Source organism: Mesoplodon bidens, assembly GCF_964165515.1.
Source record: "Mesoplodon bidens genome assembly, chromosome: 8".
Lineage (NCBI taxonomy): Eukaryota > Metazoa > Chordata > Mammalia > Artiodactyla > Ziphiidae > Mesoplodon > Mesoplodon bidens.
Genome location: NC_138165.1, coordinates 77782765 through 77926943, shown reverse-complemented (window position 1 = coordinate 77926943; position 144179 = coordinate 77782765). Strand labels below are relative to the sequence as shown.

Genomic DNA, 144179 nt, shown 5'->3' with positions numbered 1-144179 from the left:
CAGCAATCAGAGGAGACATGAGGGTAAAAGTTCCCTCTGATTTGACTCATACATTGAACCCTTTTAACATCTGCAAATTCTGTTCAAAAAACTTTTTTGTTGAGAAGTTGCCTATAACATATCTATGTGCAAAAATCTGTCAGTAAGCAAAGCAATCCTCCTGTGTCTCAGTGACTTCAGACCCTAACAGACTTACTGCCGGTCCCGCATTTACATTCCATACACAGCTGGCTCCACCGTGTGGTGTTCAGAATAAATAACATTTATTATAGGACCATAAAAGCAAGGTCACGTAGTCAGTAATACCATATACGCCTTGAGGGGGGACTGTACATGATAAAATAAATTACATCCAGCTTGCTAGGTCATTAAATCAAAAGCAAGAGGGAAAATGTTTCTGTCACGTGAGCCAGGAAACGCAACAGTAGTGAGGCTCGCTCATTTATTTGTTTATTCAACTAATATTTACTGAGCTCTACTATGCACCATATATTATTCTGGGCCCTGGGGATACAGCAGTGGACAAGATAGACAAAGTTCCTGCCTTAGTTGGAAAGACAGACAATGGAACAAATCAACTAAGTAATAGTTACTACAATGTTGGATGTGCCAAGTGCTATAAACCAAATTAAATCTGGGTTAGGACATAGAGAGAGATGGGGAGGGGTTCTTTTAAATATGGTTGACAGAAATAAAGGCAAACAATCCATATTTAGCTCTCCCAAAGTTCATTTAGATAAATGACCCAAAATATCAAATACATATAAATATGAACATTCTCTTGCAGACATAAAAGGTTAAAATGCTTCAAGATGCTCAAATCTTGGTTTCTAAACATGATCCTGCCTCAGACTCTTCAGGCTGGTATAACAAAAACACCATAGCCGGGGTGGCTTATACAACAAACATTTATTTCTCACAGTTCTGGAGACTGCAAAGTCTAAGATCAAGGTGCCAGCAGATTCAGTGGCTGGCGAGAGCTGCTTTCTGGTTCGTAGGGGGCCACCTTCTCACTATATCCTCACATGCAGAAGGAGGGAGCTCTCTGGGCTCTCTTTTATGAGGGCACTAATCCCACTCATGAGAGCTCCACCTTCAGGACTTAATTCCTTCCAAAGGCCTCACCTCCTAATATCATCCAACTGAGGATTTCAATATATGAGTTTGGGAGGGACACAAATATTCAGTCTATAGAAATTTCCCTGAAAAGAAATCATGACTCCTTGGAGAAAGCACTGATTTTTCAAATCTGAGGCAGGAAGTGGACAAGAAGATCCTGGGACATGTTGTTGTGCCAGAAAACACAGAAGCATTCAGATAGGGTCGTGATAGTCTTTAACCTGAAATAGCAGATTATAGGGGATCCCACTGGCAAACTGGGGGCGATTTAAGCACCAAGAAGAATAACTACTGTAATTGATATTACATTGAATGATTAAAATTCATGAGTTTGTGGTGATTTATTTTAAAGGGAATGGGGCTCTGTTTTATAGAATGCCAGCAAAACGTATTCTAGAATTAGAGAATCATTTTGCTAATAATAATGGAATACCGATTCATGTAAGGATTATCTTGTATATTAATTTCCTGTTGCTGACGTAACAAATTACTATAAACTCAGTGGCTTAAAACAACACAGATTTATCATTTTATAGTTCTGGAAGTCAGAAGTCTAAAATGAGTCAGCATAGCTGTGTCCCTTTTGCAGACTCTAGGGGAGAATCTGTTTCCGCCTTTTCTCGTTTCTAGATGCTGTCTACACTCCTTGATTCTCACATCACTGCAACCTCTGCTCCATTATAGCAGCTCCTTCTCTCTGACTCTGACCCTTCTGCTTCCCTTTTCTAAGGATCACTGGGATAACACTGGGTTCACCCAGATAATCCAGGATACTCTCCCCATCATGAGATCCTTAATCATATCTACAAAGTGCCATTTCGCCATGTAAGAGAAAACATTCAGAGTCCAGAGCTAAGGTTGTAGACATCTCTGGGAGCCGTTATTCAGCCTACCACAAATTGTATGTATGTGTGTATATATATGTACCTATATGTATATACATGTATATGTATATATAATGTGTGTTATATATTATGAAGTACACAAATCACTTACAAGATATTCTTGAATCTAATTAAGCCTTTAGCCCTAACTTCCAGGTTATAGAAATGACATCATAATAAAATAATCAAACACATTCAGGATATGGGACATGCTGTATGTCTACTATCCTAGACTGCTCAAAATTGAAATGCCATAAAAAGGATGGAGGATATCCTAAAAATTTTAAAAAGACTTAAGAGATAGTAACAAAATACAGTGTGTGAACCTTGCTTGAATCTCATTCAAAAAGATATTTTTAAGACAATTGGTAGCATTTTAAATTTGGTTTTAAATATTAGATGATATGGAATTATTGCTAATGTTCTTATGTTTATACAAGATAATGTCCTTATTTTGGAGGAATGCATGTTGAAATATTTAGGAGTAAAGTATACGATGTCTGGAACTTACTTTCAAATGGTTTAGATAAAAACCGTGTGTGTGTGTGTGTGTGTGTGTGTGTGTGTGTGTGTGTAAAGAGAGAAAAGGAAAAAGAAAGAGATAGCAAAATGTTAATATTTGATGAATCTAAGGGAAGAGTATATAGTTGTTTATCATAAACTCCTAGAGAAAGCATAGGAGGTAATCTCCTTGACACTGGTCTTGGCAAAGGTTTTTTTGGATTTGACACCAAAGCAAAGGCAACAAAAGCAAAAATTAAGTAAGTGGGACTACACAAACTAAAAAGTTTCTGCACAGTAAAGGAAATCATTAACAAAATGAAAATGCAACCTGTGGAATGGGAGAAAATATTTGCAAACCACATATCTGATAGGAGTTAATATTCAAAATATACAAGGAGCTCATACAACTCAACAGCAAAACCAAACCAAAACAAACAAATCCAAATAACCCAATTAAAAAATGGGCAAAGGATCTGAATAGACATTTTTCCAGAAAAGATACACAAATGGCCGACAGGTACTAGAAAAGGTGCTCAACATCACTAATCATCAGGTAAACGCAAGTAAAAATAAAAACCTAATACCTGTAAGGATGTTTATTATCAAAAAGTCAAAAGATTAACAAACACTGGTAAGGATGTGGAAAAAAGAGAACACTTGTGCACTGTTGGTAGGACTATAAATTGGTACAGCCACCATGGAATACAGTATAGAGGTTCCTCAAGAAATTAAAAATAGAACTAACATAGATGGAACAATCCACTCTGCATATATATATCCAAAGAAAATGAAAATGAAATCATTATCTCGAAATGATATCTGAACTCTCATGTTCATTGCAGCATTATTCACAATAGTCAAGGTATGGAAACAAACTAAATATTGACAGATGAGTGAATAAAGATATGGAATATTTGTGTGTGTTTGTGCGTGCGTGTGTGTGTGTGTGTGTGTGTGTAAATTATATAATGGAATATTATTCAGCCTTAAAAAAGAAGGAAATCCTGTCCTGTGCTACAACCTGAATGAACCTGGGGGACATTATGCTAAGTGAAATAAGCCAAAGAAAGACAAATATTGCATGGTATCACTGATACGTGGAAACTTACCCCCTCGCTGCAAAAATAAAAAAGACAAAAAAAAAAAAAGGTTGAACTCACTGGGAGCAATTGGATTGTAAGATCTGTAAGGATAAAAGCTAGTGAAGTCAAGACAAATACCTGAGGACCCCTACCATACAACCTTAAATGGTCAAAATCTTTGGTGAAACGACCCATCACAGTAGGGATAAAACAGCTATATTCAATAACACGGATAGGAAAATTTTTCTGGGGTAGAAGATATGCCAATTTACTTCATCTGTATCTAACATAATTTGGGGGGAAAATGTAAAGATCGGTTAGAGACCAAAAGTGACCCACTGCATCCAGCCTTTCAACCATCTCTAAGAAGGAGCCAGACGCACAAGTAAAGCCATGTTGGATTAGCTTGGCCTTCACATAAATATCCCCAAGTGACCTCAGTCAACACCACATACAGCAGACAAACTTTCAAGTCAAACCCTGCCCAAATTTCTGAGTAAAACAAGTGATTGTTATTTTTAAGCTACTAAATTTTGGGTTTGTTAAATGGTAATAAATAACTTTCAACATTACCGCAGTCAGCTTTGATAGTGTCCTTGCTTCCCAGCCCAAGAATATGTCTCAGGCTACTCTTGCTTGTTTTCTGCATGGACCTGGAATTGCTCCCAATGCCCGTCTCCTTTTATTGAGAAACCATATACAAAGTACATTATTTGGGTATCAGGTACTTTTTTTTGAGAAACAAAACATTACAGTCACATTCCACTCCCGTCCTCCCGAGGTAGTCGCCACTATAATGAGTTTAGTGCCATATTAATCTCTTGCATTTTAAAAAAGTTTTACAATTTATGTATATTTTCACAAACAATAAATCACAGTGTATTTCACTGATTCTAAATCACACATTCACCATCCATTTTAAAATCAATCACTGGAGATGCATCTTACAACAGATGGCAAGTGATAGTTTAACTGGTTGTATTTTTTTTCATTTTAGCAATATGTGCCTTACTGATCTATTATCTGTTTCATCTAAGATTAGATGAAACATAGATTAGCTCTTTTATACTTTATAAAAAATTTAATCCTTTGAGCTTATTTTCCTGCAAATTACTTTTCTTGCTAAATATTTTAGCAAACTTTGTTTAGGTATAATTTGCATTAAAAATATATAATAACGTAGGGGCAGGACAGGAATAAAGACGCAGATGTAGAGAATGGACTTGAGGACACGAGGAGGGGGAAGGGTAAGCTGGGACGAAGTGAGTGGAATGGACATATATACACTACCAAACGTAAAATAGCTAGCTAGTGGGAAGCAGCCGCATAACACAGGGAAATCAGCTTGGTGCTTTCTGTCCACCTAGAGGGGTCGGATAGGGAGGGTGGGAGGGAGACACAAGAGGGAGGAGATATGGGGATACGTGTATATGTATAGTTCATTCACTTTGTTAAAATAAACAGTATATATATATATATATATAATTTACATATAACAAAATGTACCCAATTTAAGTCCACAGTTTGATGAGTCATGATAGCTGTACAAAGCTGTTTAACTTTTCATTATTAAGCTATGAGCATTATTTATATATTCTGGATACAGGTCCTTTGTCAGATATATGGATTACAAATAGTTTCTCCCAATCTGTGACTTGGCTTTTCATTTTCTCACTGCTGTCTTTCAAAGAGCAGAAGTATTAATTTTAATAAATTCCAATTTATAAATTTTTCTTTCACGATTCACACTTTTTGTCTCCTAAGAAATCTTTCTCTATCCCAAGACAGCAATTTCTATGTTTCCTTCTAGAATTTCTAGAGTATTAGCTTTTGTTAAGTCTATGATCCATTTTGCAATCTAAATTTTGCACTAAAATTGTGTATGGTGTGAGGCGAGAGATGAGGTTATTTCCTATTTGAATATATAGTTACCCATTTGTTAAAAAGACTTTTTTTTTCCTCATTGAATAACTATGGCACCTTTGTCAAAAATCAGTTGTCCAATATGCATGGGTCCTTTTACTCTATTCTGTCCACTAGCCCCTAACATTTCTTATAAAACAGGTCTTCTGTCAACAAATCCGCTCATCTTTTCCTTGTCTGAAAAAGTCTTTTCTCACCTTTTCTGAAGGATATTTTTGCTGAATATAGAATTCTAGGTCAACAGGTTTATTTCTTTCAGTACTTTAAAGATGTCATGCCAAGGCCTCTAACCTGCATAGTTTGAGAAAAGAAATATAGTCATTCTCTGTATGGAATGTGTCTTTTTTTTTTCCCTCTAGCTGCTTTTCTAATTTTCTCTAGTTTTCAACAATTTGATTATGATGTACCTTAGTGAGGTTTTCTTTATGTGCTTCCCTGCTTGTTGAATTTCCTGGATCTGTGGGTTTACAGTTTTCATCAATTAGGAAAACTTTCAGACATTATTTCTTACATTGTTTTTGTCTCCCCTATCCCAACTTCTAGGAGTCCAAATACAAGTATGTTAGAAGACGTCATATTACCTCATAGGGGAGTAAGTTACTGTTCTACTTCTTTTTTCTCTTTGTGCTTTAGTAAGCCTCACTGATTTTTAGTACTGTAGTGACCCATCTGCTATAATTCCATCTGTTCTTTCTCATCCAGCTAGTGACCAAAGAGGTAATCAAGTAGCAGCAGTGATTTTTAAAAATAAATCTTACACATGAATTATTGGTATAAGTGTATTAACCACAAATAAAATATTTAAGGACTATTAATTTAAAAATGTGTAATTTTTTCAATACCTTCTTTATTGTCATAAAATGAGTTTGTGTATATATACATATACATATAACATTAGAAATGATACTGGATATGATGCCAATGATGGGCTGCTGCAATTTTTTTACTTTGACTTCCTTCTACAGAAAGTGATGACAATCTGTGGAAAATGCTTTATTGTATCATGCCAATTTACTACAAGGAGTATTTCAAAATAATACAAAAGTAATCCACAGACTTGATTAAGTGAAGATCAACTGATCTGAAAATTTTTTCTTGCTTAGTTCTTCACAGTAATTGCTAAAAGTCCAATAAGCTGATTTTTCCAAGATCAATTATTCTAATAGCTTTGGGTGTTCAATCCGTGCAATGGTCCAGTCAGGCTTTACTCCTTGTGTAAACTCCCTGTGAAATCTAGGGAAAAAATTATAAATAATGTGAATCTTATATCAGTCCAAATACTTCCTGGATAACTACATAATTTGCAACTATATATTAGAGACAGTTGTTAGCAAAAAGCTAACAGTTAATGGTAAATAAAAATCAAAAGTTTAATCTACCAATTTGATCACAAAATATGTCCCCACAAAATCAGAAGTGCATTCTCAACTAAAATGAGTATTTTTAATGGACTGATCTACATACACTCCAACATCTGCCAGTCCTTGAGAGGAACTTCAATGTTATTCTATTGTTAAGTACTAGCCATAATATACGCCTAATATGAGGAGAAATAAATTGGAATATGGTGATAAAAACAGCACTTTCATGGAAGTTGGTTTATGTGATTAGACTTACTCATAGCTTACACTAAGACCAATCTTGAAAAGCAGTGTTTATGCGTTGCCCGTGATCTTAGTAGGGAATATCAGAAGAACCAAAGGTTAGTGTTGATTATAGTGTTCTAAATGACATCTTAAAAAAGAGACAATTCAGCAGATTTAAATTAAGTATTTAAATATACAGAATATTTTGGGTAATTACAAATAAAGCAAAATTCAAAACAGAAAAAGAAAAGAAAAAAAGCACATCTCCTTCAAGAAAAGTGAAAAAAAATGAAGATATAATTTCCTTTACCTTAGCAAAACAGGATACATTTTCTTTCCTAGGTCGTTTTTGGGATTTGTTCATTATTTTAAAGCAAATTTGTATAACTCTGGTGACATAACAGTATTCCCTTTTAAATAGATATTAAACTATGACATAACAGTATTCTCTTTTAAATAGATATTAAACTATGTCTCCACTGACTCGCTTGACTTGTTCACTGTTCCAAATTTTATTAGTACAATAATACACTAGAGTGTCTCTTTTAAATAGTTTGTTAACCTCCTGTTAGACAGTACCTACTTAAGGGCAGGAACCCTTCAATTCTGTATCTGAACCCCTACCAGAGTACTTGGTAAATAGGAGATGGTCAATAAATGTCTAGTGAGTGAATGGTCCATGTGCCAATTATGGCAGATTTTATTTTCCAAAGATGGCCATAACTACCTCTTGCATCCCACATGCTCTTCTGCAATGTGACCTTGCTGCTGCCCCATGAAGACGTGCAGTCTCTCCATGCCCTTTCACCGTGCAGATCCCGTGACTGCTTGGACCAGCAAACCATGGTGGAAATGATGTTGTTCCAATACTGGGCACAGCCCTTTACTGGTCTAGCATCTTCTGTCTTCTGCCTCTTGGAAGCCAACCACCATGTAAACATGTGACTAGCTTAACACTACCACAAGCCCAAGCCACAAAGAGAGGCCTTGGAGAACGAGACGTCATGTGGAGAAGCCAAGGAGCACCATGGTGCTGCCCACATGAGTGAAGAAGCCATTGTGGAAATGAACCCCTAGCTCCGGCCACCCCACTTGACGCCAGAGGGAGCAGAGAAAACTCCACAGCTGAGCCTTTCCAAAATTCCTGAGCAGTAGAATAGCAGGCAAAATGAATGGCTATTTGATGCCACCAGGTTTTGGAGTGGTTTGTAATGTAGCAATAGACAGCTGAAATACAGTTTAATTAAATTCAGCAATATTACCTCTTCTTAATTTCTGAACACTCCTGTTTCGTGGCCAGTGTGTCTTTCTGACTTTCTCTCTTCATTAATAACTTGTCAAATTTCAATCTTTTTCTCCCTAAAGCTCCCTTTAGTTTTCATACTTTCATACTACCTTCTATTTTCTAGAGAAAGGAAACAACGAAATGTGATTAGACTTACTCATAGCTCGCACTAAGAAGTTGTTTAGTTTCCACGTTCTGATCCCCCAACTTAACCTGGAACACACTGGCTCCACTTATAGTTTCACTGGGGATGTTGGCACTGGTTAGATACCAAAAGCACATCAGGATGTTAACAAACTTCCTTCCTTAGAGAAAAAACATACACACATACAAATACAAATCACAATAATCTATCATCCTTATATCCTTAATGAAATCAGCAATTGGCAGTAATTATACAGCTGTTACAGACCAAATTTGGGGCTCATTCTAGTCTAACTTAAGATACCTGTATTGACACGTTTTTATTTTTAGAAAATTCTCCTGGGGTTTATGACACCTTCCTCTCTGGATCACACTAGTAAGAGCTACTATTTACTGAGCAGGTACTTTTTACCAAGTGTACTACATGGATTACTTTCAATTTGTGGCATTTTCTAAAATTATGATAACAGATATCTATTGTCAAACCAAAAATGAGGGGGGGAACACTTTTTTGCTGCTATGTCATTAACTTAACCCCAACTGTCAGAAAGAAGCCTTCTATTCTACCCCTAATTCACTTTATTATGCCCAGTGATTATGACAACATCCTGTGCAAAAATCAGGTAGTAACCATGGTGCTAAGATGCAATGTGAAATATTAGGAAGAAGAAAATATTTATCATTAAAAGTACCTTTACAAATGTTTCAAATTAATATGTGTGTGAAAATTTTTTCACTATTAACAGTCCTCAGTCAGAACTGCTTAGCAAGTGTGTAAGCAAAGACTAGATTTCCTGTGTGCCTAGCACATAATACACTGCAAATATTTGTAGAAGGAGTAAGTAAGTCAAGTTTTCAGGAATGCTATTGGGAAAATAGGACAAGAAGAACAAGATAAATGCTAAAGTTCCTTTCAACTCTTTTCATCATCTCCAAATAAATCCAATTTGGGAGTTCTGAGTTAATGTTACTTTCAAAACAGTCTTTAGCTAATATTATTTACTTTTTCTTTTACTCTTTACTCCTACTTCACATACAGCTAGACACTTAAAATATTCAATTGTTTTCCTTTCAGTTAGGAAATCTGAAACACAAATGTTTTCATTTTAAGATATGGGAGCAGCTTGTCTTAGACAATTTCCATTAACTTAAGTTACAATGCTCTCTTCTGTGAATTAAATAACATTAGGGAAAAGCTCTAGATAGAAAGGCATAAGAAACTATTACCATATCCCAAGTCTTCCAGAGCTAGGGCTTTAAAGAATGAATATATTATTTTCTCTGCAGTTCTATAAATATCCACTTGTACCCACAAAGTGTCACTATTCCATGATTATTCACTAGTTTAGGTTATCTGGACAATTGTGGGTCATTTAATGTTGACTATGCTCCAGCATTACCTTTCTCATCGTAGTAAATGGAGATGTCTCCTGTTGATGTATATACAATTTCATCTATGTCAGCAGCAAGGGCATTTTTATGGTTGTCAGGTAGTGAAGTAACCTTTTCTTTCAATACACGTAGTGTCTAGGTATGGAAAAAGCAAACCATAGTTCACTTGTTGAATAACTATTGAGCCTGCGCTCTAGAGCCCACAAGCCACAACTACTGAGCCCACAAGCCACAACTACAGAAGCCCGTGCACCTAGAGCCCACGCTCCACAACAAGAGAATCCACCGCAATGAGAAGCCCGCACACCACAAGGAAGAGGAGCCTCTGCTCGCCGCAACTAGAGAGAGCCTGTGCGCAGCAACAAAGACCCAATGCAGCCAAAAATAAATAAATAAAATAAATAAATTTAAAAAAAAAGCAAGGCTGAAAGGGATCTGATGATTCAGTTAGATAATTCCTAATAGAACTGTTCTTATATAGAATTCAGTTCTTATACAGAATTCTATATAAGAACTGAAAGACATCATATTAACTTACTTATGCCTTAAGTAGCAAGTCATTCTATACTTTTATATGACCCCAAGTACCCAAAAGGCAAGATACAGGGACTCTACTTTGGCTGATGGCATGCATACTACTTTATTTTATTTTATTTTTTATTTTTTTATTTAAGGGTGATTTATTTTACTTAAGGGTGGCAGTGGGAATAGTCATAGATCTCTAATACAAACCAAATACAAAAATCAAACAACCATAAGAATACTGAAAATCTAAATATGAAAAGCTAATCTTTTAGGAGAAAAATAAGAAGACTTTTTTTTTTTTTGTCAATGGTAATGGATATGTAAGGATATTGACAACAACGCTGGAATAGCAGAGGAATTGGAAATGCTATACGTTGATAAATGGGAAACTAGCTAAATTAATTATATTGCATGGACACAATAAACTACCATGCAGAAAGCAAACACATATATAGTCTTTGGTTGAACCATATACCATTCTAAGTCCCTACATTACATATACTACCTCACATGATTTCCCAACACTACTGCTACTATCCCATTTTATATATGAGACAAGAAGTTAAGTAAGCATGCATACTATTTTAAAGCATAAATAAGGACAACATATATCATTCTACTACAAGAGAATAATACATTTATTTTTAAAGGAAAAATAAAAGTATACTTTACCTCTTTGGCCACAAGTTCTTCCAATAGATCAAACTTACTCTGTGACAGCAACTTGGACACATGAGCAAAAGCCTTAAAAAAAACAGTGGGGGGAGGGTGGTGATGATTATTTCAAGATATCATGTGAAATACCGTACAATGTACAATGCTCATACTTGAATGGCTAAGTGTAACAAAGACTATTTTATGATAAAGGCAATAGACAGTGTCAAACACTAGATATCAGTGTTCGGCATAACTCCTCCAAAGTTGGTTGACTTTTCTTTTCTCATACGGCCTTCCCACACGGACAGTAGTAAGTGAGCAGATTGCTACTTATGTATCTACTCCAAGGACCTGGGAAAAGATTGCGTGTGGTGTACATACTACGTCCTCAATAAAAAAATCTCCTATATATTTCCTTTTAAAATAATGATGAAGTAATCAACCATTGTGACTGTTATATGGTCCTTCTCTTAATCCTGAATACACAGCAGCACAACCTAGACGGTACTGGGAGTCTGGAGATCTGGGTTGCAGTTGTACCTCATTAAGATAGATAAGGCAGGTTTGGTAAAGCAGGAGAAAAGATAATGAGTTTGCACAATCTAATACAGTAGATCCCAACTTTGAAGTACGAGATCCCATTTTAAAGTGGGAGGGACCCAATTGCAATCCTCCACATGCCTAGCAGTGAGGAATGGAATTGTGCATTAAGACTCTACCTGTCTTCGAGAAGCTTGCAGTCTACTTGAGGAGGGAGCCAAGAAAACTGACAAGTTCAAAAATTATGACAGGAATAAGAACAGGATGATTTGGGAGCAAACAGGTGAGCACTTAAGCTATCTGCACGGAAAAGAGAGGACTTCCTAAAGGAAGTAATATCTAAGATGAAATTTCAAGAACTGGCAAGACAAATAGGATGCACAGGTGTGTCAGACAGACAATACTCATAATTGTTATAGGCTAAATTGTGTTCCCCCAAATTCATATGTTGAAGCCCTAACTCCCAGTACCTCAGAAGGCAACTATATTTGGAGACAGGACCTTTAAAGAGGTGATGAAGTCAAATGAGGGTGGGCCCTAATCCAATCTGACTGGTGTCCTTACAAGAGGAAATCTGGATATACACAGAGATACTAGGGCACACATGCACAGAGGAGGAAAAAAAAACCCAACATGCGAGGACACAGCAAGAAGGCAATCATCTACAAGGAAAGGAAAGAGGCCTCAGAAGAAACCAACCAACAAGGTGCCAACGCCCTGTACTTGGACTTCTAACCTCCAGAATGTAAGAAAATAAAGTTCTGTGGTTTAAGCAACCCAGATTGAGGTATTTTGTTGTGGCAGCCCTAGCAATAATGGAGTTGAATTTTGAGGAAAAGCACACTTCCAAATGGATTCAAGGATCCCTTGCAAACACTTTAGAGGCTCTCAGAGTTCAGAAACACTGTATGTTTTAGTAAGCCTTTGTGTGCAGAAGATGGGTGAAATTTGGTAAGAAGAAACAAAGACCATAACCATCATGTTGAAACCCAACCATGAGACTCTAGTTTGTGTGGCCAAAGAAGATCACACCTGAGCAAATTATCCTATAAGGTAATAAGGAACGATTAGGAGGCTGCCCTGATAAGGCTTTGGTGATATAAGATTGCCTAACCTAAACAGGCTTCTAGGAAATAGCCCTCTTTTTCATAGGAAAGGCCAAAATATGCTAGCAAGATACAGGAAAACAGACAGTACATGGTTAGTGGTTTGAGGGCAGTAATAGAGAAGGTATCATGTCATATGTGCGTATCAATGGAAAGTAGGGTTTGTGGAGCTAATAAAGCTGTTTAAGGATTGTATATCACCAGACGACCTATTCCTCTGGCTCACATGATGAATAAAAGCTTGCCTAGATTGGTATAAAATAAGCTACAGGATATATCATATAATGCAGAGAATATAGCCAATATTTTATAATAACTATAAATGGAGTGTAACCTTTAAAAATTGTGAATCACTACATTGTATACCTGTATTATATATATATATATATATAATCTATAATATTGTACATCAACATACATCACAAAATTTTTTTTAATAATAAATTAAAAAAAAAAAAGCTTGCCTAGATTGTACTTAACCATCTCAACTTCTAGTGACTCTGGAGGACCAAGACTGCTTATAGAGTGGGTTACAGGACAATGCACCTCAGCACTTGCTAGCTATGCATCCTTGAGCCAATCGTTTCACCTTTTTAGAACTTGATTTTTATCATCTGAAAGAATTAGACTAGGATAATGAGCACGAAGCTCCCTTTTTATGTTCTATGATTAAAAAAAAATCTTAAAAAACATGATCTAATTGATAACTTGATAGTCACATCCCAAGATAACATCTTATTGATAGGAGGTTAGTCTAAGGAGAAAGGGCAAATTGAGCCCATGAGAGTAGATAATCTACCCAGTGTTTTTGCATCAGATTATTCCCAAGCCCTAGAATTACATCTATGCAAAGGAAGGCATAGTTGCCTTATGAGATCTAGTAGGAAGAAGGTTTTTCAGCTATGTCCTTTTAAGTCGTACGTGTTGAAAAACTGGTTTGCTTGATCTGAAAGGTATGTTAAAGTAACCGCTGGTTTAATGGAATCACTAAATATTTGCCATGGATGACCCAACATTCTTTTTGGAAATCAGAATGGTTAAATGCACAAAAATTGACTTAGATGAGGCAAGACTGTATACAAACTGGCTGATGAAGGGGTGCAGATACTACTTAATAACAAGGATGAGGGCTAAAATAGCTCACAGCTGGAGGATCTTTAGGATCAAAGAGTGACTAAAAAGTGTCCCATGCTCCTCTGTGTTCAGAGAAAATAGGGACTTAGGCTTGAATCCTGCCCATAGTGGGGAGATGACTTCCATTCCTTATTGACACATAAATAAGCATGAGGTAGACAAGCTCAAGTCATCAGCAGAGTGGTGGAGAACAGTAGCATCATGCCCATTTACCTCTGCATGGACAAAAGATTCTGAAAACTGACATGAGCAGAGGTTTATCCCTTACAATGCTGTTAATCAAGCTTGCTCTTTACTTTTTAATTTTTTACAAAAACATAAATCAGTCAGGAGTTCACTCGGGGAAGCAAAAGCAGGAGTTAATATTGACATTGATTATAAAGTTGAAAACATTTAATTTATAACTGACAGGTCACATAAATAAATATCAATGGCTGTGTTTATAGAAATAATCTGAAAAAAAGCTAGGATTAAATATATAAATACCAGCATACGATCAATACTGTCTTTTTCATTCTGCAGAAAACCACGTTCAGAAAAAATAAAGCCATGTGGCTTCTACGTGGCAGAAACAGGCTTTGAATCCATTTCTGACTCAAAACCTATAGAGAGTAGAAAAAGTAATTAAGGGACTTCACCTTGGTGTCTCCATCGAAACCCTATTTCTCGGCGATCTTGCAACATAAGCAGAAGCTTAATTTAAATCAAGAAGTGGCCGGAGGGCTCTGTGTCTGGGTCACTACCCACATGTTATCATTTGAGACCTAGTGGAAACCTCACCGCTAAACACTTTTGCGTGTCTAATAGTCGAATGCATGAGAGGCAGAGAGATTATCTATAGAGAAATAAACAAACCTGCTTCGCTCCCTCTGAGAATTCTGCGATGCTGAACTCTTGGTCGAAATAGGCCCAGATAAGGAAGGAGTAAATTCTAGTCCGAATCCAGCTGATGGGGTTGGAGAACCCCAGGACGATCATCTTGGTTTTCTGGCGCTGCTGGGGCTGCTCCTCGGTGCTGTAGGTTCGCCGAGGGCAGGAAGGGAAAGCGGGAAGGGTTGTGGGGAGTCCCAGAGGGCTGAGCAGGGGACGCTGAGGAGCCCGAGAAGGCAGCGCCAAGGCCGCAGAGGCCCAAGAGACTCGAGGAAATGGGGCCGCTCCCGAGCCGAGGCGGCGGCGGCAGAAGCAGCAAAGTCCAGCCAACGGCGGCCACACGTCGGCCGAACCGGGAGTCCAGAGTCGGGCGGCCGAGCCCGGCAGAGGCCGAGAAAGCAGCAAGCGGGGTAAAAGACTGACGGCCAGCGCCATTTTTGTGACCTTTCACCCCTTGCCTGTGCAGTATGGAAACAAAGTCGGCGGGAAACCACCTCGGCGGGACTCGGAGAAAGAGACTGGAGAGTCAAGCCGGCCTGTTACTGCACCTCTGGTGAGTTCTCCACTTCCCTGCTCTCCATCACATGCCCGTCGGCCCCCAGCCCCGCGCTCGGAACCCGCCGCTCTCGCGACTCAGCCGGCCTCGTGGAACTTTTCTCTCCCGGACCTGTTTCCGGGCGGTCCGCGCGGTTGGAACGTGTTAGGGCCGAGGTTCCCAGGACTTGGAAGAGGACGGGCGTGGGCAACCATGGCCGGGCAGTGCTTCCCGGTACCCCGGCTCGAGGGCGTTTCGCAGGAGCAGTTCATGGAGCACCTCTATCCGCAGGTGAGGCCCTCTTGCGGGGCAGAACCGCGGGAAGCCGGTGGATACCCGTCCCTAGCGCTCCAGCGGCTCCGAATTGGTTTCTTGCGATCCAGGATGTGGGAGAAGGTGGCTGTCGGCTGAAGGTGGCTGGTTGGCCCGGCGGCCAAGGGAGAGGGCACATGGGGGATGTTGACTGGCTCATCTGTTAAGTTTTCCGTTCCACGTATCTGGGGAGCAGGTTGACGGCAGAGCGCTGGCTACGAGAAATATTTTGCCTAAGAAGCCCTGCTAGCTGCTTAGCGGCCTTGCGGGAGTCTGATTACGAAGTCTTCTACCGTTACCATGGCAACCCAGGGAGGGTTTTCCCCCCCCCCGCCTCCAGTCTTCCATCGGGTTTCCTAAAATCTAGAGGAGGTTTCGCCCCCCAACCCCAGCCAGTGGCCTGAACGGCGCCTGTCAGTCTACGCGAGTTAATGGATCTGAAGAAGTTTTTCACTGCACTGAGCCAAAAGGGGAAGCAATGGGAATCCCCCGACAATCTTCCACTGGTCTTGGATTCTAACTAACGTGGGTTCTAGTTCAGATGTTCCATTCTCTTATACGTATAATTCGAACCTTAGTTCTCAGAGAAAAATAGTAATGGGGGAAAAAAAGTGTTTTTAATTGCTTTGCAAGGGAATCTAGGCTTCAGAAAAACTAAGAATAAAGAGGGCAGCAGATATTTACAGGAAAAAAAAGTAACCCACAGGTTTACAGTTAGCCTGCTCATGATAAAGAAACCCGCCCCCCCAGCAATTTTAGTTGATATTTACACCTATAAGGGTAGTCATTGAGCTACAGTCCTGAGTATTACAAAAGTCAGGGATGAAATTTTTTTCTTTTAGGAGTTAGCAACCTATACGGAGGATTCAAGCCTTAATTTCTTGGGGGACTAGTGCTAGATAGGTTGTTGTCCTCGCTACCCCACCGCAGGACACGTTAGTATAAGATGCCTTCAGGACAGTATTATGAAGACCAAATGATGTACGTATGTGGAAATGCTTTGGAAGATGAATAGCGAAAAGTGTTTTGTAGTTTGTAGGCTTCCCAGACAAGACATACAATATGTCACAAAGCATCACTAAGATTCATAAAGTGGAAAATTACAAACAACACTCTGGTCACAATGTAATAAAACTAGAAATTAATAACTAAATTGCAAAACAAGACATTTTTACCTGAAAACACTAAAGAAAAGCTGTGAGGGGTTATAGTCCTATCAGATTTTTAAACATGTTTTACTATTTAATAGTGTGGTACGGGTGCATTAATAGACCAGAGGAATAAAATAGAAAGTCTGGATGAAGATAGATGTGTGTACACACACACAAGTATTTATCCAGGCTCTGGAGTTATTTATATGTATGTGGAAATTTAACATGTGATGAACGTGACATTTTAAAAATCACTGGGGCAAAGATGAACTTTTAAATAAATGGTGCTTGGACAAGTGGATGGTCACAGTCATTTAGAAAATGATAAAATTAGATTTATATCTGACACCGTACACAAGAGTGATCTCCAAATGGATCAGAGATCTAAATTTAAAAAAAAGAAACTACGTTAAGTACTAGAGGAAAACATGGGTAAATTTCTCTGCAATCTAGGTCTACGGAAGGGCTTTCTAACTATGACTCAGGTGTGATAAATGATTAAAATTGTACATAAAATACAAACTGGGAGAAAAATATTTGCAACATATTTCATTAAAGGGCAGTAAAAGCCCATGTATGTAAAGAACTTTTAAAAATTAATGGGGGGAGGGCAAAAATCTGATTAAAAATGAACAGTTGACAAAAAGATAAAAACGGCATCTAAACACATGAAAAGATGTTCAGTTTTATTCCTAAGAGAAATTAAACTGAGATACCATTTATCTATAATATTGGCAAAAATCAAAAGTTTTTTTTTTTTTTTTTTTTTTTGCGGTACGCGGGCCTCTCACTGTTGTGGCCTCTCCCGTCGCAGAGCACAGGCTCTGGACGCGCAGGCTCAGTGGCCGTGGCTCACGGGCCCAGCCGCTCCGCGGCATGTGGGATCTTCCTGGACTGGGTCATGAACCCGTGTCCCCTGCATCGGCAGGCGGACTCTCAACCACTGCACCACCAGGGAAGCCCAAAAAGGTTTTAATAATAATATTCTTTGTGGGTCTGTGAAGAAACTGGTACTCTCACGTTTTATGCCAAGTAGTACAACCCTCATGGAAGGGAATTTGGCATATCTAACAAAACTACTGATGTGTTTACTTTATGATATGGCAATTCCTCTTTCAGAATTTACTCTGGGGATATATTTCGAACAGTATGAAAATTTCTAGTGTCTATTATGCTTGCGAATTATTACAAATAACCTAAAAACCTATGCATAGGAGACTGATTAAATTGTCCACTTACATGAAGGTGTACTAAGCTGTAAAAAAGAATGAGAAATAATCTGAACTGATAGTAGTGATTTCCAGGATATATTTTTAAATTTTTTTAAAAAAGCAAATTACAAAAACAATACATAATAAGACACTTTTTGTATAAAAAAGAAGGGGAAATAAGAAAGTATATATATTTTTGGTCACTATGCAAAAAAGAAATACAGGGACGATAAGCCAGACATTAATGAGACTGGTTATCTATAGGGGATGAATGATTACGACGTGGGTGATTATAGATGCGGTGACCTTTTTTGTATAATTTTGACTTTGGAGATCACGTTACTGTTTTATATTCTACAGTAATAATAATAATAAAATTAACAAGGATGAGGAATGGTTCAAAAAAACCAACCAAACTCTAATGTAGAATATAAAAGTAACAAGTGAACCTAAGTAAGGAAGAGGAGGAGAAGTAACCTAGGTCACTTTTGAACACAGTACTTTGATTATGTATCAGTCTAAAACCAAAAAGAACCATAAACAATACTGAATTCTAGTTTGTAGACTTTTTTTACAGTGGTATAACTTAGCAATTGCAAAAGCACTTATTGTGAATTCTGGGATTGTACAATTGATTAAACATTGAGGATGATAGGAACCAGGTTTCCCACTAAGAGAAGGGAGTTTACAAATATATAAACAATGAATATTAGAATAAATCTTGTGGTATAAGATCAGAATTAGGTATCCATATTGGAGGTATCATGATTCATCATACATCCATTAATTTGTGTGTGTGTGTGTGTATAGTACATATTGAGAGAGAAAGAGAAATGGATAAATAGATATAACTATATGCATATGCAGAATATGTGTGTGTATATATATATTTGGGGAGGAGAGAGTGAGTATATACACACCTTCATGTGCTTCCTAGCTCTGTCCACTGAGAAGGCCTAGAAGTAATGACACACCAACAGTCATAAACACATTCAGCACCCAGATCATGGTTTCTAAACAGCATTCCCCACTAGAAGAAACCAGAGCTGCTTGAAGAAATGACTAGAGGGCTGGGACAGAGATGTAAAAGGATACTGGATTGTGTTATTTTTCTGTTAAGTAAGAAGTGCTCAGGTAAAATGTCACAAGAGGCAGCTCGAAGGGACTCCTGCTGGCCAAATCTGGGATAACTTGAGCATCAAAATTATATCAGTAGAATATAACTCAGTGAATAAGATAAGTGAATGGAGAAGTGAGAGCTGATTTTTACATTAGAATACCAACTAGTACATGTAGAAGGTGATGGAGTTCTTTTTTTAATCATGATTTTTACACTCATCGTAGCAATACTTGATTGAGACAGGAATTACCAGTTGATCAAAATTAACATCATAAATAATAGGGAAAATATCATGTGCTACCTGATGTGTTGCACTGAGAAAGACACAACATTGCTTTTGTGGTACATTCTTTCCAAAAATGAGTAACCTGAATCTAATCATGAAGAAACATCGGATAAACCCAAGTTGAAGGCCATTCTACAAAATAACTAGCCTGTACTCTTCAAAAATGTCAGTGTCATAGAAGAGAGTCTGATGAACTGTTCCAGAGTAAAAGAGATATAGTAATTAAATACAATGTGGCATCTCAGAAATAGGGAAAAAAATATAGAGGATATTATAAGGAAAATTAGCAAAATTTGGATACAGACTGGATTAAAGTATTATATCAGTGTTAAATATAATTTTGATAATTATTGTTGTTATATAAAAGAATGTCTTTGTTCTCAAAAAATATACTCAAGTTTTAGAGATAAAGGAGCATGATGTCAGCAACTTACACTGAACTAGTTCAGAAAAAATTAAATTATCTTTAATATGTTTCTCTCTGTACACATATAGCAAGAGTGAGAGCAGATGGTAAAGTAAGTGGAGCAAAATGTTAAATTAACAACTAGTGACTCAGAGTAAATGGTATATGGGAGTTCTTTGTAATGTTCTTACAACTTTTCTGTGAGTTTAGAATGGTATCAAAATAAAAAGTTGCAAACAGTATTTGAGTATAAAGCACAAATTTTAATCAGTTGTATTTTTTATCATAAATAACACTCTAGAGAATGCTTTAATAATACTCAGATTTCTCTTGTTTCTAAGCTTATGGTGGCACTTCTGTTTTGTTCGGTTTTGTTTTCCTAATGTTAAAATTTTGTTCTAACTATATTACATGGGTCCTCTTCCTGTTTTAGTTACAGCATGAATTGTCAGAAGGTTTGATTTTTAGCATCTTGGGATAAAGAATCATTTCTTATTTGTTTTTATCCCTTTATTACCAAATACAGCTCCTGATACATTGTTGGTTTTCCCTAATTTTTGGTTGATTTTTTCCACACAGAGAAAACCTCTAGTGTTGGAAGGAATTGATTTGGGGACATGTACAAGCAAATGGACGGTGGATTACCTAAGCCAAATTGGAGGGAGGAAAGAGGTGAAGATTCATGTTGCTGCAGTTGCCCAGATGGACTTCATTAGTAAGAACTTTGTGTATAGGTATTTTCTTCTGAGGTTTATTCTGGGGATACACATAACTTTTTTTTAAACCTTTAAAATATTTTTGCATTATTATACAAAGACCATATAGCATTTTCTCTTTTGGCTAGTTTGATATAATTGTGGAATAGCTTACTAATTTTTAAAGAATGGCTTTTAAAAGACAAGAATTCTGAGCTTACATAATTATACAAAGACATTTCCAAAGACCATTTTAAAAATATGGTGTATACCCAGTACCTTCTGGAGTCATGGAAAGAGCAGAATTTCTGTAACTAAAGTTAGATTCATCTAAAGCTCGGTGTACTGTATTCATTCAATGCTTCATTAATTAGTTGATCCTCCCACATTAGTAATTGTTATCTAGAGTAATAAATTCTAAAGTCTTCCTTTATAACCTATTTTGATTTTTAAATGCCCTATTTTGGGAAGATTTTTAAATTCCAGATTGTTTTTAGATAAGTATAAGCTCATGTTTTCTTTTTCTGCCCTCTCCAGAAATATAAGGCAAGTGGTTGCTATGTTTGGTATAATCTTTTATCAACTTGGATAAATCAGGCTTAATTTTCTTTTTTGTCCAAATAATCTTAAATACTTTAAATGTCCCTCATGGTTGTCATTTTATGCTTTGGAATGTCTTAAAAGTAAAAGATAGTTGACTGCTGTGGAATATCTAAACTTGAAAGCTTTAAATGCTACAGCCTTATAGATTTAGTATGCTATTTATTCCCATGAGTTTATTCCCTTGAGTTTCACTAAAAATGTTAAATTTAAAAACAAACAGCTTTCAAATTCTGAGCACGTGGAGTTCCCAGCGAATTCAGTCTATTGAAAAACCATGTTGTTCACAAAAGACTGATTTTTAAAGAAAGGTGGCTTTCACTGTTCCTTCCAGAGTTTAAAGATGAGTTAAACAGAGCTTCTAATGTCCAGGGCCATTCTTTTCTCACTAGAGTTTCCCAAGTTCATATAGCAGCTTGCCAAAGCATTTCTCGGTTTTTGATCCTTTGAATATTTGCCATTAGAGTTTTGGTTTTTAATAGGCCATGGTTTGAATTTAATTACCATAAATTTTTCCAAGCGTAAGAACTTTTCATTTTTTATTAAATCAAGAAAGTGGAAGAAAGTGCTGGAATGATGAGCATTTTTCAGCCTGCAGTTAATGATGTTTATTTTCCAGGGAGCCCAATGCTGTAACAAATGGGTATTGAAACTTCATCTTGAGCTGCCTTGATGTTATGTCATGTCCTATAAACTTTTCAAAACATGTTTTTGAAGCACATATATTATGTAATAGTTCCTATTCCAGCTTCCTCTAAGCCTTTCACTGCAGTTCCTAAGGAGTTGCAAGATTAGTTTCTTAGAGTAAGAAGGAAAATAGATTTAGTCATTTTTGGCAGTTATCAGGGAGTAGGAAAGAAGGGAGGCATCTAGACCAAAGCCAGAGACTAGAAAGTAAGAAAACCTACGCACATATATAATTATTATCAGTTCAGTTTAAGGTTGCATTTCTGCTTTTTAAACATTTGAAGATAAATATGTTTCCAAGTCTTAGCTTTTACTTCTCTCCTCTTGGTAGCTCTAAGTGTTCTTCCAGAGTCAGTATACTATAAAAAAGAAGAGCCTTGTGCAGTGAAAGGATACTGTTGGTATTCTTCTGGCCATAGATTTTTTTTAAAGTCTGAATCTTATGTAAGCTTTGCTTCACTGCTTCTACCTATCACATCATCTGGCTCCTACCATCATCCTGCTCTTGTTTGTTATACCTTCATCATTCCTGATCTTGATTTTGCGAAGCAGCCTTTCCAAAATGGGGAGCAGAACAGTGAAGATTTTTTTCTTCTTTTTCTAAATGTTGGTAACTACTGCACGCTGCTGCATTATCATTGTTGTTAACCCCACCATCTGTCCTTTATTGAACACTTACTATATATCAGGTACTGTGCATCCTAGATTATATTACTCTTTTGAACTTCTGTGAGGTAGATTTTTTTAAATAATAATTATACAGATGAGGAAATGGAAGTTTAAAAACGTTAAATAACTTACCCAAGATTGTATAGCTCTAAATGATGGAACTAAGACTTATACCCAAATTTGCCTGACTCCACCAAGTCCTAATAATCCTCAGCCCTCTTTGATACTACCTCCATTACTGGTCTGTATGTCAGTCCAGACAAGTGGAGCTTATATAGCAGATGCCCTTCTTATTGAAACATGCATGGGATAGATAAGACCTTAAGGCCAAGTAACTTAACAATTCATATACCTCATTTCCTCTTCTCTCGGCTTAGTTTCTGTAGAAGCTCTGACAGGTACTACGACCTAAAGGAGAAGGTTGCTGGGGCCACCCGAGTTCTGCTTCTATGGACTGAGCTACTCTATCTGGCCTCTTCTTGTAAAGGTCTTGGGTCCTCCCTAGTAAAAAAGCTAAGCCTTAGCAACTGCACCAATTTCAGAGGTAGTTTTGGCCCAGAGAGGCTTCCACATTGTTCCCAAATTCTTCAAAGATGCTTTGGTAGGAATGAAGAGTATATAGTGAGGTCAGAGATGGAAAACATTAAACAAATAAATTTGTTGATATTATTAGCCAAAACTATAGTAGTAGATTGGTCTGAGTAGATGACAGACTCCTTTCTTCTCTCTTGGAGTGCTCACTCTACATAGTTATCAGCAGTGTGTCCTCAAATTCTGATTGACACCCGCTAGTCCATAATCTGGCATCAGACTCACTTACCTTTGCAAGAGGATACGAGGCAGGAAACAGTATTCCAGCAGGATAGAATCAGTGGGAGTCCTTATACCAATCCAGAAGCCATTTTTTGGCTCACCAAGTGACAGCTTACTTGTAAGGGAACAAGACTGACTATAGAGGTGGATGCAGAAACACCCTAGCTTAGTTGAGCCACTTAGTCCGCAGAAACCAGCAGCGTGAAATGACTCATGACCTTAGCTTCTCAGTTCCTCCAGGGAACACACTCAGTTACTGAGTTGCACTGCACACAGAGAAGCCAGGTCCTCTGCTTCCTAACAAGTGGCTGTAGTCCACTCACCATCCTTCTAGTCTAGACATAATAAATAAAGGGTCTTTTTATTTTTATTTTTTTTTGGCTGCACTGCGCAGCATGCCAGATCTTAGTTCCCCGATCAGGGATTGAACCTGTGTCCCCTGCAGGGGAAGCATGGAGTCCTAACCACTGGGCCGCCAGGGGATTCCCAAAGGGTCATGTTTTACAATAAACAATGTTACCTGTTCTAACAGCTGACATTCCACATTTCTCTTAACCCAGTATGTTTCTAGGAAAACATTGCAAGGTCATCTTCTTACAAGGAAATCTTACCTCCCCAGTACAGATATCAAGTGGAAAGATATTTGAGAATAAGAGTGAAAGATTACAACTCTTAATCAGAGGTGTGGAGGACGGAGTACAGTGACCCAGATGCTTTTGAAGTCATTGTCTCGATGTTCCTGATAAGGTATCATCTGCAGATAGGGGGCAGTACATTTGATTCTAGAAGGTTGAATGGATAGGATGTGACGCAGAGAAAAGCTAGCTCTTCAGGCTCAAGAGCATGAGGTAAAGGAAACAAACTTTGCTTCTGTAGTGTTCAGCCCTGTTCACCAGGATGGAAGGAGACAGGCATTTGGGCAGAAATATTTAAGAAGAATAAAACCTGGTCACTTCACTGGAATTCCTGAGCTATTCCTCAGAGGCCTGAAATGACAGAGGGTGGTACAGGAGGATGAGAGCAGTTTTGTGTGCTAGTGCCAGAAGGCAGGCAGGTTGGTGTGAAGCAGAGGGGCTTTGTCTTCATTGGACTGTTTGCTTGTTGTCTCTTCCGAAGTAGCATTGGTATTGATAACTTGCCCCATTCATCACAAGACTTGTTTTGCCAGGACACTTGAAAATTAGTAGCAATAAAAGTTTGAAAGTTGGTGTATTTCCAAAGATACCATATATACCATAGAACCAGAAACATTTTTCTTAACAGCAACTTGGAATAGGAGTATATTGATATGAGAAGGATCCATCTGTACTGTAGATCTATTTGAAATCAAAATTTCAGACAACCTAGGTCAAATAAGCTCAATGCTAAATGAATTTTGAAAATTTAGAATTCCGCATAATAGGTTATAATAAAAATTATGGATATTGTAAAACAGAAGATAGATCAAACTCCAACAAGCAGTGTGTGTGTGTATATATATACACACACACACACACACACACACACACATATATATACACACATATATATATATATATAGTGACTAGAGTATTACTAGATGATGTATTGTTACTAAGTCCAAGGATTCTTTGGTGTTTATTTCAGAACTTTACCTTTTGGCAAGTTGGTTCAGAGGGCAGCTGAAGAAAAGCATAAGGAATTCTTTATTTCAGAGGTAATTGCTTTTAACACATTTTCTTAAGAAAGCATTAATATGTAAATACTAAATTATTTTCTTATAAAAGAATATTAGATATGTAAGAACTGTAGCCTTCCATATATCCTAGCTGTGTTATTTATTAGGTCTCAAACCTTGTCCAAATTATCTTTCTGTGCCTCAGTGTTCTCATCTATGAAACAGGAATAATAACGGTACCTATTTCATAAGGTTTTTGTGACAGTTAACTAAATAAAATCCATAGAGTACTTAGCACAGTGCCTGACACGTAGGAACCACTCACTAAATGTTAGCTATTAATATTACTTCCTCTGAAAATGCTTTGGTCTGATATGCCAAGTTCAAATGCTAATGGAGAACTTTATTTTCATATCTTACTATTAGACTATTTCTATATTATTGTTATTATCAATGTGATTTCTATTGTATGTATTTACTATAATATTTGTTCAGGATTAAATGCAGAAGAATTCTACTTACTTACATTATAATCCAGCTTTAAATAATTTAAATGTCTTGAGATAAGGCATTGAGGCTTTTATAAATACATTTTAAAAAATTTACTCTTATCTCAAAAGCACATTTGAAAAATAAACTGCTTTTTAAGCTTTGAAGAAAGCTATTGTCTGCATCTGAGCCAGCTGGGCTGCTGGTCAGTTTGGTGGTAAAAAGTGTTGTGTTTTCACAGTTCTCTCATCGGCTGATGTTTACACTAGATCCACCAGTATCCCTACAAACTCCAGAAATCTGTATTCTATAGTATGACTAGAATATCTACTAAAACTCAATCCATTAGCTGTACCTGAAAAGTGTTTTTTAACTTTACAGCCATGCTTTAACATACATGTTCAGTTGCCCTTTGGTATCAGTCCTTTCCTGTCCAAGGGTAATGAGTGGCACAGATGTAAATAGCCATGAAATGTCAAGTGAAGTAAAAGAAACAGAGACAAGATAAAGGGATTAAAGTCTAAAAATTAGGGTGAGTGTGTAAGTAAGATGAATATGGACTATTAGTTCAGTTCTCTAGGAAGCATACGCTGAGATGGAATTAGGACTACAAAAGGTTTATTGGGAAGTAATGCCTGAGAAAGGAAAGGAGAGGATTGAGTAGAGGGTGCCATCAGGCGGTGATACAGAGCTGACAGTCTCTCTGCCAGCTCAGTGTGGAACTCCTGAGCGAAGACGACCTCTTAGAGGAGTCCTGTCTTGGGTAGCAATGTCTAGGCCTTTTACCATCTTGCTTAGTCATTGCCTGGGGCTACCCCACGAAGAGCCTGACCTTTAGTTCAAAGGGTGAGGTGGACCTGCAGGAGTAAACAGCTGGCAGCTGTAACTTAATCACACTCCTTGCAATAAGTTATGAATCTTTTCTTGAAGGGCAGTCTGCGGCGCATCTCTGTACCTGCCACATGAATTTACCTTTTAAATCCTGAAACATTAGAACTGGTAGAAACTCTTAGAATTTTAAAGAACATACTTTGAAATCTATTTAGCCAGTAGTAAATTTATGGAACTTATCTGATATGGTACTAGTTAAAATTTTAAAAGCAGTGAATCTAGGAGTTGAGTAAAATTTATGAACAGAGATGTATAATATATTGTTAGGGTAAATGAGATATATTTTGAAGTTTGTGTTATAATGGTCAATGTAAGTATAAAAGAGGCAGAATTCTTGAGTTGGGTTGCCCCTGTGCTTGACCTGATATATCTCAGTTCTCTAATTATTACAGGAAATGCAGGCAATACAGTGCTTCATAATTCAAATAGTTCCCTATTAGAGCTACTCAGTGAAGTTATAATTGACTATTTTTTAAAGCATCAACTTAAACTTACTACTATGAAATGACATATTTCTAATTCGTACATGAGCTGACTCTTAAGGATTTGGTTTGAGAATTATGTGATTAGGGATAAACTTAGCTTTATAAAATGCAATGTTTCAGATTTTTAAAAAATTATTTTTAAAAGTATAAAGTATTTTATTTATCTTCTGTTCTACATTTATATTATATTAGTTTGTCGTTGGCCCTTAACAGTGCTCCGAGATCATATGTGCTCTACAAATGGGAGTTCTTTTAAGTCTTAAGACACTGTTAAGATTGTAAATAGTTTGGAGTATAAAGTCTAAATTAAGCATTGTGGCTTTAGATGTGGTATGTGTGTGTCGCCTTTAGGATTTATTTTACTTAATGTTTTGTGGATTCTGTCGTTATTACAAGCGGCATATAGAGACATTTCTTCATACAGCCACCAGAGAGCATTAGTAGAAAGGGTAAGAAAATGGAACTTTTTCAAAAATGACTTAAGAGGGTTAGCTTTTCAGATTCATTTCCTTCCATCTTTACTTTCTAATATTTTTTAAGTGAATACTGATGTTGTTTTTCTTTGGAATGTTTAAGGATGAGAAGTACTACCTACGATCACTTGGAGAAGACCCTAGAAAGGTAAGAATTCTGAATGTAACTAGTTGTCTAATCTCTCCACAATTGAGAAATCTGTTCTACTGTTTATTTTACAGATGGCCATTCAGCTAATAAAATACAATCTAAAATAATTATAAAAATCCTGGATAATTCATATATATGTATTCAGAATCAAATTGATATGGACACAGTGTTAAGGAGTGGTCCCTAAAATGGTCAAGTCAGATTCTATCTTTTCTCTTTATGGCACTATTATTTCTTTACCTTCTTTTATTCTTCTCCCGTAGTAGTACCCACAGGTTTTATGTAATTGATAACATTCAAGTTGATGACTCCTAAACTTAAATATTAGAGTAGATGGCAATTGTATGATTCTTGCTTAAAGTAGGAAGAACTTTTCTATTAGTGAAGCATATTAAGCTTAACAATAGTGATATTGTTGAATGTCTTGGTACATAGTCTGTCATCCCTTCAGTTGAAAGGTCATGTGTTGGCTATGGTCACATCCTAGTATTTTAAAGCAGTGAGCAGAGTTTTGCCCCATTCCTCCTTATTATCATGGGCTCTGATGGCAGCCTTAGATAAAATAAGCATTATGCCAACATTGTGTTTATTATTAAAATTCTCATTATGTTTCTCTCAATGCAGGATGTTGCAGATATCAGAAAGCAGTTTCCTTTATTGGAAGGAGATATTAAGTTTCCAAAATTCTTCAAAGAAGAGCAGTTCTTTTCCAGTGTTTTTCGAATTAGCTCACCAGGATTACAACTTTGGACCCACTATGATGTATGCTACATAAATGAGAAATCTAAAACTACAGTAGCTCTTTAGAATTTATGGACTTAACATTCAGTTTCAACTTTATGGAGGTTACCCCAAAGATCTTTGACATGTAATTTGCTGAAACATGAGGTTTGAAAACAGGTGCTCTGCAAGGCAGTGGTATGGGAGTGAATTATTTTAGTTAATGCCAAAGCCTAGTTAGTTTCTTATATTTGCATTTCTCTGTAGTCTTATTCTTGGTTCCTCATTATATATATACTAAGTTGTTTTTTTTTTTTTTTTTTTTTTTTTTTTGTTACGTGGGCCTCTCACTGTTGTGGCCTCTCCCCTTGCGGAGCACAGGCTCCGGACGCACAGGCTCAGCGGCCATGGCTCACGGGCCTAGCCGCTCTGTGGCATGTGGGATCTTCCCGGACCGGGGCACGAACCTGTGTCCCCTGCATCGGCAGGCGGACTCTCAACCACTGCGCCACCAGGGAAGCCCAATACTAAGTTTTTTGACGTGTTTTTTTTTACATATGAAAAGTGGACCAGATGAGGGGGAAAGCTGCAAAAGTGGGAAAAATGTTAAGGTTGTAGTATGAGGATGTTGAAGTGCTACATGACTAGATGGAACCATTGTTGAGGAGAAAGGCAGAAGTTTGTGGAGAGCCATTTCCAATTATAAGAATTTGGGGACACCTGAAGGTCTTAGGCTGTATATCCCTTGAGAATGTCAAGTGTCTACTGTATTTATTGAGCAGCAAGATGTGTAGAGTATTGATCTTGATCATTTATCTGTGGTGTTACAATTTTATTTGCTTAAACATATGCATATAAGTATCTAAGAATATTAAAAATCTAGTATTGTGTTTGGTTTGGTGTTGGGTGGAGAAATTTAGAAAGCTTAAAGCAATACCTAATAGGTTTCTAAAGATAAAAGAATATTTTGAAAAGTTCTGAGTTAAATTTAATAAAGTTTTAGAAGTGTGTTTTACAATTTAGCTGAGGCCCTCGGGAGGATTTTAACATAGTAACTCTATAATTAAATGAGATAGATATAAAGTCTTAGCATATTTTTTAAGGTTTTATTTACATAAATGATAAGGTGAGAAAATGATGTGTTAACTCAAACTTTTTAACTGTATTCAATGACTATATTTTATGTAGTATCCATTTTATCTTAAATATTATAAAGTTTTTCTTAAACATAAAAATAAGTCAAAGGAATGTTAGTTATATAGTTAAAGTTTACATAAGTCAAGGGTTAGTGGTAAAAGGAGAAATGCTTAGGTAGAAGTGATATGTACTCAATAAATAATCATGAATATATCTTGCTTAGTATATATTTTAATTCCTTAGCTGAGAATTATGTAGCTCTGCCTTTTAACATTTTTCAAAGTTTGTACTAATGTAGTGTACCCTTACAAACACAGGAAAAGTCAGGATTGCTCCATTATTAATAGGTTCATCAAGAAAATTTGCCAAGTTATAGTCCTATAGAAATAATTTGGAAATCAAGATACATACCTATAACCAAATTATGGTTGGCCATATAGTAAAAGAGTTTAGCAGTAGTTGCAGCAGTACCGTGTATTTTCCCAACACCTGGTTTTCCTAAGTGCTTTCAACCTGTTGTCTAATTTTGGCCTTATAGCATTCCTTGACAGATAAGTAAAATAGATACTTACCAAGGGGAGCCTCAAATAGGTGTAACTATACTTGCTGTCAGAGTGGTGGGGCAAAGGCAAATAGTTTTCTGACTTCAGATTTCCTAATAGCTTGCCAATCCTTCCCATTTTAAGACAGTGTTGGAGAAATAACGACACAGTTGTGTAACACAACTGTTTTCCTTGTTAAATTAGAATATTACTATAAGTTTTAGGTAATGTGAGTCAAGCTTTATTAAAGGATAGGATTTATGGTTAACTGTTTGGAATACCATTGGTTCTGTGTATTTGAATTTTAGATACTGCTTATTCATAAGTTCTTATTCGTCTTCAGGTAATGGATAACTTCTTAATACAAGTGACAGGAAAAAAGCGTGTTGTACTATTCAGTCCTCGGGATGCCCAATATTTATATTTATCAGGTACTATTTTTTTTAAGCTTAAATTTCTGAAGTTTTATTTATTCAGTTAGTTTTTTTTTAATCTTTTCATTCTCATAGAAAAACTTTTGTAGGGCTTCTTCCTAATTATGATGTATTGTATTCTCCATTGTGTACGTGTATACATGTGATGATAGGCAATATGAAGAACGAGATTTTCAGATTATCTTAATTATATTACATGGAAGTCAATGGTTATAAATAAAGGATGGGTTACTGAAAATTGTCTTAGGTTTCAGGAGAATAGTAATCATTCTCACATTGTGAGTACACAAAAGTAGTTGTACAGGAAAAAAATATAAATATTCAAATTTATATTTGTGGTTACTTTTTAAAAAATGCTAACTGCTCAATCTATATTATCCTTTTTTGGAACTTTTCAGGTACTAAATCGGAAGTACTGAATGTAGATAACCCAGACTTAGCTAAATATCCACTGTTTTCCAAGGCTAGACGGTATGAATGTTCCCTTAAAGCTGGAGATGTATTATTCATTCCTGGTAAGATTTCTAGACTTAAGTAATTTGCTCTTTACAATATTTGTACTCTGTCATCCATCCATTATATGATTATTTTAGTAAAAAAAATTGTTAGATGTATCCTGTCATATACAAGATGATTTTTATACACAGATGTGTGTGTTTAAAATATGCTTAGACAAATTCTTACAGTATTAACAATCTTGTTTTCAAAGGCAACCTATAAATATATTATATATATATAATATTATACTCTAAGTTCTTTATTCTTTTATTAAAGGATATCAAACAAGATACTTTATATCTGGGAGAAGATTATACCTCATTGTACTTTTAAAATCATTTTGTTTCTAAAATATTAACATGTTTTAGAACTGTCACTTAAGTATTTACCAAGAAATAGTAAATATATTTCAAAGCCAAGAGAGATTAGAGATTTTATTAAATATCAAAATGTTACAGTCTTAATACCTATGATATCTTTTGTGTGCATTATTTTTCTACAGTCTGAATTAGTGTCACTTAATTTTTTTGAACAGTAAATAGGCATTAGTTATTGTTAGTAACCAGTGATATAATTAACATCTGTAATTATTATGCAAAACTGGATACCTGAAGATTATAGATTATAAAATCATAATTAAGATTAAAGGGATGCATTAAATTCTATTTATATAGTTTTATTTTCCATTTCTAAGTTAATATGTTTAATAACTTTTCAGTGATAATAAAATTAAGTTAAAAAGTATTAATAATAATATGATGTTCTCATTTGGGACTAGAGTATAAATTCTTTGAGGACAAGGAACCATGCTTTGTTAATCTTTGTATTGTCCTGATAAAATGTCCTTCACATAACTGTGTATAAAAATTTGATACCTTGGGGCTTCCCTGGTGGCGCAGTGGTTGAGAGTCCGCCTGCCGATGCAGGGGACACGGGTTCGTGCCCCGGTCCGGGAAGATCCCACGTGCTGCGGAGCGGCTGGGCCCGTGAGCCATGGCCGCTGAGCCTGCGCGTCCGGAGCCTGTGCTCCACAACGGGAGAGGCCACAGCAGTGAGAGGCCCGCGTACGGCAAAAAAAAAAAAAAAAAAAAATGATACCTTGACTTCTTAATCTTCAAACAACCAGCACATTTTTTTTTAACATCTTTATTGGAGTATAATTGCTTTACAATGGTGCGTTAGTTTCTGCTGTATAACAAAGTGAATCAGCTATACATATACATATATCCCCATTTCTCCTCCCTCTTGCGTCTCCCTCTCACCCTCCCTATCCCACTCCTCTAGGTGGTCAAAAACCACCGAGCTGATCTCCCTGTGCTATGCAGCTGCTTCCCACTAGCTAGCTATTTTACATTTGGTAGTGTATATGTGTCCATGCCACTCTCACTTCGTTCCAGCTTACCCTTCCCCCTCCCTGTGTCCTCAAGTCCATTCTCTACATCTGTGTCTTTATTCCTGTCCTGCCCCTAGGTTCTCAGAACCTTTTTTTTTTTTAGATTCCATATATATGTGTTAGCATACATTATTTGTTTTTCTCTTTCTGACTTACTTCACTCTGTATGACAGACTCTAGGTCCATCCACCTCACTACAAATAACTCAATTTCTTTTCTTCTTATGGCTGAGTAATATTCCATTGTATATATGTGCCACATCTTCTTTATCCATTCATCTGTCGATGAACACTTAGGTTGCTTCCATGTCCTGGCTATTGTAAATAGTGCTGCAGTGAACATTGTGGTACATGACTCTTTTTGAATTATGGTTTTCTCAGGGTATATGCCCAGTAGTGGGATTGCTACAACCAGCACATATTTTTTAAATCCATTGCCATTATTTAAATTTTGGGAGCATGGTTAAGGGTGATGCAGTTCTCCCTTATTCTGTATACAACCTTAAAGGGAGAAAAAAAACAAAACAGAAATACTGAACATTTGCATATATTTTGAAGTAAGAGCAAAATCCCATCTTTGGATGTAGATTTAACAGAATGGTTACCTTTTTTCCCTGTTACATTGAATTTGGAAAAAAAGGTTCTGAAAGAAAGAGTAGTTAAGATTAAAACCATGTTTGGAACCTAGTTTTGTAAATCAAAATATTTTAAGCTTTTGTTTCTCCTAGAGCACTCAGAATGAGTTTGTTTCTAAAATTTAGCATCTTATAAATCTTCCTTTCTCCTTTCCACAAGATTAAACTTTTTTTGGATGTGACTAGTATTTCATCTTTATTATATTGTAGTGTTGCTTTAGTATTTCTGTAGCACCTGTGTTCTGAAAATACTTAGACTCAATTGAAAACAAAGAAGTAAGCTTTCTAGTGGAAGTAAAATATTAATTAGCTCTATGATAAAAGTTTACTCATCCTCTCCACAATCAAAATATTTGCTTTAGTTTTATATACTTATTATAAAGGAACTGAAAGAAATATAAGACAATTATAATTGCATTAGAAATGTAAAACTGAGGAGGCTACAGTGAATGCAGATTCAAGCAAGTTAGAAAACCAAATGCAGCTTGCACAGGAAGTCTTTGAGAACAAAAGTACTGTACTGAGTCAGAAAAGGTCAAAGATACTCCTCAAATAATTGAAATGTTCTGTGTATAAAAAATGAACACTTTTGATGTGGTTGTGTGACTCAGGAAGTATAAACAAGTAACACAAAACACAGCCTCAAATTACAGAACTACAAAACAAATATAACTTTATTATGTCTTTCAAGTTAAAAGGAAAAATTGCTACTTCCAAAGGTTTTAAACGTAGGGTTGTGCTATTGACACTTTAAATTGGTTGGCAATTCATAAAAGTTAAAATGATTCTGTTAAAAGCTGGGAGTGTGCTAACGAAGGGATCTAGTTACAAGAATTATTTCTTGCATTGGCTATAATGCAATTCGTGATATTTCACTGACATTTTGGTTTTTTTTTTTTAACTGTAGCTTTTATTTTTAACTTTTTTTTTTTTAACTTCTCCAGCTTTATGGTTCCATAATGTAATATCTGAAGAGTTTGGAGTGGGAGTGAATGTCTTTTGGAAGCATCTTCCATCTGAATGCTATGATAAAACGGATACCTATGGAAACAAAGATCCTACAGCAGCATCAAGAGCTGCACAAATTTTGGACAGAGCCTTAAAAACCCTGGCTGAACTACCAGAGGAATACAGGGACTTCTATGCACGGCGAATGGTCTTGCACATTCAAGACAAAGCCTATAGCAAAAACTTTGAATAAATATTGAAGTGAATGCAATGAGCATAAACTTTTAAATACAGTTCAACTCAAATATTGGAAAAGTATAACAAGATGTAAATTATTTTTTTAAAGATTTATCCTTTGTTAAAATAGGAAAGATAAATCAATCTCAGATTTACAGATTAAATAAGTATGAAGGCATGTTTGTGTGGTTTCTACTTAATACAGATTGTTATGGTTGAAAAAGTGCTGCAGTGGGACAGCTCTTTAGCTTTCAGGTGCAAATAACAAAATCCAACTTAAAATGACAATAAGAAAATGTATTGAATCATTATACATGAAGTCTACTGATAGAAAGGGCTTCAGTATTTCTATTCCAGTGATTCAGAAGGGTCACCAGGAACCTTTGGGGGTTTTTTTTCTCCCCTGTTTTCAACTGCAGCATTGGCATCATAGTAGTGCTGGCTGCCCTCGTGGTCATGGGATGGTTGCCAGTAGCAGTTGGGGCTGTGTGCATGTTCATTTACATGAAGTGGAGGAATCAGGGAGGATTCCAGGGACCCTCTTAACATGCAAAGCTTTCCCAGAATTTGCCCCAGATGCTTGGGTCTCATTGATCTAAAGTGGCTTAGACCTGTCCATCCCTGAGCCAGTCACTGGTAAAGGATATGGAATAACTCTTAGGTCAGTTGGAGCTACTGGAGCTGGAAGTAGAATCCGCTGCCCCTGAGACACATGAGGTAGAATGGATAATTTTTAGAATCAGAATCCAGATAAGGAAAAAACATGGGCAACGAACAATATGTACTACATTAATCTTTTGAGCTTTTTATAACATACAGATGCCTAGGCCCCATCCTTGTAGACTCTGATTCAGTATTTTTGGGGTTTGGCATAGGTATCTATTTAATAGAACTCATAGATTGTTTTGATACATAATTAGGATTGAGAACAACTGGATTAGATGATAGTGATTTGGACTATTAGTTTTGTGATTTGTCCAAAGCAAATGTTTAATCTGATCCTGGTTTTCTTGGTACCCAGTAAACGTTAGGCCTGACCTTTTTAGTTTTTGAATGTCAGAAAATATTCAAATCAGTTTTAATTTATACCTATGGCTAAACTTTAACCTAATTCAAGTTTTTCCCAGTAGATGTTTTCTGCCTATCCCCCTTTTTTTAAAAAAAAAATTTCTTTTAAGAATGAATACATGAGATCCCAATAACGTCATTATTGAAGACAATCAGCGATTATATGTGGGTCTGTGCCATTCTTTGTTTTGCACCTAGTAATTTTATTGCAGTGTCATTGAAGAAAGACCATATATATTTACTGAATACATATGTGCCCATCTAAAGCAATCTGAGTACATTGATTTAGTACATTTTAATTATGGAGAAAACTTTCTCTCTTAAAAATAATTCATCCATTCATACCGTGTTTGAAGTTGGATTAATTTCAGGTATAAAAAGCAAATTACAACAAATAAGAAAGGAAAAGTATATAAAAAATTGTTCTCAACTTAACAGGCATCTTTGGGAAGAGAGAATGAAGTTACTCAGGTCAACAAAAGTAAGTCTGTCAAAAAATTGTTTTATATCTAATTATTAGATTTTGATTTTTATTATTTCTTAGGTTAAGCAAAGAACTTCTTTAATGATTTTCTTTGGGAAGAAAAAAAAAAGCAAAACACCTTTTAGTTGGAATAGTATTTAGAGTCAGCTCTTTAATAAACCCTTTTTTTTTAACCAGTAAGAGAATCAGGGCAAAATATGTATGTCCACAGTCATGTGGAAAACTAGGAAGTAAAGCTGAGATTACAATTTGCCTAACGAATATTCATTTTAATTGTTTATTTGGAAAGTAAACTGGACTTTAGGCAAGTTAATCTCCTAAGAAGCTTATTTTCCTCATCTTTAAAATAAAACTTGAACTTTATAGGATTGCTACAGAAATAAAGGAGATGGCTCAAGGGCAGGAACATAGTTGATGGCTGGTGCTAGCTTCCATTTAATATTCCTTTGCTGAGAGATTTGAGGTAGTTCCTGTTGCAACATTAAATTATAATATCTACAATACTGATGAATCCTTTGGGAGGTTTTATTTATTTTTTGGGGGGGGTTTTTAAAATTCCTGGTCATAATTTTTAATGTTAGGGTCTTTTATGTTTATTTTTTCGGCCACGCTGCACGGCATGTGGGATCCTAGTTCCCTGACCAGGGCCTGAACCCATGCATTGGAATCAGTCTTAACCACTGGACTGCCAGGGAAGTCCCCTAGGGTCTTTTATTTTAAATGCAAAATATTTTAATCTTTTTTGCCTACCTAGCTGAGACCAAATGAGATGTTTTTCATATATAAAATAGTACACAGCATGTTAGCTGCAACTTGTCAGGAATTCCAAATCTCAGAATTTTGTTGCTGAAAGGGATCTTAGAAATCATCCAGTCAATCCAGATTGCTTAAATGACTGTCTAGGCTGACACAGCTGGGTGATAGAAACTTGAAATTATAGTTGTGGTGCCCAGATTAGTAACTCTCCATTCTTACCCTTAGGTGCAGCTCATCTCAGATACTTAGGGATACATTACATAGTTATTCTCTGGTTACATTTCAGGGGCACAAAGGAATTTTTTTCCTCTGCCAGCAAAACAACTCAATGTGCTGCTTGCTACACAGACAAGAGATACAAAGTAAGACTAATGAACAGGTAGACAGCAGAGTGTAATATAAAAATGGAATAGTATGCAGTCAAAGAATGAGACAGGTATATGTATGTACTGGCAAGGTATTTTCCCAAGGTAATTAAATGAGAAAAAGGTTTGAAACTATGAGTACAGTACGATGCCATTTGTGTAAAAGGTATGCTGTAAGTAAACATTTATTTGTATATGCATAGAATTATCTCTGCAAGGATACATGAGAAACCAGTGATAGTGACTGCCTCTGAGGTTAGACAAGTAGATGGGCAGACTGGAATTTGCAGTTATTATCTGTTTTTTTTTTTTTTTTTTTGCCCTGGTATACATTATTCTTTCAAAATAAATTTTAAAAATACACGTGAAGATTGTAATTTTTTCTTCTCACAAACATTAACAGTATTTGTCTTGGTACATAATTACATCTGAATTCTATTTATTCAGTAATTTCAAACTTGTCACTTCGATGAAATATCAAAACAAGGGAAACAAGGTCAACATGGCTTATTTTCTTTCTATCCTTCTGAACAGCAGCTATGTGAACATTTGGAAAGAACCTTAGTAATGAGGCTTTTCTTACCCATCTAATGTTGCCAACAGACATCAAAGCTTAATCTAAGAAGTTGGCCCCCCCCGCAAAAAAATGCAGGAAGCAGGAATGCACGTCTGGATGGAGTTGGAACTGTGCTGCTGTGACTCCTTCCCCCAGTGCTAAAAAACAGATATAGTCAGGAGGAACTAACACAGATTGGTAGTCACCCACATATCTCTGGTGTTACCTTACAGTCTTTTTTCAAGCATACAGGCCATGGGTGTTTGGGTGTCTTAGATACACCTAAGTTATATTGTATTTTTTCAAGTTCCATTAAATAGGATACTAAAATGACCATCCTGAGTGACTCTGCTTGTCTCTACCACTAAGAGCTGCTTGGCCTCTCTGCCTTTGTAAAGAGCAACCTGAATTCACAGATGTCTATCTACATGAATATCTTATCATCTAAAGCATGTTTCTCTTAAAAGCCCTTAAATGAAGTGTAACAGAACAGCTCTTTTAAGAATAATACCTTTTGTTTCATATTTTCCCTCTTAAGCCTTAGTCTATCACACATCTCCATCCTCACGTGCTGGAACTGTTCTGTCTGTACTGTATCCTCAGTGCCTAGACCTTCTTTGCCCTTGGTGGGGCTTAGACATTGCATGAATGAAATGAAAAACAGATCACACCATATTCTAACCAAGTCTCTTGATGACAGCTAAAGGAATACAGATGATTAGCGTAGAAAAGGAAGAACTTACTTATTTTTGAGAGATTTTGTTGTCTAGGAAATCCAACAGAAGGAAATGATGCTATTTTCTGTGGAGCAATTTAAAGGAAAGAAGAGATGTATTTTTATAGGAAAGGTTCAAAGTTGCCTGTATGAAAAAACATGGAGGTTAATGAAAACACACACAAACCCAAACTGGCAAAGTGGAGAGAAATCGCTTCCTTCCAAATAACGATCTAAAGTTTTAACAAATATAGTAACAAACAGCACATCCAAACAGACTTCTGTGGATTAAATTTAATACAACTGTACATTCATGCTGTGGTGGTAACAACTTTCACATTGTTTGACTACTTTTCTCAGTTGACTCTTTCATGACACAAACACAAAGGCACAATCCAAAGGATACACTAACATAATAGTTTTAAACAAATGTGGAGAAAGAACAAATTTTAAGTATTAAACAAATATTTGAATATGGATCAACTTGAATATATTTTCATTAAAGAAAATATTTTTAGTTTTCAACAGTCTCATTTTGATGCAATGGCAATTCCAGGTGTCCCAGAGAGTTATTCTTAATATCCATTCAACATATAACAATTACAATTAAGCATTTACATGACTGGATAGCTACAAGGACCATATTTTAAGTATCTCAGATTTTTAAATGAATCTTTCTGCTAAAAGTCATATGTTTTCCATTTTAGTTAATCCTGTAGAAATAAATGCCTTTCCTTCCCCCCTCATTAAAGTACTCAGTAACTTAGCTATGTTACATTAGATACACATAAATTTAACCAAGGATTATTAAACGTATTGAAAGAAGCCATCCAATCAATAATGGTGCTTTAAGACAAGGTAATAAGTCAAATGTTAAAATCAGGCTGACTTGTTTCCTTGTTGGGAATTTTGGGTCTCAAAAGAAACAGCAGGTATTTAAAAGAAACCAAAGCAATATATAAAACTACTGTACTTCATCCTTAAAAAAAAAAACATTGAAAGATACTATTCTGAAGTTCATAGAATTTAAGCATCTGGTAAGTAAAAATCATTTCTTGTAAGTCTCTGAATATTTGGAATATATTTATAGAGTCATTAACATATAATTCTGGGATGAAACCAAGAAATTAACATTTTAACTATTGTTTTATATATTTAGACCCTCTGGGTTATTGATATTAAGCTTCAGTCTTTTTTTCAGTCTGAAAGCAGCATGTTACTTCCCTACTTATTTCATGACCTGCAAAAGCTAATTATTAATAAAAAATTTTTAAAAACACCACTAACCTTTTATTGTAATCTTTCAATGTTAGTTGACATTCATTAGATCTTGGTTTCTCAAAATGTATTTATCTAGGTCAAGAAAAATGGGCAGAAGGAAACCTCACCCAAATTATGTAGCAGTGTTAAGCAAATTCAGTCTTTGAGCCAAAATTAAATCATTTGTGTCTTCAAACTTTCTCTTTCAACTTTTCATATAGCAATATAATTTTACATTTTGGCCAAGGAGAGATGCTTTCTTTGGGCAGACAAAATCATGCTTCAGGAGAAACAGTGACTTAGTTCTATAGAATCTGTCTCCTTTTCAATAGGGCACTACCAAATAGAGTATTATATTTTACCTAAGTTGCTCTCTTTCAAAAGATGATAGGATGAAACAATTTTAAATCTGTACTATATTTTTACCCAGTATACATAATTATGTTCAATTTGAAACAATTTTCTAAAGGAACTGTTTTTTTGCCAAAATGCAAGAAACTCCAAAATGTCTTATCCAAAATCTGTCAATTAAAAATTAAGCCACAGTGCTTAGGTGTAGTATTTTTAAAAACTAACTTTACACTACTGCACATTCTTAGATATGTGGAAACAAATACATTTTGACTCTTAAGAAAAAACACTTGATGGCACACTGAAGAATGACACTATAAGTTTATAAACGTAAGAGGCAGGGTATAGTTATTGCAAATTGATGGAAAACATCAGTGTGCCTTCGCTTTGTTTGAAGAGAAACAGTGTTTCCACTCAAAAGTTTTCAGTGCCAAAATACCTAATTACCCTTAAAGTATCACCAAAATTGGTTTTAAACATTACTCAGAAAATAAACTATTTCCAACAATAACAATCTTAATTGCCTTTTATAAGGACTATATTATAACTTTCATTCTTAAGGGTCTTGTATCTCCCTGTAGGATTATCACAAACCACCTTTTGGATTTCAAATAAACTAATTCTAACCCAGTCCCAATTAAAAACTATCCACATTCACAAGCAAGGAACACTACTGCACATTACACTCATAGTTTAGGAATGTGTGCTTCCTTCCCCCAACCCCCCACCAAAAAAAACCTGACAATGCATCTATGAATTACATCTCATTATCTGAATTTATAGCACAGTGCTTCTGCTCTTTTGCATTAATAATACTGCAGTCTCAAAATACTTCATGAACCCTGAAGTGATTCTCTATGGAAGGAGCTTCGTTTGTAAAATGAATTTGGCTAGTCACCTGCATACCAAAATCTCCAAGTATCTGAACAAATTTCTTGTGCTCCTTTCCAATCCAAGATCTCATTGGATCATGTACTTGGTAAGGTGTTACATGGGTGTGAACAATAATTCCTGTTTGTGCAAATTCTTTCAAGACTTCTGGATAAGTAATCCAGGTATTGCTTCCCCCAGAATGACCGCCATCCAGCCAGTACATTGTTTTTATGCTTTTGATAAAAGCATCAATGTTCTTGTCTTTCTTGGCTTCTTTCAATTCGAAAAGCAACTGATTCAAAACAACACAACCTTTACTGAATCCAATCAAAGTAAAAGAAGCACCATTTAGTGATGGTGGATAAAAACTCATGGCAGACTCATCAAATTTTTCACAGGTCCTCTCTTTTTCTCCCCGGCAACCATTAGTAGTATGAGAAGAACTGGATCTACAGTTAGATGCTTTGGCGTCCTTATTCAAATCTTTCACATTCTTCTTTGGTAGCAAACTCTTCTGACTTAAGTTAAAAGCATTAACTAATAACGTATAAAGGTGCTTAAAAGCTCCAAAGTCAGTATTGTGTTCTGGAGCACCAAACATATTGCTTTTCACAAAATTGTCATAACAGCTGAATTTGTGCAAATGCATGCGGGAACACTTTATCACCCAAATATAACTATTGGGGAACCGGTGGGCTAAAATGGTGGCAACATTTTCTAGACTCCAGTTTTCCCACTGATAATTCTCAGGATGACGAGTCATAATTTCATGGTAATTCTGAAAGGTAAGAAAGATAAAACAAATATTAAATACACCGTTATGTAAAATTATTTCCACAAAATTAGTTTCCCATTTTTATTGGGGAGGAAGTAGGGATGTTATAATGACCTATGGTTAATGTACTAGAAATGAAAACTATAAATCTATTACCTTCTGTCTGTAAGATTTTAAACAAATCACTTCCTCAGTTTAAGCCTCAAATCCATCAAACACAGGGTTATAAGATAAAGCTAAATAGCACAGTAGAAATTTTAAAAATAAGACACTTTAGAACGATTATAGATTTTTAAATGGATTTTATTTAGTATACATATGATCTATTATTCCTAACACATTAACTGAAAATAAAAATTTGGTTTCTTAGATTTTTTGACCAACACAAAATTTTAAAATATTTTCCTATTAAAGCTGCTATCCTGAACTCCTCCCTCTTTGGATTACTCTAGCAACCTGAATGCTATGTTTAATTTCAATTTTAGTATTACAAAGCTGCAATGAACATTATAGAAAAATCTTCATGTACATCTGTGATTACATCCTTAAAAATAAATTCCCAGATGTGGAAAAACTAGGTCAAAGAATATTCATAATTTAAGGTTGACTATGTAGACTACAATACTGTCTTCCAGAGAAGTATGTATAATTTTTCTTTTATCTTTGTTAAATTTCATTGGCACAGGATAACTTATTCTAATTTGAATTTATTAAAAATTTAAATGAAGTTGAAATTTTGTTCATATATTTATTAGCCATCTGGATTTCTACTTGTACCTGTTCATATCTTTTGCCTTTTTTTATTTGGTTTATTTATAAGTATTCTATATATATTAATAACTTTTTGTTTATGTTCTAGGACGTGCATGTAAGCTTTGTTTTCCTTTCAATTTTTATTCATAATATTCTTAAAAAAGGGAAATTCATTCAAATTTATTTCATTTATTCTATAAAATTTATTGGATACCTACTTACTGAACAGTCATGGATCAGAACAGATGAAACCCCTGCCCACACAGAGTGCACATTCTAGTACAGAGATACATAATAAACAATTCCATGAGTTAATAGAGCAGCACCCTCCAACAGAAATATAACATGAGCCACATGTACAGTTTTCTAGCAGCTTCGTTTAAAAAAAAGTAGAAAGTTAACAGGTCAAATTTTTTTTTTTTTGGCCACACCCTGCAGCATGCAGGATCTTAGTTCTCCAACCAGGGATTGAACCCATGCCCCCTGTACTGGAAGCATGGAGTCTTAACCACTGGACCGCCAGGGAAGTCCCAAAATTATTTTTAATAATACATTTTATTAAGCCCAATACATCCAATATATTATCATTTCAACATGTAACCAACATAAAAATACTGAGATTATTACATTTCTTTTTCTTTCTAAGTTTTTGAAATCTAGTGTATATTTTACACTTACAACACATCTCAATTTGGGTGCTAAATTTTCATCGGAAATACTTGATCTGAATTTAGATTTCATAAGATTTACAGTTGCAAAAGTAGATTCACATACCCAAGTTGCTCAAATACACTTAAAAGTTTTCCAGGAAGTGAACTGAGTATCAGTTTTTAGATTTAAATTTAAAGTTAAATATAACTTAAAATTTAGTTCTTTGATTACACTAAATTTCAAGCGGTCAATAGCTACAAGTAGCTAGTGGCTAGACAGCACAAGACATTATACGGTGATAAGTGCGATGGATAACAAAGCAAGGGAAAAGGAGCGCAAAGTTTTGGAGTGGGTGGAAGATTATTATTTAAACACAGGGTAGTCTCCAATAAGGCAATAGTTGAGAAGGGCCTGAAGGAGCTGAGGGATTGAGTCATGATTATTTCAGTCATAAGGAACTGCAAAATGACCTGAAGTGGAGCCATCGTTGGTATAACCAAATACACCAGTGAGACCAGTGTACCTCCAGAGAAGTGAAGAAGGAGCAAAAGTGACCACCAAGAGGGTCACAGAGATTGCTGGTGAAGAGGGGAGGTGCTGATCATGCCTTGTAAGATACCCTGAGGACTCTGGCCTTTGCTCTGATAGGGTGTGGAGTAGATGGCTGATATAATCTGTTTGGAAGGATTACTCTGACTCCTGTGTGCAAAGGGGCACAGTTTGAAGCAGGGAGACCAGTAGGAGGCTACTTAAGTATAACCCCAATGAGAGAAGGTGGCTCGAACCACAGTGGTAGTCGAAGCAAAGGTGGTAAGAACTGGTCAGATTCTGTATATATTTTGAAGGTAGAGTCAACAGCATTTGCTAATGGACCGGGTATAGGGTGTGAGAGAAGGGAAACAGAATTGTACTTTTTCCTTATTTCTAACAATCATATACCAAACATTTTTAAATGCACCTCTCTTTTGACCTAGTAATTCTACTTCTAGGAATTAATCTCAGGGATATACCTGCACACATGCATAAGTAAATCTGTCTAAGGACATTTATTCCTGCTTCAGAAGAATGAGGCAGTTCTATGAGCACTCATACCGGTTGTAAAATAAGGGCTAAAAAAAGCCCTGAATGCTGAGCTATCATTTGTGTTAAAAAAAAAAAAAGTTTTCATCAGCATAGAATGTCTCTGGAAGGACATATAAATCAGTAACAATGGTTAGCCTTAGGGAAGGGAAATCGGAGACTGCCTCCAGTCATCCAAAGGGATGAAAAGGAGACTTATTTTTCAATGTACAACCTTAAATAAAATGAATTTTTAGCAATATACACATTTTTCTATTAAAAATTAAGACTAATAAAAGTAATACTACACAAATTTAGTCTACATGCAAAGGTATAAGGAAGATATAAAAACCACCAATCCATAAAACCACCATTAGAAATAATCACTATTAAAATTTTCGTGTCTAGTATTCCAGTGTTCTGTAGTATACATACATATATACAAGTATGTATGTAAGAAAGCGTTCTTTATTTCTTCCCTCAGCAAGATTATACACACAGTTTTCACTTTAAAATGTTACAGGCATGATTCCTTATCAATAAGTATAGATTTGCATAATTTTTAGACTTCCCATCAAAAAGATTAATACCAATTGATACTTCCACTGGAAGTATACATGACTGCTTATTTTCTCACATCCTTACCCACACTGGCTATTAGCATTAATTTTTAAAAAAATCTTTGCTGCTAAGATCAAATGATATCTTATTTTAATTTGCATTTTTTTTTTTTTTTTTAGTACGCGGGCCTCTCACTGCTGTGGCCTCTCCCATTGCGGAGCACAGGCTCCGGACGTGCAGGCTCAGCGGCCATGGCTCACGGGCCCAGCCGCTCCGCGGCATGTGGGATCCTCCCAGACCGGGGCACGAATCCGTGTCCCCTGCATCGGCAGGTGGATTCTCAACCACGGAGCCACCAGGGAAGCCCTAACTTGCATATTTTTATTCCTAATCAGGTTGAACATTTTTCTGTGTTTATTGGCAATTTTCATTTGTTAATTCTCTATTCATATCCTTTGATAACTTTCCCAACAGGATGCTCAAGTCCTTCTTAACAGTCTTTACCTTATTAAGTTTATCATATATGTTAAAAAAATCTATTCCCAGAAGGCCATCATTTAATTTTTTATGGATTCTGCCACTGCCTTCTGCACATCCAGATTTATGAGATACAAAATTATCATAGGAGCTTAGATCTGAAAGGGCTCATCTAAATCCTTTTTTTTTTTTGATAAATATCTCTTTTTTTATTTCAGTGAGACAGCAAATTTGGGCCCTTTCCCTTGTCCCTACCTATAAGAAATCTACCCTCTTTTTCTGCACAGAACTCTTTCGTCCAAAAAATGAAAGAATTTGCAATTCAGGCACCAATGTAAAGAATAGAGGGATGAACATGAAAGGAACTACCCCCACATGCAGAGGTGGGCATGCGCGCACACACATGGGCATCATAAGAAAGGGAAGGAACAAATTTCCAACACAAATTGAAAGGTGGAAATGTTCTTGCCTACTGAACTCTGACTTCCATTTCTTCATAAGTTCATCAGTGGGCATTTGGGGGTCACTAAGCACAGTTCACAGTCCATCAAGAACACAGTCCAGTGGGAGAGACAGAGATAAATAATTACAAGGCAATATGATTACTGCTGTAAAGCAGGGATATGTGAAGAACTGTGAGGGGACATAGAGAAAGGGAGACTCAAGCTATGTTTTGGGACATCAGGGAAGGCTCCACAAATACATGAGCTCAGTTTTGTAGTATTAGTAGAAATTCCAGAATTATGCAGTAGAACTCCTATTACATCTGAAGTAGGAACATTAGTCAGGTCTTCATAAAGACACCCAAATATTAGTTGGGAAGAACAGAGCCAACACTGAATTATTCTATGGATTCCTAAATAGTTAGATATAAGTGCCAAATACAAAAGAAAGCACAAATATCTAAATTGTTTTTATAGCTAAGGAAACTGAGCTCCTACAAACTATACAATTATTTATATTATATAGTTATTTAATGAGCTAAAATGAACAAGATTTTATGACTCTGTTTAGCCTCTACCACATAGGAGGTGGTGAAACTAAAAACTTGGTATTTTCTTTGATTAACCTGAGGTTACATGGTCAGAATAGGAAAATGCTCATACTAAGTAACTGTGTGTATGTACTAAAATGTAAAAATAAGATTGTTACTCTTGTGTCTATGAAGCCCAAATCTAAGAACAATGGATAAGTACTCCTATATTCTAGAAAGAGACACCAGACATCCCCGTAGGACTTGCTAACAGGTAGTCAAAACCAGTTCTGCAACCCAGGCTACTACACAAGGCCAATCTACAGAAGAGGTGGAAGAACGTGGGAAGAAAGGGTTTTCTTTTGAGAGTTTTCATCCCAGTTGGGAGTGCAATGCACTTACTCTCCCTGTAGGGGTTAAAGGGTAGGAGGCATGCTTCCTCATCCCCAGTGAGGCAGGTGGCAAGAGAATCTCCTGGAGAGATTAAGGGGTAGTTACTCCACAGGTGGATGCTTGCTGACCTGCAAAAACATAAAGGCCCATCCCACACTGCTACTGAAGTACTGGTACAAAGGATTTTTAGGAAAACTTGACATGTGTCTCCATGATAAAGACTTAAGTTAGGTGGACTATTGTTATAGCAGAGTGAGGAGAGCTATATAGGGTACGAGCTGTACTTCCATAAAAAACGGGTCAAGGGGGCATCTTCGCTGAGCATAAAGTGGACATCTCATGTAAGCATGCTAAAAGGACTGTAACAGGACAGCTTAAGAAGGCTGCTCGACATAGCACATGAAGCCCCAGGGTATATGGTCAGATGTGAAATAATAGTGAGTGTGTGTGTGTGTGTGTGTGTGTGTGTGTGTGTGTGTGTGTGTGTCCATGGTTCTTGGCACAGAGCTCCTAAAACCCTTGGAATTTCATGGGTGATAGGGGTTGGTCACCAGAAAGACCAAGACATGATGAGAAGTTTGGAACTTTCAACCCCACTCCCCATTCTCCAGAGAGGGACTGGAAATAAAGTTAATGACTGATCATACCTATGCAATGAAGCCTCCATAAAAATCCCCAAAGTACAAGTTTGGATAGCTTCCAGGTTGGTGAACACAAGGAGGTGCTAGGAAAGCGGTGCACTCAGAGAGAGCACGGAAGCTCTGCACCTCTTCCCACATACCTTGCCCTGTGCATCTCTTCCATCTGGACGTTCACCTGTATCCTTTATCATATCCTTTCATAACAAATGGGTAAACAGTATGTAAACTGTTTTCCAAAGTTCTGTGAGCCATGCTAGCATACTAACTGAACCCAAGGAGGGGGATCGTGCAAACCCCAATCTGTAGCTGTTCAGTCAGCAGTACAGGCGATAAACTGGGACTTGGCGACTGGTGTCTGAAGTGGGGAGGGGAAAAGACTTGTGGGACTGAGCCCTTAATGTGTGGAATCTGACACTAACTCCAGGTAGATAGTATCAGAATTGAATTGAATTATACGACACCCAGCTGGTGTTGCAGAGAATTGCTTGGTGTGGGGGGAAATACCCACACATCTGTTGTCAGAAATATTCTGAGTGTGGTAATAGTGTGAACAGCAAAGGAGAGTCACACAGGAGAAGTGAGTCTTTTCCTACTCACCAGGGCATACACTTAGGGCATGGTCATCTATATATCCTAGTGTTTAGGAAAGCAAAAGTTTTTAAAAGCTAAACTTGGAAATGACCCAAATGTTCATGAACTGCTGAATGGGTAAGCAAATTGTATGTCCACACACAGAAAACTATTTGGCATTAAAAAGAAATAAACTCATGACAGAGACAACAGAAAGAATGAATTTCAAAAGCATTAGGCTAAGTGAAAGAACCCAGACACAAGACTACATACTACATGATTCCTAACTAATGAAAATCTAGAAAAGGCAAAACTATACTGAAAAGAAAGCAGATTAGTGGTTGCCTGTGGCTGAGAAAAGAAATTGACTAAAGCAGGGCACGGGGGTACTTTTTAGGGTGATGAAGATGTTGTATTACATGATTATTGTGATGGTTACATAACTGTATTTGTTGAAATTCATCAAATTGTAAACTTACACTTAAAAACAGAAATACCTACAATCCTGTATCCTGAGGATTTAAAAAGCAAGAAACTCAAGAAAATTGGACAGTACCTACTTAAAAAAATTCTGATCCCCCTCCAAAATCATTACTGATAAGAAAAACATCAAGAGGTACCTAAAGAAAAGTGAATTACTACGGCCTCAGCTTTCCTGTAATTCAAAGGATAAAAGGGCAAGCATAGAATAAAAAAGGACATACAATAAAAGATGACTGCAAGAAGAACATCAAAAAAGTAATGGTAATTAGCATTTAAAATTACACTGTCAATCAGATCCAATTAACATCAAATTATGAATCTGTGTTAACATGAGGCAAAACTTCTAATGGTATCCTACAAAGTTCTGTTTGGCCCTATTCTGCTCAATATTTATCCAAATTAAAAATAAAGATATAGAAAGAATGCTTATTTAATCTATATATGATATAAATGAAAATAAAGGTTCTAAAAGGATCAATACACTAAAAGATGAGCTGTATCTCACAGGGTAAATTTCATAAGAATAGACATTAGGCTCAAAAGAATCAAGTGCAAAGAGAAGGAAACCTGAGCCTAAAAGCCCTTCATATAATAATAGCCAAGTAGCACTTAATATATTGTTCACAAGAACTTACACACGTTTATTCATTCAACAAGCTATCTACTGAACACCTACTTCATGCCACTCACTAAGCATCGCAGATGTAACAGTGAAGAAAACAGACGTGAAGCGTGCATCATACTAGTGGAAGACAGACAAAATCCAAAATGAATAACTGATATAGTAAATGAAATGGATAAAAATGAATTATCCTAATTATTTATTAGGAGAAAAGGTGACAGGGATCCTGTGCACGTGTGTGATTATTAAATAGGATGGTCATCAAAGGCCTCACTGTGAAGGCAACTTTTGAGCAAAGACTTGAAATAGGTGAACTAATGAATTCTTACAGACATCTGCAGGAAGATTGTTCCAGGCAGTACGTGCAAAGCTTGAGGTCAAGTGTGTCTACCATGAGCAATATGAAGAAGGCTGGTGTGGCTGGAGCCTTCTGTGGAGAGTAAAACGATAAAGGAAACAGTCAAAAAACCAGCAGGGTGGGAATTCCCTGGCGGTCCAATGGTGAGGACTCCGAGCTTCCACTGCAGGGGGGCACAGGCTCAATCCCTGGTCAGGGAACAAAGATCCTGCGTGCCAAGCGGTGTGGCCAAAAAAGAGAAAAAAAGAAAAGAAAAGCTACAGGGTGGGAAAGGTAAATAGAGTGAAGGGCCTTGCATGCCATCAAGAGGACTCTGGCTTTTACTCTAAGTGGCACGGGAAGCTGCTGGTGTTTTGAGCAGAGGTGTGGTATGATTTCATTTAGGTTTTTAAATGATTATTCTGATCACTTCTAGATACATTTAGAAGGTAAAGCCACTTTATTTGCTGATGTATTAAGAGAGGACAAAAGGATAACTTCAAGATTTCTAACTTGAGCAACTAAATAGGAAGTGTTTCCGTTAACTGAGAGATAAGATGATGACTACAGGAAGAGCGAGTTTAGGGACAAAGATCCAGAGACTTTAGGTTTGAGATATCTATTAAATGTCCAAAAGGAAATACGTGCACATAACTGGCAAGTCTAAAGTTCCAGGAATATGTCTAGGCTAGAACACAAATGTTGAAGGTCGTCAGAGTATAGGTAGCATGTAAAGCCACAAGACTGAAAGAGATCACAAAGGGAGTAAAGGTAGTCAGAGGAAAAGTCCAAGAACTGAGCGCTACAGAACTCCCCAATAACTAAAAAGGTCATCAGAAAGATAAGAAGGGAGGGTAACTCATTGGGTATTCACATATTTAATCCTCATTGATATCCTATACATCATTATTCCCATTTTGTAGTTGAGCTGGCCGCAACACAGAGAGATTTAACAATTGGCCAGATATTTCATAGCTAAAAAGTGCAGAATCAGGGTTTAAAACTAGGCGATCTGGCCTCAGAGCCTTTGATGCATTATTATTCTCTATTTCTTCTCTAAAAGCCCTGGGTTTTTAAAGGACTTCATACTCTGCATAAATCAACAGTATATCACTGTCCAAAAAGCTAATGGAATCTCAGGCTACATAAAGAAATGGATGATGTCAAAATGAAAGGAGGTATCAGTCTAACTATATTTAGCACTTTATAACTTCACCTGAAGATCTGTGCTATATTCTGACTTGCACACTTTAAAAATATTTAGTAGGTGTTCAATGAAAGTTAGTTATCATTATTATCATCATCATCATTATTATGGATGCACCCAGTAGCTGGTCCACAAAACCCTGGAAGTCATTGTCAGCAATGCCATGCTGATTTCCCAAACTGAGCAAAAGGGCATCAACTGAGTACATTAAATTCCTCCTCTTAAATCGAAATACTAGTTTTGATTAGCAGTCAACTAGACCAGTCAATTATTTGGAGGGCAAGAGAAAAAACTACATATACCTTCATCATCATCTGACTCAGGGCACAACGTTTGTAAACATATTTTTTTAAAGCATTAATTTCAAAAACAATAATTGTTTATTAAACTAATTATTTCACGGTTTAAGAAACATATCCAGCCATATTTTAGCTTTACCTGTGTATACCAGCACTACCCAAGAGAACTCTGTGATGATGGGAATGTTCCGTGGAAATGCTCTGTATCTGCACTGTCCAGTACAGCACACACAAACCTTAGGGGCCACTGAGCACTTGAAATGCAGCTAGTGCGACGGAGAAACTGGATTTTTAATTCTATTTAGTTTTAATTAAATAGCCCCATATAACTAATGGCTACCCTATTACACAAAGCAGTTCTAGATTAAGATCTAGATTAAGGCCCAGCTTTCCAGGACAACATAGCCATGTATATTTGCCTGCAGCGGCAAAATTAATAATAAAGATAAAATCACACACAAAAACAAAAATACAGAATTTAGGTGAGCATCAAAATATTGACATGCTTAGCAATTACTGTCCCTTTTCTTCCACCCATTCTCCCCTTCTTAGGGTTACTGAGTGTCACACCCTAGTACTAGTATTTTGTCGGTTTACTTTTTAATAAGTGCCAGCACGCTAATTTAAAAGCCCTCTCTCCGCCTCCTGCCCCCCTCCCCCACCGATCCTCTGAGAAACCAAGTTATAGAATAAATACACATTGTCTCGTTTCTAGGTCTTAAATTCCACCCCCTTGAAACTTGGACTGACGGCTGGCTCTTTCGAGGTCGTAGCCCTCCAAGGATACCTCCTGTCTAGGGCTCTATGAGGAGGGGGTCAGGGCATGGAAGGGGCGGTTCTGGATTTCGTGGAGCCACCCCGTTTAGCGCCATGTGTGAGTGTGTTCAGGCGAGGCAAGGAACCGGGCCCCAGCTACGAGGAAGGAATATCAAGAATTTGCATATGTACAAGAAGAAGGAGCAGGTGCCCAGGCAGGCCGCAGGTTACCTGCACATCCCCGGGGAAATAGAGTACGTGATGCTGGGGCGGTGGCTGCGGCTCCTCCTTCGCCAGGTCCCCAGGGAGGTCCCGCCGTTCCGGTCCCTCCCCAGCGGCCGCCGCCGCCGCCGCCAGCAGGACCAACTCGTTGCCTCGCTGCGGGTCGGCTCCCGGCACCGCGGACAGCTGCACGCACTGCTGCCTGCGCCGCTCCGCTGACGGGGAGCCGAGCGCGCCGCTGCGGCTGCTGCTGCTGCCGCCCAGGTTCATGGTTCCGGCCTGAGAGCTAAACGCTGCGACTCCGATTCCGAGCTGCGGTAGCAGGAGAAGCAGCGGCGGCGACCGCAGGAGCCCGAACCCCCACATGGGTCGCCGCCGCCAGAGCGGTTCCTAGGGTGTGGGAGGGCCTGAGGGAGGACGCTCGGCCGGCCGCCCAACGGTCCGCGGGAGCGACCCGGGCGAGAGCCGACCCCGAGGGCAACGACGGCGTCAGAGGCCGACGTCCGCGCGCAGCGTGCGTAAGGGAAGGAGGGGTGTGCGCGAAATCCGACTCCGGTTCCCGGAGTGGGGCTATGAGAAGGGGGCGTGGCCCGAGGAAGGACGCTTGTGATTGGTGGGTTTTGCCGCGGCCGGGAAGTTCGAACGGAAGTCTGGGAAAGAGCCTGAAGAGAGCAAAGGAAGCGGGTATGAACCGAGAACCCCGAGCAAGAAGGGCGGCAGTTGTGATACAGGCGCAGCAGCAGGTGCTGCCCGAAAGTCGCTTCCAGTACGGGGTAAAGAGTTTTGAGTATGCCATACTCCTCTTTCGGTAAGCTCAACTTTCAGGTGAGGTTTTTCTAGTCCTTCGAGCCTTAAAAGAGATACAACCTAAAGATTAGAGTAATTCTGTCCTGTTACAGAAATCTGTGGGAAGTTTTCTGCATGCCCTGGATGAAGGGAATCTCCCTCTTCTCATACTCTCGAGTTTCTTTGTAGGTACACAAAGATTTCTAGGTTCTTGGGAATTTATTTAGATAAGTCTAATGCATCTCTGATTGGTAGCAGGGAGCAGGGCACATGGGGGAAAGGCGTTAATTGTTACACATTTGCTGTCGGTGTTTGCAGTCAACGGGATTTGCTATTTTAAGGTTTTCAAAAACCAACTTGAACAGCAGGAAAGTCATAGGTGTCCAACAACAATCTGTGGCCAGTTGTGTATGAATAAGGTTTGGACAAATGTATGCTAAAGACAGGGAAGGGAGGGGAGGGTCCAGTATTCTAAATTTAAGTGCTTGTGAGGCAAGGCACTGTAAAGAACCTTGTGGGAGAGAATATTAGTGAGAATTTAAAATATTACAGCCAACACTTATTGAGGCATACTATAGGCCAGGAATTGAACTAGGCACTTCATATGTTAACTGTTCTGAGTCTATATATGTGTGTGCTTAAGCACACATACTGTTTTCTTTAATCCACGTATAAAATATTAATAAATAGCCTCGAAGTAAGAGCACAAATTAGCAAATGATAAAATGTAACTTTCCTATATATATATATATATATATATATATATATATATACTTAGTGACTTCATGGAGGTGTAATATGCTAGTCTACTCTAAATTATTGAGTTCCATCTGACATCATAATAGTGTAACCAGTCAAAATTGCTTATTATTCTAAGTATATCTACTGCTTTCTAAAAATAAATGGTTAAAAAGAAGCAGAGGCTAATTATATAATAATGAATATATATTAACCATATTTTGGCAACCAGCCTTCATTCTATTTTGTGAATCACATGCACGTTGTTACTGTCTCTTGTTAAGTAGAGGATTACTGAAATGTAATCCAAAAGCCCAAACATATTCACGTACTCCAAATTCAGCTTTTGATTTTTGTGGTCTTGTTTTTAGGTTGACATTTTAACTGAATCTGTCACTATTGATGGGGATGGGGAGTTCTCATGTTTTGGAAAGAAAATTAATTGTAGTAACCATTAAATATACAAAAAGTTATTTCAATAGCTCTAAGGTAATTGAAGTCTTTGAGAAATACAAATAAAGATTTAAAGGGCAGAGTAAAGAAACAGACTGAAGTGAGCACAACATTTTTCCCCCACAGTCAAGGATTTACACAACCCTACAGGAGCTGCTTCTAGAAAAAGTAATAGCTCTCAATTCATCAGTTGAGGTATTATGTCATTTATGGTAAGTCATTAACATTGTAATTCCTTCTGATAGGTCCCAGTGGTATTATTGAAGTATCTGTTTTCTTTCTCCATCCCCTCTTCCTTTTCCCAGGAAGACCAGTTTTGTAAATCACTACTTTCCTAACAACTGTGGGCACAGACAGCCCAGCACTTCCTCTCTTTATTCTCCTTAAGAGCTGGGCTTTCCTTCCTCTCTAGAGGTCTTACACATACAAAGTTACTGTAACCAGTTGTTTGAGTTTACTCCTTTCTAACAGATAGAGATCTCCACTAAAAACTATTAGAAATAATAAAGTTCAGCAAGGTTGCAGGACACAAGATCAATATACAACACTTAACTGTGTTGCTGTACACTAGCAATGAATAATCTAAGATGAAATTTAAAAAACAATTCCATTTACAATAGCATCAAAAGGAATAAAATACTTAGGAATAAATTTAATGAAGGAAGAGACTTGTATACTGAAAGCTACAAAACACTGTTGAAAGAATTTAAAGACCTAAATAGCACTGGGTGTTCACTCTGGCCCCTCTTGCTCCAGTGCTGATCCCCTCTGAGGCGAAGGTGTCGTTGTTGGGAGGGGGGGAGATCTCATGCTTAGAAGGAACAGAATCAGCTCGAACCTGGCCCTCAGGGCTTCTGCTCCCACACTTTGGGACCTAATCCTGCCCCTGAGAGGGTGGTGACACCCACTGAACACAGGAGAAGCCCAGCTTACACGTGGCTCTGGTTCTAGCCCCTCCATCTCCAGCCCCTCAAAAAAGGCGATAGCTACCAGCACACCCTAGCGGAAGACTTGACCAGTGCTCACTTCAGATCCAGCTCTCCCACCAAAGCCACTGGGCACACATAGACTGAATAGGGATGTTTCCAAACAAGGACATCCCTTCAAAACTGGGATAGGTTACTGTTTCACCTAATTTCACAGAGACAGAGAAAGTTAAGCAAAATGAGAAGACAGAGGAATTTGTTCCAAACAAAAGAACAAGGAAACAAACCGGAAAAAACAACTAATGAAACGGAGATTAGGCTCCTTGAAGGGAGGACTGCCAAAACTCTTGTGGACATATTTTAAAGCAACCACACCCAGGCTCCACTCCAGATCATTAGAATTCAGAGATCAAGCACAAGGGGAATAAAATAAGATATCAAGGAGATTTGGCTAAGTTATTATTTATAAAACACATAAGATTACTCTGAATGGTGGAAAAAAGAAATCAGACAGGCTAGGGACCTTGGGACTCAAGGAATATCAAGGTGGTGAATACCCTAGGTTTTTTTTTTGTTTTTTTTTTTGCGGTACGTGGGCCTCTCACTGTTGTGGCCTCCCCTGTTGCAGAGCACAGGCTCTGGATGCGCAGGCTCAGCGGCCATGGCTCACGGGCCCAGCTGCTCCGCGGCATGTGGGATCCTCCTGGACCGGGGCATGGACCCGTGTCCCCTGCATCGGCAGGCGGACTCTCAACCACTGCGCCACCAGGGAAGCCCTACCCTAGGTTTTATTTTTGCTTCACATACTGCAGAAGTGATGCTAAAGAATTCAGAAACACCAGTGGACACAGACAGATGTGTGTCTTGAAGTCTCAAGAAAAGCCTTTCCTAGACACAGCACCAAGAAAGGGGAAGCCTTGCAAGATAGAAAACTTTCAGAAAACAAATTCTCTATCCCAGCCAAATATCACAGAAAAAGACTTTGGCTACACCCAACAAGCAAAGGCTGAGTGAGGAACCTCAACTTATTATAATGAGGTACCCCAACAACCCTGCCAGGATAGTGTCAGAGAAGGCCAAGTAGAGAGCCTGGTCTTTTATTTCCATTCCCCCCCTGCACCCCCCCACAGTGCAGTGGATACTACACTGGACTGGAGAGTCAGGACTTTCACCATCGCCCAGCAATAATGAGATCTCCTCTACCACAGTGTCATTATAGACCATGAGGGGAGCCAGAACACTTACATCCAGTAGTAATGAGGAACTGTTCCCTCCCATCCAGTGTCAAAACAGGCCAAGTGGGGAATCTGGACTTCTACCTCCACCTAGTCGTAATAAGGTAACAACCCTTCTCAGCTGGAGTGGTATCAGAGAAAGTGAGTTAGAACCAAAGTTTTAAATAAGATATAGAATCATAAAACATAATATAAAAAATTCCAGTTTTCATTTGAAAACCACTTATTTTAACAAGAATGAGGTAAGTCTCAAACTGATTGAAAAATGACAACCAACATATACCAAAAGTTAGATGTCAGAGATGTTAGAATAATCTGACGAAGATTTTAAAGCAGCAATAAAAAACATGTTGCAACAAGCAATTACAAACACACTTGAAACAAATAGCCTCAAGAAAGAAATTGAAAGTTTCAACAATAAAATAGAAGATATTAAAAAAAGAAAGACATAATGGATGGACTCAAAAGGAGAATGTAGGGAAGAGAGGAAAGAATAAGTGAATCTGAAGATAGAGTAATAGAAGTTACCCAGTCTGAACAACAGAAAACAGACTGGAAAAAAAAAAACCCAGAATGCTAGGAGCTTGTGAGACCATCACAGAACACCTAACGTTCATGTCGTTAGACTTTTGGAGGAGAAAAAGAGTAAGATTGAAAAAGTATTAAATAATGGCTGGAAAGTACTCAGATTTAGCAAGAGACATAACCTATGGATTTAAGATTCTGAGTGAATCCCAAACAGGATAAATCTAAAATAATCTATGCCAATACCCATCATAGTTAAACTAAAGACAAAGAAAAAACCTTGGAAGCATCCAGAGAAAACTGACACCTTTCCTATAGGGGGAAAATAATCCAAATGACAGCAAATTTCTCATCAGAAACATGGAGCCCAGGAGGAAGTAACACAGTATTTTTTAAGTGCCGACAAAAAAGGAACTGTCAATCCAGAATCCTATACCTAGTGAAAATATCCTTCAGAAGTGTAGGGGAAATGAAGACATTTTCAGAAGAAAGAAAACTAAGAGTATTTTTAACCAGCAGACTTATCCTAAAAGAATAACTGAACGAAATTCTCTAAACAGGAAGGAAACAATAAAAGATAGAACCTTGGAATATCAGGAAGAAAGAAAGAACATGGTGAGCAAAAATATGGGTAAATACAGCAGGCCTTGCTTTTCCTCTTGAGTTTCTTTTAAATTATGTTTGACAGTTGAAGCAAAAAATTACAACACTGTCTGATGCTATAATTTTTCTTCTACATACATATATAAATGTATAGAGGAAATATTTAAGACAATTATACTATAAAGGGGAAGGGCAAAGAGGTATGGTATCTATACCCAAACTGGTAAAATGATGACACCAGTAAACTGTGATAAGTGATGGATATATAAAATAATACTTAGATCCAACTGATTAAGAATCTATACAGGGCTTCCCTGGTGGCACAGTGGTTGAGAGTCCGCCTGCCGATGCAGGTGACACGGGTTCGTGTCCCGGTCCAGGAGGATCCCATGTGCCGCAGAGCGGCTAGGCCCGTGAGCCATGGCCGCTGGGCCTGCGCATCCAGAGCCTGTGCTCCACAACGGGAGAGGCCACAACAGTGAGAGGCCCGCGTACCGCAAGAAAAAAAAAAAAGAATCTATACAAAGAGGTACACTTAAAAAACACTATAGATAAATCAGAATGGAATTCTCAAAATGCTCAAATAACCTATAGGAAGGCAGGAAAAAGGAGGCAGCTTGGGGGAGAGGTGGTGCTGGGGAACAGAACAAACAAACCAAAATTTAAAATGGCAGTCAAGGGCTTCCCTGGTGGCGCAGTGGTTGAGGGTCCGCCTGCCGATGCAGGGAACACGGGTTCGTGCCCCGGTCTAGGATGATCCCGCATGCCGCGGAGTGTCTGGGCCCGTGAGCCATGGCCGCTGGGCCTGCGCGTCCGGAGCCTGTGCTCCGCAGCGGGAGAGGCCACAGCAGTGAGAGGCCCGCGTACCGCAAAAAAAAAAAAAAAAAAGGCAGACTTAAACCTAAACATATAAATAATTCTATTAAATGTAATTGGTCTGAGTATACTAATTAAAAGGCAGAGATTGGCAGAAGTGATTAAAAAGCACATCCCAACTCTATGTTGTCTATAAGCAACTAACTTCAAATATAATGATGTATCAAGTAAAAACTAAAAGGGCAGAAAAAAAATAATATGCAAACATTAAACAAAATAAAACAGTAAAGGGTATCAGGTAAAACTGACTTCAGAGCAAAGAAAATTACTATAGATGTACAAGACGTTACCTTTAGGCAAACCTGAGCAATTGGTACATGGGATGTCTCTGTATTATTTCTATAACTGCACATGAATCTATAGTCATTTGGATATAAGTTCAATTTTTAAAAATTTCATTAGGCTCATTTTTCATCTTACTGCAGGCAACAGTTTTGCCAGTTGTTTGCTATCACATAACATAGGTCACCATTTTTCAAGGCTTCAATATAATTTCCTAATTGACTTAGTATCCCGGATTCCCCACACTGCCACCAGGCTCAGATATCAATCTAGGCCTTTTTTTTTGCAAGGGAAAGGGAATGTCATTATTCCTGATATGTGAAGAAAGACTTCTTACTTACCAGAGAATGAAAACAAAAGAAAACAAAGAGAATCAAATCCTAGTTTTAGTCCCTGAGGCCCTGGGCTGCCTTTGTTTCTGGGAGTTACCTCACTAGCCTTTTTTTTTTTTTTTTTTAAGAACAACTTTTTCATATTTTATTAAAGTGCATGAATTTTATATGTACTGCTTAGTGAATTTTTAAATTTATAACTTATTTTTAGAGAAGTTTTACGTTTACAAAAAAACTGAGGGGAAGATAGTGCAGAGAGTTCCTCTATTCCTCCTCCCCCCAACCCTAGTTTCCCTATTACTAACATCTTCCATTACTGTGGTACATTTGTTACAATTGATGAGCCAATAATGTTGATTACTTACATCTATAGTTTATATTAGGGTTCAATTTTTGTCTTTTACATTTTATGGATTTTTGTCAAATACATAATGCCATGTATCCACCATTAAGGTACCAAACTGAATAGTTTCACTACTCTAAATATCTCCTGTGCTCCAGCTATTTTATCCCTCCTTTCCTCCCTCCCCTAGAATCCTTGGAAATCTCTGATCTTTTTATTGTCTCCACAGTTTTGCCCTTTCAAGAATGTCATGTAGTTGAAATCATATAGCATGTAGGCTTTTCAGATTGACTTCTTTCACTTAGCAATAAGCATTTAAGCTTCCTCCATGTCTTTTTGTGGCATAATAGCTCATTTCTTTTTATTGCTGAATAATCCATTGTGTTGTTATACCACAGTTTCTTTATCCATTCACCTACTGAAGGACATCTTGGTTGCTTCCAAGTTTTGGCAATTATGAATAAAGCTACTATAAATACTTGTGTGGAGGTTTTTTTATGGACATAAGTTTTCAAGTCATTTGGGTAAATACCAAGGAGTGTAGGGTTGATGGATCATCTGTTAAGAGTATGTTTAGTTTTTCAAGAAACTGCCAACTGTCTTCCAAAGTGGCTGTACCATTTTTGCATTCCCACTAGCAGTGAGTGAGAATTCCTTTTGCTCTACATTCTCACCAGCATTTGCTATTGTCAGTGTTTTGGCTTTCAGCCATTCTAATAGATGTGTAGTGGTATCTCATTGTTTCATTTTATAATTCTCTGATGACATATGATGTTGAGTGTCTCTCCATATACTTACTTGCTATCTGTATATCTTTTTTGGTGAGGTGTCTGCTTAGATATTTGGCCCATTCTTATTTATTTAGTTTATTTTTTTTTTGGCTTTGTTGGGTCTTAGTTACGGCATGCAGATCTTTCGTCGTGGCGCGCAGGCTTCTCTCTAGTTGAGGGGCACGAGCTCAGTAGTTGTGGCACATGGGCTTAGTTGCCCCACGGCATGTGGGATCTTAGGTCCCCCACTAAGGATTGAACCCACATCCCCTGCGTTGTAAGGTGGATTCTTTACCACTGGACCACCAGGGAAGTCCCTGGCCCATTTAAAAAAATTTTTTTTTTCTTATTGCTGAGTTTTAAGAGTTCTATATACATTTTGGATACAAGTCCTTTACCAAATATGTATTTTGCAAAGATTTTTCTCCCAGCCTACAGATTGTCTTTTATTCTCTTAACAGTGTCTTTCACAAAGCAGAAGTTTTAAATTTTAATGAAGTCCAACTTATCAATTTTTTTCTTTCATGGATTGTGCTTTGGGTATTGTATCTAAAAAGTCATTGCCAAACCCAAGGTCACCTAGCCTTTCTCGTATGCTATCTTCTAGGAATTTTATTGTTTTGCATTTTACATTTATGACTATGATACATTTTGAGTTAATTTTTGTGTACGGTGTAAGATCTGTGTGTAAATTTATTTTTTTGCATATGATGTACAGTTGTTCCAGCACCATTTGTTGAAAAGACTATCTTTGCTCCATTGTATTGCCTTTGATCCTTTGTCAAAGATTATTTGACTATATTTGTGTGGTTCTATTTCTGGGCTCTTTATTCTGTTCCACTGAGCTTGTCAATAGCCCTTTAATAATTTCCCTTATTTGCTCATGCTGATTTGAGTTGAATTTTTATCAGTTGCTGCTGAAATATCACTGATTAATTCAAGCACTTGGTACATGCCAAGCACTGTGCTAATCTCTTTACATACATTTAACCACAGCAGTCTTTTGAAATAAACGAAGAAACTTGGGATTTGCGAGTTTAAGTAACATGTTGAAAATCATACCACTTATAAGTGATCCAGGTCTGTCTGCCTGTCTATACTGTATTACCTGTCAAAGATGACCTGGTTACTCCTTACTGGGACTATTACAGTTGCTCTAATAGTCTCTCTTCTGCTGTTTACTGCCTTTAATTATAGTATAGTTGCTTTCTAAATTAAATACTGAGTACTTAGCCAGCATTTAAATCCTAAACTACTCCTCCAGCTTTTTTTCCTGTACTCTCTTACTTGCTCAGTGGGACTACTCTATGATTTTGTATTACACCCTCGCTTTACTGTATCAGTATATCACCTAACCTATTCCTATACTTGCTGCATCTCCAAGTATTAAAATTCCTTCTGTCAAAGTTCATCTCAAATGCCTCTTCTCCCTTGACCCTTCCCCATTTTGTACCCCAACTTCACCCTAAAACTGGAATTGAGAGCTTTCTCCTTAAAATAACCAAAGCATTTCATTTAAACCTCACCTGTGACACATCTTATGTCTTGTGTTTTAGTTATGTGAATTTAACTACTAGACTGTCACCTCCTCAACAGCTTGTATACTATGTAGAACCTGGCATTCATTAAAAACAATTTACTGACTGTATAATATCTACCAGAAACTGCACTAAATGCTGGAGTGGCAAAGATCAAAGACATAGCCACTGCCTTAAAAAAAGGTTATAGAATAGTAGAAGCCAGACCAGAATGCAGTTACTTTTCTGTAATTTAAGTCTTAATATGAAAGTAAACCTCTGATACTGTGGGACAGAGTATAGAGTTTGGAGTACTTAATACAGTTTGAGTTTGGGAAGGAGAGAATACTTATCAGAGGACAACAAATAAGAGTTAGGCTCCTGAATTAACAACATATGCCATAGCAGAATGACCTAAGAGATCAGAACACATTTGGAGTGCAAGTAGTTCAGATTAGCTATACCATAGTGTTAAAGAATGGCAAAGGATGAAGCCAAAGAAGCTGAGAAGGGCTATGTCTTAAAGAAATTTCTGAGTCTTGCAAAAGAGTTAGCATTCTTCTCCTGAAGGACATGAAAGTCATTATAAGGTTTCAAGCAAGGTGATGTCATGATCTCACTCATGCTTAGATGGATCATGCTGACAGTTATGTGGATAATAAATTGGAATTGGCTGAGACTAATGACCAGAAGGAAGACCAGCTAGCAGAATGTTACAGTAGTCCAGGTTGTATAGTATTAGGATCTGAGTAGGCCAAGGAGAAAAGAGAACTTATTTGAGAGATGTTTAGGAGATAGAATTTCTAAGACTTGGTGATGGGGTACAGTAATTCTTTCAGATCTCAAGTTCTCTACACCTGGGGATTCATCTAGACAGTATCTTTGTCCTGCTAATTTAAAGAGATACTCCTTCCTAGTCTACTGTATAAATTACTAGGATCCATCTCCCTCCTCATCACCAACAGCCCCCTTGCCAAGAGAACGTCTACTGCCAAAGGAACTCTCCAAGGAGGTTTTGCCTTATTATCAGAGCCTCTGATGCTACTAGAAGATAAAAGAGCCCCCACTCACACTGCCAAACTTGGGAGAGATATACTCCTAAATGGAAAATTAGAACTTACTTTCTTAGAAATAATGTTAAAAGATAGGTACTTAGACATGTCATGTGTTAAATGTCCCTTTTATGGTCTATTCTAGGAACGTAAAACTGTTTATGGCACTTCAATGACAAGGTCTAAACATCCTTCTCTTTAAAAAACTTGAAAATTCAGTTGAGGACTTCTTACATATACTGATGTACCAAGGAGTGGGGAACAGTCCACCTCAGCAAGAAGGAATATTTTATTGCTGACATTCTTTAAAATTGCTGTCACATAATGATAAAGATAATAAAAAATAGACCTATTTTTAGTCTGTTTTATTATTGTCTTTAAATTTTCTTGCAGCTAATGCATCCCATATTGCCTGCTCCTGGAGCTGATGTTTTCTCTTTCCCCTCTGCCCCACTTAGTACACTGCTGCTTATGTATGAATTAGAGGTTGGGAAATGAAAATCAGAGATACATTGTGAGACAGGAGAGAATTCTGAAGGAAAGAAGCCTGGACATGAATCTATATTCTCCATTTTACCAACAAAATGATCTGGGCTAGTAACAAGTTCTCTGAGCCTCAGTTTTCCCATCGTTAAAATAGGGTTATATCATACTAAGTGAAGTCAGACACAGAAAGGTAAATATCATATGATAACACTTATATGTGGACTCTAAAATATGGCACAAATGAACCTGTCTACAAAACAGAAACAGACTCATAGACATAGAGAACAGACTTGAGGGGGGAGGGGTGGGGAAAGGAAGGACTGGGAGTTTGGGGTTGGTAGATGCAAACTATTTACATTTAGAATGGATAAACAACAAGGTCCTCAGGTATAGCACAGGGAACTATATTGAATATCCTGGGATAAACCATAATGGAAGGGAATATAAAAAAGAATGTCTGTATGTGTATAACTGAGTCACTTTGCTGCACAACAGAGATTGGCACAGCATTGTAAATCAACTATACTTCAATTAAAAAACTAAGATTAAAATATCGATTTTGTTGTGGATTAAATAATGTATTTAAAGTACCTGGCCCTTAGCATATATTCTCAACAAATACTAGTTCTCTCCTGTAGTAAACATTTTCATATTTTCTGGCTGCCCAGGACGTTTTGAATATATTTGCTATGTTTAGGGAATTTCTGATCTTAATGTAAGGGCTATTTCCCCAAGGTAAGCTCTGAAAACGAAATTTCCAGACTCTCATAGCGAGGGCACAGACACGTGACCTAACCTTCAACATTCAGCACACCTGCACAGACTTTGATCTGGAAGTTAGTAGCTTTGAGGAAGCAAAGATTCTGATTGGAAACCAATTTGCTGATAAAGGCATCTGACATCTGGGGGTGCAGTGCTTGCAACGTTAAATTCGTAGGGTAGAAGTGGCCTTGGTGGGAGTGGGAGTGGCAGCACTTGCTTTTAGTGTCTGTTGGGGCAGAAGTAAGACTCTGACTTCCTCATTGGGGCAGTTCTACGGGTAATTGTAAGCATTATTCCTGGAAGTTTAGTTCCATCCCTGTTCCTCCAGCCTCCCAACAGTTTTCTGAGATCTCCCACTTCCTTTTAAACTTCTTTCTGCTCATTCAGTCAGAATTAGCTTATGTTACTTGCAACTGTGAGCCATGACTGATACACATTTCATCATTGGTATTGTTAGCTTTGAGTAGCAGGCTAAGAAGAATGTCAAGGTAGAGGCAGTAATGTATATAGTTTATAATCACCTTAAACAAAAGTACATAATTCTATAAAGTGAATCCTAGAAAAGTTTAGTGAGCTATAACTGAGTGGAGATTGAAGAATATAGCTTTTGAGGAAATTATGTATAATATTAGAATACTTTTGTGAAAGTTTTTTCTCTATAGCTCTTGGAAATAATTAAGAGAACTTAGACTTTCATGTCCCCCCAAAGAAATTATTTCAGAACCAGTTTATAAAGAAAATTTAATCCCTGGATATTGATTCTGCAAAGCAGTCCCAAGTGAGTTTATCAATTCAAGTCAAAGCCAGAATCAAAATAAATCAGGCATTATATGGCATATTAAATTTCTGGAGCTCAACTCAGTTCCCTTAATCTCTTAGCAGCAGTAACAGTGGCAGCTCTCACTCATTGCAGTGGGGAAGTAACAAAGCAAGAGTAAAATTGCTGTTGCAAAATGAAGCCCATCAACACATTTCCATCTAATGCATTATAGTTCATGAATCTCCCAGGGGCCAGAAAAACACAGTGAAGTCTTTAAAAGTGAATCCAGATGTCAGCCATCACCATAGCAGTGCTTTAATTATCAAAAAACAAAGAAATAACTCCTTAGGTACATTCTAAACAGGTGTTCCTTCACGGAAAATAGAATAGCTGAAGAAACAGCTGTGGCATTATATCTGCTTCAATCAAGAGGGAAGAAAGCTACAACCTAAATAACAGAGACTACTCAGAGGGAGCATAGATAAATCACGATTATTAGAATTTTGCAAGTATTAATCTATACAACATGATGACTAATTAATATTAATTACTCCATTTTACAGATGAGGAAACTGACTGAGTGCCTTATATGACAACCATTTTTAATTCAAAGTCTGTCAGTCTTCGACAAGTTTATCACAAAATGAATTTATTTTGCAAGACCTTTTAAGTATCATATAGCATGCGTTGATTTTATAGAAAACATATTTTACACAATCCACTGTCATTTTACAAAAATTATAAAATAAAGGTGAATGAGAAGGAAACCTTTAAACCATCTGTAATAACTGCTATTTCAAGCTGGGATTTAAAAACTGGGTCCATGGTTGGGGTTCAGAGGACCTGTGAACCTCTGAAACTAAGCAAAAAAAATGACGATGTGCATTTTTCTGGGGCGAGGGTACATATACCTTCATCAAGTTCTCAATTGTCTATCATTCAAAAATTATGAATTATCTCTATCCTTCTGGACTTTATGTATATGACTAGAGGAACAAAGACACTGCCTACAAGTCACAGGCTGAGAACAAAGGTGACCTTTATCTAAAATGTTATGTGGGCCAAAACAAGTAGTAATTTCTAAAATTTGGCTTGGCCTTTGTGCAGCAAATTATAGAATATTAGGAAAATATTTCCTTTTTTCCCTAAGCATTTTATTTATTTATTTATTGACGTATAAGTTGATTTACAATGTTGTGTTAACTTCTGGTGTACAGCAAAGTGATTCAGCTTTATTTATATATATATATATATGTATATTCTTTTTCAGATTCGTTTCCATTATAGTTTTTTTTTGTGTGTGTGTGTGGTAGGAGGGCCTCTCACTGTTGTGGCCTCTCCCATTGTGGAGCACAGGCTCCGGACACGTCGGCTCAGCGGCCATGGCTCCCGGGCCCAGCCGCTGTGTGGCATGTGGGATCTTCCCGGACCGGGGCACGAACTTGTGTCCCCTACATCGGCAGGCGGACTCTCAACCACTGCGCCACCAGGGAAGCCCTCCATTATAGTTTATTACAAGATATTGAATATAGTTCCCTGTGCTGTACAGTAGGTCCTTGTTGTTTATCTGTTTTATATATAGTAGTGTGTATATGTTAATCCCAAACTCCTAACTTATCTCCCCCCCTCATCCCCTTTGGTAACAATAAGTTTGTTTTCTATGTCTGTGAGTCTATTTCTGTTTTGTAAATAAGTTCATTTGTATCATTGTTTTAGATTACACATGTAATAGATATCATATGATATTTGTCTTTCTCTCTCCGACTCACTTCACTTAGTATGATAATCTCTAAGTCTATCCATGTTGCTGCAAATGGCATAATTTCATTCTTTTTCATGGCTGAATAATATTCCATTGTATATATATATATATATATATATATATATATATATATATATATATACCACGTCTTCTTTATCCATTAATCTGTCGATGGACATTTAGATTGCTTCCATGTCTTGGCTATTGTAAATAGTGCTGCTATGAACATTGGGATGCATGTATCTTTTCAAATTATAGTTTTCTCTGAATATATGCCCAGGATTGGAATTGCTGAATCATATGGCAACTCTATTTTTAGTTTTTTAAGGAACCTCCATACTGTTTTTCTTAGTGGCTGCACCAATTTACAGTCCTACCACTAGTGTAGAAGGGTTCCCTTTTCTCCACACCCTCTCCAGCATTTATTAGTTGTATACTTTTTGTTGATGGCCATTCTGACTGGTGTGAGGTGATACCTCAGTGCAGTTTTGATTTATATTTCTCTAATAATTAGCAATGTTGAACATCTTTTCATATGCCTATTGGCCATCTGTATGTTTTCTTTGAGAAATGTCTGTTTAGGTCTTCTGACCATTTTTTTTTATTGGGTTGTTTGTTTTTTTGTTATTGAGTTGTATGAGCTAGGGTTTTATTTCTTATTTTTGTTTTTGTGCGTGCCTGTATATGTGCAGTCTGACAGTTTACCTGGTGGACAAGTAGAAAAATTAAGAGAGACTTTTGGAACTCACATTGGTGGGAAGGTCTGGCAGAAACAACAAAGTATCTACAAAGGAGTAGCAGAGTCAAGGTGGTAATATTGTGGATGAATAATTAAAATCTGGATATACTTGGTGGAAGAGAGAAAAATCTGGTTGAAAAGGAGAGAGTAAGGAGATAAATAATGAAATGAAGGAACTGATAAAGTCCCTTAGATGCATAAAAGAGCTGAGAGTAAGGGCTTTGTGACTGAACATGAGAGGGAATTGGGGGGACCATTTGCCTTTGAGGTTTATGAGACAGGGAAAAGGAAAAATATTGAGATACCCTTTGGTGAAAAATACATCAGATGGATGGACTATTTGATGCATTTCATCATCCATTCAACTAACTCTTAGTGGGAACTTACTACATATGAAGCACTATTAATAGAAACATTTATAAGTCTTGGTCCAAGGAATTTATAGCATAACTTAGGGGACAAATATAAATCAGTTCTACAAAGAAGCAGAGTCACAAATGAGAAATAGTAAGTTTGAGAGATCAAAGTGGGGATGGTCAGGAAAGGCATTAAAGAATGGTACTCAAAATGGGTCTTGAAATATGAATAAGATTTGTAGTTAGCTGATAAATGAGGAGAGAAAGGACAATGCAGAAGAAGAAAGCAAGTACAAAGGCACACAGGGGTGAGAAAGCATGGCCTGGATAGAAAGTGCCCTGTAAACTGACATAGTGGGATAATAAAGGACTCAGAAGTTGTGGGCAAGGCTAGTAATGATATTGGTTTCTACAAAAGTCCAGAGAAAAGAAAAAGAGATCCTCAACTGAGGCAGTGACGAGGGGGAGAGGAAAGAGAGAATTAACTAGAGAAATATTTCGAAAGTAAGAGTCTCAGGATTTATTGAGTTGGCCAAAAAGTGCCTTTGGTTTTTAAGTAAAAATAAAGGACACGTTTTTCATTTTCACCAAGGACTTTATTGAACACCATATTCACCCTTTTGTTCCAGTACCTTCTGCCATTTTGCAGGCAACTTCATAATTCCATCTTCCCAAAACTTTTTATCTTTTTGAGCAAAGAGCTGTCCCAGATGCCTTTTACAGTCTTCCAGGGAATTGAAATTTTTTCTATTAAGAGAATTTTGTAAATCCTGAAATAAATGGATATCTGAAGGTGCAATGTCTGGTGAATATGGCAGGTGAATCAGAACTTCCCAGCCAAGCTATAACAGTTTTTGCCTGGTCATCAAAAAACATGTGGTCTTGCATTATCCTGATGGAAGATTATGCATTTTCTGTTGACCAATTCTTGATGCTTTTGGTCGAGTGCTGATTTCACTTGGTGTAATTGGGAGCAGTACTTGTTGAAATTAATCATTTGGCTTTCCGGAAGGAGCTCATAATAGAGGACTCCCTTCCAATTCCACCTTCTTTGGATGAAGACTGGCCTTTGGTGTGGTTGGTGGTGGTTCATTTCCCTTGCCCAGTGATCTCTTCCACCCCACATTATTGTCCCGTATCCACTTTTCATTGCCTGTCACAATTTGTTTAAAAAACGAAATGTTTTCATTACGTTTCAGTAGAGAATCGCATGCAGAAATATGGTCAAGGTTTTTTTGCTTATGTGGAACCCAAACATCAAAGTGATGAACATAACCAAGCTGGTGCAAATGATTTTCAATGCTTGATTTGGATGTTTTGGGTATGTCGACTATCTCCCGGGTGGTATAACGTTGATTGTTCTCAATTAATGTCTCTATTTCATCGCTGTCAACGTCAACTAGTCTACCCGACCATGGAGTATTGTCCAGTGAGAAATCTCCAGCATGAAACTTCACAAACCACTTTTAACATGTTCTATCAGTCACAGCACCTTCTCCATACACTGTACAAATCTTCTTCTGCGTTTCAGTTGTGTTTTTACCTTTCTTGAAATAATAAAGCATAATATGCCGAAAATGTTGCTTTTTTTCTTCCGTCTTCAATATTAAAATGGCTACACAAAAATTCACCAGTTTTGATGAGTCTTTTTTTTTTTTTTTTTTTTTTTTCGGTATGTGGGCCTCTCACTGTTGTGGCCTCTCCCGTTGCGGAGCACAGGCTCCGGACGCGCAGGCTCAGCGGCCATGGCTCACGGGCCCAGCCGCTCCGCGTCATGTGGGATCTTCCCAGACCGGGGCACGAACCCGTGTTCCCTGCATCGGCAGGCGGACTCCCAGCCACTGCGCCACCAGGGAAGCCCCTTGATGAGTCTTTTTTTAAATGCACTCTGATATGACAGCTGTCACGATACTAACAAAATTGTTTTGAATGAAGTTAAAGACAACTAAGTGCTACTAGGGCCATCTTATGGAAAAAACCAAACGAACCTTTTGGCCAACCCAATAATATTCCTTGGGAAAGCCATTGTGAACATTTGACCCAAAGCTGCATTATCAAACTAAGATATTGATACCTTACTTAAAGTTAGAATCAAAGTCCCACCTTCCTTTAAGGAACTTTAAGAAATAGTTCTAGTATGTCTCACATCTCTGTTTATCTGTTTACCTCTATTTGGGCCAACTTTCTCCCAAATGTCCATCCTCATAATGCTCTAATTACTACCTCCAGGGCCCTCATGTTGTAAAACTCAGAGTACTCTTCACATTGCATTGTATGCACATAGTACACAGTGTATGAGGTGAATGATGTCCTGCTTACCCCTTCCTTAACTCCTAAATCCTTTCGCTGTGATCTCCAAAAATGCCCCCAGAATGTCTTACTCGGTGATCAGCAAACTGCCCTACAGCCTCATCTGAATGGGTCCTTAAGTTAACTGAAAGCTGCCTCAGCTCTGATGTCTTTGCCACTCTTGCGGTCCTCCCTTGTGGAAGCTGTTTTTTACTCTCACACCCAAAGTACCTCAGGGATAAGAGGTAGAATAGATGGCTTTGCATCCCATAACTTCCTTCAAACCATTTCACTCCCTTCTTCTCTTTCTTCAGAACTCATTCCCCTTCTATCCCTATCATCACCAATATTTAATGTTCTTCCCATCTCATCTATTGAAGACTTTAGCTTTTGGTTCACAGATTTTCTCTTCCCCTTATTCTGCTATGTCATCTTTAGAACTTTTTCATGTGGGTAACTCTGCATGTAATTCTACATCCACTTTCTCAGACCCTTGATCTTCTCACCTCCAGCCCCTTTTCCTCCATTCCATCATAGCCATACTCCCATACCCATTTCCTGAGTTTGTCAGAACCAAAATTTCAAAGTCCTCTGAAATCTTGGCTGCAGATATCTGACTTTTTGACAATTATCCTTTTATTCTTTCAGGTCTTTTTCTGTAGAACATCCACAGGCACAATTTGTTGATTAATTGAGACACCCAGTTCTCTGACATCCATTTTCATTGTCAATCAACCCCCTTTCCTCTCTACCTTCCTTTTTGTCTAAGTCTATGGGTGATTATTATGATGACTCCTTTGGTAATACCTGTTCTTGCCTTTTTGTTCATTCTGCCTGGAGAGGTAGAGAAACTTGTCTGATTGGAAAATTGGGGAAGAATATATTGGGCATGCTCAGCTCAACTCCTCCCTTTTTCCCCTTCTTGTTATTTTTCTTAATAAGCCTGCCTATGAAGAGTACACATCCCCCTGTATTCTGCCCTGTACAAAGATGGGAAGAGGTTTGCCCTGGCCCGGTGCTGCACTGTGCTGGGTGAACAGGCTAACCCTGAGGTTCAGTATTAGGAAACTCACTTCTCTGTCCCTTTTACCCATGGTATTCCGGCCATACTGGTCTTTGATTTCCTAGATTAACCCGACTCTTCGCACCTTCAGGACTTTTGCCATTTTCTGCTGATTCATTCTTTCTTCTGCTCTTTTTCCTTTTTTGGGGGGGCTAGTTCTTAATTTTTTCAGATCTCAATTTACGCCTCTCCAAACAAGTCTTCCCCGACTTTTCTATTAGGGTAGATTGTTATCCTCCCATTATTCTTATCCCAGCCTCTTGTGAAGTTTAACTTGAGTTGAATGTATTGATCTGGAACTCAAAAGAGAAACGAGTTAGGATCCTAATTAGGATTTAAACATGCAGAAGCATATAAGATATGGCCCAAGGAAACTTGAATAAGTAGGGAGCCAAGATCAGAACTCTGAAGAACTTAGAAGAATTGTTCACAGGAAGAGAATTCAGTGATGGAACTTGAGGATGAATGAATGATCAGATAGGTTGGAGTACCTTAAGACATGGGAGGAAGGGGGTATCTTTCAGGAGGGTTTAGTTTACAGTGTAGAAAGTTGCTGAGCAATAAATTAAGACCAGTGCTGAAAACTGTCAAAAGGAATCAAAGTTGGGGCCTGGGCCTTTGTTACCTTTGCAAGAGAAATTTTAGTGTAAGTAGTGGGGGTCAAAGCCAGGTTACAGTGGGTTGAAGAGTGAATTAGAGCTGTAGAATAGTTTAGAATAAGTTTTTTGGAAACTTGGCTATGAAAGAGAGGTGGGACTTCCCTGGTGGCACAGTGGTTAAGAATCCGCCTGCCAGTGTAGGGGGCATGGGTTCAAGCCCTGGTCCGGGAAGATCCCACATGCCGTGGAGCAACTAAGCCCGTGCGCCACATTACTGAGCCTGTACTCTAGAGCCCGCGAGCCACAACTTCTGAAGCCCACACGCCTAGAGCCTGTGCTCCTCAACAAGAGAAGCCACCGCCATGAGAAGCCCGCGCACTGCAACAAAGAGTAGTATTACGCTTTTATAATTTTTTTTCCACATTCAATTTTTTCAGAATTTTTTTACCACTTATGTGATCCCTTCCCATCAGTTTACTATAAGTAATGTTCATTTAAAAACTCCATATCCTAGTTTAACAGCATTAATAGCCAGAAGATTTCCTTCCCTCGCAAATACGTTTTAAAGTTTGTTTTAAATTGGTCTATTCCTGAAAGTCAGTCTTTCATCCTGGCATCTGAGTCAATGAAAAATCCTTAAATCATCCCTAGTGACTTCATAATCAAATTTCCTTCAATGAAATCCTTGTGTGGGTATTTGCTGGCTTAAAAGAAAAATCTCTCAACTACAAATTGGCCTTTAGGTTTTGGGTTCTGTGCTCTTCCCTTCAGAAATTCTGCTTAGTTCTTTTCCTTCTGCAGAATTCTCTTTTCTCGTGGATCTTAAGGGAACAATTAGGCAAGGTACAAATTCCAGAACCACTCTGCCTTCCTCTTCTTGCATTTGACCTTCAGTTTTCCTCTCCTGTGTATTTATTCCTTTTCTCCCTGTACCTTTTGCCACTTTTCCTTTTAACTCATTGCCTTTTCTGAGAGTAACTATTCATTCCCCAATTCCCAAAATAAACATACGAGACTTAGTATTTAGTTGCTGATCTGCCCCTTATTTCTGTTCCTTGTCTCCAGTCCCTTTTCCGTTTATTTGTTCATCTCCTGCCTCATTCCAAACATAATTTTATGCCTTTTACCAAACACATTTTCTCTTGGTTTTATTCCTTTTTAAACTTTAATTCTCCTTTTTCTTGGTCACTATTTACAAAAGTTTACCTGGGACAAAACCAATAGATTTGATCTCTAGATTCTCATTTATTATTTTATAAGGAAGTAGTTATTATCCACATTTTACAGATGGCTAAAGGAAGGAGAAAAAGGAAAATATCTTGCCTTAAACCATATGTTAAAACTGTTAGAGGGGCTTCCCTGGTGGCTCACTGGTTAAGAATCCACCTGCCAATGCACGGGACATGGGTTCGGGCTCTGGTCCAGGAAGATCCCACGTGCCGCTGAGCAACGAAGTCCGTGCACCACAACTACTGAGCCTGCGCTCTAGAGCCCGCGAGCCACCACTACTGAAGCCCACGTGCCTAGAGCCCGTGCTCCGCAACGAGAGAAGTAACCACAATGAGAAGCCTGCACACCGCAACCAAGAGTAGCCCTCTGCGACTAGAGAAAAGCCCACGCAGCAACGAAGACCCAACACAGCCAAAAATAAAAAAAAATAAATGAAAAAAAATCTGTTAGAAAGGCCAACTGGATCAGAGAACAGCTCTCCCCACATCTACCACCACCTGGTGCCGTTGTTGCCTGAACCTTTTTTTTTTTTCTTTCTTTTTTTCAAAAGTGGATCCAAGGACCGCCTGCATCTTTGGTGATTTTCTGCTCCAAACTGAGGATTCACAGATTCATGAGAAAGGGGCCCAGGAATCTCCACTTGACAATTCCCGAGTCCCTTCTTAGGCAAGGTAAAGTGAAACAACAAGAACAACAACAAAAACACTACTCTAGCTCTGCTCCCTCAGATAGTGAGGGAACTAATCCTTTCTGTGCACATACTGTGTGTCTGGTATTGTGCTATAATTTTAAATACACATGCTGTTCGTTGATTTACTCCTATAAAACCCCTTTAAGATAGGTTTTCTTATATCCACTTTATAGCAGAGAAACTGAGATTTGAGTTTGGAAACTGCCCAAGGCTACTTAGCTGGTAACTGGAAGAGGCAGTCTAGAAGAGTCCACATCTGACTTCATTACCCTGGATTTTAGGAACTATGACATGACACATGTTTTAAATTTAGCATAAATAGCTATTAGATATAATAAATGTTACTATATATATGGGATTATATTAATCTCACAGTATACTGCAAACTATAAAATACACAAATTGATTAAACTCATTCAAATGTGCCTTTTTTATTGAGACATAATTGACATATAACATATTAGTTTTAGGTATTCAATGTAATGATTTAATATTTGTATATATTGCAAAATGGTCACCACAATAAGATTAGTTAACATCCATCACCACACAGTTACAAATGTTTTTTCTTGTGATGAAAACTTATAAGATCTACTCTTTTAGCAGCTTTCAAATATACATTACAGTATTCTTAACTATAGTCACCATGCTATATATTACATCCCCAGGACTTATTTATTTTATAACTGGAAGTTTGTATCTTTTGACCACTTTCACCCATTTCATCTGCAACCCCCCACCTCTGGCAACCACCAATCTGTTCTCTGTATCTATGAGTTTGACTTTTTGTTTTACATTCCACATATAAGTGAAATATTTGTCTTTCTCTGTCTGACTTATTTCACTTAGCATAATGCCCTCAAGGTTCATCCATGTTGTTGCAAATGGCAGACTTGCTTTTTTATGGTTGAATAATATTCATGTATATATATATATATAGAGAGAGAGAGAATAGAATATTACATATATCACATTTTTTATGCATTTATCTATCGATGAGCACTTAGATTGCTTCCATATATCTTAGCTGTTGTAAATAATGCTGCAATGAATATGAGATGCATATATCTTTTTGAGTTAGTATTTTCATTTGCTTCAGATAAATACCCAGAAGTGGAATTACTGGATCATATGATAGTTCTAATTTTAGTTTTCTGAGGCACCTCTATACTGTTTTCCATAATGGCACTAATTTACGTTCCCACCAACAGTGCACAAGGGTTCCCTTTTCTCCTCATCCTTGCCAACACTTGCTATTTCTTGTCTTTTTGATAATAGTCATTTTAACAAGTATGTGGTGATACCTCATTGTGGTTTTCATTTACATTTCCCTGATGATTAGTAATGTTAAGCACCTTTTCATGTGCCAGTTGGACATCTGTATATCTTCTTTGGAAAAATATCTATTCAGATACACTTTTTAAATGGGTTTGTTTATTTGCTATTAAGTTGTGTGAGTTCTTTATATATTTTGGATATTGACCCCTTATCAGATATAAGGTTTGCAAATATTTTCTCTTACTCAGTAGGTTGCCTTTTCATTTTGTTGATGGTTTCCTTTGCTGTGCAGAAGCTTTTTAGTTTGATGTACTCCCACTTATTTATTTTTGCTTTTGCTGCCTTTGCTTTTGGTGTCAAATTCAAAAAAAATATCATCAAGATTGATGTCAAGGAACTTATTGCTTATGTTTTCTTCTAGGAGCTTTATGGTTCAGGTCTTATGTTCGAGTCTTTAATCCGTTTTGAGTTGGTTTTGTGTATGGTGTAAGATACTGGTCCAGTTTCATTATTTTGCATGTGACTGTCCAGTTTTCCCAACACTGTTTATTGAAAAGACCATTATTTCCCCATTTATATATTCTTGGCTCCTTCATCATAAATTAATTGACCATATATGCATGGGTTTATTTGTGGGCTTGTTATTCTGTTCCACTGATCTAGGTGTCTGTTTTTATGGCAATACCATACTGTTTTGATTACTATAGCTTTGCAATATAGTTTGAAATCAGGACACATGATGCCTCCAGCTTTGTTCTTCTTTCTCGAGATTGCTTTGGTGTGAGAGCCATTAGTTTACCTTCTCCTGAAAATTATCTATTAACATAGAAATTGTATAATCAAACATAATGATGAAAGAATTGAAAATTATGAACATGCTAACCACATTATAGAATCGTGATCACATACTAGTCATAAAAATTACAATGAAATGTTCTGGGTGGAGCATGCCCCCTTTTGGTTTCCTGCTACCTGGACTCTAAAGGCAATAACTGGAGGTAGAGCAATCACCTTGGATCACTTGGAAAGTGAATATTGAGGATGGTAAGAAGAGCCTGAGTCTGAATGTGCATCCATAATACCAGCCCTGAAACTGCTTTCTGGATTTTATATGAGACAGAGAATTTTCTCTTATTTAAACCTGGTAATTTTGGGTTTCTGTCTCTCACAGTTGAACCTAATCCTAAATGGTAATTACTTGTGTTATAAAATTCTATCATAAAAATGTTAATGATTTTATCATGATAAATAATAATGATTGTGAAAGTTAATAAAGCTGTATTTGGTATCATTTCAAAAGCCTAAACCAACAATAAGAATGTAGTATTTTAATGGCAATTAATACATGTTGCCATTTTTATAGGTTCTCAGTTACAGTTATTAAAAGTGTTTTGTAAATAGCAATCCAGCATAAGAATTGTTTGTAGCACACTTCAATTTAAAATAAACTCAAGGGCTTCCCTGGTGGCACAGTGGTTGAGAATCTGCCTGCTAGTGCAGGGGACACGGGTTCGAGCCCTGGTCTGGGAGGATCCCACATGCTGCGGAGCAACTAGCCCGTGAGCCACAACTACTGAGCCTGCGCGTCTGGAGCCTGTGCTCCGCAATAGGAAAGGCCGTGATAGTGAGAGGCCCGCGCACCGCGATGAAGAGTGGCCCCCGCTTGCCACAACTAGAGAAAGCCCTCGCACAGAAACGAAGACTCAACACAGCAAAAATAAATTAATTAATTAATAAACTCCTACCCCCAACACCTTCTAAAAAAACCCAACTTCAAAAATAAAATAAAATAAAATAAAATAAACTCAAGATGAAAATGACATAAATCTATTGTTAAAATAATTATTTCTGATTCCATGGTAACCTTTTAGAGACAGCTTTGCTATGTCAAAAATAAAACTTGAGTTTTATAGGATGAGTTATACATTGGGCAGCAGAGGGACTCTCTCTTTTTCCAAAGTTTCCAACCAGGTTTCTGGCTCTATTGCACCAAGCCAAATGTTCTATATCCGTATAAAATACTCTAGCAGATTTAGGATTGGAATGCAAAAATTACGTTGAAATACTGGATAAAATGGGCTAATGAGAGGAAATATGAACTCTTGGAGAAAGTTCAAGTGTCAACTAAATTGGTCAAGGAATTACAGTTTATAATTATAATTGATACTTAGAAAAATGTCTTCTGAAGAATGAAGGTCAAAGTCATGCATTCACTATACTAGAAATTGACCCATTATATCTAATTCTGTTATAGTAGAATTTTACCCCATGGTTTAAATTTTGTTTTTTTCTCTTTTCCCTTCTCAGAGGGACAGCATCACATGTATAGGAAATGTTGTTGTTTTAAATTTATTTCCACTGTATCTTTAGGGGATGGGGAGATAAAGTGGGGTTGATTTGGGAATCCATAGAGAACATGAAGACTCTGAGTTTGATTTAAAAAGGGAAAATTTAGTGTTTTATAACTAAGGTAACAAATTTCAAGGAATTCTTCTCTTTCTTGCTATTGTTTCTGAATGTAAGATGCATTGAACAACCAAAGCAGGAAATTGAGAATAGTGGACTTAATACAGGACTAAATGTCTGTATTTTGAGTAGATACTACTAATACAATATTTTCCTAAATGTTCAGGTTTTTTTTTTTTTTTGTGATACGCGGACCTCTCACTGTTGTGGCCTCTCCCGTTGCGGAGCACAGGCTCCGGACGCTCAGGCCCAGCGGCCATGGCTCACGGGCCCAACCACTCCGCGGCATGTGGGATCTTCCTAGACCGGGGCACGAACCCGTGTCCCCTGCATCGGCAGGCGGACTCTCAACCACTGCGCCACCAGGGAAGCCCAATGTTCAGGTTTTTTAATAAAATATATATATAACTTTAATTTCATGAACTTAAGAAGTTGGATTTCTCCCTTTTTTATTTAATATAAATTCAACTGGGAAACTACAGGCACTCCCTGAAGCTATTAGAGCTACTGCAAACCACCACACAACGACTCCATTCTGAGATCTCCCCTAGAGGACAAATTTAAGGAAAGCTCAAGTCTAAGTTTCCTCCCATATAATACTAGGAGACCAAACTGACCCTGTTGGGATTTGATCCTTTAACTCCATGATTTCTCACTTGAAATTCGGACCATTTAATTGTGCTTTAGGTACTTTAGTAAGGCATTCTTATACTGCATTTCTAATCAGAGAAACATAAAACAAGATCTGTCCTTAAGCTGTTTTACTTTGCCTTATAATGGTCTCCATTTCCTTTCACGGGGCATTATCTTGATAAATTGTTGTTTTTAAAGATCACTTTGCCTGGAAACTGTGCAATAGATCAGGCGCTGAAGATTCTTGTTGGGGTTGAAATTTTGGCCATGTTTTGTAACCTCCCTTCCTGCTGTATTAATATTCCACAATATTCCTGATTGGGCTCTTTGTTTCTAATTTGTATACTGGCTATTAGCAAATTAGACTGGGTGGATTTTCCCAACGATTAAGCATAATCTTTAAACTAAGGACTAAAAAGCATACAAGAATATTATTATACTCAAAAAAAAAAATCCACAGAGTACTCAAACTCTTTAAAAAAACAAAGAAATAGAACGGTCCTGTAAGTCAGGTCACATTCCATTCAAATGTTAATAATTATTCCCAATGAAAATTACTGTGGTAATTGGTTTATAGAGGTGTGTTAGAATTTGCATCACTTACCTACATTTATCCCTAGAAATCTAGCAGTAGTTTAAAGAAAACTTACACAGTAATTTGTCTGTACTTATTACACTTGGAGGAACACTTAAAAAACACTGCACATAAACAAAATACAAAGCAGGCTCATCACTATAGAGTACAAGTTCTTAGAGTGACAATAATTAGTTTAAAAAGAGCAGTGTTGGCTCTACTGAGGACTACCATTTCCTCAAAAGCAAAGGAGCAATTTGGAGGAAAGCTATCAAAATTAGTCCCCATTATCAGTGAGTTGATTGTTAAATAATGCCCTGAACTAACTTTGAAATAGCACATGGGTATGTATTTCTTGAAGTCAAGAAAACACCTGTCTGTTAATTTTTCCGTAGTATTAGATTTATACCTCTAACAGAGGATTAAAATCTACTTTGTAATTATCAAGCACAAATCTCAATTTCGTATTTAAAAATAAAGTTAATGTCATGCCCAAAGTCATGGAGAAATTTAGAAGTGGTGTTTAAAATAGAAATTTAGACTACTGACTTGAAATCCCATGCTCTGACCACCAGACCACACGCCTGCCCAAGGATACTTACATTTTTTACTGAGTTATTCTTCTTTGTAATTAGATGCAGTGATTAGAGTGTCTTTTGCATTACTCTGCATTTTTCTTTTAAGTCAGGGTTGTAAGCCACACAGGGCACTGTCCCTTATAAAATTAAACAAGGGATTTTTCAGTCTTGCAATACAATCTCTTGATATTTGTTTATAGGTTTCACACATCAAAAAAACAATGAAATCTGTAATTTTTCAAATTACAATCCTCTCATTCTCTAAGTTATGTGCCTATGAGAATCTGCAAATCTTTTGAAGAGAATGTAATCTTTATGCTTACAAAATGTAGGCTTTCATATTTGGGTACAATTACAAATCAAGGCTTTTTACCCCATAATAATCAGTTCCTCAAAGTTGTGGGTTTTCCTCATTTGAAAATAAATTAATGGGAATTTAAAAATGTAATCCATCCAGTTATTAAATCTTTTCAATCTTTAAAATTAGAAGCCATTTCTATTCTCAATCTCCAAAGAAGCAACATCAGAAAGTACCTTATACTATAGCATATTACAATTTAATTTTTTTGATTGAGGAAATAAAAATAAACAGCTAAAACCAGCTTAATTTAAATTAAAAAAGGGAGAAAACTTTTATGTGACTGTTTATTATTTTATTTTTTTTCATGACAGACATATTGTGTGCTTAAATATTGAGTTTTTCTCTATCAAGTACCTGTCAAGAGAGAAAGTCAATTTTGGAACAGCCAAAACTCAAAATACTACAGATGGCTTTCTAAAGGGATTCAAATTAGATAGTATTCAATGTTGCAAAAAGCAATGATAACTTTTATAGCTTTAAACACCAGTTTTAAATTAGAGATTGATATATAAGGGAACTAATTTTGCATAATCACTCATTTTAAAATAATACATTATAGTTACTAAATTATACACTACTTTTATGTAGAGACATACATATTTTCTGAATGCTGTCATGTAATTATTTAGAAATTTTATTCTCAAAACCATGAGTTTTGGACACAGGTTACTTTTTTTCTATTAATACTTTATTTTGAGAGGAAAATATGGCCATTTACATTTTCTTCCAAACCTTCCTGGAGCAATCTGCAGGGCAGCGAGTGGGAATTGGGGGGGGGGGTGTGGCATTTGACACATGTAAAACTTGTTAACCATTGTGTAAGAAGCGTGGGTCCTTTGTGAGGGTGTAAAGAGTTTCTCAGAGGGAAAATAAAGTGGAACCAGGAGCATCAATGCCCAAAGACGTAGCTTTCTGACTGGTCTTTGCCTCTTTGTCAAAACTCTAGAAAATAATTTCGGAGAGCAGGTTCTTTGTCTAATTTGCTCAACACTGTACCTCTGGTGTCTAGAACAACAAATATTTGTTGAGTGAACAAAGGAGTATATGAATGGTTGAATAAGTAGTGATTCCTTTGCACACCTTTTAAATCAAGTTGCCAAATTAACATTAATAGTCATGGGTAAACTGAAGATAATCCCACTGATCAGTGAGGTGAGTGGTATAGGAAGTAGACGTACTGAAGATATTTGAGAGAAGAGAACCATGACTGGGATCAGGGAGTCTTGAGGGAAAATGGCCCCTTGGGTAAACTGACTTTTCCAAAGCAGATGTAAGTCATGGGAAGACCAGTGATCTATTGACATCAAAAACCTCCTCTTAAAATTATGGATGAGGGAATTCCCTGGCAGTCTAGTGGTTAAGACTCCGCGCTTCCATTACAGGGGGCACAGGTTTCATCCCTGGTCAGGGAACTAAGATCTTGCAAGCCTCACGGCACAGCCGATTAAGTAAAAAATTATGGATGAAATATGATAGCTGGGCTTTCCTTTAAAATCATACTTTGAGGGTTAGGGTGGAGGGAACAGGAAAAATAGATGTGGTATAGATGAAATAAAATTGGCTACATGTTGATAATTGTTGAAGCTAGGTGCATGGGATCCATTTTACTCTTCTCTACTTTAGTGTTTGAATTTTTCTATAAAAATAAACAACCACACATCCTTCCACTTAAGAGTTTGACATAATAAACATTTATACTGCCTGATAGGTGGATATAGTTTCATCTTAGAAACCCTTCTTGTAATATGTAGATAAAGAAAAATTTTTTAAAGATTTGTCTTCATGACAAAAAATTACTTTTAGCACTAGATGCAACAATTATGATGGAAATAATATCATGTCATATCACCATATCACTAATATCAGGTTTTTAATAATCTTGGGGAAAAGCTAAGGAGCTATGCACAGACTTATTTTACACAAAGCCCAAGTCATCCTCAGCACATCTTTGCACTTACTTGGACAAGGGCTGAGGAAGTCAAGGAGATTATTGGGAAGGTAACCAAATAACCAAGGTAACCTTGGTAACCCACCTGCTGTTGGCCATCTGCAGAAAAGACTTAGGTGGGGCCTGTCATCAGGTGCTGGACTCAGACTTAGGCCACTGAGGCTGCTATAACAAAATGCCATAGAGTGGGTAGTTTATAAAGAACAGATTTTTATTTCTCACAGCTCTGGAAGCTGGAAGTCTGACATCAGAGTGCCTTTGTGTTTGCGTTCTAGTGAAGGTTCCTCTTCCAGGTTGCAGACTGAAGATTCCTCTCTGTATCCTTTTATAAAGGCACGAATCCTATGCATGAGGCCTCCACCCTCATGACCTGATCACATCTGAAAGACCCCACCTCCTAATACCATTAGCTTGGGCATTATGTTTTCAACATATGAATTTTGAGGGGACACAAACATTCAGACCATAGCAAACCCTTTAGTGATTTTCCATTTATCTTAAAATCTAATTCCTTAACAAGTGACACATGTATACCCCTGCCTCTTCAGGGTTTTTTTTTCAGGTCAGTGATTTGTGACTTCATAAATAAACAGTCTAATATATATTAAGTAATTAAGTTAAATGAGTTTGAATTCTCAATTTATCTTTAGGCACCATCATAAGTGATGTGATGCATTCAGATAAGAGATGATGAGAGGAAATGAGATGATTTTTTTCCTGCTCAAAGGATATTTTCACTAAGATTGATTTGAAAATGTTTGGCATAAAAGTTTAAAAAAAACCCAGCTATATGTTACAGAGTCCTTGGGGCAGGAATTATCTCTCCACAAGTACCTTTTCATTTTCTCATAGCACTTAATAAATAATTCTGTTACACAGTAGACCCCAACACCTTTCTTTGCAACTGTTACCAACGCTATCACCATCCAGTGTGACATGAAAAGAAATGACTCCAGTCTTTAATAGTATTAATCTGAAATTTTAAAAGCCAGTCTTGTTATTGAATTAAGAAAATATACAACGGCATCAGTACTAAAACTGAAAAATCATTACTGTAACAGAACAAGGTCAAAATTAAGTGAGCTGTTCCCTTCAAACAGTACCTTAACTCTAGTATTCATTTTCCAGCTGATCCCTCAAATCTACTTACAAGAAGATAGGTTTATAATTCAAATATTATAGGAAGAGGAAATCTAATTTTGACCTTGAGTCAAATTGATGCCAAAGGGAGTTTATGGTTTTCTTTACTTTATAAGCTGTAATTGCAAATACAGTTTTCTTCATCTGAAAAACTATTCCACCCTGAAATTTTCAAACAAAAATAGTTTGCAGAAACGTTGGCAAAAGACATCTTCAAAGGAAACTAACTAGTTTGAATTAGAGAAAGAGGAGAGGGATGGTGGATATTTTTAAAGGGATTATGTTTTCAATATTTTGGGCACTCTAATTCCTGTTGCTTTTTTAAAAAGCATTTCTCATTTAAAATTATAAGTAGATTAGTAATTTAAATGTGCTTAATTTTTAAATAAGATAAAAATAACATGAATGTGTATAAGATAACTGTAAGAGAAAAACATGAAAATCTTTTCTTTAAATATTAAATAGAAACAACGTTGTCATCAGTAAATGCCATAAAATACTAAAATATATGGGCCCATATTATGGCATTAATAAAGATATAGAAATGGTATGAAATTCATTTACCAAAAATATTTTGACTGATTATTTTAATTAGAATATTTGATAATATAACATCATGTACAATGCCAATAAATAATGTTGGTTGCCTCAACACTACTTATTATCATGTATCTATAGGTTAAATTTAAAACCATGCCTAAGTTTGAGATTAACCGACTCATCACCTTTGCTACAACTGTTGCCTAACGTTCAACATAAGACAGGTCAGAATTCTGGTTTTATGAAGTTAGTATATATTTCAGTAGGTGAGGCTTTAGTGTAAAGTAAGAGATTAGCATTAAGTAGAAATGTTATCCCTTTCTTATCTTATTGCAGCAGGTTCCAAATCCTTAACTGATCTTCTCATTTCTTGTAAATATATAACTCTTTTCTCTGTGTGTGTATGTATATTTTTTAAAAATTCTCACACTCAAGTACTTTTTATTCCGGTGAATATTGAACATGGACTTTCATTACCAAAGCCATGTTTGAACAGGTATCACAAAGGAACCCACCAAATTTGTCTCAAATGTTCTTAGTTTACCTTTGAATTACCTACAATGATAGTTTCAGTACGAAAACAGGAGATATCTGAATCTTTGAGCGTACCTAAATTTTGGAATAAGGTAGTTCATGTATCCGCTAAATGGTCATCCTCATGTTAAAGAGAAAGTTCAGAGGTTCTTATTTTTTCTAGGAAGAAATAATTAAATACCATAAAAACAAAGGAGCTGGAAAACCTATCCAGAAGCATCACATCTCCAGGAATGGCTTCTGTGTCAGATCAGGCTGAAATAGGTTTAGAAAGATAAAGCCATTTCCCAAAATGATAGCTCCCCCCACCACCCCCAAAAAGTTCTGCCAGATTAACCAAACCAAAATAAACTAAACAAAAACAAAAACAGTCAAAAAATAAAGGTAAAAGTGGATTTCATAATGATTAAAATTATAATGGCCATTGTTAATACTCAAGAAAACAATATACCATGTGGTGAGATCCAAACTTATTTTGTTTGTGGAAAACTTAGCATCTCAAGGAATATATATTCTGCAGGCCTTCTTCAGGAAAAGATTGTTTAAAGATATATGATTTATAGAAAGGTTCAGAAAATTGAAACCTAGATTTTTGAATAGTTAGAAGTAGGCGCTATCCTCTGAAATTTGAAGAAAATATTTACAAGTAAAATGAACTCTTTCTGCAGAGATGTGTTATATATGGAAAATAAATTGTATTAAGTTTAAAAACTTAACATCTTCTATCTACCTTTGATAACTAGGAAGAGAAGTTAGAGATGGTCTTGTTAGATCCCTAAACTATGCAGGGCAACACTATTCAAATCATCCCTTGGTACCACTCCCAAAAAGAGAATATGGAGGTCCTACCCAATAGGACAATTCATAGAATCTTAACCTATTAAGCTGGAAATGACATTACAGAATACCTCGTCCAGCTCCCTCATTTTACAGATATGGAAACTGAGGTGCAGAGAGCCTGAGTCATTTTTCCAATGTTACACACTTGGTGGCAGGCTGGAATAAAAATACGGCTTCTTGATTTCTGGTCTGCAGTTTGTTCTACTACGCAATATTGACTAATCTCAGTATCTACTCAAAGCCAGAAATGTGTTATTCATAGCATTGACTGCCTTCTTACAGAGATAATGTGGGTTAAAGAGAGCTAAATGGGGCTCCCCTGGTGGCGCAGTGGTTGAGAGTCCGCCTGCTGATGCAGGGAACACGGGTTCGTGCCCCGGGCCGGGAAGATCCCACATGCCACGGAGTGGTTGGGCCCGTGAGCCATGGCCGCTGAGCCTGCGCATCCGGAGCCTGCGCTCCACAATGGGAGAGGCCACAACAGTGAGAGGCCCGCGTACCGCAAAAAAAAAAAAAGAGAGCTAAATGCCAGTGCAATTATTATCATTCTGGTTGTTAGATTTCACTTCCTAATCCACCTGCTGGGGCTCTATTTTAAGCAACATAGGCAGGCAAAGTCGTCTACTGTCCTGTACCATAAATAATTACTTTGGGGTCAAAACAATTATGTGAAGTTTCCTGCAGGAAGATTTCTTCTCTTTTTAACACCCTTGCCTTCTCCCATTTCCCAAAGTAATAGTAACTTATCTTAGGAAGAAAGGAGCTTGGATATCCAATTGCCCTGGACTGAGCCCCACTGGCAATTCTTCCATTTGAAGAGATGAATAAAGGATATGATCAAGGAACAAAATCTTTTAGTGTATGGCTATGCTAAGTTTATCTCATGGAGAAGAGAAGGAGATTGTATATTGGGATGGGAAAAACAAATAAGAATTATAACCAATTAAACATTTTGTCTATAAAATTAGATTTTAATTACATCTGCTAGTAGAAGTGCTTTTTCCATATCAGTAATCCCATGTAGGTTCCCAGCACTGCCCTGAGAATTTGATGATCTTGACAGTTTATGCTTGAATATTCTTTCAAGTCAGAAAGGAAAAATTCAGATGTTTGAAAAAGAGGAAGAAACTTCAAGTCTATTGTGTTTTGCATCATCATCTTTCAATTTTACTCTCCTTTTAGATTTAGAATAGAAACATATAAATACATATTTAGGCCAAATGGCTTAGTATTATCTCAACAATTTTCAGAGGCTGAAGCTAGATATCATCATAGAGTAAACTTCTTGGATATAAGAAGAAATGTGAAATATAATTGCAATTACCCTTTTACAATAAAAAAATCTCGGTAAACAAATTTAAAAGTTTGATATCATGGTACAGAAACAAATATTTGTATTATCAATCTATTTCCATATTTCTCAATTTAAAAACTTAAAAGTTCTTTTTTTCTATATAAGATCATCAGCTTTCACAATCTTCCTTAATTTTGCAACACTTTGCTCTTCCAATACTTCCAGCACACAAGGAACTTTTAATTCCAAGTTATAGCTGTGCATTCAAAGTGAATATTCAAATATTAACCAGTGCATTAGAATATCCTTCCTTGTTGCCATTACGCCCTCCTTTGCTGACTGTACAGATGCAGATATGATGATGAGGACGTAGGTATGTAGCTATCTGACTTTCCAAAAGCCAAAGGGCAGGCTGTAGTTGAAGCCAAATAGAAATTTTGCCCAAATACCAAAGTCAAAGTCAAACTTACACTAAGTCTCTAATTCAGAGTTTGGTAGAACATTTCAATAAGCAAAGAATGTCCTAATTTTTTTTATAGTTTCTCTATTCTCTTTTCCTCCTTTTTGGAGAAATAGCTAGACATTTTAAACTGAAATCAGTGAATTCCTCTAAAATCCACAAGATGGTGCTATAAAGTGGCATTTAGAAAAATTTTAAAAACCATATGCCTTCTAGGTGCAATTTTTAGGCAGGACCAAATGAGTAGCATTTAATAACATCCAGTATAGATAAATGCTATTTTTAAAAAAGTAATGTAAACCAGATTCGTTGATATAAGGAAGGCATACCTTTACTCCTAATGTTGTTTCCTAATGATTTATTCCATAAGTTATACTTCCATCAACTCTGTTATTGATCTCAAGTTTTAAGAATATATTGTGAGAAGACTGAGAATTGAACCTGGATCTCACTAAGTCTTAGTATGAAAAGTACCGGACTGAAACAGAGACCAGAGTTCTAATCTCTGCCCTCCACCTGAATTGCTGCTTCCTGCTGTTCCTAACCAAGGGCAGTTTTACCGCTGGGGACATTTGGCAATGGATGGAGGCATTTTTGATGGTCACAATTTGTGGGGGTGGGGGAGGTTGCTGCTACTGGCATCGAGTGGTGAGATGCCAGGGATGCTGCTAAATATCTTACGATGCACATGACAGCCTCCACAAAAAAGAATTATCCTCCGCTAAATATCAGTAGTGCTAAGATCAAAAAACTTGACCTATCTGTTCACTCCTTTGTTGGTTTGTCTGTTCATTCATTAATTAGTTCATGCATTTATTCACTTATGTGTATACCTATCTACCCATCAGTCCATTAGTTCATCTCTTCTACAAATTTTTATAAAGTGTCTATGATTCAAGACTGGACTAAACTCTAGGGATTAAAAAGACAAGAACTACTTTATTCCTGTTCAGTCTAACAGGGAAAAGAGACACTTATGAACTAACAATAGTTAGTGTTTCAGTGGTAAGATGTTCTGAGAACACAGAAGAGCATGATGAATTTTGGAGAAGAAGACAGAATTCAGGAAGGCGTCATAGAGGTGGAGATTGTTTATTAGGTGGGTGGAGGGTGGTCATAGAATAAAAGTTTGAGCAAAGCACAAGCAAAGCCAGAGACACATAGTCATTTAAATTGTGTTGGGTGAGCAGTATACTGTTGCAGTATGAGATTAGACTGAGGAGGAGGGTTAGGAAAAGGAAAGGAGAAAAAGCAGATGGGGCCCCACTGAGAAGGGCCTTGGATTCCACCTTCCAGGCATTGATTTTTTAAAACAGAAGAGTGATATTAGACATGTGGCAATCACTTAAACTTTTTAGTTTCACACCCTTAGAGTGTTTGATGAGATATATTTCAGATTTCCTTTTAGTTTTAAAACTATGTTTTATAATTATAAAGCCAACCCATTAGAAATATTAAATACTGTATATTCTTTGATTTATATTATAACCATCAATAAAAATCACAGTATCTATGAAGAAAGTATCTTTTTTCATACACAAAATTTGTATTATCACAGATATTTACTTTCATTATAATGAACAAAATATACTATATTCCTATTAATATATTTGGTGTTTATTTTAAGGCTGGACATACTTGAGAAGATCAAACTATCTTACAGAATATACAGTCTTCTGATTGGTTTATTCCTACATCAGTAACTAGTTTAGGTTGACCCAGGATAAATTTTTAAAATATCTTTTCCACACACAACCTTCTCTATTATTTGTGCTTGTATCAGTAAGTTTTAGATAATCTAATTAGATTGGAGTAGTTTAACATATGTTTTATAATTTGAATAATTACTTCAAAAATGTATTGTGGTCTTTTTTTAAATTTAGTTTTTTCATTGAAGTATAGTTGATTTACAATGTTTTGTTAGTTTCAGGTGTACAGCTAAGTGATTCAGTTTTTTTATACATGTTTAAAATATATACAAAAGAATATATATGTATATTCTTTTTCAGATTCTTTTCCCATATAGGTTATTACAAAATGTTGAGTATAGTTCCCTGTGCTATACAGTAGGTCCTTGTTGTTTATCTATTTTATATATAGTAGTGTGTATATGTTCCTCCCAAATTCCTAATTTATCCCTCCCCCCACCTTTTCCCTTTGGTAACCATAAGTTTGTTTTCTATGTCTGTGAGTCTGTTTCTGTTCTGTAAATGAGTTCATTTGTACCATTTTTTTTAGGTTCCACATATAATGATATCATATGATATCTGTCTTTCTCTGTCTGACTTACTTCAATTAGTATGATAATCTCTAGGTCCATCATGTTGCCATAAAAAACATTGGGGTCTTTTATGTCTTACATTGATAAATGAAGAAAACTCAAAGATGAACAATTGTTTGAATTTTACTGGAGTAAATTAGTAGCAATCAAGTGGATATTTGATTTTGATTTACAAAATGTATTTTCATTACATATTTTTCATTTAATATTTTAACACTTGTAATATAAATTCAGCTTTAAAATATGGGTAGCTGAGACTGCTGCTACAGACCAGTTCTGTTGTCATTCAGAATTTAAGCCCATTGATCAAATGGCATAACATGAAATAAAAGAAAAAAATTTGGTTGGGGGGTGCAAAAAAGAAAAATGGGCCCCATATCTAAATAAAATACAAAAATCTCCTATAAGGAACACTGCCATCCTTTTGCCCCAAATATAGAAATGAAAATACTGATGTCAAAAGTGACAGAGGCCCTGAGAAGGGCAGGGCTGTATTACAGTCTTCTGAACTGGTTAATGATACAGTAACCAAGCCGCTTTTATCCTTGCCTGTTGTCTGACTATAACTGTCTACTCTATTTGATTGCATCTTCTTGAATCCTTTTTTTCTCCTTCCCCCAAATCTTTATCCTTCTGGTTTCTGTACCACATTTCCGCAAGTATTAATTAAAACGCTTGATGGATCATTTCAGATTTGAATATCCATTCGTTTATTTTCCTCCACAGAAATTACTATTAAAACCAATCCAATAATTTAAAAAGCAGTGTGGGACTTCCTTGGTGGTGCAGTGGTTAAGAGTCCGCCTGCCAATGCAGGGGACACAGGTTCGAGCCCTGGTCTGGGAAGATCCCACATGTCGAGGAGCAATTAAGCCCGTGCACCACAGCTACTGAGCCTGAGCTCTAGAGCCCGGGAGCCACAACTACTGAGCCCACGTGCCACAACTACTGAGCCCACGTGCCACAACTACTGAGCCCACGTGCCTAGAGCCCGTGCTCCGCAACAAGAGAAGCCACCGCAGTGAGAAGCCCGCGCACCGCAACGAAGAGTAGCCCCCGCTCGCCTCAACTAGAGAAAGCCCGCGCACAGCAATGAAGACCCAATGCTGCCAAAAATAAATAAATAAAATACATAAATTAAAAAAAAAGGTAGTGTGGATTTTCCACAGTGCTTGTGTTTTCAGACAGCCTCATGGACTCGATTCAAGATAGAAGGTTAATCTTCAAAAGATGAGAACTTTGTCTAATGTTACAAAAAGGGTTTCAAGCCCCACAAAAGTAGTTGAAATAGTCAGTGGTTTTCAAAGGCACCTTAGCATTCAGAGAGGAGCCTTGGAAGAAGCAGTAATGGGGGCAAAGTGTAGGACTGCAGGGACACCCCCAGTGCCCACCCCTAACCCCACTTCATCATAAACTCTGCTTCCACCTCTACTGCCTATTTGCTCCAGATCCAATATTGTTTGAATAAACATTACAAGGAGGTGCCAGATGATTTCTAAGGTCCCTTCTGACCTGAGGTTCTATGAATTTTTATTTTCAAATCTTTTTCAAAAACATAGAACTTCAAGTAAAAGCTGTCAGTAATAACTGAGAGGCACAAGGTAGGATAAAGAAAACATTAAAAACAACAGAACCAAAAAATTTAACTTTTCTACTTCTTCCTATGAAATTAGACATTTTCTATTTAAATGTAGTGAAAAGACAATTTTTAAAAGTTAAATCCATTCAAACACTGAAATATATAGTAAAAGACAAACAGATCAGCAGGAAAACCTTAATTCGAGCCTTCAGTTTGAATGTCCTGCAGAGACAGACCTTGGAGATCTGCCCAAGAGCAGGAGAACTGGTTCTCTCCAGAAGGGGTCCTTTTCAAAGCAAGGGATGACGCATGGGAATTAGGGCATGCAGACATCACAGGATGCTTCTGTTCAGGGTCTCTGATTCCTGTGCATACGGGAGATTATCCTCTTGGTGTCAGTAAGGGTTGACATTCACTTAGATATACATACATAGGACATTAAACAACAGTAGCACAGAAGTGCCTACAAGTGCACAGAGCGTGACTGGACACTATTGGACTGTCACAAGATGTGTCATTTTTCTTAATAAAAGTTGGCAGTCATCACCCCCTGTTGGATATATATATATATTTTTTTGGCTGCATTGGGTCTTCGTTGTGCACGGGCTTTTCTCTAGCTGCGGCGAGCGGGGGCTACTCTTCGTTGCAGTGCGCGGGCTTCTCGTGGTGGCTTCTCTTGTTGCGGAGCACGGGCTCTAGGCACGCAGGCTTCAGTAGTTGTGGCACGTGGGCTCAGTAGTTGTGGCTTGCAGGCTCTAGAGTGCAGGCTCAGTAGTTGTGGCGCACGGGCTTAGTTGCTCCATGGCATGTGGGATCTTCCTGGCCCAGGGCTCAAACCCGTGTCCCCTGCATTGGTAGGCAGATTCTTAACCACTGCGCCACCAGGGAAGCCCTGGTTGGAATTCTTAAGTAAATATTTATTGATTAAACCTCATAATGCAACAAAAATTCATGTTACTTAAGGGAGAGCGTTTCTAAACATTCTCAGCATTTTTCTGGAAATAAGATACATTTTGTGAATTATAATAGTTTTAGAAATAATCTTAATGTAGTCCCATAAATTAAGACACATTTTCAGCAAAAACTCAGTCTATTTTAGGGATTGCTCTTCATCTGCAATATAACTAATAGGTATAAAAAAACCAAAAAACAGCTTTGGAGAGAGGCTCTGGGAGACACTTCATTCCATTCAACACCTAGCCTCCATAATAAAGGAATGCACAATGGAATGACCACAGGGAAGGCGGAAAAGGAATGGAATGAATTAAGGGGTGAATGGATCATAGACTTACTTTTTTGGCCAGTTACATGAGATATTCTGGCTGTGAAGGAATAGAATGCATAACCAGTGATTCCAATTTAAGCTAATAATTATGCTTACATTGTACTCTACTGGTTTTTCATGATAAAGAAAAATAAAGAGATCAGCTAACCAGAGAGGAAGAATCCAGTCCATATTGTGTAAAGGGAAAGACATTTCCCAAATATTAAGAGGAAAACTTGTTAATTATGGGAATTTTGCTGTTTTTTCCCCCTTCATTAAGACAAAAGTGGCTAGAGATCCATTTCCCATAATTAAGGCAAAGACGTAAGGGCAATGGCATTATTTCTGTTAGTTGCTGTAACTTCTTTGGATATCAAACTCCTTTTCTTCATTTAAAATAAATAAATAGCAAAGCTTCCTCCACTCCAAACTAAATAAGGCAGCAGTGAAACCCATTTGCTATTTTAGAAAATGACTAATAGAACACATATTTCATAATGTCACATGATTCAAATAATTTATTACTCAGAAGCAATTAAAACCACTTCTGCACTTAACTTGTCCTAGAATGACAACTAAAGTCACTCTTTTTTAATTCTTCACTTATCAGACCACATTTATATGGAAGAAGAAACAAAATCTTTTTTTTTTAATTTATTTATTTTTTCTGTACGTGGGCCTCTCACTGTTGTGGCCTCTCCCGTTGCGGAGCACAGGCTCTGGACGCTCAGGTTCAGTAGCCATGGCTCACGGGCCCAGCCGCTCCGCGGCATGTGGGATCTTCCCGGACCGGGGCACGAACCTGTGTCCCCTGCATCAGCAGGCGGACTCTCAACCACTGCGCCACCAGGGAAGCCCAAGAAACAAAATCTTATGTTCCATGAGGAGGGAAGAAGGCAGAATGAAATCTGACATAGTGTAAAAATATGGTGAAAGTGTAATCTTAGAAAAATTACACAAGGAATTAGACTTCTGTCTTTTTTTTTCTTTTTTTTTTTTTTGGCTGTGCTGTCCAGCTTGGGGTCTTAACCCCGCCCCCCGCCCCCAACAGGAATAGAACCCGTGCCCCCTGCAGTGGAAGCTTGGTGTCCTAACCACTGGACCACCATAGAATTCCCTACACTTCTGTCTTTCTAAGGGAAATTCTCTACTCATATTTCCCTGAACACAGATAAATGCTAGAATATGAAAAGAGAAAAAAGATTCATTGTATTAATTAAAATGTTCTTTAAAACAGTATTTCAAAATTCCACAGCACAGTAGGAAGCTTTCTAATTACCATATTCTGAAATGCATCAGGTATGTAGGTAGTGAAATGGATTAAGTTAGTAAAGTTGATTCTTTTGCTTGTTCTAATAAGAGCTTACCTTCTTTTGTGATAAGTTGGCCGAGTCTCCTATATATGAGACTCTTGAACAAACTGTAAATTATATGTATCCGCTGGCCTGGAAATTTCTACCCTTGATACTTTTGGTTTTGTTGCCCATTTGGGGGGCCAGAAGAGCGGATGCAGGCGAGGCAGAGTGGTGCAGTTTCCACTCAACCCTACAAATCAGAAACAGACTGGCATGAAAGGGAACACAACCGCAGGGCAGGGATCAGGGTGAGGTGAGTGTGAGTGAGTCAGCAAGTGCAGGGTAGGATCCTGCTTCACTTAAAATTTTGATATTTTGTTTAGCACTGATTTCTTATTTTGTATTAATTTTGACTTCTTACAATATTGCATTACCGAGTTTTTTGGCACCCACTTATATTTTGTGCCCAAGCTGAATGCCTCCCTCGCTCACCCTAGTCCTGGCTTCTTCAAGCAGTACTGGGCTCTGCGTTCAAGTAGATCTATGGAGCCACACTAGAGCACAGTCTCTCCCTTTTACCCGCCTCGACTCTGATGGGCCAGGGAAGGCTTTTACAAGAGCTACATTCTCCCTGCTTGCAAAACTGAAAATGAAGAGTACAGGAAAGTGTCCTCTTTGTCTAATAGGGAAGCTATGAGAGTGTTAGGAAGCAGTTGTCATTGATGGAACTGACACTGGGACTTTCAGCTGTTCTCTCTTCTAGTACTTATTTGTTTCTGGACAGGATCCATGATGAGCAAAAGGACTAATGCCCTGAATGTGGATTTATTAGCAGGAGAAATGAGGAGTCAGAATAACACATTCACCCGAAAAGTATGAAAAAATCCCTCCAAAGCATGCTAAGTTAAATAAAAATGAGAGGCTTGATATAATTACATTGTAGATGTGACATAATCTTTTAAAGCATGAAATGGGCAGGATTACATGTGATAGAGCTAAACTAACACCAAGGGTACTTTTCCATTCTTGAAGAGATCAAAATAATACTTCCAATCTCATTGCTAAACTTCTCATCAGCCTTGCTGGTATCTGTCTCCTTGTCTTTTAAGAAAAAGATATGCTTACAGTCTTCAGGCAGGGGCAGATGCTGCCCCCCTTCCAAAAGAACCCTGGGGCCCTGCTTCCTCTCCATTTGTGTTTGACATGAGTAGAGTGGAGAAAGGGACTAAAGTTTACTGAGTAACTCCTCTGTGTTGATGCTTTCAGAAGCATTATCTTACTTGATGCCCCAGCAGCCCTGGAAGAGAGTGGTTCTCACCAAGAGGATTAGGAGATGCAGGGAGGAAGATTTAGTCCTGGCAGGTGCTACAGCTAGAACCATGAAGCCCCTAGGTGTCATACTGTTTTCTCTGGAGGGATATGATAAGACTAGGTGTAATGTTACTACTCTGTCTTTCGTTTTAGCAAGTCGTCTCATCATAGGATTGTTGGAAAGGTGAAATACAGGGGCTTCATTTCCATTGTCTTCCATGGAAAGAAACTTTGGATACTGCAGAACTTTTTGGAAATTGGAAGTTAAAGCTATAGGCAATAAAATTTCTTGAAAGAAGAGAAAGTTGGGGATGTTGATCTGGTTAAAGAGCTCTCAAAATTATCCACTGACATTAGATCGGTATTGGTTTTTAGGCATTAACATGAGTATAAATCTATTTTATGCATTTCTAGGCAAAGTCAATAGAAAAAGAACCCTAAATATATATTTAATTCCTTAGGGTCCCAAAGCATTTTGAGGATTTAAACTGATAAACCAACCTCAAAGGGACTGATTCTTGCAACTAAAACACAGACACCTCTGGGGTGAAATGTGGCAACAGTTTGACAGGCATAGCAGTAGCTTAGGCCAGAAAGGATTTATCCAATTAAAATTATGGGATGAATTCTGGCTGGCAGAATGTAATTACCAGCCTTGGAATGGATCCAGGATCCTGAGGTTAACACCCCTCCTCTTGCCAACAACCCTCCTACCTGCCAACACTCCGAGATGGAGAAGGCTGGATCTGACACAATCGCACATAATACTGTTGTGACATCTAAGTACAATGATGATGATGTGAGAAGCATCATGAACCTGATTTTTTTTAACACTCATTATGTTACTTATTTTTATGCCACATTAGGCTAGAAACCAAATGTCCACATAAATGTTAATTTCCTCAAATCTGTGTTTAAAAAGTATAATTAGAAAATAAAAAATAGATTTAAAAATTAATTTATTCTGCCAAAGTAGTTATTTAGTGATTATTTCACTTCAGGAACGAAATTGGATCAAAATGGTGACATTTAATCCTTGTTACATTAAAAAAAAAAAAAGCAGGTCCTGAATTTTTGGAAGAGAAATGTATTCTCAAGGTTCACTGGCCTAAAAAAAGGGAAATGCTTAATGCCTAGTTCTTTCTCGCTGTAACTTAGACTAAATGGGTATATGCTTTTGTCTTGGGGTGGGTCTAGATCATATTCGCAATCGCTCGCGGGCAGTATTTCTCAGAAGGGAATTTATTAAAGATGCGTTTGTGTGTAAACCGGAGAAAAGAGCCCCCTGCTGGTGTAGGATCAGTGGGTAATGACCTCATCATTAGATTCTAATGCCCTTTTAAAAAGTCACTCATTTACGAGAGAATTGTGGAGAGTTACAGGTTAAAGCAGGTGGGGCGGGAAAGCACTTCTAGAGAGAACGTTAAGCCCTCGGGGACGCCGGCACCCGGTCGGGGCCGGTGGGGTCGGGTGGCGTCAGGGAGAGAGCTGCAGAGCCGAGCCGGCGGCTGGCGGGGCTGGAGCGCGCCCGAGCGCCCGGGAGGCGGGGCCAGCGACGGAAGCTGCGCGCCGGTCACGCGCGGCGACTCCGGCTCGGCGCCGTCCTACCCCGCCGCCCTCCGCGCCAGCAGGTGGGTCCCCCAAACCGCGGAGCAGCCGGCGTGGTCGCAGGTTCGAGGCGGGCCCGGGGCAGCACCGCCGCCGGCCGCCCTTCGCTCCGGAGCCCGCCGCCCGCGGACGCTGATACCCCTGCTGGAGTCTCCCGGGGCTCTCAGCGAGTCCCTCGGGTTACCCTTCGGCTCACGTGGCTCTGGGCCCCTCCACACCAGAACCTGGGCGGGACCGTGCAGGGGGTCCCAGCGACGGTGTCTGCCCCAGACCTCGCACTACGGCCTCCTCGGCGAGCCTCTGCCGCCCTAAAAGTGCCGGCGGTGGTGCGTGCGCAGGACACAGGTGATGTGGCAGAGCCGTCGCGAACTGCTCAGCTCCTCAGGGGCCCAGCCGGTTCCTCCGGGGGAGGCAGGTTTTAGGTCTCTCGCCGGAAGTAATCCCAAAGGTGATCGAAGTGGTGGGAGGCCTAGGATCACACTCCCTCAAACCACAAAGTGTTTGGGGTCTTGCTCGGGGTCACATTCTTAGAGGCGGAGGGAGAGAAAGACTTCCCCTTTTTACTAACAAGCCTGACTGCTTGCCAAAAGCTTGATATTGCCCCTAGTTTCAGCTTTTGCAGTGAAGGTGGATTTTTCTAACACCATCTTTGTGTGATTTAGCTGTCCACAGGGAATAAAAATGTGGAATGAGAGGATGAAACTAATCCTTTCTTTTGCACTGTTAGGGGTTGCCATAAACACCATTTGTTAAAAAGCATAATTATGTTGGGAAAGTGCCTGATGAGACAATTAAGCTACATAAACACACTGAAAACAAATGAAAGCCAGAAGACGCCCACACCCCTTGTGTAAAGCAATTTTTTGTTTACATAAAAACGAGAGATGTCTGAGCTGCTTTATTACAACAGTGTTATTAATGTCTACAAAATCCTAATGACTGTATTTTTTATGAATTTTCAATCATGAGATGATGTTCATGATATGAAAACCTGAACTAACCATGAAGCCCTGTATCCCCTATTAGGTTAAAGTGATCAGGCCAACGAACAATCCTAGTGAACAGAAGCCAGTGGCTATGCATGGAGAACACTGTTAATGGCACCACAGCATGTTAGCTTAAACTTACGAGCTTCACGTGTGTCTCAAGAGTTGGACATCATTCCCTGCAGTATCCCCACACGGAGAACATTATGTGGCACAAAATGACCCTCATCAAATATTTGCTGATCGAGTTCATGAGGGCCACATTCACTTTTATCTATATTTAAAAGAGGCTGAAATATGATGGCCTGATCTTAAAAAGGGGAATTATTTTCTCTTTGTTTTGAGATATTGAAATTTCTTTAGTTCATAATATCATTCGGGGTATAGAAAGATAACTAGTTGAAAATGCCATTCTAGAATACTAAGGAGAATCAAAGCAACCACCAAAGCTTGTGTGGAATCATTCCATTTTCAACAAAATCAGTCACATTTTTGGCTGATTATTGAGTAACATATCAGAGTAGTCCATGTCAGCTTTCAGTTCAAGGTACAGAGTCCTGTGAAACCAGATTTTAAGCTGATATAGGGACTATGGAGATCAAAGTACAAGAGAAACTTAGTCATATAGTTGTCATTTAAAGCCCCCAAATGAGCCCCTTTTGTTCGTTCATATATTGCCCATGGCATGGCCTGTAGAGATACCCTTTCTCTCTGTCAGAATAGCTTTTGTAAGAATCAGCATATTAAGTAATCTGCCTCATTTCTCTTTTCTGCATTTCCCCAGTAATCTCATTTAACAAAAGTATCATGGCTCTTTGAAAACAGGATTAAACTGGAAGACAATTCTTAAAAGGAGTAACATACTTTAATGAAGAAGTTTCACAGGACAGAATTCAGACTGAGTAACTTGATGGATATTTTCTAGTGTTGTTACTATCTTCATATGTTCATATGTGCATGACCACATATACATGTTTCCTGGTTGAGTCAATCTGAGGATTTTATCCTTTAGGTGTTACTGAGGAATGAAATAGTGAAGTATTCATATTATGACTGCCTGGTTTCCAAAAAGCTGTGATTTTTTAAAAAAGTTTAATGAACACGAAAATATGAATGAACTGTAGAAACCAAAATGAAGGCTTATTTTTCTCCTATTCTAGAAGAAAATTACCATGTCTTCTTCCAGACTGGGGCTCCGTTTGGCTGTCTGTTTATTAAACATTTCAGAAGCCAGAAGAAAATACATTGTTGAGAACGTAGCGAAAGCAGCTCTTCTTGAAAAAAATGGTAGGAACAACAGGCAATTGAAGTGAATATGTAGTGCTTTGATAATATGGTAATTTTTGTACTCTGCTAACAATGTCTATAGAACACTCTTCATCTTTCTTCCTGAATTTCCCCCCTTGTTCTTGGGCTGTTATAGCTTCTGCAGGACTCCAGGATACTGAGATAGACGACTTACTCAGATGTGCACATATGCTCTTCTCCAAACGCCTGCATACAATCCACAGCATATTTCTTCACATTGGAGAGAGTGTCTGAAATGCACATTATTCAGGATATTGGCAGGCTCCTGAGGAGGATATATTTACATAAAGGTTTAATGTTTCCCTTATGGGCCATTTATATGATCATTAATAGAATGAGCATAATTGTATATTATGCCTTTTATTCAGCAGGTTAAATAAAAAATAAGCTTACCAAATACCAAGTACTCTTCAAAAACACTCCTGCCATCAAAGCCCATGCTGTCATTGCAGCATTAATATTTCTACTCCATTTTCCCTGCATAAAGACTCTTAGGCAGTTGCATTTAAGTGATGTGTGTATGATTACTCTGCGATTCAATTCAGAAGACTGAAACTCAAGCCTCCTTACTCCCTGGGCCAGTATTTACTATAAGACATACTACTCTCTCTTTTTTTTTTTAACCCTTGTTAAAATGTTCATGTGATGACGTACAGTTCTAGACATTTGTTTTTACTTTCACACATACACAGAACATAGTGTATTTACAGACTTACAATCACTTAACTTTGTTATTTGAAATCAACAGCTTTTTGGCAACAGGTGAACGCTAGGGTCCCAGCCCTAAAGCATTTGAGACAGTCGATTTTAATTTCTGATTGCCATTTTTTATTTGGTTATTGCTTTTCATGAGAGAGAAGTGTTTTCCCCCGGCCCGTTGCTAACGCTGAGCACATTTAAGTTACTGTCTTGCAACTTTGAGGGAGCTGGAGATGTCTGTGAAAATGCCTGATAATTTCTAATAAGAAAGCTCCTCTGGAGTCAGTGTGCAGCTGTGCTTTTGCATTCTCTTGGCAGTAAGAGCCAGCTTGGGCCCCGCATTGTCAGATAGTACATCTAATGGGATTGGGTGAATGTGCAGAGACATATTCTGTGATTAAGTGACTGGGCAGTGACATTTGTGGAAGCCACACACTGATGGACGCCTGGGTCTCCACTCACAGTTTTTATCAGCTTATTAGTGACAGCAGCTCAAATGGAATTATAGCTATTACACTGCCTTACAAATACCAAACAAGTTACTTCTGCTGAGGTTCCTACTGACAGCTCCTCCTGCCAGCAGTAGTTTTTTTTCTGTATGCATGCTTAAGAAATTTCAGGACAGAGTGTTTCGTTCTTTCAGCATTTGATTCAATTGAATCATATGAAACTGAGAATAAAAGCTTTTCAGAAGAAGATTTAGAATGAAAAAATCAAATCAAATCATTTCTTCTAAAAGCTTAAGTATGTTGAAAAAAATACATAAAAAGAGGTTGTATGATTGTGTTCCTACCCATCTTTCGTAGTTTTAAAAATGCAGGGAAGGCAGCACTAGTTAAGAAAATGACCTGCTGTTGTACAAATACTTTAAAGGCATTTATTTTTAAGTGAGTGGAATAAAACTATATCACCTAGATTTTTTCCAGTTAAGCAATGTGAAAACATTTAAATGACCTAAAAGGTCTTATGGAAAGAAAGCTGAATTATACATTTTAGACCTACACCAGGGCAGGTCTCTGTAGATGCTCATTTGGCTATGAGTGAGTGACATAAGTTTATCTTTTCATGTTATTAAAATTAATAGTGCGGGGCTGCTGTAAGCTCTGTAGTTGCTGCCTGTAACTTATTTTTCCTCTCCTCTGAAAAGATTAATTGTTAAGCTGCCAGGGGACAGGGCGACAAAGATATAATGGCATAGTGAAAGGTTTAATTACCGTCTGAAAACTTCTGTCCTTCACTCTGAGTTTGCTTTTGTAGGCATACGAGGAACTTTTAAGGAGCCTGAACCAGGCTTGTAAACTTCAAAAATAACTACAGGGTTATGTGTGGTTGCCATACAAGGGTATGGCAGCTTTCTCCTTCGGGTTACACATTCAAGTGAGTCACAAGCTGCTGAAGGCTGGAAGTCGTTAACATCTGAAGGCTGTTGGTGGCCTTTGAAAAGGAGATGGTGGAGTCAGAACAGTTTCTAATAGGCAGGTGCATGTATCCCAGAAACCTCTGCTCCAGGCACTAATTGGCCTATCCTAGTTTTTCCAGATGTTAGATTTTGATTTCTGGGTTTGGAAGGAAAAATTGACAAGGCCTAGAAGATGAGATTGATAAGGAACAGAATTTAGAGTGATGTGATTTGGCGATTGAAAGAAGAGCTACCGTCTTAGACTGAGTTAAGAGAACTTTGGCAAGTTCTGCAGCAAGTGCCAGAAAAGTTCTCTCATAGACACCAAAGCCTCGTATCTGAGCTGAGCCATCTGCTTGTATAGGAAGCACTGTAAGAAGTAGACGTTACTGTCTACGAATTTCATGATTAGTCAGTGTCACTTCAGAGGTCACCCCCCAGAATTTTTCTCTTAAACTATTTCTATTTAATTATATCAGAAGAAATAAAGTATTAAGATTTCATCACAGGAAAAAATTCTTGCATTTATGTGTTGTTTTCTTTATAGGACAGAAACATCCTGAGGTATCAGTGCTCAACATATTTTCTGATCAAGAGTACAACAGATCAGTCATTACAATAGCAGCTTCTGTTGCCGAGTTAGGTAAGATTTCAGTTTCTTTTTTTTACATGTCTTTTGGCAGAGTCAGCTTCAGGTACACCTGAATGCTCTTTAATCACTGATTTCCTGTGTTAATCTGGATACTCCCCTCCAGTACATAGGGAGTCTACCTCAAAACTGCATTGCATCATTTTTCTGAACATGTACCTCTCAAACATTTCCCATTTCCTCTTCATTAAAATGAACCTTGGGGGTCCAATATTTAATAACATTCTTTCCTTGAAGATGATCACATATCCTTTGTGGTTAAGAAAAATATCTCCAGGTTTTAACCTGTGAAGTAATAGTGTTGAAGTCAGCCTTGATTTCACTGATAAGTTGACATGGAATGAACATGCTAAGCAGTTGTGTTTTGGGTTGGGAGCCTGACATCTTGAGTTGGTCCACTGGGTGAAATGAAATGGGTTTCAAGTCTTCTGTTGTTAAGGTTTAGTGGGACAACTTGAATTTGAAAGTTCATAATTGTTTAAACAAAAACCTGTATTATTTTAGTACTGCTTGGTAAAGGGTTTAAAATATTTTCTTTTTAAAAAATTATTTATTTATTTATTTATTTTTGATTGCGTTGGGTCCTGGTTGCTGCGCGTGCGTTTTCTCTAGTTGCAGCGAGTGGGGGGGCTACTCTTTGTTGCGGTGCGCGGGCTTCTCATTGCAGTGGCTTCTCTTGCTGCGGAGCACCGGCTCTAGGTGTGCGGGCTTCAGTAGTTGTGGCTCATGGGCTCTAGAGCATAGGCTAAGTAGCTGTGGCTCACGGGCTTAGTTGCTCCACGGCATGTGGGATCTTCGCGGACCAGGGCTCGAACCTGTGTCTGCTGCACTGGCAGGCAGATTCTTTACCACTGTGCCACCAGGGAAGTCCTAAAATATTTTCAAATAAACTTGACTTCAACTTAGCAGATTGTCTTTTTTCAAAAGGTATATTTGTTTGGAAAACAAAGAGCTGATGGATAGTTCCCAGCAGATGTAGGACCGATTATCTTCCTGTTGTTTAGCTCTCTTGCCAATGGTCATACTGCGCTGCGAATAAAAACTCAAGAGTAATAACATAACACTCTGAGGTGTCTATAATATATATTTAGATAGAATAATTTAATGAAAAATCTAATTATAAGAGCAAAACTAAAATACTTATGCTTTAAAAATTTATGTTTTTGTGTTTTTATTTTATTATAAATTCATAAATATTCTGAAAATAACAAGGAATTTTATCAGATTAATCTGATTAAATTGAAAAAATTTAAAGTAACCAATTGTAAAAAAAATATAATATAAAGTTTCTTAAGACTGATAAACTTTGTATACTTCCTCCACTTTGGGGAGTAAGGAATTAGGAGAAATGTGAAACTTTATGACACTTGGGAGGTGGGGAGAGGGGAAATGTTGGGTCTTTCATTTTTCTTTATTTTGGATGGGAAAACAATCTTCTATACATATTACAGAAGAACAACTGGTGGGACAATAATAAATATAGCTACTTCTTTAGATGCGATTGAAAGTTTAATGTTTTTTTTTTTTTTTTTTTTTACAATTTTACATTTTTAAGGCAATTCCATTCTGGCTGCCTGCCTGGAGGCCTTCCAGTCAATTGATATGGAGGTTCAAGAGGGGATCCATCCTTGCCTGGGAGCAGTGGACCTGATTCCCGTTTACCCTCTCTCCGGTGTTGGAGTAGAAGCGTGTGGAGCTGTGGCCAGAAGTAAGAGAAGGTTTGGGGTAGTGTGTTATTCCTTAATGGAAACCATTTTTACAAGTCAGAACAGCTTGGGACAATATAATCACTCCTCAGTTCCCTGGGAAAAGTCAACCTTGAAGAATTGTGTCAACAGTAAGCTTCCGTGGGTTGCAGTGGCACACTGTGTCGTTGTGGCTCGTCCCTCCACTTTCTACCCCGTGACGCCGTGGAACACTAAATGCTGTGGGATGCAGCAAATCAATCATTGTGTCCCTTACAAATTCACGATAGACCATGAGGAGACAACAGTAGTCTCTAATGAGTTCTTTAGACTCTTTGGGGCAGAACGATGGTGTGTTTCACCCATCTGTGTCCTATTTTCTTGAGCAGGAGTAATGATGAGGTTGAAAACCCACTTAAATGTTAACTCCTACCCCTTTTTCCTCTGATTTTTTTTTTCTTTTTTCCTTGTGCCCAACACTCTTTAAGATTTTCTTTAGAACTGAACTGTCACATGCTTGATTTCAGCCCCATGGGTAAGTTTAATTTGGAAAATTTGAGCTATGTCACTTGAGGTGTTTTTTTTTTTTTTTTTTTTTTTTTTTTTTTTTTTTTTTTTTGCGGTACGCGGGCCTCTCACTGTTGTGGCCTCTCCCGTTGCGGAGCACAAGCTCCGGATGCGCAGGCTCAGCGGCCATGGCTCATGGGCCCAGCCGCTCCGCGGCATGTGGGATCTTCCCGGACCGGGGCACGAACCCGTGTCCCCTGCATCGGCAGGCAGACTCTCAACCACTGCGCCACCAGGGAAGCCCACTTGAGGTGTTTTTGAATTAAGCAGATTGGGAGAAAAGAAAGACCTTTTGCCTGGACTGTCTAGCTGGTTAATTATGAGATGCAGAGACTCATAACCTTTGGGGAAAAGTCCGCCTTAGGATGATTGCAAACTTCTCTGTATGACTTCAGAAATCCTCTGTGGTGGTGCCTCATTTTTAGGTAATAGGGAAATGTCTAACATTTGGGATGTAGATTTGGACTCCAGCTGAGCTCCATCAAGAGCTAGAAATATGAAATGAGACTTGTTTCCAAAGGTGTATCTCATTCCATGTGCTGCATTTTAACATGACCTGACAATCGATGGATTATTTCCCAGAGAAATCATGGCCCAAAATTTGCTTTACTTTTCATCTAAGAAAGAGTTAAAATTCAGCATGGGGGAAAATGCATTTCACACAAAAATGAAGAGTTCAGAAGTGTCCAGACCAGAATAATGATCTTAATGTCTTCAAAACAATTATGTTCAATTACATTAAATCTCAAATTAGCTAGTACATGAAGTTCTTCATTACATCAGGACTAGTCCACCCCAGATGTTCGGCCAGAGTAGGAGACAGTTGACAACAGGAGGGTCTGGACACAGTATTTCTCCCTTCCTTTGCCCTTTTGCTTCATTGGCAGCTACTGTACTTCATGATTTAAACATGGACATTTCTAATTAAATGAGAGCTCAGCTGCATTCTTGAACTAATTTATAACATTCGATTTGAAATGTAATAGCTTCAATCTTCATCTGATTAAAACCAGTCATATACTGTACATGGTTACTATTTTGATGCTCCAACATGCAGTTTTTATTTTTACATTCTCCTTTCTACACAGCTGTTCATCTAATATCATCCAATTTTTTTTGGTTTGTTTTTTTTTTTGTTTGTTTGTTTGGTAACAGCATGCTCAGGCATTCGTATGAGGCAGAAGTATTCATGTTCTAGGATCTCACTGTTTTCAGAACAGTGACAGGATGTTTTTCACTAGAGTAACCCCTTGTCAGGGAAACCACGTTAAAATAATAATTTAACTAACTTTCTTTGGGAGGAAGGGCAATGGAGAACACTCCAGTGACATAGAAGATAGTTGATATTGACATGTGTAATTCATGTATGTTTTATATGCAAAAATTCTGGATAATATATTTTAGAGCTTTTTCTTTTTAATTAATTAATTTATTTTTGGCTGTGTTGGGTCTTCGTTTCTGTGCAAGGGTTTTCTCTAGTTGTGGCGAGCGAGGGCCACTCCTCATCGTGGTGTGCGGGCTTCTCACTGTTGCGGCCTTTCTTGTTGCGGAGCACAAGCTCCAGACACGCAGGCTCAGTAGCTGTGGCTCACAGGCCCAGTTGCTCCGCGGCATGTGGGATCTTCCCAGACCCGGGCTCGAACCCGTGTCCCCTGCATTGGCAAGCAGATTCTCAACCACTGCGCCACCAGGGAAGCCCTATTTTAGAGCTCTTTGATAGCAGCTGGAAGCTTGCTTATTCCTTAAGGAAGGGATTCTTAAAGTGAGTTCCAAAGTTGATGTTCAGGGGACTTATAAATAATGTCAAAATCACTTGTAAGTTTTTGTGATGTGCATTTGTGTATACATACATAGATACACACACTCATAATTTTGCATATAATTTTAGTTTAAGAACTTCTAGAATAAAGGGCACAGCAATGCAGAGTCCTAGAGGTGGAAGCAGCCTGGGCTTGAGGACCTGAAAGGACTGCAGTGTTGCTGGCTGAAACTTAGAGATGGGGTGGGGTGGGAAGGTTAAGAAATGAAGCTCCAGAGGTAATCAGAGGCGAGGTCATGAAGTCTTATATGCCAGGTTAAGGAGTTCACACTTTATCCTAAATGCAGTGGAAACTGTTGGAAGAGTTTTAAGAAAGAAAGTCTATGATTGGCTTTGAACATTAGAAAGATTACTTTGTTTGTGTGATAGAGAATGGACAAGGAGCAGGTAGATCAGTCTGGAAAGGTGATGGTGGCCTAAGATAATAGAGAATGGAGAGAATGGGGAGACTCCATAGGAGGTTGGGGTATGAGCAGTGGTATGAAAGTGTCTTCACTTACAGATGCTGCCATGTAAAAAAAGGTGACACATAGATCTAGTCTATATTTATTTAAAGCTTATAATTTATTTTTTTTATTATTTATTTATTATTTTTTTTGCGGTGTGCGGGGGCCTCTCAGTGTTGTGGCCTCTCCCATTGCGGAGCACAGGCTCCAGACGCGCAGGCTCAGCGGCCATGGCTCACGGGCCCAGCCACTCCACGGCATGTGGGATCTTCCCGGACCGGGGCACGAACCCGTGTCCCCTGCATCGGCAGGCGGACTCTCAACCACTGCGCCACCAGGGAAGCCCTAAAGCTTATAATTTAAAAAAATGTTTTAGACTTTGGTTTTCATTTTCTATAAAACCACATTTGATCTATTAGGCTCCATTTCATTTTTATCTGTATTATGTCTCTAAAATTTTTATCCTCCTCCCTTTTTCCCTTCTCCATTCCATCCTTCCCTCTCTCCCTTCTTTGCTCCTTCCATTCCTCTCTTTGCTTCTTTTTGTTGTTATCAGAATGATACATGAACATGGTTAAAAGTCGAATCTACAGGGTTTGTTCCCCAAACTCTAGACCTACATAACTTCCCTTTCCTCCTCACTCTGTACACACTTCAGTTTCCTTCTCCCCTGAGCCAAGTACTTTCAACTCTTTTATTATTTAGGATTCAAATCCAGATATCTGAATATCATACCTGTATTGGTACTTCTTGTTTTTTTAAGTTTTAGGCATTGTCTGTTGACTTCTCACTGCAGAAGATGAGAATTTAGCTTCCTTTTACCCACCCCTCACCCCCAGCACACACACACACACACACACACACACACACACACGTTTCCCACTTACTTCCGAATTCTCCCTCCTCACCATATAGTTATATCTTGGAACAGTATTGAGTGGTCACATTATTATAACTATGTAAACGTTATTTACAATGAAGCATTTAGAATGTTATTATTTTACCCTTTCTGTACAACTTTTTCTTATTGTTGCAATTGATCATTATCTTTTTGATCGTTTGCTTACTTTTTTATATACTTACCACTGGTTTAACCCCACACTGTGTCACTAATGACTCTCCGTGCATTCAGATAGAACACATCATGTATTGACTGTTCTATAAATTTCACCTTCTTAAAAAACTATCTTTAGGGGAATTCCCTGGTGGTCCAGTGGTTAGGACTCTGCGATCTCACTGCTGAGGACCTGGGTTCAATCCCTAGTCAGGGAACTAATATCCCACAAGCCGCACAGTGTGGCCAAAAAAAACCCCCAACTTTCTTCTAGAACTCTCTGACCTGGTTCAGTTAGGACGATTTGCTCTTAATTTGTTGAGGATGACTGTCATCATGGCATCTCCCATTACTTTTATCCTGAGTGTTCCCTTCATCTTTCTCTATTTTGGATCCCCTGGTTCCTGAATCCCATATCTTCTCTTTTTTTCCCCCTTTCTTTTATGTCCTTGTTTTGGTGGAACATATCCTCTACTAGCTTTCCAAAAATAAGTGGGGTGGGGGCAGGGAGAGTACATTTTTGAGAACTTACATGTCTGAAAATGCCATTATTCTACCTTCACACTTAATTTTTAGTTTAGCTAGGTATAGAATAATGGGTTAGAAATAATTTTCCTTTATTTTGAAGATATTGTATCAATTCTCATTTCCATGTTGCTATTGAGACTTTTGAAGCCATTATGATTCCTGATCTTTGTATGTGACCTGTCACTTCTCACTGGAAGCTTGTAAGGTCTTCACTTTGTTCCTAGTGTTCTGGAATTTCTGTGATGTGCCTTTGTATACGTCTGTTTTCATTCATTATGCTGGATACCTGGTAGGCCCTTTGAATTCTTGAAACTTGTCTCCCAGTGCTGGAAGTTCTCTTGAGTTATTCCATTGATATATTTTTTTAACATCTTTATTGGAGTATAATTGCTTTAAAATGGTGTGTTAGTTTCTGCTTTATAACAAAGTGAATCAGGTATACATATATATATATATCCACATTTCTCCTCCCTCTTGCGTCTCCCTCCCACCCTCCCTATTGCACCCCTCTATGTGGTCACAAAGCACCGAGCTGATCTCCCTGTGCTATGCGGCTGCTTCCCACTAGCTATCTATTTTACATTTGGTAGTGTATATATAAGTCCATGCCACTCTCTCACTTCGTCCCAGCTTACCCTTCCCCCTCCTTGTGTCCTCAAGTCCATTCTCTACGTCTGCCTCTTTATTCCTGTCCTGCTGCTAGGTTCTTCAGAACCATTTTTTTTTTTTTTTAGATTCCATATATATGTGTTAGCATACGGTATTCGTTTTTCTCTTTCTGACTTACTTCACTCTGTATGACAGATTCTGGGTCCATCCACCTCACTACAAATAACTCAATTTTGTTTCTTTTTATGGCTGAGTAATATTCCATTGTATATATGTGCCACATCTTCTTTATCCATTCATCTGTCGATGGACACTTAGGTTGCCTCCATGTCCTGGCTATTGTAAATAGAGCTGCAATGAACATTGTGGTACATGACTCTTTTTGAATTATGGTTTTCTCAGGGTATATGCCCAGTGGTGGGATTGCTGGGTCACATGGTAGTTCTCTTTTTAGTTTTTGAAGGAACTTCCATACTGCTCTCCATAGTGTCTGTATCAATTTACATTCCCACCAACAGTACAAGAGGGTTCCCTTTTCTCCACACCCTCTCCAGCATTTATTGTTTGTAGATTTTTTGATGATGGCCATTCTGACCAGTGTGAGGTGATACCTCATTGTGGTTTTGATTTGCATTTCTCTAATGATTAGTGATGTTGAGCATCCTTTCATGTGTTTGTTGGCAGTCCGTATATCTTCTTTGGAGAAATGACTATTTAGGTCTTCTGCTCATTTTTGGATTGGGTTGTTTGTTTTTAGGATACTGAGCTGCATGAGCTGCTCATAAATTTTGGAGATGAATCCTTTGTCAGTTGCTTCATTTGCAAAAATTTTCTCCCATTCTGAGGGTTGTCTTTTCATCTTGTTTATGGTTTCTTTTGCTGTGCAAAAGCTTTTAAGTTTCATTAGGTCCCATTTGTTTATTTTTGTTTTTATTTCCATTTCTCTAGGAGGTGGGTCAAAAAGGATCTTGCTGTGATGTATGTCATAGAGTGTTCTGCCTATGTTTTCCTCTAAGAGTTTTATTGTGTCTGGCCTTACATTTAGGTCTTTAATCCATTTTGAGTTTATTTTTGTGTATGGTGTTAGGGAGTGTTCTAATTTCATTCTTTTACATGTAGCTGTCCAGTTTTCCTGGCACAACACAAATCATATGTGCGTGGGTTTATCTCTGGGTTTTCTATCCTGTTCCATTGATCTATATTTCTGTTTTTGTACCAGTACCATCCTGTCTTGATTACTGTAGCTTTGCAGTATAGTATGAAGCCCAGGAACCTAATTCCTCCAGCTCTGTTTTTCTTTCTCAAGATTGCTTTGGCTATTCGAGGTCTTTTGTGTTTCCATACAAATTGTGAAATTTTTGTTCTAGTTCTGTGAAAAATGCCATTGGTATTTTGATAGGGATTGCATTGAATCTGTAGATTGCTTTGGGTAGTTTAGTCATTTTCACAATGTTGATTCTTCCAATCTAAGAACATGGTATAACTCTCCATCTGTTTATATCATCTTTAATTTCTTTCATCAATGTCTTATAGTTTTATGCATACAGGTCTTTTGTCTCCTTAGGTAGGTTTATTCCTAGGTATTTTATTCTTTTTGTTGCAGTGGTAAATGGGAGTGTTTCCTTAATTTCTCTTTCAGATTTTTCATCATTAGTGTATAGGAATGCAAGAGATTTCTGCACATTAATTTTGTATCCTGCTACTTTACAAAATTCATTGTTTAGCTCTAGTAGTTTTCTGGTAGGATTTCCTTAGGATTCTCTATGTATAGTATCATGTCATCTGCAAACAGTGACAGCTTTACTTCTTTTCCAGTTTGGATTCCTTTTATTTCTTTTTCTTCTCTGATTGCCGTGGTTAAAACTTCCAAAACTATGTTGAATAATAATGGTGAGAGTGGACAACCTTGTCTTCCTCCTGATCTTAGAGGAAATGGTTTCAGTTTTTCACCATTGAGAACGATGTTGGCTGTGGGTTTTGTCATATATGGCCTTTATTATGTTGAGCTAAGTTCCCTCTACGCCTACTTTATGGAGGGTTTTTATCATAAGTGGGTGTTGAATTTTGTCAAAAGCTTTTTCTGCATCTATTGAGGTGATCATATGGTTTTTCTCCTTCATTTTGTTAATATGGTTTATCACATTGATTGATTTGCGTATATTGAAGAAACCTTGCATTCCTGGGATAAACCCCACTTGATCATGGTGTATGATCCTTTTAATGTGCCGTTGGATTCTGTTTGCTGGTAATTTGTTGAGGATTTTTGCATCTGTATTCATCAGTGATGTTGGCCTGTAGTTTTCTTTACTTGTGACATTTTTGCCTGGTTTTGGTATCAGGGTGATGGTGGCCTCGTAGAATGAGTTTGGGAGTGTTCCTCCCTCTGCTATATTTTGGAAGAGTTTGAGAAGGATAGGTGTTAGCTCTTCTCTAAATGTTTGATAGAATTCGCCTGTGAAGCCATGTGGTCCTGGACTTTTGTTTGTTGGAAGATTTTTAATTACAGTATCAATTTCAGTGCTTGTGACTGGTCTGTTTATATTTTCTGTTTCTTCCTGGTTCAGTCTCAGAAGGTTGTGCTTTTCTAAGAATTTGTCCATCTCTTCCATGTTATCCATTTTATTGACATATCGTTGCTTGTAGTAATCTCTCATGATCGTTTGTATTTCTGCGGTGTCAGTTGTACTTCTCTTTTTTCATTTCTAATTTTATTGATTTGAGTCCTCTCCCTCTTTTTCTTGATAAGTCTGGCTAATGGTTTATCAGTCTTGTATATCTTCTCAAAGAACCAGCTTTTAGTTTTATTGATCTTTGCTATCGTTTCCTTCATTTCTTTTTCATTTATTTCTGATCTGATCTTTATGATTTCTTTCCTTCTGCTAACTTTGGGGTTTTTTGTTCTTCTTTCTCTAATTGCTTTAGGTGTAAGGTGTAAGGTTAGGTTGCCCTTGATATTTCTTCCATTTTTCTCAATTCTTTCTGGAAGCTCCATATTTGGATATTGGAACTCTTGTATTGGTTCTCTACACTTACTTTCTCTTTTTTTAAATCACTTTATATTTTTATAATAATTTCTTACAAATTTCCTCTTCTTTATATCTCAAGCCTTCAGTAAGTTTTTCATTTCCTCTATATTAGTTTCCAAGTACTTTTACTCTCTGAATGTTCATTTTATTTTTTTATTCTAAATAATGTCCTGGTCATGGATATGGTGTCAGTGAATAATTTTTGACAGTTTCTTCTTTCTGCATGGTGTCTGTTCCCCAACATGCACCCGCCCCCCCATCCACACCCCCAGGTTGCTTTCTCCTGTTTGTTTTAAAGGCTTTCCTCAGATGTCAGATCATCATTGGTTGGCTGCTTACTCTAAGAGTGGGCACTAAAGGACTGAATGGATAATCTGAGTATTTAGGTGGGGTTTGTCAGCTGTAGGCCGATCTGGCTGGGTTGTTTCTATGGAGAGCGCCTATTTCAGTATCTTTGGGGTCTTTCCTCTTGGGCTGTTCAAGTTTCTTAGAGAAGGATTCTCCAGTCTTCAGCCTCGAGTATACACACAGCTGTCCATGATTTAGGAGTTGAGTTGCAGAAGAGGGCTAGAAGAGTCACCGCATTTAGTGTGTAAATGTTCCCTTAATTCCCCTCTTTTCATGAATCCCCCCTACCCTCAGCTGTATCCCACAGCCCAGACGCCTTGTGTTTTACTTCTTGTGTCTTCTGCCAGTTGCCTGTCTGTGTGGAGGGGTTGGGATCTAACTACTGCTTAAACAGACTTTCCACCATTCTCCCTGTTTTGAGCTATGCCTTTACCTTCTCTCCCAGAGTGAGGTCACCAGTTCTGACCATTTCCAGGTACCAGTGCTCTAAGTCAGGCTGCTTCTCTGCTGTCCGGGGTCTGCTGAATCTCCTGCTCTTCTTATATCTGCTCTCCAAGTTCCAACGCCATTGCTTCTTCTTCCATTTCTATTTGTTTGAGTGAATCAATGCTTTAAAAAATAGACCTCTTTACCATCTGTTTCCTGGGGTATTTGGAAGAAGTGAAAGTAAACATAGGAATCTATGTTCCCATCTTTACTTGGAAGTCCCTACTTCTCTAATTCCTCTTGGTGATTTTGATTATCTTAGATCCTTCAAGAGCAGTGAATTCACCTAATTTGGAACCAAAGGTAAATTTACAGTAACATTATTCTTTTTTCTGACTTCTAACTCAATATTGAAGGTATTTAGTCTCAATGTCTGGGCTTCAATAAATTTTGTATAGACAATTTCTCCAAAGGATTACTGTGGGCTATCGTGCTGCCTATATGTTTTCCACATCTTCCTTACTTGATGGTTTACCTGCAGGAGCCAGCGTCTCTGAAACATGAGCTTGTTTCTCATGCACACACAAACCTTCCTGAGAAGGAATGAGTGAAGGTGGAGGGGAGGGGTCAGGGCAGAACGTGCTCAGGCAAATCCCCCCAATGATTTGCCGGTGAAAATGGGCTTAACTAACATGTAGGTTCATAATATTCAGCTTTAAAAGTCTGGACCATAGCTATAAATTTTGTAAGTCATATGGAAACTTGCTTTTTGTTTTATGTCATTAATCAAATGAAATAAGGTTTATATAATGCTTTATAAATTGACATTATTTAGAATATTGGAAAGATAAAATGCTAGTTAAGTAAGTTACATAAGTAAAGATTTAGCTCTTACATGATTGAGTTTTTTTGGATTTATCTTTAAATCCAAATTTAAAATAGATACAACATTAATGAATTTGATTAGAATTATCAGCCTTGTTAGATGATTTTTTGAGTATTTTCATGGCTTGGAGGACGTGTGCCATGACAGATTCACACAGCATCAACACTTGTGTGATACTCTTAAGACCCTTCGATTACCTTATTACAGATTGTCAAAACATGGGCTGATCTGGCAAATCAGGAACAACTTTTCACTTCAAGAATTTTCTACTCTGATTCTCCAGTTGCTATGGAGATTGTCTCATAAAACAGCCTTGGATTTTGTTGAGATTAGTCAGTTTAGATGTTGGGTTCTGATATAGTTCTCTCCACCATTAGTACTACCTTCATTGCCGTAGCATAAAAGCAATGGTTGATTTTACAAGCATATGTTAACATAGTTTTAGGACATAGCATTTACTTTGACAATTATAGGATACTGCCACCACATAAAAAGCTGGAAAAAAAAAAGGGATTGCGCATTGGGAAAGTACATAAAATATCAAAATTGATTTCTAGCAACTTGAGTGCATTCTAACTATGAAGGAGCGTTACCAGGTTTTTCATAAATGCATATTGCTACAAGCTTAATAAATGCAACAGGATTATATCAACCACTGTAAAAGAGAGCTACTAATGAGAAAGGAAAAGACCAAATGGGAGAACTAGGATAAACTAACCTATTCTTCCATGACCAGCAATTGCTGTTGCACACAACCATACTTGAAAAAGTTGCTCTCTTTCTCTCACTTTCGCTCTGCAGAAACCTGAAGTCCAAGTAAATTCATACCCCACAGGCACCCCTTGGCCAGTAGGGGACCCGAGCTGGTAGACGGACAATTCTAAGTCCCATTCCAGCAAGACCAAGCCCCAGTTTCTCGTAGTGATGACTAGCTTGATAACACACCCTCGTATTGGCTTTCCCTTCTTCCCTGTTTTACTCTTGGTATATACTGAATAGACTTCATTGAACATTTTGACAGGAATAAATGTACCATAAGAATCTTCTAATTGGGATGAGTAGGTGGAGTGCATGAAACCTTTGCTGCCTGACTGTACACTTCTTGTAATTCTTCCCCAGTCTATAAGTCTATAGTTTAAAACTGGGAGACCCCCCGCAACCACCACTTCACCTAGGGAAGGGGTCTCCTAGAATACTCAGGATCAAGCTATGGGTCACTGTGGGAGATGTTAACATTCACCCCTTCCTAGCAGAGCCAGCCCTGGGAGCCTCAAAGTTTAGGGGTTCTAAGTTTTCTGATTTTCTATATATATATATATATATATATATATATATATATATATATATACACATATATATATATATATATATATACACACATATACATATATATATATATAGTACCCAGAGATTAAATTTATGTTATTGCTAATGGTGTTTTAGAGAATTGGGATCTAATAGGGGATTTATATCATATGATTGATATGATGCCAACTTTTTCAGCCCAGACTCCTAACCTTGGCTATGATTTCCTGAATTCCTTTTCCTTTCCATCTCTCCTTCCTAGCGCATACAGTGACTTCCAGTGTCAAGACCACTAGGATCAGAAAATTCTAAGGAAATAATATAGTCATGCTAGTGGCTTTGATGGACCTATAAGATTAAGTGCATCAACTCAAGTCTGTGCACACCCTCATGCGCCCACCACCTGGTCTCCAGTGGGCAGGTGAGGGTGTGCTTCTCAGGAGACCCAGAGCATGTGATGATAGTAATAACGACAACACATGGTTATCATGATGTGCTGTTACAATGATTATAGCATTATTATTAATTAGGTTCTCATTTATTGTGTGACTCAAAATTGCATATATTAAATAATTCACTCTCCAATTTTTTGTTGTTGTTGTTGCGGTACGCGGGCCTCTCACTGTTGTGGCCTCTCCCGTTGCGGAGCACAGGCTCTGGACATGCAGGCTCAGCGGCCATGGCTCACGGGCCCAGCCGCTCCACAGCACGTGGGATCTTCCCGGACCCGGGCACGAACCCGCGTCCTCTGCATCGGCAGGCGGACTCCCAACCACTGTGCCACCAGGGAAGCCCTCACTCTCCAATTTTAATTAACCAAGAAATATATAGTAGGATAATCTCTCAAGATGATAATTGTTGTGCCTCTCTTTCCCCCATAGCTTATGTGTGACTGTTTCCTGGACAGTCTTGAGTTATTTGCTACCTTGAGGGGTATAGAATTGTTATAGTGAGAATGAAGAAGTAACAGTCAGTGTTCATGTTTGAATTTTTGACAACCAAAAGGAGAGGGCTTGGAAAAGCAGGTTACAAAGTTTATTCCATCGCAATAGGGTAGAGAAAGAAGGAAGGCCACCTCACTCCCTGCTCCCAGGAAGGAAGATGAGAACTCAGGGTGGGGTTTGGGAGGAGAGCATTACAAATAGTACACTTCTTTCTTTCCCAAATCTTGAACGAATTCGACAGTAGAGAAGGACAGATGAGAAGTGGAAATATTAACTTTACTACTGTTACAACTAAAATGACAGCTAGGCTTCCCCACCTGGAGAATCAGACAGACTCATGCAGCCAGTAACAGGCAGCACTAGACAGCACAGGCCCTACCCTGGCAAGCTAATGGCAAGGAGGAGGTGGAGTGGACTGTATGTTTCCTGCTGACAGCTAGCTCCTAAGAAGGAAGAGGGGAGAGAGGAGTAGGCCTATGCAAACCCAGCTTGTCTCCCAAACTCCCCATCAGGGAATGGACGTTGGGAGGAAGCAAGGCCAATGTTTTAATTTTCTAAGGCTGCAGTAACAGAAATGCCCCAGACTGGGTGGTTTAAACAACAGAAATTTATTGTCTCACAGTTCTGGAGGCTAAAAGTCCGAGATCAGGGTGTCGGCAGGGTTGGTTTTTTCTGAGTGCTGTGAGGGAAGGATCTGTTCCATTTTGGTTTGTGGACGGCCCTCTTCGTGTTTACATGGCATTCTCCCTGTATATTGTCTGTGTCCAAATTTCCCCTTTTTGTGAGGACACCAGTCATATTGGATTAGGGCCCCACTCCATTCCAGTATATGACCTCATGTTAACTAATTATATCTGCAATGACCCTATTCCCAAATAAGGTCACATTCTCATGTGCTGGGGGCTATGAATTCAGCAGATGAATTTTTTCAGGGGGTATAATTTAACTCATAACAGCCAGCAAGACCAGCAGGACTCTCTCCATGTGGAAGTAAACATCAGTAGTGGGCAGGAAGCATTTTCCTTCAAAAGGAGATTTAATGTGGCGGGCATGGGTACGTGGAAATGAGCATCCCCTGAGAGGTGGTAAAAAGGAGAGGGATTGTGGGCAGGGGAATGGGAGGATTTGATCTGTTTTGGGGGCATGGGGATCAGAGGACTTGACCTGTTTTGGGGGCAAGCAGCAAGAATTAGGGCTAGGCTTGAGACTATTAAGAGGTGGCTGAGTGGTGTCAGTGGCCAGTGGCCAGGAAGATGGAAGATGTAGGGAAGCCGAACACATACGAGGAGACCAGGCTACCTCATGTGAACTATTTGTTTGGCATTCGGAGAGCTGTAGTTGGATGGAAGAGCCACCTTAACTCTTCCTTGCTGTGGGGAGTGGGCTTTATACTGAAGGCTGTTTACACATTGCTGATACATTGGCCAGCAGAAGGATTCCTGGCCATCCCCAAAGCTTAGCCATGTCCCATCTGGACTACTCTTTGGGGTAGTCCCAGCTTCTTAATATCCCCCCTGAAAGAGAATGAGAAGTCCTTACAAAGGGGGTGCACTATATGGAAGCGACAGGCCTATTCCAATGCCCCCACCCTTTACATATGTGTATGTATGTGTGTGTGTATATATATATATATATATATATATATATATATATATATATATGCACATGCCCATAAGTTTTTGATCAGTGTGATCTAAACAGTTACATCACATTGAATGGCTAGACAGGGAAGCCAAATGGCAAGTGGACAGAACAAGAATTTTGCAGCTGAATAAACCTGAGTTCAAACCCCAGGTCTTCTACTTATTTGCTAGCTGACTTTAGGAAAATTGTTTAGTCTCTTTTATAGTCTTTTTGGTTTTATATCTATACAATGGGGAATAATATCATCCTGTCAGGATGGTTATAGAAAATAATGCCCACACGTAAAGCCCCTGGTCCCCTACCTCCCACCAGTAAAGAGCTGTCACTATTTTTAGTGATTCTCTGTGGCCTTATGGAGAGGGTTGCTGAACAGTGGGGACCCAGGCTATCCCCCTCCCCATAAAGAGAGTGGATCCCTCTTCTCTGTTTTATGTTATCAAGATCCCAAATAAAGTCACCTTTTGAGGAAAGGGATTGCGCAACAAGATGTTTGAAAACCACTTGGGCAGGAGATCTCTGAAGTGCTTTCAGCTCTAAAATCCTTAGTCCTAGAGCAGACAGCTTCTTCCATATCAGTTCTTCATTTGCAAAATGGTATTCAGCACATATTTCAGAGAACTGTTACGAAGATAAATGGGGAGGTATTTGTGAACATCCACACAGTGTTGGAGTGCCTGTTATGTTTCCTTTTACCATAGTAAACGCTATGGTGACTATAGGAGAAGTATATTAGAGTTCCTTCCCCCAAGAAAGCTGGACCATGAAATCTGCACCTGAAACAGGAGAGAGCACCATAGGACAGAATAAAATAAGTGACTGGATACAATGTAAGTTACATATGTGAGGTCACTCAAGAAAGCGTAATTCTTAAACAATATCATGTCTTCACAGAGTGATGATTATATCAGCATATTCCCCGCAAAAGAATAACAAGCTCTTTGTATACACATCTCCATAAAAGTATGTTATATACAAGGAAATAGTAAGATTCTTGGATTCTTGGATATAAAGACATATGTGTGGGGCAGTTCCCTGGTGACCTGATGGTTGGGATTCTGGGCTTTCACTGCCGTGGTCCGGCTTCAGTCCCTGGTAGGGGAACTGAGATCCCACAAGCCATGCAGCGCAGCCAAAAAAAAAAAAATAGAAAGAAAGGAAGGACGGGAGGGAGGGAGGGAGGAAGGAAGGAAGGAAGGAAGGAAGGAAGGAAGGAAGGAAGAAAGGAAGGAAGGAAGGAAGGAAGGAAGGAAGGAAGGAAGGAAGACATATGTGTAAAATATGTCCCAGACTACTAATATACCATATTTTTATGGATACCTATATCTCCCTGAAATTGTATGGTTTACTAAGGGTTTGGGGGCACCTAATTCTTATGTTTTTGATAAGGATAGAGGATAGGTCCAATTTTTTCATTCTATAGCTAGAAAACAGACCTAGAAATATTGAGAAACTTACTCATAGTTTTCCATCTAGATAGCAGCAGAACAAAGGATCCTCACAACTGTTTATTTGCCAGACCTTGCCTGGAACTTTTTATTAATTCTCTTTTTCAGAATTTCAAACATTACAGGTAAGGTTAAAGTTCACCTCTGTCCACCAACTACATTCCTGGTTCCCTGAACCACCCCTTCTGAGTTACAGTATCTTATGCTCACACTCAATCCAGAATTTTCCCCATGCTTTTATTTGTACCTATGTATGTACTCATAAATCCAATATAGTATTTCTTGTGCATGTTTGTAGTATAAATGCTATTGTACTATACTTTAAAAAATTTTTAATTTAATTTAATTTTTTTATTGAAGTATAGCTGATTTACAATGTTATGTTAGTTTCAGGTGTACAGCAAAGTGCTTCAGTTTTATATATATATATATGTACATTCTCTTTTCAGATTCTTATACTATAACTTTTATTCGGCAAGATATCTTGGAAATCTATCCATGGTGTTACATATAGCTCATTCCTTTTAACTGCTGTATAGTTATCATAGTATGCATATATCACATTTTTTCTGTTCCCCTATTTATAGACACTTAGATTGTTTCTCATTTTTTCCAATACAAATAGTGTAGCAGTGAACACTCTTGAATATACTTTCCTGTATACAAATATAAGGATTTCTCTAGAGCAAAAAAAAAAAAAAGGAATGGATCATTAGGTACAAACATTTCAAAATATTTTTACAGATTAATTTTTATATGAAAATTAATCAAATGCCTATCCTGACCTCATTTCCATTAATACATAACAAGTTTCTTCTTTGCATTTTATTTTTTACTGCCATGCCAATGGTAAATTGACAGCTCAGAAACACAGTAAAATTACTTTCTCTTAGCAAGTGCTGTGCGTTTCGAATTATAGACGCTGTTATCAGCATTGCATTATTTGTAAGTTTATTTGTCCTTTAGAAATGAAATGTGATAGAGTAAACAGTAGCATCCAGTGATACGCAGTAGAGTTTTGTTTTACCCCTAAATTGTTTTCTGCTCCCTCAAGAAAGAACAGGCAACAGAATGTGTCAGTAGAAATGCAATTTAGGAATTGCACTTGATCTTGTTTTTCAGTCTAATGTTTCTGTTCTTTCATCATAAAGATCAGCTGCATTTTATTTTTTTCCAGTCCCTTAGAATAACATCCAGTTCTAGTCAGCGTGTTTAATGTACTTCTCAATGATGTTCTAGCACAATAAATTTTCGTATCTCGTGCATGTGTACATATGGTAAAAATTTCTTCAAGTTCTAGCCATGTGGGGGAGGAATATTGCGGTTACTTTGTTAATGCAGTGTGTGTGTTGGAGTGGTTAAGGCCCCGCGCTTTAACTCTCAGCGCTGGGCGTAATGAGATGGCTTTGATGGTGGCGTAAGAGTCTGGTAGGATGGTCACAGCTTCACACTTCAAAGCCGAGCATATGGGGTGAATACTGGGTAGCTTTGTGCTCTTTGGGGATGGTTGGGAGACAATTCTTAACAGCTCTGTTTAATGAAGACATTGGAAAAGAAACACTCCATCTTTAAAATAATTTTGAATTGCAAAGAGAAATTTCCACCACCTCCCTTCCATAGACTAAACTAAGAATAATTTTTCCTAGTCTGCACTTAATTAGAGGCAGTGCAGCATCACAACTACACTGTATTTTCAAATGTCTTCTTTTTCAAAGTACTGTAGCAAGATTAATCAGCCAGTTTTATTTTAGGTATGTGTATGAATTTAGGCAAAAACTTTTAGGGCTATCTGTGTTACCATCTGAGAGATTTTTATGGCTTCTGGTAGAGGATCTTACTTTTCCTTTTCATTAAAAAATACATAAATAAAAAAATCAACTAAACAAAAAACTTGGCTATATTAAGAGAGCTATACTAAAACCAGAGGATGCTTCTAAGATTTCAAGTCTAGCACCCAGTTTAATTTTTAGATTCTGTGCTTTTTTTCCTTTGCTTTTTGTTGAGTATGAGGTGATGGGGTTGAAAAATACCCTTTTTGATTGGTATGTATGTACTTATGAGAATGTGTCAGTAGACTTTTTTGAGTATCATTAGAGTTCTGGTTTAAAAAAAGAAAATAATAAGCTACACTTTCATACCATGGGCCAGGGGAAATAGAAGTTATTCCTAGAGGAAAGGGAATGACAGGCTTGAGGTTTTTCCTAGCTGTGCATTTTGACTGCTATCAAAAATGTAACAAAACCAAGCATATCAGTTATGTTCCTTGAGCTGCTGAAATGCAATTCTGTTAACAGTTAAATCTCAACTCCATTTATACCAGTAGTCCTAAAATGCTTCTGAAAGAAACAAAAGCAGAAGGGGAAAGAATGATATCAAATACCGCTGTAGACATGAGGTGCGTGTTAGCGTAAGGCAGGCAAATACATTTAATGAAGGAGATTCTTAAGTACTGTCTTAAATATTGTACATTCTCAATATAATACTACATTTCAGCCACAGTTAGGTCTGTTACAGGCTCAGAAACAAACATTTGTGTTGAGGATATGAAGCTTGATCTTTCCTGTCTCATTGTGCTGATCCTCCTTTTGCAAGGAATAACCAAACTCATAGAAGTCTCTAAAGTTAAGGCTGAAAGTGATAGATATACATGTATAGAAATGACTAAAAATCATTTTCGAGTATATGTAATGAGCCAAACATAAAGGTTAAATTATATTTTAAAAATATTATCATTAAATTAGCCTTTTTAGAATATGACTTGTGAAAATGGAAAGATCAGGAGTGCTAATAATAGTGGTGGGGAAAACTTGTCAAGAATGGAAGGAAAACTAGAAAATATTTGTCTTTTAATAGCAATTTAGGAAGCTGCTTTACCTGTTTCAAGCCGGCATGATGACATCATACTCTGTCAGCACAAGGTGATTCGGATATTTTTCCTGTCTGGCATTACACTGTCTCAGGTAGACCACAGCTGCAGGTGACTCTGACAGCTGGGGGCTGGAGAAGAGCTCATAAAACATGATGCCGGTGATGGAGAATTAATCGCATGGTTTCTCACTAGGGGTACATCGTACACCTGCTCGTCTTAAACCCTGTTCTCGTTTTGTTAGCATAGCGACCCTTACTCTCCTGTGTAGGTTTGGAATGGATGCTGCTATTTCAGGTTTGCAGCATCCAGCATCTGCAAAGTGCTTAGGAACCAAATTCGATTCCTTCACCTTAAGAAATGTTGATTGTTTTAGGAGTTTGAAACCTAGATGGAGAAACAAAAGTCCATGATTAACTGTATAATACAAGTAGATTAGATTTCATATTCTATCAATAAAAGCTGTAAAATACTACATGAACATGAGAGGGAGAAATGAATTTCAGTGGAGGGGGAGCACAATGACAAAGCAGGGATGAGCTCAGAAATTCTGGTTTCTTGGGACTCATTGAAAATGTGAAAAGTTCCTGCTCTGGAAGTGCTTGACTTCACTGTCGGGGGAACAATCGCTTTATGGGAAATGCACACAGAACTATTGCTTTAAATAATAATGTCACTTATCTGAAAACTGTGAGACTTGACCTTGAAGATTCAAAAATTTTATCTTCTTTAACAGGCGTGTTTGTTTGCATGATGTAAGCATTTGAAATTACAGTACAGGGGATAATTTTTACATAGATTAATTGTGAAAATAAAAGGATACAATTAAAAAACCAGTTTTTTTGAAGGCAATCTATATAACAAATAAAATAGCTTGCTAGTAACTATTCTTCTGACTAAATTTGAGACATTTCTTTGAAATGCAGGCAATCTAAATTTTACTCTTCAGCTACATTACAAATACCTACCTTGGGCCCTTGGCTTGCAATCATTAGAAACATAAAAGATATTTCCTTGAGTATGAAGAGTATAATGTGCTGTCTCTATTGCTAAATATCATTTTGGCTGTGGTGGTCTTTTCATTGTATGAGAATAATGAAATATCTTTTTTTCTTCATTGGAGAGTAAAAATTAAATTTGATTCCTTCCACCATGAATTGGTATAGAAGAGATAATGGAAGAGAAGTGTTGTTAAAATATATGGGGATTTCTAGTAAGTAGGGACACAGCAGTCCAGGAAGGTATTCAGAATTTTCAGAATCTAGAACAGTGGTGTAGGCTTACAGAGGGGAAAGGAAGCAACATACCCCGGCTACTGTGCACCAGGCATTGTGCTAGATGTGCTAGGTTTCTTAGTTTATCTAATCTTAATCTCTGTATCCATTCTATGAGGTGGTTTCTTTTCTTTCTTTACTTCCTTTATTTTTTCTCCTTTCCTCTCTTTTTATCTCCCTCTTTTTTCCTTTAGTTTTATTAAAGGTTTTTTAAAGCAAGTTCCAAAAATCATATTATTTCACCCCTGCATATTTAAAATATCTGTAAGCAATATGGACATTTTCTTATATCGCCACAATGCCGTTATCACACCCAACAAAATGATAGTTTTTTGGTACCATCTAACATCCAGTGTATAATCCAAGCAAACGTCTTTCTATGATGGGCTTGTCTGAATCTGGATCTACACATGGTTCACATAGCCAGGTGATTGTTGTATCTCTGTCTCTTTTGATCTAGCCCAGTTCCCCGCCCCCCTTTTTTCCTCCGATTCACTGGTTGCAGAAACTAGGTCAGTTGTCCTATGAAATTCCCACATTCTGGATCATCTGTTTGCTCCCTTGTGGTGTCATTTAATTTGTTTCTTTATCCCTCTCATTTCATACAAACTTTAAGTTAGCCCCTTGATAGGGTTGAAGTTCATTTTTTTTTTTTTTTTGGCAAAACTTCTTCAAAGGTGGGCTTTGAGATTCATATGTGTCCTATCAGGAAGCCACAATGTCTGATTATCTCACATCTGGTGACGCAAAGATGAATTGCCCTTGTTCCTAACTGACTTTTCATGAGGGTTTTATCCATTGCTGATCTTTGCCTGAAACAGTTATTTTCTTAGGGTCTCCAAAATGGTGATTTTCTAATTATATCATTTCTTCCACATTTATTAGTTAGATTTTTTTCTATTAAAAAACTTCCCCTCATCAGTTCAGGCTATCTGGCTACCCTGGAATACAGTTTATATAGGAAAGGCAGGATAAATGCTTATTTTTATTCCTTTTAATTGCCAGATTTCTAGATAAGGAGTTGGTGCTTTAGAGGAAGCTTTTTTTTTTTCTTTCATTTTCACTTTACAGACAAAGAACTTGAGGCTCAGAGATGTCAAAAAAAATTGCTCAAGATCCCAAACAGGTATTAAGGAGCAGAAATGGTATTCAAACCGATATCTTCTGGCCTCAAAAGCATATGCTATTTCTACTAAACCAAAATGTACCCCTGCCCTCAACCCCCCAGCTGCTGACAGCTGGGAGTTGCTACTGCAAATATCTCCCCCTGCTTTGCCCTTTAAGAACCAGGCTCCAAGAATCCTCCTTTACAGCATTCTGGGCTTTATAAACTTATGCAATACTCCAGAACTGTAGCTCCAAATGGAGGTGCTGGCCTGGCTAGGCCAAGAACTGAGCAGAGCCAGGAAATAGGTCACACTATTTCTATTTAGAAGGAGGGGCGTTAGCATCACAGTTTGTGTATTAGGCTCCTGTGACATCCAAAGTGTGAGTCACTCTAAGTTATGGCTGGAGCAGATAACAGTGATCCAAACAATTTGGAGAGTTGTCAGATGTAAAGACGTCTTAACCAACTCTCCTAAACCATTTTCCTTTTCTTCTGCCACCCCTGCTCTCTGCCATTCCAGATTTGAGGGCAGTACTTAGGTAACTGCCTAAACATTATTTTACAATTCCTAAACCTCTGTTAACTGTGTCACTGGCATCTGCCCGCTCCCCCGCCCTGAAGTCCATGGTCCTTTAGTATCTTAAAGTAATGTTAAAGAAGTAGAATTCACGTGGTAAATTTGGGAGATTTTCTTGGCTTTGTGGTGTCTACATATCACGGGCTTCTAATGCTAGAGTCTCTGCCTGACTCAGAGAAAGAATGTTTCTCCGGGACTTCCCTGGTGGTCCAGCGGATAAGACTCTGCACTCCCAATGCAGGGGGCCTGGTTCGATCCCTGGTCAGGGAACTAGATCCCGCATGCGTGCCGCAACTAAGAGTGCGTGCGCATGCCGCAACTAAAGATCCCACATGCCTCAACGAAGTTCCCGTGGGCCGCAACGAAAACCTGGTGCAGCCAAACTAAATAAATAATAAATAAATAAATATTTTTTAAAAAGAACATTTCCCCAGACTGCATACAACCCAGAGGTACAAAATTTTTTTAATGCCCTCCACATTTCACCCCTCCCATCAGCATAGGAGTCTACGTTAGAAACAAACAAATAACCAACCTTCAGAATTGCAGTTGGAGAGGTTTCCTGTGCTTAAAGGCCCCATCTCAGCCTCTGATGTTCCATGATGGGCCTCCAAATAAGGGAGGCCCACAGTCCTGCTGTCCCAGGCCAGTACCCAAATTTCCAAATACCTACATCTATACATCAGAAAAAATATTATGCTATCTCTATCCTTGCTTACAGGGGACTGCGATTAGTGCCGTGAAAACATGCTGTCAGCTGCAAACAGCAGTCCCCTAAAGCAGTTCTCTAGAAAAAACAGGAAGGTAATTCTGTAATCTGCCTTGAAAAGATAAGGTCAGAGACAGAACCTAAATATAAAAATGGCAGAAGAGAATGAAAAAACGTCATTCAGAGAGTAGCCTCCATAAAATTATATTTAAATACTAGGCTTCCTTACAGAATATCTGACCCAATATATCCAGTAGAACTTTCTGTGATGATGGAAATGTTCTGTATCTGCACTGTCCAATAGGAAGACCACTGGCCACATGTGGTTATTGAGCACTTGAAATGTGTCTCATGCAACTGAAAAAACTTAACTTTTATTGCATTTCATTTAATTAATTAAAATTAAAATTTAATGGAACGTGTAGCTAAGGGTTACCATATTGGACAATGCAGATCTGGCCCTTGTATTCTTAACTTCTTCTTTCTCTTAACAGTATACACAATTTGGGGCTGTTATAAAATAGTTTAAAAATTGAAGGTACCAATTTTATTAATCTTAGTGATGAATTTTCCTTATGGAATTAGATTCATAATGGCTTAGAAATTCTAGCCTCCTTGTACATAGACAAACTTTTTATTATGAGACTAACTTCAAGGGAAAATTAATTGTGCTCAAACTTTGATTTTTAAAATTTGTGTGAATTATATGCTTTAGTGGTGATGGTTATAACAGTGATGGGAACGCACTTAATGCTACTGAACTGTACACTTAGGAATGGTTAAAATGGTAAATTTTGTGTTAAATATATTTTACCACAATAAGAAAATTATGTGCTTTATTTTCTTTCATTAGGCCTGATTTTAATTTAATTTTGTTAAAATTTCCCACTGTCCATAGACCTCGCTGAGAATCTGGTCCAGCGTGTTCCTGGCTGCAGTGTGTTTCTCTTTGGTGAGGCCGACCTGCCTGAGAAGCGCACTCTTGTCCAGAGAAGGAAACAACTGGGCTGGTTCACAAGGAGGGATTTCAGTGCTCTTAAACCTGACCTGGGAGTTGCACCTGCCCGAAGATGTGGTTTAACAGGTTCATAGTGTGGTTTTGTTCTGCTTTTGTTGTTGGTTTTTTTTAATTTATTTATTTTATTTATTTATTTTTGGCTGCGTTGGGTCTTTGTTGCTACACATAGGCTTTCTCTAGTTGCAGCAAGCAGGGGCTACTCTTTGTTGCGGTGTGCGGGCTTCTCATTGCGGTGGCTTCTCTTGTTGCGGAGCATGGGCTCTAGGTGCGCGGGCTTCAGTAGTTGTGGCTTGTGGGCTCAGTAGTTGTGGCTTGTGGGCTCTAGAGCGCAGGCTCAGTAGCTGTGGCGCACAGGCTTAGTTGCTCCACGGCGTGTGGGATCTTCCTGGACCAGGGCTTGAACCCCTGTCCCCTGCATTGGAAGGCAGATTCTTAACCACTGCACCACCAGGGAAGCCCCTCTGCTTTTGTTTTTAAACTTGAGTATCCTGAGGTCACCTTCATTTGGTCCCTCCCACATAATACAGGAGGACTTCAGCTGGGGCTTCTTCTTGACTTGGTTGAAGGTCTCCTCATGCCTCTTTCTTACCCATGCCTTCATGAGCAGACCAGAGAGGCTGGAAGCCCTCATCATATATTCCATGAGAGCCCCCAAGAGTGATGTTCAAGATAAATAACGAGCCCTGCAGCATGGCCACTGATGATGAGAATTGTTGACACCAGGACAGGTCCTGGAGGCCCGCTGCTGTGCTGGGCATGAGCATGTATCCTGGGGACACTTGGTGGCTCAGGACTTGGGTAGAGCTTACTTTTAGCTGGTAGGAAAGTCTTTCAGCACTTGAACATCCAGTGTGTCCAAGTTGATGCTTACAGCTAGAAGTCAGTTCTAGAGGCACCCTGGAGACAAGCTTTTCTACACAGCAGGCTCTAGGCCAGAGAGAACAAACATGAGGAATAGTATTCTTCCTTCCCCTGGATCTCACCAACTCTTACCTCTCTCTGCTACTCCAGTCCCACTCCTTGCTTAGAGCTTACCTTCGGAAAAGGCAGTAGAACCCCATCCAAAACGCCATCCCCTTTCACTGCACTTCACCATCCTAGTGCCATTTATTTGAGTCTTAATTCTTTCACCCTCAAGTATCTTCTGTAGGGATCACAAATTAAACCACGCTAGGTAACATTTTCATAGTCAGTTAATATTTTAGCGGTTACTAAGATACTAGGTCCCCAAGGAGCAAGAGGTGGGCAGCCATAAGAAACACACATTTCTCCGTGGTGCAGTTACACATAGGCTTTTGGTTACTAATCCCTGGTGCAGAATTCTGCTCTCAAACCAATGATATCTATAATCAAGCAGAGCAGTACAGTGAAAACAGTGCAGGCTTTGAGGCTATGCTCGAATCCTGGCCTTGCTGTTCATTGGCCGTGTGACTTCAGAGTGTTCCTTAACTCATTAAGCCTCAGTTCCCATATCTGTAAAATGGACATAATAATTATATCTCCCTCATGAGACTGTGAAGTTGAAATAATGTCTATTAAGTGCCAAACACAGTACTAAGGGGCCATTTCTTCCTTCCATTTAGAGAAAAGATTTATAAAAAAGTGTGTGTTAGTCTTTACTTATGGCAAAAGGAAGAAGCTGATTGCTCCCTGCCAATTTGAACCTCACATATTTTCCCACGACTTGTCTCACAAATGTAGAAGTGTAAGCTTGTGACTAAATTTTCAGACAGCTATTTCCTGGTTTCTAATTTGGGCCTCACTAAAGACTGAAAGGATTATTTCACGAACCTTGTCAGCACAGTGCCCAGTGACTGGGATTACAGTCAGTGGACAGGAATTAGAAGCAGGAATCCTAGTACTAGAGAACAGAACTGGCTTTAGTGTTGGATTAGGCAGTCCCTGGAAAAACGTCATCCTCATTTCTGCATTGCTGTGAGACTGAATGGGTCGGTATTTAGGGAGAACTTTAGAGAACTCTAAAAAGCATATCTGAGTTAAAGACTAAATGTTCATGTTATCACTAATCATATTCAATCTTCTAAGAACAAACTTGGTTTGTAATTGTCTAAACCAAAGTGAACACTGCTCCCCCATCTCACCTAATGATTGTCTGGGGTTGAGATAATCTCACCCATTTTACATTGTTTGATTGGAATGGACAAGCCATTGGAATTTCTAATTTCTTCTCTATTTTTACTCCATGTGGAGATCTGTGATTTACATGGAGAATTTCGTCAACATCTGACAATCCTAAGTTTACTTTAAAATGCCAAGATTGGCACAAAAATGTTTAAAGATGGTATTTTAAAGGTAAAATTTGATACTGGTAAAGATGTAGTTAGAGGCACTCATGCTACTAATGGTAGCATCAATTGGTATAAACTTTTTGGAAGTGAGTTGGTGATGTGTATTAAGAGCTCCAAGAACATATGTAACTGCTTTGCAGAAATTTCTAGTTCTAGTGATAGATTTATCTTAAGGAAATAGATTTATTCCGGAGGAAATAATAAAAGGTACATGTACTTATGCACAAGTATGTTTATCAAAGAACTATTTATAATAGTAAATATGGGAAACAATGTAAATGTTCAGTATTTGAGAGTGATTATTAAATAAGATATACCTAGGTGAAAGACTGTTATGCAAGCAATTAAGTGTGAAGGTTTGGAAGAATTTTTAGAGACTTGAAAAATACAATACAATGTAGAGAGAATTTGTAGTTTATTAATTAATGCAACAAATATTTATCAAGTACCTAGTATGTGCTAGGCACTATGGTCAGTGGGGAAAATAGAATTTATTTGCCCTCAAAGAATTTACATTCCAGGGAGTTCCCTGGTGGCGCAGTGGTTAAGAATCTGCCTGCCAATGCAGGGGACACAGGTTCAAGCCCTGGTCCGGGAAGATCCCATATGCCGTGGAGCAACTAAGCCCGTGCGCCACAACTATTGAGCCTGCGCTCTAGAGCCCATGAGCCACAACTACTGAGCCCATGCACCACAACTACTGAAGCCCGCGCACCTAGAGTCCGTGCACCGCAACGAAGAGTAGCCCCTGCTCGCCGCAACTAGAGAAAACCTGCGAGCAGCAACGAAGACTCAACGCAGACAAAAAAAAAAGAGTTTACATTCCAGTGGGGAAGGGGTGAAGAGAGAGACAGTAAATAACAAGCTTAATAAATAAAGAATTATATAGTATGTTAGAAAATAAGTGCTACAGCCAAAAAAAATAAAAAAACTGAACAGGACAATGGGAATCATGTGTCTGGGATGGGAGTGAACTACAGTTTTGTTTTTGTTTTTGTTTTTGTTTTTTTTGTGGTACGTGGGCCTCTCACTGTTGTGGCCTCTCCCGTTGCGGAGCACAGGCTCCGGACGCGCAGGCTCAGCGGCCATGGCTCACGGGCCCAGCCGCTCCGCGGCATGTGGGATCTTCCTGGGCCGGGGCACAAACCCGTTTTCCCCTGCATTGGCAGGCGGACTCTCAACCACTGCGCCACCAGGGAAGCCCTGAACTACAGTTTTTAAATGGGATAAACCAAAGTAGGCCTCATAGTGAAGGCAGTGTTGGAGCAAAGACTGGGAGAGAAGCAGTTAGCCACGTGGAGATGTGGACAGTAGTCTCAGGCAGAGAGAAAGCCAGTGTCAAGGCCAAAGGATATAAAGTAGTATAAACAGTATGATCTCAGTATTGTAAAATATATGTATGCATCTATTTATTTTATTTATGTTATATATTTGTAAGAAAAGTGTTTTTAAATTCTTAAATCTTTCAACATATTTTCATTATTTCTCTAAATTGATTTGATCTTGTGATTACTTTCCGTCATCTTTCATAAAGGGTAATTATTGAGGTTTATCAATGGTCAGTTTTATAAAAGCTGGGTTTCAATGCATTTATTCAGATTGCTGATGAAAGATTTAAGATAAGAAGGGAAAAGTAGCACAACTTTCCCCTCCGTATGTCTTTTTTGCTAATATCTCCTGCTAAGTGGCAGAATCCTCAGTTTGTGCAAAAAAACATGAAAATTATAAGTTGCCAAGGCTAGGTAGACTGTTATTCATCGAGAGACACCTCATTTAATAGGCTCAAAAGAGATTCTAATAGAAAAGTAAAATGTTTCAGAGAGGAACAGTGAATAAAGGATATGGATAAACAGTTTCTAATATTTCATGAACAAGATTATAATTCGAGTTTAAGACACATAATCAACCGAAATATTAGGTTACCTTACTTGCACGAATTATCTCTTAAGAAACACTTACGTAAGAAGGAGTAAAATGTTTTCATTTTTAAAAGTAATATCTACTGAAGGAGAATTTCTAGCACCTCTGTCATTAGGGTAGAAATGTTATTCATCTAATTTTTCAGTGAATTTAGTTCCTAACTATGGCGATTTCCCTCCTTATTTTTAAATTTAATGGCTTTATATATTTTTCTAACATTTTTTATTTACATCAATGTTTCTCAACATAGTTTTCCACTCCTCCCATCAAAACAGAAAAGCTTCAACACATTGCTATATTTATTTCTTTTCCTAAAAAAATTAAATAGAAATGATTGGTGCTATCAACTGAACACTTACAGTTAACTTTCCAGTGACAAAGTAATCTACACAGTACCCGAGAGGAAGCAGAATCTATAAGGGAACAGGTTTCTGTTTTGAAGTTCCCTGAGAATATTATAAACAGAAGAGAAAAAAGTGAGCTCAGAAATGATTAACACCCATAGTCAGTGCCAAACACACAAAATCTTTTAAACCAAATTCCTTTTAGAAGTTTGTAGTTGGCCAGCTCATGAGGAACATAAATAAGGACAAAGCAGTAATAGTTGATACTTTTAGATCTATAAATAAATACTTTATACATATATATTTTAAAACCCTAAACATTTATAGGATAATTTAAACACCGCTGGCTGATATATGACTGGCCTGCATATATGCATCATTGTTTAAAAATAGAGGGACACTTCTTTGAACTATAGTTTCATATGATGCCTTAGGAATCATAGATGGAGGTAATTGGCACATCTTGGAATCAAGGACTTCTGTTTAGTTATTTCAATGGGTTAGTGAGAGATGTCCCTGCTTACTTCTGTCTCAGTAAATGAGAAGTTGCTGCATCAGGCACTTTTCTTGACATTGAATAATGCCGTTTACTTCACACCCAAAACTTTACTTAGTCTTTGAAAAATAATTTCTAGTTTTAGAATGAGTCCCGCTTTGAGGAACCTGTTTTCATAATTTTCTACATTTGCTTGTAAATCTAGTTGGAGTGATGGAAGATGAAAGTCTCAATGTGTAATTAAGTGTGTAACCTGTAATAGAAGCATGAAGGACTTTGCTTTTGTCTCTGAATGAGCTGGTGAAAGGCACTGTTCTCCTATAGAAAACCTGGGAGCAGGCAGGTCACCTGAGGTTCCTTTCAACTGGACTGGATTCATTCCATTATGATATTAACATGGATCTACCTCTGTGATTTCCTCTCTGAAGTACTGTTACTCTGAAAGATTCAGAGTTGAGAAATTGAGGCTCACAATTCCTTGCAGAGTGGGAAAACGTCATAGCCATTTTGCTGAAAGACAGCTGAGCAGAGGCAATGTCCCTGAAGAGGTAGAACTTGAATTCAGACCCACAGGGAGCCACTGCCGGCCCTATGCCACACAGCGTCACTCAGCTTTCTTTTCTGTGGATTTGGCCACATGCCTAAGAGTCCTGCATTCTTCCTGCCATGGGAGCACTGGACTTAGCAATTATGTTTGAGTTTTATGGCTTTAGTCATCAAATGTCCTGTTTCAGCTGTGGTTTCTCTTTAGTACATGTTCTAAAAAATTTAAAATACCAATACGTAATGATGACTAATTGCTTTTGGTGTAATAACAGCTGTTTATATTTTTGAACCTGAGTTCCAAGTCTATTGTCTTGCTCTGTTTGTTAGTCTGAAGCAAGGACCACATTTAGGCTAGGTTTTATCTTATTTTAACCTTCATGTTTTTACACCCAGTAACCTGCATGGTTCCTGGAACTCAGCAGGTTTTCAGTAAAAACATATTTAATGAGGGAGTCGCACATTAGTTCATGAGAATCTCTTTATTTATTCAAACTGTAATGTAATCCACAAATTTGCAGTTCTCTCTTCAGCTATAAAAATGCCAAATATCCCAAAGCACCACCTCGGCTCTCTCCTCATGCATCTTTTAAAACTAAGCCACCAAAGAGGAACTTAATATGATAAATAGAACTTCTAAATACATCCCTTAGCAACTTCTGACTCCCTAAAATGAAATCCTTTCTGTGGAGGAAAATATATAGAATCTTTTCACCATTAATTGATTGAAGATGATGGCACCTGGAACGATTTTTGAGAATAATTTTGATCTAAAGGGGAAAAAAAATACATGTGTTTCTTTTGAGTGCTGCTTTTTCATTTTTCTAATGGGCTCTTCACTATTGTTTTGTCTGAATGCAGTTTTTTATTTGTGTTATTCCAGACATGGTCCTACCGCAAGCATCTTTAAACCAGACATTAATAGCATAGTTCACAGTCATTACTGCCAGTGCTCAAACACAAATATTGCATTTGTGTTTGCAAAAGCTACACATCAGATGTTAATTAAGTGCATTTGTTTTTTTTATGCTTAAACAATCTGGCATAAAGAGTTTACATCTATATCAGTTCACCATAAGGTCTCTACAATATCTGAATCACCAGCCGTACAGTATATGATAAATACAGTGTTTCCACACAAGAAAATAACAGAATTGTCAGGAAAACATCAGGCCTGTTATATTTCCCTGTGAAATAATAGCAACTGAATCTCAGTTTCTTTTTCTTTTTGATAAAAAAAGTATTTAACTAGGAGTAAACACCAATATTTAGAAAGATAAATTTTTCATTAAAGAACACATGGAAAGTGAAATCATACCAAAGATTTTTTTCCTTGTTTTTAGCTTGCTTCAGGGCGTTGTGACAGTTGCGTTGGAATAAAATTGGAATTTCAGCTTTGCAGTGAGGAGATTCATGCTGCCGCCAGAGCAGCCGAGTGCCAATCTGCGGGAGGCAGGAGCGGGGCGAGACCGCAAACTGAGAAACAAACTTTCACATCAGGTTTCTAATTTTAGAGCAAAAAATGGAATTACTTTAATTATATGACATTTAACTAGAAATACGATTTTCTGGGATTAATTAGCTCCCTTATTTAAAAAATCTCTACTAAGTTTAAACTAGCATAAAAAAATCAAATTCAGCATTTCATATAAGGTCAGTGGGACTGCTGGATTTAAATGCAGAATTTGATTCATTCGAATTGGATCACCATATTGGTGTTGGACTTGGGAAGGATTAAATGGAGGAATTAGAAATGCGTGCATTTGGGCAGAAAGCAGTTTCTTTTCTTCTTTTCTTCTTTTTTTTTTTTGCGGTACGCGGACCTCTCACTGTTGTGCCCTCTCCCGTTGCGGAGCACAGGCTCCGGACGCGCAGGCCCAGTGGCCATGGCTCACGGGCCTAGCCGCTCCGCGGCATGTGGGATCTTCCCGGACCGGGGCACGAACCCGTGTCCCCAGCATCGGCAGGCGGACTCTCAACCACTGTGCCACCAGGGAAGCCCTCTTCTTCTTTTCTTTTCTTTTCTTTCCTTTTCTTTTCTTTTTTCTTTTTCCCTTTCTTTCTCCCTTTCTTTTCTTTCCTTTCTTTTTTTATTTCTAAGAAATGGGTCATGACCTCACAACCCCTCAGGAAGGGTACTACAACCTGATTAGGCCGGAAACTTCTCAGCTTCATTGACTATCTCTGTTTATTCACTGCTTGAATAAGATACAGTGATAAAACAAAATCAATTATTGTATAATTAAAGTTTAATAGAAGTATTTAAGGGACTTCCCTGGTGGCGCAGTGGTTAAGAATCCACCTGCCAATGCAGGGGACACGGGTTTGATGCCTGGTCCGGGAAGATCCCACATGCCACGGAGCAACTAAGCCCGTGCACCACAACTACTGAGCCTGTGCTCTACAGCCCACGAGCCACAACTACTGAGCCCGTGTGCCACAACTACTGAAGCCCGCCCACCACAACGAAGAGTAGCCTCTGCTCAACACAACTAGAGAAAGCCCATGCACAGCAACAAAGACCCAAAGCAGCCAAAAAATAAATAAATAAATAAATAAATTTAAAAAAAGAATTTAAAACACAACATAACGAGCATATACAAAAGAAATGATGATTCTGTGTTGTTTGTGATTACTCTTATTTTATTTAGAAGAGAATATATGTTACTTCTAATGTTCAATTTTATTTTTCTAAGAAATAATTAGCTTTTGAAGGAATTTTGTAAGTAGAGTTTTATTTTAATTAAGTAAATCAGTGTTGGGACAAGTGAATTCTTTATGGCACTCTTGTGCTCTGGACTTAACATCTAAGCTTATTCTACATCTAATAACTTATCTTAGGTAATGAGTTCATTTATTAGCAAGAATGATCAATTTTAGAAACTCTGTGACAAAAGGTACAGTTATTGGGCACATGGTGGTAACAGGTGCCTTGGAATCTGCTGGATGGGGGATTCAGAAAAAGTCCCATGTCTTTAGGGATGGAATGGTCCATGCCACCATACTGTGGGGAGGAAGAGCCCTGGGTCCATATGAATGAACTTGCCTTGGAAGTGACTACCTCCCCCAAGCTGATAACTTACATATGAATATCTGAATGTTGACTGGGCATATCAGAGTTCTGGTATAGCAAAGCACAATAGGCCCAATAAGTGTTTTGAATAGTATCAATACTTAGTATAACCCAATATATGTATACATACTTTTCAGCAAAATCTCAGTGTGATCTAGCTATTTGTTTGAATAATGATAAAGATGAGGCCACTCCTTGAGTCAGAATAAGGTATGTATATCAGATATGAGAAAATGGGACTGTTTGTAACATTACCTGTTGAGGGGTAGAGGAGAGAGAAACCATGCTTGGATGCTTTCCATTAACGAATGACATTAGCATTGACAAGAAAAATTTCCAATTGTACTCTGTGAAATGTTAAAACTCATATAATTCTCAAAGATATTTAGAGTAAGTGATTGGTGTATGAGGTTGAGAGAGATATGTATTGACTGTTAAGAAATTTAATTTTTATGAAATAAGCATTATGGAGAAATACTGTAATCTGATTCATTCCTGCAGAATTCCCAGTAGGAAGAGGCCCAGCCTCGGGAGTTGAAATGTTTCATTATGTACATGTGTGGGAAAAAGATGAAATGTGGTTTCCGTGTGCTGATTTTCTGTAAAGCGTCTATTAGTATGAGAGTACCCAGGCTAGGCAGCAAAGCCCCCAAACCACGGCTGTCTAGGGGAAAGTGAATTCAGCAGGATCTCTCGCTGGATACTGACACCATGAGCAATAAGTTTGAAAGTAGCAAGAAAAAACGTTGACAGTAAAATAATGTTGGAATAGTAACTAAAGAATTGTCTTATGCTGAAGGTGAGGTCAGCCCTCATCAATCCCTAGTCACTTTGCCTTTAGAAATGTAAAGTTCCCCCAAAATGAAGAAACTGCAAACCTAAGCTTTTCATACCAATGCTAATTTAACCAAGTTGTCCATCTTATAATGTAAACTATAATTAGAGCAGGGCTATTTATGTAACATGAGCTGCATCATCCCCAAGGCAGGGAAAAGCAGGACAGTTGCCCCTGGGCTCTAGAGTAACCAGGCTCTGGAGTAGCAATGGCAGTCCCAGTCCCTTGGGAAGCTGGGGATGGAAGAAAGAGATGCCTCCAACTGGTTATACCAAGAAGGTATACATAGTGCCCCAAACCCTGCCCTGCCAAACCCACATGGTCATGAGACACAAGAGTCCCTTTGTCTTTCCCAATTCCAAGACTGTTTTGTCACTTTTTAGTGACCTCCTTTCCTAGCCAAGACTGTTGCTGAGTTTCATTTGAATCCGATCTTAACCTAGCTCAGTGATGACAGGTCTGTGTTTGGGGTGGAAGGGATGGGTACAGAGTGTGATTTATTCCTGTCTCCCAGACCCGTAGTCCTGGCACTGAATTCCAGCCCCTGTGGAGATGGCCTTGGAAATGAATGGAAGGCCAAGACATTTTGCTGCTGTTGATATTTGATTTTCAAATGTGCCTTTTGAAATATCTGTTGATACTTTAGAAAGTCTGGGCTTTTCTTAACCATTTTAGAAAAAACATCCAGATACATTTAGAGTAGATTAAAGTATCTGCTTATAGCTCAAATAACTCTGGTATTCAAAATATGTATGACCTTTAGACAATTCTGGAGTTGATAATGAGGAATATTTGTGTATTATTTTGAAAGTAAAACCAAGTAAAGGAAACTCATTGGATTAAAATTGGGTAGAGAATAGAATCTTAAAAATGAGGCTTTCACTTTGCTTGATTAACATGCTTTTCTAATGATTTAGGCATCGGCGCTAGCCCATATGTGATGAACTGCAATGTTACCATAGATTCTCAAGACTTGGCTCTGGGAAAAGAGATCGCTAATGCCATTCGGGGCTCAAATGTGAATGGATTGAAGGGCGTCCAAACGATGGCTTTTCCTCACGAAGGGAAAATTGAGATAGCTTGCAATGTAGAGAGTTTTGAAGATCAAGAAGTTACAGAAACCTCAGAAGGCTCTCAATACATGGCTTACAGTGTCCTTGGGGACCATTTTTATTATCTATCTCCTCATTACATAGAAGCTCAAGTTAGAAAATTGGCAAGTGATCAGGGAATTGGTATTACAGGAAGAGCATTAATTGGATTTACACCCCAAGAGTGCAAGAACTGTGCTGAATATGCTATTAAGGAAGGTATTGGGGAGTTCTGGAAGATACGCAGAGGTATTTTCATGTGATCCAAGCTAAGGCTTCACTGAAATTGTAAGGAAAAAGTATCAGCCATTACAAAGTTTTCTTTTGGCCAGTGAAGACGAGTGGAAGATCCAAGAGCTTGGTTCCAGCTGTGAATTGGAAAACTGGAAGCATTCTCTGTCCAGTGACAACAACAGGTGTTTATAGATTGTCCATAATCGCTTTATGATATTTCTAGTCGTCATTAAAACTTCGTGAAATCCCCCTCTGTATCAAGTTCATGCACTTGCATGTACTAGAAGCCCTCCTGAATCAGCTGGGTAAAATGGCCATCATTGTCAAATTGTCTTTAATTATCATGGACAAAACTAAAAACGGACTCAATTTATTTGGTTTTCCTGACCTCTTTATTCCAGAGTCCTGTATTCAACTCCCATTTTTTAAGTAATCATTTTTTTAATGTGTACTTTTAAAAATCAAGTACTAAGTAACTATAAAGTGGGGAGAATTATAAAATAAAATTACTCTTTCGAAGCATGATTGTTCTTTCCTGCCTTGTTTGGGATGACCCACTGTTCATTCTGCAGCCAGATTTGTCTAATTTTTTTATGTTTATGTGGAGAAGTAGAACGATGGTGTTGGGCATGACTTTGAGGGATTGTATTTATCCTTTTTGGAATTTAAATGGGAAGCCTGAAGGTTTAGGGAATTTATTGCTCTTGAGCAAAGAGAAGGGTTTTGGTGGAAGAATTTTATTTGAAAGAAATCAGAATAGGTTGCCTCTTTGTGAACTAAAAGAAGCCACCACTTGCTGATTCTGGCAATTTTATGTAAATCCTTAGTGCTTGTAATTCTTTGGTACAAGGTGCTTTCTGTTCGTAAAGCACAAAGAAATGAATTTTTCCATAGGTTTTGTTTAGCAAGAGAGATTATGGTCTTGTCTAATAAGAGCACATAATGTGAATTTATTTTAAGTAATTAAAAATAAAAAAGAGGTTGAACTCAGTCTTTTTATAGGATCCAGTAATCTATCCTAATATATTTTTTTGACTTACATTTGACTCTTGACTGTGATTGCATTAATTGTGTTTCAGAATTATGCTTTTTTTGGGGTGTTTTCTTTTTGCTGTTAATATAAATACAACAAAGATGGAGAAATGATGAACCAGGTGTGGTTTTCAGGTGTAAGGAAGTTTAGTTGCTGTGATGAAGAGAGCAGATGCTCTCCAGTTAGACCCAGTGAGTCTGGGAGAGCTGAGAAGTAGTCATGCCTCGTTTTTCTCTTGCTTTGGCAGAGGCCATGTGGCCTAGTAGGGCAAGCGCTGGACAGTAGATTCTGGCTTGGGTTCTGGTCCTTGCTCTTACCTTCCCCGTAGTCATAGTTTCATTGCCTATAAAACAGGGAAAAGAGTTCCCACTCAGATTGTGTTCTAGGGGATAAATGGAAGTACTTTGTAAGCTGTAATGTAAAAATGAAATATATTAACACACTTTCCAGATCTCTTCTAGAGCTTTGCTTCAGTTTTGGTCATCAATATTAAACACATGAGAGAGGGTAAAAGCACAGGTTGTCACTGAGTCACTTGGGGTTGTAGTAGGAGTTGATTCATTTGCCACTTACCTGGATTAACCTCTCCAGATTCGTATCACTGCATTCTAGATTGCCAGTTTTGAGCAAGGCCTATTTATAACCAAACATCTATTTAATGGGTGTATGGAGTTTCAGTTTTTGAAGATGAAAAAATAATTCTGGAGATGGATAGTGGTGATGGTTGTACAATAATATGAATACTTAATGCCACTGAACTACACACTTAAAAATGGTTAAAATGGGGGCTTCTCTGGTGGTGCGGTGGTTGAGAGTCTGCCTGCCGAAGCAGGGGACACGGGTTCGTGCCCCGGTCCGGGAAGATCCCACATGCCACGGAGTGGCTAGGCCCATGAGCCATGGCCACTGAGCCTGTGCATCCGGAGCCTGTGCTCCGCAACAGGAGAGGCCACACAGTGAGAGGCCCACGTACCGCAAAAAAAAAAAAAGGTAAATTTTATGTAGATTTTACCACAATTATTAAAAATTATATATTTCATAAAAATTTAAAAAACAAAACACAAACATGTGAATAAGACAATTTCACTAAGCCCATACTTTCTAAATAAAATTTTGTCAAATTTCTAATATCCATTAATGTGTATGAACATATAAGATCTGTTTTTCCCTTTTTAATCTTTTATGATGGACTTGGGCACTACATGTGAGGCTTAGTTAATGGTTTAAAATGGAGTTGATTAAATTTGGCATTTGATCCAGCTGTCTATTTTTTTTTTTTTTTTTTTTTTTTTTTGCGTTACGCGGGCCTCTCACTGTTGTGGCCTCTTCCGTTGCGGAGCATAGGCTCCGGACGCGCAGGCTCAGCGGCCATGGCTCACGGGCCTAGCCGCTCCGCGGCATGTGGGATCTTCCTGGACTGGGGCACGAACCCGTGTCCCCAGCATCGGCAGGCAGACTCTCAACCACTGCGCCACCAGGGAAGACCAGCTGTCTATTTAAGACAATAATTTACTATTTTTGTTTTAAACAATTTTCAAAACCAGTGCAACCTCACTTCTTACCACTTGTTCATATTCTAATTTCGCTGTTTTTTCTATTGTCTTTCTCTCTTCCCCTTCTCCCTTGCTCCACAATCGTTCTTTAGAAAATCTGAAACAGCTGTAAGTTGCTGCAGGTTTATCCTTTGGACGGATGTGGCATCATCAGCTCTCTCTATGTATGAGCTGGTAGAAGTAGTGGGGATGGATCTATAACAATAAGAAGGATTATCAAATTGGGTTGAGAAAAATCTGACCAAACAAACTAACAAATACCCTGATACATATTAACCTTTTCTCATATTACTCTCTTAGAAACAGACCAACACTTTGTGCAAATGTTTCTGCAGTATTTTTTCCATCGGACCTCAAAGTGGACATTGTATGGAATGTGGCTTCATAGCTTGTTTAACCTCCATCTCCTGCCAGATGACTTTGTCCATGACTTGTGCCAGTTGTAAATGGGACAAAATTGATGTGGACAAATAGAGTTTACATTTTATTAACTCTTTAGTGTTTTTTACTCTACCCCACTTTAAGTTCAAGTTTTAGTTTCTGAGAAGAGGGACAAGGAAAGCAAAAAGCTAGGCTGTGAGGTGATCAGGGCTTTTGTTGGTGGTGGGGAGGGGCTGTCCTTCGCTTCCAACCTGAACTTGGGCTTGACTCCACAAGTTAAAACGTCTTTAACATAAGGGGGAGGGACGGGCTAAGTAAAATATAACTGTAAAATAAAACAAAATGGGGGGTGATATTTTCATTCCTCAACATAATGAAAAGCCTTGCTCTGTAATTGGTTTGTACCGTCTTGGAAGTGGCGTCCATGGACCACAAAGGACCACTCTATGAGAGATCTGCAAGGAATTTATCATTCCCCCTGGCTGAGCCAAAGCAGGCTTGATATACAGTTTTGTTTAGTATAAATATTCTCATGTTACTGTTTACTCTGTGGGGATATGAGGATCTCACTGACAGGGTACGTGCTCCACTGCCTTGCTTTTAAAAGGCATTTTATTTGACTCTTTTGTTTGTACTTGCCCAGAAACTTCAGAGAATGGCCCAGGAACTTGTTTGATAAGCATCCAGACCATGCTCCCGGAGTATGTCGCGCTTGGGGGTTCGAAAAGCTTATTGTTTTAAGCAGGCCCGCACATGGCCTCGAAGGAGCCCATTTTTCATAGGTAAGAACAGTTAGGCCGCTAACAGCAATCCCTTAGAGTGCTCCTCTAAGGTACAAGGAAAGGTGCTGGTGAAGCATGGCTCTGGTTGAACTCAGCCTGACGTTGGATTACTCTTGTCACTTCTTTTGCCCAGTTTGCAGTATTTTGCGGCTAATTAGTTTGTTGTGAGTTAAGATGAGCGACAGAGACCTAAACATGGGATGAATTGCTCTTTCTAAATGTGTGGTGTGTGCTTGGTCCGGCTTTCGTCTCTCAGCCCCACGCCAACCCGCACCTATGCTGCTTTATGCCACCAGGACTCTGCCGTTAGCCTCTGCCTCTCTGGGGAGCTGGACGGGGGTGCTGCAGGGCTGAAGGAGGAGAGGGACTTGCTGTTTCAAGTTCCTTCCCGTTTCGGGCAGCCCCACCGCAGCAGTGGCTCTTGACCTGACAGTGGCTCTTGGTTCCAGGCTCCAGCTTTTTTCTCCTGTCACTTTGAGAACTGGCCCCAATGTGCACTCAGAAGCACCGGCGGTGGCTGAGCCCCAGCTCTGTGAGGCCTCTCTAGGCTTCTAGACTCTGAGAACCCTGCCCCCTCCCTTTGTTCCTCCAGCCTTGGGGCATAGTGCTTCCTGCAGTTATTTTTATCTCTGGGCACCACGTTCTCTCCTAGCTCTTTTGGTTCTCCAACAACTGTTGACCAAATTTTCAACGTTATTTCTTTTGAAATGCTTAGTGTGGTTTCTGTCTTCCTGACTAGATCCTGTCAGAAATAAACCTATCAACAGACCAAATAGAAGGAAAGGAGAAAAAGGCAGAAAATATTCAGTGTGGATCTATAGTTCCTAATGAAAACAGCTTGTTGATGATTACTTGCCTTTTCTCCTCGTTCGCATTGTATTCTCCGAATTTTATTGTTTTCTTATCGCACGTTCTGTGTTACCTTTGACAGTCTTGCTATTCTTTCATCTAATAGGGAGTCTGAGTGTTGAATTGGGGTAAGGATTGGAAATATCATGGTAAATCGTTGGATGGAGTTTTCCAGTGAATGTCTTTCATGTAGTAGCTTAGTCCACCATTAAAAATATAGACTAATGTAATTTTAAAAATTAAAGTCGGGACTTCCCTCGTGGCTCAGTGGTTAAGAATCCGCCTGCCAATGAAGGGGACATGTGTTCGAGCCCTGGTCCGGGGAGATCCAACATGCCACGGAGCAACTAAGCCCGTGCGCCACAACTTCTGAGCCTGCACTCTAGAGCCCGTGAGCCACAACTACTGAGCCTGCGTGCCACAACTACTGAAGCCCACACGCCTAGAGCTGGTGCTATGCAACGGAGAAGCCACCACAATGAGAAGCCTGCACACAGCAACGAAGAGTAGCCCCCGCTTGCTGCAGCTAGAAAAAGCCTGCACACAGCGACAGAGACCCAACGCAGCCAAAGATAAACAAGTAAATTAATTCATTTAAAAAAAAAAGAAAAGAAAATTAAAGTCTTTTCAATCTTTTAATAGTTGTATGTCTTTCCTTTCGTGTCATCTTTACCTGCCAGGTAGATGATGCTTTTTAGCTGGTCCTAGGCTCCTAGCTAAACATCTTTCCCAAGCCGTTTATGTACCATCCTATTAACTTTTTCTTAGGAAACCCCATCTGCAACCAGTTATTGTTTCCTAACTTCTTAGGTACCTCTATCTTCATGAAGACCAACTGCTTTGGGAAAAGTAATCATTATGATTGATGTAGTCTAGCAAAGACCAAGTGTTATAAAATTATATTGTTTCTAGTAAGTATAAAGAATTTTTGGTAATTGATAAGTATTATTCTGTCTACCCTACAATTGTGTTTAGTAGTTCACCTTCCTTCATGATATCCACTCCACTATCTCACAAGGATAAAAGCGAGATGAAAGAGCGAGGTACAGAAGGAAGTCTTCAGTGAACCCTTTTAGCATCATTAATCGTGGCTACCTTTCATTGAATTCCAACTAAGTGTCAAGTACTATTATGTGATTTCCACAGCAACCCTTTGGAGGAGATGACTGTAAAGAAATAAAATTCCCCAAGTTCTTTTTAGCCGACTGGGTCAGTCAGGAGCTTCCTCGCACCATATCCCATATTCTGTAGATTTATACTGCTCTAACCCTAAACAGTGCCCTTGGACCCACATCCTCAGGACTTCAGGCCTCTCCTCCTAGGCCTGGTCAACATTTGCCTCTAGTTTCTTGTGATCTAGTGAGAAATTGTACATCCAGTTGGTTGAACACCCCCTTCCATGGCAGTTCCATAGGATGGCCCACCTCAGAATCCTGAAACTTCTTCCAGACCGTACTTCTGTACTCTTTTCTCATTTAAAATCTCTTCGAGATCTGTCTTTTACACAGTTATCATATACTGAATTCTTGCCCATTTATTCCTTCCTGTACCTGGAAGATCCATCAGCGTCTAGTTTCATAGCTTCCTCCCCTGGACTGTCAGTGTCTCCTCTGCAGGACTGATTCAGTGCTGCTAAGCACAGCCATGCCTCACCAAGTGAGGAAGTGGAGGATGAATCCCCACATCCCCAGATTTCTCCCAGATGAATTTCTGCAGATTGAGTCACAAAACTTGCTACAATTAATTGGGAGATTCCTGGAATCTCTCTCACAGTCCTGAAAGAGCCACGATGTCTGTAGGACCCAGAATGGTCCCCGTCACTGTTTAAGTCAGGGAAGGATATTGCCACCAGATGGTGCCAAAACTGCAGCTAGCACCAGGGCACATCTGGATTGTGCAGTCAATACCCCAGAACTCCTGGCTGGCAGACCGCCTAGAGTCACTTGGGTTATTTGTTCTACTCTGAATTCACATCCCCACATTTCATGCAGTTATATTTTTTGGACTTCATTTGCTGAGTTGTGGCAGGGCTTTAATTGATCTCTTGTTTGGCTTGCTGGCTAGACTGTAAAGCCTCTGAGGATAAGGCTTCATTCACTAGTATTTATTGAGCACCTACTGTATTTTAGCGGGGCAGATTTACCACAATGCTAATGAAGCTTAAGCTGCAAGTGCCCTCACTTGTGTGAAGCCCCTGTGAAGCCTGGGACAGGCCCTGGTAATAAGCTCATAGTGTTGTATGATTTTGTAAAACTTGCAAACATAAGATATCTTAGCCACAATTTGTTGAAACTGCTGTATATTCCCAATTATACTTTATTAAACTTCTCCTCATGACAGGTGGTATTGGAGTGGCCAGGGTCAGCCTCGTGGACTTACAGCCTGTGCAGTAGCACGGGGTCCTGTGCTTGTTCAGTGCTCTGCTGTCACTGAAATTCTGAAAAATTTTCCATTTGCACTGAGCCCCACAAACTTTGTAGCTGGTTCTGGGAGTGGCCATGGGCATTTTTGGACCCAGTTAAAGGGAGGTTGAGTTGGGGATAATTAGGATTTAGTGCGATATATTTATGTGGTTCATAGTCACTTCCACGCGTAGTTAAGTTACTGCCAACTCTCCCAGTGGGGGAATGGCTTCCAGGAATACTCCTCTCTCCCACTGCGATGGCTTACCCAGTGTTGTGACACACAAAGCAGGACCAAAAGGTTGTCACAAATGAACATGTCTTCTGGTACCCAGCACCAGAAATGCATAAGTTGTGGAGGAAAAACAAAAAACTGAGGCTCAGAGAGGTTAAGTAACTTCCTTAAGGTCATAACAGCTGCTAAGTTGCAAGACCAGCTTTCCATTTAGTCTGTCCTTTCTAAAGTGTGTGCTTTTTACCCATTGCTCTCTGATTTCTGGAGCAATGAGTCATTTCCTCGGAAACATCTTCTAAGACCACTAGGTTAGGTTATAGACTTCATAATGCCTGTCCTTTCTTTCAAAGCCCACATCACAATAATTGTTACTAAAGTAAATGTCATCATTATGCTTCACCCTCCATGGAGGAAGCCGTCTGTTTCGTTTACAGCATAGGGGCTCAGCATGTACAGTCAGTGAATTAGATCCTTCAGGTCTACTAATTTTCAGAGGTACCTTTGAGCGACTTCTTGCTTCAAACACTTTCTTTCTCGCCTTTCCTCCTCTTCCCACCCCAGGTGGAGGTGTTTGAGGGGGTCCTGGGAACCACAAAACATTAGGCCCAGAGTTAACACTGGAGAATGTTGGGATGGTGCAGTTGGTAATGGAGAGGTGTTATCATTTAATTCATTCTCACCTTCATGTGGCTGCCTGATACCCATTCTAGGTACCAGGCACCCATTTCTAAGGGGGCGGGGTGCTGGTCACATGTCATAAATGTATCTATTTCATTGTTTTATATTTTCGTAAACTGAGGCATCTTAAAATGGGGGAACACCTGTATCCAATTTTCCCCAGAATATACAACTGAGTTCTCTTATACTCCTCATTTCAGATGAGGTTTTCTGATGACACCATCTGGGAAATGTCACTTTGATTAAAGTAAATATGCAGCATAGTTAACACTGGGAGCCTATGTGAATTTCCCTAAGTAGCCACATCTTACAGAAGCAGAAGGCAGCTGGCCCTTTGGGTTGGGAGAACTTAAGAGTGTTGCATTCCACGCTTTGGTGTCAGCCGAATGGCAGTGTGTGGCCAACTGAGCTCTGAAGGGTCTTGTATATTTTTCTTTTCTTACCATTGGGCATTTTTTTTTTCTTTTTCAGTTTATTTTGTCACTAAGAAAAAAATATATAAAAATAAAAAACTGAGCTTTATGATTGCCAAGTTTTTCTTCCAAACTAAGAAAAGAAACCAGTTGTTGAAAAATATGATGAATGGCATCCTTTGTTTTATTTTCAGTTCAGCACATGAGGGCACTGCTGTTGGAATGAGGCCAGATTCCCCAGGCAGTAGGGAGCCTTGGGCTGAAAGGAGACCCAGTGATTTTGTGGGGAGAGGGTCAGGTTGGTGTGTCAGGATTTCCTCTCAGCTCTCGCAAACATCTCTTTGCTTTCTCACGTGCCCACCCCTCCTATCTTTCAGTCATTCTTTGTGTTTTCAGCACTTTCTACTGACGAGGATATTGTCTGTTTTTAAGGAAACACCACTGGTACAATGTGGGTCTTTCAGGCTTTAAGCTGTGGTTTTCGCAACTTCCACAGCTACTGACTTATTTGACTGTGGGGTCACGTATGGTTGAGGGCAGTAGTCCGTTTTTAATGTGTAAGCAAACCCTGCGATTGTTAGCATTATTCCTCCTTTATTGTTGTCTTGTCACCAAGTGGTTTGGGAGAACCAAGGAGCAGAGTCTAAGTGCTTTGTCTGCAAGTCAACCCCAGAGTAGTCCCCTTTGGAACTTCCTCTGCCACCTGCCCACATGCTGGAATTAAGGGGAAGGGCTGGGTAGGAAGGACCACACTTTACTCTCAAGGCGGCAAGGGAAATGTCTCAGATGCCTTCAAAGCATCCACATATGCCTAAGAAATTAAATCTAAAATTGCTCTGTGGATTTGGGTAAACCATAACTCAGCCGAACCTGTAGCATTTCCCCAATTCAGAAGTCCCCTCTGGAAACTGTGTGCACCTTGGCTGGCATATTTAACTCATCTGTTATAAATTTTGTTTGCACGGGTGTTTTCCTCCCTAGACTGAGCTCTTTGAGACTGCTTTATTCACGTTGGTAATACCAGTGCCTGGCGTGAGAAAAACTTTGTTGAATGAATTAATGGACAAATAACTGAATTCAGAACACTGGAGGTGGGTCAGAACTAGTCAACTTTTGAGGCACAGATGGCTTAATCATTCATCATCAGACTTGAGGTTTTGTTGCATGAAGTTGAGTTACATCGGAGACGTTGCATTTAAGGGAAGGAACCGTTTGGAACTTCCGGGGAACAAAGTTTGGCTCAGCTTATGTGTGAGGCTGGGGAAACAGGGTGGAGACACCAAAATTCTTCATGAAGACAGGCAATAAAGTGACTCCAGAATGCAAACACCTGACTCTAACTTCCCATGGAAAGATCAGCAGAGGGCAAAGTGTTAGTCTGAGTGCCTCCCACCTCTTTGTATTGTCATTCTT

At 38.3% G+C, this 144179-nt stretch overlaps 4 protein-coding genes across 9 annotated transcripts; 2 read left to right on the top strand and 2 right to left on the bottom strand.

Moving 5' to 3' along the window:
• Positions 1-6492: 6492 nt before the first annotated feature.
• On the bottom strand, positions 6493-15290 carry MAIP1 (matrix AAA peptidase interacting protein 1). The gene is made up of 5 exons (XM_081243268.1): positions 14737-15290; positions 11117-11188; positions 9928-10054; positions 8541-8688; positions 6493-6745 (listed from the first exon to the last, which is right to left on the bottom strand). Exons 1-5 carry the CDS (start codon positions 15184-15186, stop codon positions 6667-6669), a joined length of 876 nt encoding a protein of 291 aa, XP_081099394.1. The 5' UTR covers positions 15187-15290; the 3' UTR covers positions 6493-6666.
• Positions 15291-15383: 93 nt separating this feature from the next.
• On the top strand, positions 15384-34741 carry TYW5 (tRNA-yW synthesizing protein 5). 2 transcript variants are annotated; one of them, XM_081243266.1, is made up of 8 exons: positions 15384-15577; positions 20352-20506; positions 24842-24911; positions 27314-27358; positions 27986-28123; positions 30104-30191; positions 30593-30709; positions 33664-34741. In XM_081243266.1, exons 1-8 carry the CDS (start codon positions 15500-15502, stop codon positions 33918-33920), a joined length of 948 nt encoding a protein of 315 aa, XP_081099392.1. In that variant the 5' UTR covers positions 15384-15499; the 3' UTR covers positions 33921-34741. The 2 variants fall into 2 exon arrangements, with proteins under 2 accessions (XP_081099392.1, XP_081099393.1); XM_081243267.1 differs by lacking the exons at positions 15384-15577; positions 20352-20506 and adding an exon at positions 23931-23983.
• A 3386-nt stretch (positions 34742-38127) lies between these two features.
• Positions 38128-51610, bottom strand: LOC308621859 (mitochondrial protein C2orf69). Its single transcript, XM_081242649.1, has 2 exons — positions 51121-51610; positions 38128-41110 (listed from the first exon to the last, which is right to left on the bottom strand). Exons 1-2 carry the CDS (start codon positions 51475-51477, stop codon positions 40283-40285), a joined length of 1185 nt encoding a protein of 394 aa, XP_081098775.1. The 5' UTR covers positions 51478-51610; the 3' UTR covers positions 38128-40282.
• A 150-nt stretch (positions 51611-51760) lies between these two features.
• Positions 51761-135479, top strand: FTCDNL1 (formiminotransferase cyclodeaminase N-terminal like). Of its 5 annotated transcripts, XM_081242651.1 has the most exons (7): positions 51765-51919; positions 72146-72266; positions 96417-96543; positions 99210-99305; positions 100867-101019; positions 123476-123661; positions 134033-135479. In XM_081242651.1, the coding sequence occupies exons 3-7, from the start codon at positions 96429-96431 to the stop codon at positions 134467-134469; spliced, it is 987 nt and encodes a 328-aa protein (XP_081098777.1). In that variant the 5' UTR covers positions 51765-51919; positions 72146-72266; positions 96417-96428; the 3' UTR covers positions 134470-135479. The 5 variants fall into 5 exon arrangements, with proteins under 5 accessions (XP_081098780.1, XP_081098776.1, XP_081098777.1 ...); XM_081242650.1 differs by lacking the exon at positions 96417-96543 and having other exon boundaries at positions 51762-51936; XM_081242652.1 differs by lacking the exons at positions 51765-51919; positions 72146-72266 and adding an exon at positions 94228-94293.
• Positions 135480-144179: the final 8700 nt, after the last annotated feature.

Coding starts and splice junctions, on each gene's coding strand:
- MAIP1 (XM_081243268.1), bottom strand. CDS start 15,186: ATGGCGCTGGCCGTCAGTCTTTTACCCCGCTTGCTGCTTTCTCGGCCT. Junction 11,189..14,736: donor TCTCAGAGGGAGCGAAGCAG/GTTTGTTTATTT, acceptor GTTTTTTTTAAG/GCTTTTGCTCATGTGTCCAA. Junction 6,746..8,540: donor CTTCTTAGTGCGAGCTATGA/GTAAGTCTAATC, acceptor TTTTTTCCCTAG/ATTTCACAGGGAGTTTACAC.
- TYW5 (XM_081243266.1), top strand. CDS start 15,500: ATGGCCGGGCAGTGCTTCCCGGTACCCCGGCTCGAGGGCGTTTCGCAG. Junction 20,507..24,841: donor AGTAAGAACTTTGTGTATAG/GTATTTTCTTCT, acceptor TGTTTATTTCAG/AACTTTACCTTTTGGCAAGT. Junction 30,192..30,592: donor CCAATATTTATATTTATCAG/GTACTATTTTTT, acceptor GGAACTTTTCAG/GTACTAAATCGGAAGTACTG.
- LOC308621859 (XM_081242649.1), bottom strand. CDS start 51,477: ATGTGGGGGTTCGGGCTCCTGCGGTCGCCGCCGCTGCTTCTCCTGCTA. Junction 41,111..51,120: donor ATTTCCCCGGGGATGTGCAG/GTAACCTGCGGC, acceptor CTTACCTTTCAG/AATTACCATGAAATTATGAC.
- FTCDNL1 (XM_081242650.1), top strand. CDS start 51,901: ATGCCATACTCCTCTTTCGGTAAGCTCAACTTTCAG. Junction 51,937..72,145: donor TCGGTAAGCTCAACTTTCAG/GTGAGGTTTTTC, acceptor TTTTTTCAAAAG/TGGATCCAAGGACCGCCTGC. Junction 72,267..99,209: donor CGAGTCCCTTCTTAGGCAAG/GTAAAGTGAAAC, acceptor TTTTCTTTATAG/GACAGAAACATCCTGAGGTA.